Source organism: Durio zibethinus, chromosome 2 (assembly GCF_047325235.1).
Source record: "Durio zibethinus cultivar Kanyao isolate XHJ-2024 chromosome 2, ASM4732523v1, whole genome shotgun sequence".
Lineage (NCBI taxonomy): Eukaryota > Viridiplantae > Streptophyta > Magnoliopsida > Malvales > Malvaceae > Durio > Durio zibethinus.
Genome location: NC_143163.1, coordinates 6,391,638 through 6,535,816, shown reverse-complemented (window position 1 = coordinate 6,535,816; position 144,179 = coordinate 6,391,638). Strand labels below are relative to the sequence as shown.

At 29.3% G+C, this 144,179-nt stretch overlaps 11 protein-coding genes, 1 long non-coding RNA gene and 1 pseudogene across 19 annotated transcripts in view; 6 read left to right on the top strand and 7 right to left on the bottom strand.

Annotated features, from left to right (window-relative positions):
- LOC111309097 (outer envelope protein 64, mitochondrial-like) overlaps positions 1-7,895 on the top strand; it is an 11,639-nt gene extending 3,744 nt beyond the window's left edge. For both annotated transcript variants that reach the window (XM_022907948.2, XM_022907947.2), the window contains 6 exons: positions 4,552-4,686; positions 4,784-4,984; positions 6,532-6,659; positions 6,753-6,804; positions 6,960-7,029; positions 7,485-7,895. In XM_022907948.2, coding sequence (XP_022763683.2) covers positions 4,552-4,686; positions 4,784-4,984; positions 6,532-6,659; positions 6,753-6,804; positions 6,960-7,029; positions 7,485-7,567 — 669 coding nt within the window. In that variant the 3' untranslated portion in view covers positions 7,568-7,895. The remainder of the gene's footprint in view (positions 1-4,551; positions 4,687-4,783; positions 4,985-6,531; positions 6,660-6,752; positions 6,805-6,959; positions 7,030-7,484) is intronic.
- A 28,011-nt stretch (positions 7,896-35,906) lies between these two features.
- Positions 35,907-39,119, top strand: LOC111308360 (omega-hydroxypalmitate O-feruloyl transferase-like). The gene is made up of 3 exons (XM_022906682.2): positions 35,907-36,058; positions 36,241-36,683; positions 37,947-39,119. The coding sequence occupies exons 2-3, from the start codon at positions 36,249-36,251 to the stop codon at positions 38,853-38,855; spliced, it is 1,344 nt and encodes a 447-aa protein (XP_022762417.2). The 5' UTR covers positions 35,907-36,058; positions 36,241-36,248; the 3' UTR covers positions 38,856-39,119.
- Positions 39,120-52,657: 13,538 nt separating this feature from the next.
- Positions 52,658-55,829, top strand: LOC111309096 (7-deoxyloganetin glucosyltransferase-like). The gene is made up of 2 exons (XM_089748244.1): positions 52,658-53,859; positions 54,025-55,829. Exons 1-2 carry the CDS (start codon positions 53,337-53,339, stop codon positions 54,990-54,992), a joined length of 1,491 nt encoding a protein of 496 aa, XP_089604370.1. The 5' UTR covers positions 52,658-53,336; the 3' UTR covers positions 54,993-55,829.
- Positions 55,830-56,220: 391 nt separating this feature from the next.
- On the bottom strand, positions 56,221-60,868 carry LOC149519943 (uncharacterized). Its single transcript, XR_016330247.1, has 2 exons — positions 60,405-60,868; positions 56,221-56,602 (listed from the first exon to the last, which is right to left on the bottom strand). It is a non-coding gene; the product is annotated as an uncharacterized LOC149519943 (long non-coding RNA).
- Positions 60,869-62,320: 1,452 nt separating this feature from the next.
- On the top strand, positions 62,321-65,760 carry LOC111308359 (uncharacterized; annotated as a pseudogene).
- A 553-nt stretch (positions 65,761-66,313) lies between these two features.
- LOC111308358 (metacaspase-3-like) lies at positions 66,314-68,547 on the bottom strand. Of its 2 annotated transcripts, none has more exons than XM_022906679.2 (6): positions 68,276-68,547; positions 67,934-68,199; positions 67,256-67,586; positions 67,023-67,140; positions 66,611-66,808; positions 66,314-66,508 (listed from the first exon to the last, which is right to left on the bottom strand). In XM_022906679.2, exons 1-6 carry the CDS (start codon positions 68,458-68,460, stop codon positions 66,449-66,451), a joined length of 1,158 nt encoding a protein of 385 aa, XP_022762414.2. In that variant the 5' UTR covers positions 68,461-68,547; the 3' UTR covers positions 66,314-66,448. The 2 variants fall into 2 exon arrangements, with proteins under 2 accessions (XP_022762414.2, XP_022762415.2); XM_022906680.2 differs by having other exon boundaries at positions 67,934-68,175; positions 68,276-68,546.
- A 4,809-nt stretch (positions 68,548-73,356) lies between these two features.
- LOC111308356 (metacaspase-1-like) lies at positions 73,357-76,016 on the bottom strand. 2 transcript variants are annotated; one of them, XM_022906678.2, is made up of 6 exons: positions 75,799-75,954; positions 75,292-75,713; positions 74,877-75,210; positions 74,252-74,363; positions 73,938-74,120; positions 73,357-73,773 (listed from the first exon to the last, which is right to left on the bottom strand). In XM_022906678.2, exons 2-6 carry the CDS (start codon positions 75,698-75,700, stop codon positions 73,714-73,716), a joined length of 1,098 nt encoding a protein of 365 aa, XP_022762413.1. In that variant the 5' UTR covers positions 75,701-75,713; positions 75,799-75,954; the 3' UTR covers positions 73,357-73,713. The 2 variants fall into 2 exon arrangements, with proteins under 2 accessions (XP_022762413.1, XP_022762412.1); XM_022906677.2 differs by having other exon boundaries at positions 75,292-76,016.
- Positions 76,017-94,046: 18,030 nt separating this feature from the next.
- On the bottom strand, positions 94,047-98,070 carry LOC111309095 (uncharacterized). 5 transcript variants are annotated; one of them, XR_002692345.2, is made up of 5 exons: positions 97,184-98,070; positions 96,802-96,940; positions 95,554-96,717; positions 94,458-94,954; positions 94,047-94,175 (listed from the first exon to the last, which is right to left on the bottom strand). XR_002692345.2 is itself a non-coding variant. In XM_022907944.2 (4 exons), exons 1-4 carry the CDS (start codon positions 98,038-98,040, stop codon positions 94,589-94,591), a joined length of 2,526 nt encoding a protein of 841 aa, XP_022763679.2. In that variant the 5' UTR covers positions 98,041-98,070; the 3' UTR covers positions 94,409-94,588. The 5 variants fall into 5 exon arrangements, 2 of the variants coding, with proteins under 2 accessions (XP_022763679.2, XP_022763680.2); XR_016330236.1 differs by having other exon boundaries at positions 95,554-96,714; XR_002692344.2 differs by having other exon boundaries at positions 94,058-94,310.
- Positions 98,071-99,665: 1,595 nt separating this feature from the next.
- LOC149519942 (uncharacterized) lies at positions 99,666-100,295 on the top strand. Its single transcript, XM_089748228.1, has one exon. The coding sequence runs from the start codon at positions 99,806-99,808 to the stop codon at positions 100,187-100,189; it is 384 nt and encodes a 127-aa protein (XP_089604354.1). The 5' UTR covers positions 99,666-99,805; the 3' UTR covers positions 100,190-100,295.
- Positions 100,296-100,446: 151 nt separating this feature from the next.
- LOC111308354 (serine carboxypeptidase-like 18) lies at positions 100,447-105,219 on the bottom strand. Its single transcript, XM_022906676.2, has 14 exons — positions 104,940-105,219; positions 104,701-104,837; positions 103,539-103,615; positions 103,293-103,415; positions 103,087-103,189; positions 102,704-102,741; positions 102,486-102,587; positions 102,322-102,408; positions 102,085-102,237; positions 101,900-101,971; positions 101,701-101,828; positions 100,994-101,107; positions 100,800-100,854; positions 100,447-100,699 (listed from the first exon to the last, which is right to left on the bottom strand). Exons 1-14 carry the CDS (start codon positions 105,089-105,091, stop codon positions 100,616-100,618), a joined length of 1,425 nt encoding a protein of 474 aa, XP_022762411.2. The 5' UTR covers positions 105,092-105,219; the 3' UTR covers positions 100,447-100,615.
- Positions 105,220-108,635: 3,416 nt separating this feature from the next.
- LOC111308353 (7-deoxyloganetin glucosyltransferase-like) lies at positions 108,636-110,267 on the top strand. Its single transcript, XM_022906675.2, has 2 exons — positions 108,636-109,146; positions 109,254-110,267. Exons 1-2 carry the CDS (start codon positions 108,636-108,638, stop codon positions 110,177-110,179), a joined length of 1,437 nt encoding a protein of 478 aa, XP_022762410.2. The 3' UTR covers positions 110,180-110,267.
- A 4,468-nt stretch (positions 110,268-114,735) lies between these two features.
- LOC111308072 (7-deoxyloganetin glucosyltransferase-like) lies at positions 114,736-116,741 on the bottom strand. The gene is made up of 2 exons (XM_089748216.1): positions 116,022-116,741; positions 114,736-115,858 (listed from the first exon to the last, which is right to left on the bottom strand). Exons 1-2 carry the CDS (start codon positions 116,542-116,544, stop codon positions 114,906-114,908), a joined length of 1,476 nt encoding a protein of 491 aa, XP_089604342.1. The 5' UTR covers positions 116,545-116,741; the 3' UTR covers positions 114,736-114,905.
- Positions 116,742-120,891: 4,150 nt separating this feature from the next.
- On the bottom strand, positions 120,892-124,680 carry LOC111308352 (Aldolase-type TIM barrel family protein). Its single transcript, XM_022906674.2, has 6 exons — positions 124,241-124,680; positions 123,401-123,613; positions 122,573-122,668; positions 122,179-122,324; positions 121,586-121,805; positions 120,892-121,329 (listed from the first exon to the last, which is right to left on the bottom strand). The coding sequence occupies exons 1-6, from the start codon at positions 124,373-124,375 to the stop codon at positions 121,135-121,137; spliced, it is 1,005 nt and encodes a 334-aa protein (XP_022762409.2). The 5' UTR covers positions 124,376-124,680; the 3' UTR covers positions 120,892-121,134.
- Between the last annotated feature and the right edge of the window lie 19,499 nt (positions 124,681-144,179).

Below are 144,179 nucleotides of genomic sequence, written 5' to 3'. Positions count from 1 at the left end.
ATAAAATCTCCACATCTCTATTTAGTGTTTTTCTGAAGTGCAACCTTTTATCCGGATTTTTTTTCAAGTATTGAAGGATCTGGTATACTGCCTCCATGTGTGTCTTTGTAGGATTGTTCATAAATCTGCTCACCATACTTACAAAGATGCCAATGTCAGGTCTAGTGAACACCAAATAAATTAATTTTCCCACAAGTCTTTGGTATTTGTTTTGGTCTACAAGAGGACTTCCATCTCTGGTTCCCATCTTGACATTTGGGTCCATTGGCGTATCCATTGGTTTACACCCGAGCATCCCTATCTCTTTGAGAAGATCAAGTACATATTTTTGTTGTGAAACAGAAATACCATTTCTTGATCGAGCTACTTCCATGTCAAGAAAATATCGAAGATGTCCCAAGTCCTTTATTTCAAACTCTTTAGCTAGAAGAGTCTTCAATCCAACTCTTTCCTCTTCATAATCTCCTGTGAGGATAATATCGTCAACATAAACAATTATAATAGCAATCTTGCTATTTGGTGAATGTTTGACATACGTAGCGTGGTCAAATTGGCATTGTAAAAACCCATTCTTTTTAACCCTTAGTCAAATGATCCAACCAGGTGCGAGGAGATTGTTTGAGGCCATATAAGGATTTCTTAAGCTTACACACCTTGTCGATGTTGTCCTGGTTGTCAAACCTTGGAGGAATCTTCATGTAGACCTCTCCATTATATCACCGTTTAGAAATGCATTTTTGATATTGAGTTGGTCAAGAGGCCAATCTAGGTTTGCAGCAAGTGATAGTAACACGCAGACATAATATAGTTTTGCTATAGGAGCAAATGAGTCCTCATAATCAATCTCGTAAGACTGAGTGAATCCTTTAGCCATTAGACGAGCTTTGAATCTATTCACACTTCCGTCTGTATTGTGTTTGATAGTAAAAATCCACTTACATCCCACTAGGCTCTTTCCTCCAAGAAGATCAGTAATTTTCCATGTGCCATTCTTTTCTAGTGCTTGCATTTCTTCCATTACCACAGCCTTCCACTTTGTTTGTTCAAGTGCTTCTTGGATGGTATTTGATATATGAACATCAGTTAATAATGTAACAAGTGCTCGGTAAGTAGGAAACAACCCTTTATAGGAAACAAAGTTACTAATAGGGTGCTGAGTACATGATCTCACACCTTTTCTTGTAGTAATGGGCTGATCAAGATCACTAGGAAAACCATCAGAGATAGGTTCAGTAATTGTGTTACTTGTATGAATTTCAAAAGTCCTTGGATTTGGTTTAGAATCTTGGTTTTGTGTTGGAGATGTATAGGTCCCTATCTCTTTTTGAGATTTTAGTCTCCTTAAGTATACAATAATTTCCTTAGCATTTGTCTTTTGCACGGTTTCAGGAGGTTTTGGAGACTTAGGATGACTAGTTCACTCGGAAGAAGAAGAAGAATTATTTGAAATGGGAATTTGAATTGGTAGACAAGTAGAGGAAGGATTGGATGATGGCTTAATCTCCCAAAGTTGATATTCCCTAGAACTCTCCCCCTGAATATTGGCTTTGGGATAGAATGGCTAATTCTCAAAGAAGGTGACATCCATAGAAGTGTAAAACTTTCTGGTAGTTGGTGGATAACATCGGTAGCCTTTTTGGTTAGGTGAGTAGCCAAGAAATATACACGTGAGTGATATGGTGTCTAGTTTATTGCGTTGTTGTTGGTGTATATGAACAAAGGTAGCACATCTGAACACTTTGATTGGTATAGAGGAAATGAGTTGGACATAAGGGTAGGTTTTGAGATGTGTTTGATAGGGGGTTTGGAATTTTGTTACTCGAAAAGGCATCCTATTGATAAGAAAGGCTGCTGTCAAGATTGCGTCTCCCCAAAAATGTTTTGGGACATGAGAGGCTAGCATAATAGATCTTGCAACTTCCATAAAGTGTTTGTTCTTCCGCTCGACAACTTCGTTTTGTTGAGGAGTTTCAGTACATGAGCTCTGATGAATAATTCCTTGATCTAACAAGTAAGATCCAAGAACTGAGTGATAGTATTCTCGCCCATTATCTATTCTGAGCATCTGAATTTTTGCTTGAAATTGAGTTTGCACCATCTTGTTGAAATTTTGAAATATTGGACTAACCTCTTACTTGTCTTTCATAAGGAACAACCATGTAACTCTAGTGTGATCATCAATGAAAGTAACAAACCATCTAGAGGCTATAATATTGTTAACCCTCGATGGTCCCCAAACATCATTATGGATCATAGAAAAAGGATGAGTTGATATGTATGGTTGGCTTGGATATGAATTGCGAGTATGTTTGGAAAACTGACAAATTTCACATTGATAAGACTTGGAACCTTTATTGAATAAATCAGGGAACAATTTTTTGAGGGACAAGAAATTTATATGTCCTAAACAATAGTGCCATAATATGACTATATTTTCTTTACTCTTAGTAGAAGATGAAATCGAACAAGCACTCTTGCATGATTGTCTTTTAGATTCTTCATCTCTAAGGAGATAGAGTCCAGCACATATCCTAGCATTGCCAATTTTCTTCTTCGAATCCAAGCCCTGAAATTCCCACATGCTAGAAAAAAATTTTGTAACACAATTAAAATCTTTTGTAATTTAACTAATAGACAGAAGGTTGCAATCTAAATTAGGGACATGAAGAATAGAGTCAAGTGTTATGTCCTTTGAAATAATGACTGAACTTGTCTCGGCTACTCAGGAGAGTGACCCATCTGCTATTCAAACTGTGATGTTTTCAAAACATGGGCTATATTTATGGAACACTGATGCATCACCAGTCATGTGGTTTGATGTGCCTGAATAGCAATTCAAGATCTTGATTTTCCACTTTGCACAAGTAGAGCATTGAGAAAGTTACCTTTTTGTGCAATAGAGGCTGTGCTTACAACTGACCCAGTGTTCTGAAGAGATTGCTGAACAATTTTTTGAAGGATTTCCAACTAAACGGGCTTGATTCCAAGGGTGTTGGAGTTGTCTCGGTGGTGGCAGAATTTTCATGACTCTTTTGATTTCAAGTAGACCGTGGTTTGTAGTCGGCAAGTTTCCCATGGATTTGCTAACAATTTTCCTGTGTGTCTTGCCTTCTGATAGTGGTCACACCAAGGTCTATTACCTTTCTTCTGTTGATTTTCACTACCTCGGTAGGATTTTGGTCCTCATGCAGCAAGTGCTGAATTTTCTGTCTCGTGGATTGCATGTTGTCCCTAGCATCACTTTCCTTTTACTCTCTTCTTGGCAGACCTCAAAGAAAACTTTTCAGATGTTGGGTAATGGCTTGATGCTAAGAATTCTCCCACGAACATCATCAAGGCTCTTACTTAGACCAAGTAGAAACTTGTAAACTCAGTTCTTCTCCACTATTTTCCTGTATTGTTGGCTATTGTCAGGGCACTTGCATGCTATTTCTTTAAAAATATCTAATTGTTGCCAATAACGAGTTAAGGAATTAAAATATTCCGTGATAAAGGAGTTTCCTTCCTGCAGGTCATGTAGAGTGCTTTTGATCTTGAATATTGTAGACGTATTATCTATGTTGGAGTAGGTTTCTTTTGCAGCATCCCAAATCTCCTTGGCAATTTTGTAAATTCTCACCAATCTCGTTGGTTATATAATTGATCAACCATGACATTACCATGCTATTCTCTAACTTCCAGGTTCGGTCCTTTGGGTCATTCTCGTAGGATGAAATAGTCATTCTCGTGAGATAATCCTCCTTACCTTTTCCTCAGATAAACATCACTTATTGAGATCATTGGATGATGTTTTGTCCATTGATTTTGTAATCAGTGATAGGCAAAATAGGGGGCTCAGACGCACTTGTGCTACTGACCATAGATAGAAAGATAGAAAGAAAAAAAAAAAAAAAAAAAAAAAATATATATATATATATATATATATATATATATATATTGGTTTTGATGATTCAGGATGATCGTTTTGATACCATGAAGAAATTCGTGAGAATTTTATTTATGAATTCTTAAGAAACTTTCTAGAGTACAAGAGTATATATATAGTGAAAACATTAAATCTAACAAATCCCATGATATCCTAGATAAGAACAAATCACCTAAAAATCCTCTAACAATAAATGGAAACTACCAAGTAGGAATTTGGTCAATGAACCAAATCCCTTTTATTTATGAAACAACCAAAATATTAAATGAATGACACTTAATCAAATCAGTTTAGGAATCGGTTTTCCACAGTCTTAGACAGCTACACTTCTGAACTAAATTAGTAACTCATAGTCCTTTTTAGCTATTGCGAATCTGAGACATGCTTATAGGTTTTTGGTTCTGGAAGCACTATCATATTTCAAAGGTGAATTTAATATCAACTCAGTGTTTTTATTAACAGTATTTTCTTACGTTCCTAACTTTGTTGAATTTTGGGTTTACTTTTTTGGATCCAAAAGATTCTCAAATTTCTTATGCTTGTCTTGAAATTGTATGGTCTAGGATGATAGGATATGGCATGGAATTGGATGATCTTGCATAACCAACTTATCTTTTCTGTTTCAGGATGATGGGATATTAGTGATTCCCACAATTGCAGATCCTCCACTAAAGCTCAATTCAAAGAAAGGGTATTCCACTGAGTTTCATGATAGAGCATTTGCATTATTGAGTATCACTAGCATGTCGGGGGGATGTCAGGTGGCTTATGATGTTACCAGGCTTAAGTTTTCACTCTTGTCTGTTGTTTTGTAGCTTGGGTATCAGTCGTTTATTTGACCTCACAATCTCTTTACAGGCTTCCGTTCCATTAGGAAAGGATGGTGATTGTCCTGTTTCTGTTTCATTTGTCGCATACCATGGAGCAGATAAATTTCTTCTTGATACAGTTTTGGATATGTATGCATCTCTGCAAGACCAAGTCAGCATTGCATCCAATTCAGTGCCATTGCCTGATGTCAATGGTAACATGGATGCTTCTGAACTCTTGAAGGAAAAGGTTTGCCCACCACTAATATCTTTCAATATCTTAGTTGTTTGATTTTCCTAGCAAAATTTCTACCAAAGTGAATAATGTCATGGATTTGAAATTTGATTTATTTGTTGATGGGAGTCAGTTTGCACCTTGTCAGTTTTTAAGTCATCCAAAATGAAGTTTTAGGGTCTGTTTGGTTTGAGAAAATGATTTTGTTTTTATTTTCTAGAAAACATTTTTGTTTTCTATTTTTTATTTTCTAGAAAATGTATTTGGTGAAAAAAAAATTGTTTTCTAAAAATGCAAAATAATGAAATATATTTGATATCACTATACATTAAAAAAAAAAGAATGATTAAGGAAATAAGTAAAATATTCAATCTTCTCAACTTTATATAATAATTTCAAAAATTGTTGTAAAAGGGATTTGAGTGGAAAGGGACAAAAAATTTTAAAGAATTCAAGATGCCAAACTAAAGACAAATAAAAAGAAAAAACAAGTGGTTGTGGAAATAATTACTATTAATATCTTTTAATTTTAAATATAATATGTATTTATTAATTAATGGCTTCTAGAGGTAGATTATGAAAGACGTGAATGTAAGTAATAATAGAAGATATAAGGGTTAAAGAAGTAGATGAAAATGTTGTTTTTGATAGAAATTAAGGAACGTAAAAAGATTCAAAACTATGATCTAATATGATTTTTTTTTTTGGCTTTTCATATAACCGACCCTAAAGTAATGGGATATAAGGCTTAGTTTGATTAATGGCTTCAAAAAGTGTTCAAATATGATAGCTTGCAAAATGCAAACAAAAAAGTAATAGGCATCCCTTGTTTTCATAATTGAAAACATCTTTTTTTTTTTTTTTTCATATTTGAAATCATTTTTATTTTTGTTTTTAAAACTCGTTTTTAATTTCAATTATTAAACACGTTTTAACTTATATTTTTCATTTGCCAAGAAAATGAAAGGGGAAAATGGCTTTGTTTTCTAAAACTAAACACTAACTTAGTTTGTCCCCCTTTTTTATTTTTTTTCTGATCATAAGTTGCTTTACTAAATGGCATGTTACTTGATGAGTTTTTACATATACTTGGCAAGTAACAGTAGGAAGAATGCCATCTTGTTACTGGGGATGGATGAGTTCATGAACCTGTAAAGAAGTGATGGATAACTGCACTTTCTCTCTTTTTCACTTGCTCAAATTCTGCTTTCTTTATGTTGCAACCCTTCTAAGAACTAGCATCCAGCCTTCTAAGCGATGGATAAGGTATGTCATTTCTTTTTAAGTTCATATGTGGGCAACTTTGCTAATAAGTGTTAGCACTTGACAATTAGATCATATGGTAGTGTTTTCAAATTATCTTTAGTTTCAGTGTCCGCAGAAAGTTATCACTTGTGATAACTTAAGGTGTAACATTCATTTCTTATGATTAAGTTGCCTGAAGCAGTTACCATGCTGGTTTGGTGTGAGCTTGCACTTGAGTTTTAATTTACAGAAAGTAAAAGATAAGTGAAGTAAAAAGGTCTATCATTATAAGTTTTTCTTGACAATTTTCATTTCAGGGAAATGCTGCATTTAAGGGAATGCAATGGAATAAGGCAGTCAATTACTATAACGAAGCTATTAAGTTAAATGGGACAAATGCAACATACTATAACAACCGGGCAGCAGCTTACTTGGAACTAGGATGGTATAGTATCTCTAAGCTTTATTGCCATTATTTTCGTTGCATTTTTTTTTGTGTCCATATACTTTCGAGGGAAACTGATTTTTAAATATGCAGCTTCCAACAAGCTGAAGAGGACTGCAGTAAGGCAATATCACTTGACAAAAAGGTAATTTAAAGCATGTAATGGTAACTATGGTATTCTTTAATGAAATAGCTTTTCTTTGACAGTTGAAGTAGTGGAATCTAAACTGTGTATGCACACATGAGAAAAATGCTGCTGTACCCAGTGATGTTATTAATCAAAATAATATTTTTGTGCAGAATGTGAAGGCATATCTGAGGCGTGGGACAGCCAGAGAATCGCTACTCTGTTATAAAGAGGCTCTTGAAGGTGAGAATACTTTCATAGTGCTTATTATGCCTTACATGTGATATGAGGCTTATTATGCCTTACATGTGATATGAGACTCATTTTCACCCAGCTAACTAAAATTATTGATAAATACAACTAATTACGCATTTCAGGTTTCTAGTTGTATAAATTGCATTTTTTTTAAAGAAAATTATGTTTTGATGGCAACTATAACAGATTATGAAGCCTTTTTCTTTTTCCCCTTCTCTTTCATCATACTGATGAAATCTGATGTTTGAACTTTTAAAACTTTGGGAGAAAGGTGGGACAGTTAATACTTGTCCTCTGTCATTTTGGTTGTGTTCATACTGGTTTTCTTATCTGATGTGGGGTTTGGGAACATTAATCCAAACATACACAGGCGCTCATGACCCAAACTCCATTGTCCATATGGTATGCTCCTCTTAAGCAGTTTCTTGTTTTGGCATTTGCAGATTTCAAGCACGCTCTGGTTCTAGAGCCACAAAATAAAGTTGCTAACCTCGCAGAGAAAAGACTTAGAAAAGTGGTTAGTTGATACTCCCCACCACTCCTTCCATCTTGTCTAACAAATTTGAAAAACGTTGATAGAAGATATGCTCAATCCTCATGCAACGTCAGCCCTTTGGATAAAGGGGAAAATGAAAGTAAAAGGTTAGAAATTTGTTGTTTAGAGGTGCTGCCAGTTGCAATTTTTTTTTTTTTTTCGCCTTAAAAATTTTCATTTTGGCATATTCTTTTAATCGATATATGTTTGCTCTGCAACCTGTCATGCTGTGAGACATTGGTATATTTTCTGCTTGTTAATGTAATGTGTAATAAAATATCATTGGGTACGTGGAATAAAAAATTAAAAAATTACGGTATCTCCAAAGTCCCAACACATGAAAGGATCATCAATTGATCCAGAGTAAGGGTAGTGCTAGGATTGGTCAAGACCTTAAATTAATGGTCTAACACGGCATGGCACGTGGTATGATCATGAAGGATTTAAAATTTAAATTTAAAAACTTTAAAAAAATACATGTAGATAATATAAAAAATTGATGTATATAAAATTTAAAATTTAATGATAAAATAAATTTAATTTAAAATATTTTATTTCCATTATTATTAAACAATTCTTATCAACATTTATTTTTAAATGGCTAACCGATTAAAATAAATTAAGAGTTAAATCAAGAGTAATAGTATTTTAAATTAAGAGTGATTTGTTCTTGATAATTAGAATAGTCAAGTATAATATATATTCAATATGTGTGAGAGAAAGAAAAAGAGATTTTGAAATTAATGTAATAAGGATAATAAAATTAATTTGATTTGATGTACTAAAATTAATTTTAATTGAGTTGATTCTTTATTAATCATTTAAAAATCAATATTATATATATATATATATATATAGCTTAAACGGTGCAGCCAATAAATCATATTTTTTTAAAAAATTGGAAGGTAAATTTTTTAATAAACATAATCCAAGAGTTAAATATTTGTAATTGAAGAAAAATTATAAAATTATTTTATTTATTAATAATGGTAATCGAAGTTTTAATATTTTTCATATGAATTTAATGAGAGTGATTTAAGGTAAATAATAAAAATAAATAAATGTAATCAATTTAGTTTCATGAATTTTTTTAAATTAAAAATATATCAAATAAAATAAAATACATTTATTAGAAGAAAAATGATTTTTTTTAAGACAGTCAAATAAAATATAAATCATTCATTTTGACATTTTCCTTTTTTTTCTATAGATTTTGTCTTTTATATATTTAAATAAAATAATAAAATTAATTTAAATTTAAATTATTATTGAAAAATTAAAATTTAATTTTATATGTTGTCTTTCTAATATTATAGTATTATATTAAATGAAGAATTTTCTACCATGTGAGAAAATAATTTAAATTACTTCCAATTAATTAATTCATATAAAAACATATTTTAAAAAACTTATCGTTTGTCAATTATTTGATATTTGAATAAAAACTTATAATATTTGTAAACTATACAACCATTTAAACAATTAATATATTTAATTTATTAATTTCATTACTTTATTTAGACAATTTTCACCAACTATTAAATTAGTATCACCTAATATTAATTTGATTTTTATATTATGCAATCTTTTATATTTATATTTAAGTATTAAATATAATCTAAAAATAACCAACAATTGCATATATTATTCGTAGAATATTGAATTTTTAATTTTAGTTATCAAAGTTTTAATTTTGATAACCTCAAATACTTAAAAAAAAAAAAGTAAAAATGTCTATTAAAGCACATGTACATACAAGTAGGCAAAAGTGTTCAATAAACAAGTATTAGCTTTCTAATAAAATTTTTGAAATTGATTATTTAATGGTTATTAACATATATAAATATGTTGATTGTAATCAAATAATTAGGTTTTTGTTAGCTTTTTAGGTGAGATAATGATGCAAGAAAGAGTGAGTTGGATTTTTTCAAATTCTTCCCAAAAATAATTTTAATACAATTGAATATGGAATTAAAACAAATATTAAAATATGATTCTAATAACAACAAATTGATAATCTTAAAGCAAATATAAGCAATAACAATGAATGCAAAATAAAGAGATAGGGATAAAAAAAAATTAAACATAAGGATTTATAGAGGTTTGGTCTTTTTCAAGGCCTTATGTCTTCTCTCTTGGTTGTTCACATCAAGATTTCAATTCATTAAATTTGAATTGAGAATACAATCTATTTTTTTCTTTTTAAGGCTTAAGATAGAAATTTTTACCTTTATACAATCAAGAGGATACCTCACCTCTTACTTATAAGATAGCTCAAATGATTTTTGCAAACCAAAATACCTTTCAAGGTTGAGTATTTGCTTAATAAAGTACAAAAAAAATGGTTAATGAAACACAACAATATTTTGGATATAAGAAATACAAAAGATATTGAATTTAAGCTTTAAAACTATTGATTTCTTTAAAAGAATGAAAATATTGAATTAGGGGATCGATTAGTTCTTGAATTTCACTCAAATTTTGATCATTACAGCTGAGGAGATCGATCAGGTACCTTAGGGGATCAATCGGGTCAAGTTGGGTTTTGGATTCTAGATGAATAGTGCCATTAGTTGTCTCCTATTTTACACTTTACTCATTAATTTGATCATATCTTAAGTTATACAACTCCAAATAAAAAAAATGTTTAAAGATTTAGAAACTAGATTTCAAGGGCTTTCTATCCCTATAAAATTCATTACCTAATTCATTATATATGAATTATAGTGAATTTACAAAACTACCCATTGTACAGTTTTTAGACAATTGCATAATATCTAGTAAAAATTCAAAATCTTTTCTTAAAAATTTTGGATTTTGATTTTGTTTAATCCATTGGAAAATAGACTCAAAGAGCTTTCTAACCATATAAAATTTAATTATTAAAACTTTGTGAATTAATAAAAAAAAAAAACAAGTTCAACGTAGGAAAACTTTGTTCTTATAAAATAATTTTTTTAAGTTTTTCTATTTCTTAAAACCAATATTATCAAAATTGTATTGAGCCCAAGATAAATATAGTCAGTTTAAAAGTAACTATTGGACTTTCATTTAAGCTCAAATAAATAATCTTTAAAGATAAATTTGGTTTGAGAAATATGACAACAAATAAAGGTTTGTTTACACTTTGAAGAATACATTATTTATTTAGTACTAAAAATAATAAAACTAAAGAATAAGTACTAAATAAATTTTTTTAAAATCTTAATTAAGCTTATTAACTTAATGTTTTGTCATTTCAAAATAAAGATAAATTCAATGCTAATAGTTTTAATATATAGAAATAAAATTTTAAATTTTAAACATGTATTTGTTAGATTATAAATTTTTTAATGTCTTTTGTTTGATAAATTTGTAAAAAATTAAAATAATTTATTTTAGAATAGGTGATTATCGAACAAAAACATTATTGTTATGCTTGGAAAGGTAAATTTAAGAAGTGAATTTGGATTTTATTTGCTATATAAATTATTAGAATAAAATACACGCAGGATGCACAAATTAATAAAATTTAATATGATTATTGATTTAGTTTGAAAGATATAAAAAGATGAATTTTAAATTCATGAATACGTGTAAATATTTCAAACTCGTTACTAAATAGATATCAAACAAATCATTAAATTTGAAAAATTATTATAAAATAATGTTTATATTTAGGTGTGCTTTATCATGCATTTTATACTAATTTTAAAATCTAAATATCTTTTTTTAAATTTAAGTTACTAAACACAATCTATGGGTTGTTGAAAAAATAAAAATAAAATATACTCCAATTTTAAGTACAATTATATATGAAGTTTTCTTATACTTTGGTTTCATATTGAAATCACTACAATATATATATAAATTTGGAATTTAAAAGAAAGAAAATATTTTTAGAGACTTAATTAATTAAAATAATTTTATGAAAATAAAAAACCTTGTACTTTGCATAGGACAAAAACTAGTTTGTAATTAAAAGAAATTATACTCTTTAAAAAAATTATCTTACATTTTATCTAAAAAAGTTGTTCACATAAACGTACTTGTGACAAATCTTATAAAATGTTTATATATGTTATTATATAATAATAAATATAATTTCTCTTTAGTTTATCCTTGTCAAAATTGGACCACAATCCTAATATCGAATGCATAATAAAATTAGAATGTTAGAGGAATTGTTCGCACTCATGAACCATTTAAAAGTAGAAATGTTCTCTTTATTAAAAGGGTTAAATATAAAAATTATGTTTGAATTATACACTTTTTGTTAGGTTAGTAGCTAAAGAAATAAAAATATCAATTTGATATTTTGACTTTTATTCCGTTATTACATTGGTACCACAAACTAATGCCTTTAGTCCAAAATGCTAACGTGGAATGAATATCCAATAAGATGTTAACACGTGTCAAAGAAGTTTAGTTAGCACCACATTATCAATGTTAAATCAACGTTTAAATAAAAATTTTGAAAAAAATTCTAAAAATTTCAAAAATTCTAAAATATTCTAAAAATTTTTAAAAATTTCTAAAAGAATCGAAACAATACTAAAAAAATTATAAAATTTTTTAAGAAATTCAAAAAAAATTTTAAAAATTTTGAAAAGTTTTAAAAAAATTTCAAATTTATAAAAAATAAAAAATTTGAAATATTTTTAAAAATTATAAAATTATGATAATTTAAAAAAATAAAAAAATATGAAAATAAAAAAATGAACATTTTAATTAAAATTGCATTTTCTTAAAATTTAAAAAAATCACAAAAACTTAAAAAACTAAAAATTAAAAATATCTAACATTTTTTAAAATTTTTGAAAATTTAACTAAATATAAAATTTTGTGAAAATATGATAATTTCAAAAAAAATTCTAAAATTTTTAAAAATTTTTGAAAAATTTAACTAAATATAAAATTTTGTGAAAATATGATAATTTCAAAAAAAATTCTAAAATTTTTAAAAATTTTTGAAAAATTAAATAATTTCAAAAATTTGAAACATTATAAAAATGAAAAAAATTAAAAATTATATAAAAATTTGGAAAAAATTTTTGAAAAGTGAAAAGAAATAAAAAATTAAATTTTGAGAAAAAATGAAAAAATTTTAGAATTTTTTAAAATTTTAGAAAAATTTTTATGTTTTGTTAACAAATTTTAGATTTTTTTATTTTAAATATTTTAATTTTTTTTATTGTTTTTGAATTTTAAGAGAAATTTATTTTTGTTAAAATCTTTGTTTGTTTTGAATTTTTTGAAAAGTTTTGAATTTTTTAAGATATGATTGTTTGTTTTAAAATTTTTAAGTTTTCTTAATTTTTTATTTTTTTAGAAATTTTTTAAAATTTTAAAATTTTGTTAATTTTTTAAAATTTGGGAAATTTTTTAGAATTTTTTTTATAAAAAATTTCTTTTAATGCTACTGTGGCGTTGGCTACACTTTTTGACATATATTAGTATCTTATTAGATGTTTATGCGAAATCAGCAAGTTGACTGATGGCATTAGTCTTAGGTACCCAAATGAATGATGGAATGAAAGTTGGAGTACTAAACTGATAATTTTATTTCTTTAAGTACCAAATTGATAGAAAGTGTATAGTTCAAAGGCCATATTTATATTTATTCATTGTTAAAAAAAATGTTATCTTGCTAATTTGTTTTTAAAAAAAATTGTTGAAAAAGGTTGCTTACATAAAAACTTTGACAAATGAAATTTGTGCCATAATTTTATAATTTTATATTCTTTCAATTGATTTGTTAAAATGTTATTATCATTTTTATTAATTTTTTAAAATTCTATCATTTTTTAATTTTTAGTGATATCTTACATTAAGGTTAATAAATTGTAACTTTCTTATGAACAATCATTGTTGTTACTGTAGACATCTAATTTTGTTCGGAGTTATATATAAGTTTTGAGCCAATTGTGATTTATTTTCTGAACCCAATTGCATTTAATTTCAATTCAATGTTAGGTTTAGGCCTGAAAGCTCAAATCCCTATGGTGAAGTCCAAGTGTTAAGGCCTTATTTTTTATTTATTTTTGAATAAAATTTAAGAAAAAACAAAAAAGTAAAAAAGAAAAGAGGGAAGGGATTGCTTTAGAGAAGGCAAAATCGACAATAGCTTAAAGTACAAGCTACAAACCGTTTTTCTCAGCATAATTTTTGACAACAAATCATTAGTGGCACCTCTAAAAGTCTTACAAAATCCAAAAAAATTGGAGATTTGAAATTCTTGATTGGCTTTCTAAATTGAGCTTGAAATCATAAACAAAATGACTAATTTTGAACTAGATGGAAGACTTTGTTAAAAACTCTCCAAAAGTCATACGAAGCTAAAGCTGGCTGACCATATTAGTACAACCTATTCAACGAAATCCTAAGCCCATCCCTGTAGTCATCACTAGCTAAATTGATCACCCCACTACCATAATTAGCCTTACCATCGACACCTAAGAGTTAAGACCACCAAACTTAGCATCAAACCCACCTATCGGCCTCTCACCTCAATCACTTGAAAATTGAAAACCAAATTCCCGAAACCTATTCACTTTAAAACCAATTGAGACAACCATTATAGCCAAAAAAAAAAAAAAATTAAACACTTTTTTCTAACATACAAAAAAAAAAAAAAACACATTCCTCTTGGGAGAAAGTAGCAACATAAACCTAATATATATATATATATATATAGGTAGGCCTCATATTTGGGATTTTAGAGGTGTTCTAGGTCGAGATTTTTGGCGAGGAGGGAAGTTAGACTCTTTTTCAAGGTGGGTGTGTCTTTTTCATGTTCAGTAGAGAGAGAACATATGTTCTTCGAAAGTCATAATATCTGTGATTTTGATCAAAATTGTAATAAATACACTAAATTGTCTCTCTATATATCCACCCAGTAACAACAACCCATATCTAATACAGTAAATACACCAATATACATTACACAAAACAAAACCAATAATATTATATAGGGTAGAAGCCATACTGTGTTTCATCATATCATAAGAGTTTCATGCAAAACAAATGAGAAAAAATATAACAATTATTTTTCATAAAACCAATCAGCAAACTATAATACTCAAATCAAACAATAAAAAAAATACCATGCCATGTAATGCAGGAAAGGTGTATGACGTTACTGACGGTGGTAAATAAATAAATAAATAAATAATATATTAAGAAAGAAAACAATGACATACATAGACTAATAAACATTGTACAAAAAGTTAAAAATTTATGCTTACCAGCTTAAAACAATGTGTAACGACGTTGAGTGGTTCACAGTTGGTGGTGACGAGGGAGATGAAGAAACCAAAATGCCAAGTGAACAGGTTTATGGTTTAAGAAAATACACGTGTTTCAACTTTTGTCATTTAACTTTATTAGCTGTTTAGTTTTCCAAGGTTCAAGAATGTAAAATGAATCTTCTTAAAATGATCAATTACGACGTTTGTGTATATCAAACACCTTAATTGAGTTTTTTAAATGCTTTTTATTTTCCTAGCAATTAAGGTGTTTATAACAATAAATGCCATATTTGAAAAAAATTTCAACGAATTATGATGGTCACTCCCTAAAACGCTTTAATTGACTTGAGCAAATAAAATGCCTAAACATAAAAACACCTTAATTGATTATGAAAAAAAATAAAAAAGATGATCAATTAAGAGGTTCATAGACACAAACGCCTTAATTGATATATTTTATAAATTATAAAAAAGGATCAATAAAAGCGTTCATAATGAGAAACACCTTAATTGATATATTAAATATATATGAATCGTTTTAAATCAATTAGGCGTTTATAATAGAAAATGCCTTAATTGATCATGTTTTATAAATAAAAAAAAAAATCAATTAAGGTGTTCACCTTAACAAATGTGTTAATTGATGATATATTCAAAATATTATGAAATGTATCAATTAAGGCATTTAAAGTAACAAATGCCTTAATTGATGATATTTTAAATAATATAAAATTGTCAATTAAAGCGTACATGTTATCAAACACCTTACTTTATGATGTTATATAAATGATAAAACTAATAATTAAGGTGATCATATAAACCAAACGTTTTAATTGATGATATTTTATAAATTAAAATAATAATTAATTAAAATATTTATTTTTTTACTGTTAAAAACATCATTTATCATTTGAGTATTTATTATTAATAAAATAAAATGAAAGGTTGCTATAAGTTTGTTAAAGATATTACAGAAATTATACAAAAATAAATAAACATGGATTTTTTTTTCAACTAAACGAATAAATTTGAATATAAAATGCTCTAAAAATCAAATAAAATCTCAAGTGTCAAGCTTTTCAAAGTATCATTTTTTTTTTTAAATTTAAGATTTCACCTTCTAAATATATAAAAGCTTAACGAAGATATCATTTGAAAAACTTGTAACATCTCTAATCCTATATTGAAAGAATGTGTGAATATAATATGATATATATATAAATTTAAATCTAAACTTGTGAGAGGTTTTTTGTGGGATAAAATTATGAGATTTTCGAGTAAAAATGGATAATACCTTGTAAGTTGGATGTATGTTTCTACAAATATTATCAGAGTGGTCACTAATCGACGAGAATTAAGTGCTATATTATGAGAGTCACTAAGTGTTACATGATGGAAGACACTTTTAAAATGTTAATGTCTGATGTGATATTGATCTTATAATTAGACTTTGTTTGACAGGGATGTCAAGTTTTAAAGATAAAGAGATTGTAACGCTCTCAATCTCATATTAAAAAAAATATAAATATAATATAATATATATAAAAATTTAAATTTAAATTTATAAAATATTTTTTATGAAATAAAATTATAAATTTTTAAATTAAAATAAATAACATTTCATAAGTTAGATGCGAATATACGCAAAAATTGTGTGATTGAGATGAATAATTGGAGATATATGATGGGTAGGGGATAGAGGTGTAATCGATCAAGTTCGAGTCAATACAGTATTAAGTTTGAGCTCGATTCAAAATTTGAGGCTTGATACTCAGCTCGAATTCGATCAAATTTTATTTTTTTAGCTCGAGTTCGACTTGAGATAGAAATCGAGCTATTCGAACTTGTTCGATTAGGTTCAATTAACATATAAAAATAAGTTCAATTTTTATATTCGATAAAAATTTAATTATTTGTGCTTGAGCTTAAACTCGAGTGCGATATATTTTATTAATTAAAATAATAAAAATATATTTAAATATAAAAATTTAATTAAATTTATGAGCTACTTGAATTGAGTATAAAAATATTCAAATTTAATTCGATTGATAAATTAAATAACTTAAACTCTAATTTAACTCAATAATATTCAAATCGAATTTAAATTTTATTTAAATTAAATTCGAATAATTTATAAATATTAATATATTATTTACCTTCTTATCGAGAGAAAGAGCTTTTGCTCGCGTGCGTTTCAAAAGCTTTTCAAAACGTGGTTCACGTCCCCCACAGACCATGGCATGTTCGACCAGACAGATACATAGCAATACATATAAATCAATAAAAAAAACAATGAACTGGGCATTTCGTCCTTGTCCTGGTGCTAAAATACAACCTTTGCAGACATGACATAGATGGGACAGGGGCAGCTTTTGCTTGTTAGGTTACAAAAGCTTTTTGATTACATGGCTGGCAGCGTCCTCATCGAACCAATCAACGCTATCGTTATTTAATTTTACTGAAACATCGCAGGTTAGTGGGTCTCCAAAATTCTAATTATTAGCTATATCCTTTAATGGTAATTCAAAACCTCTAATTTTTTTTTCTCTAAAAATTATGTTACCTAACATTAGAATGAAAGGTTGATATTAATATATTATTTATAATCTTATCAAGAGAAAGAGCTTTTGCTCGTGTGGGTTTCAAAAGCTTTTGAAAACGTGGTTCACGTCCCAACAGACCATCGCATGTACGACCAGATTGATACATAGGAATACATATAAATCAATAAAAAAAACAATGAACTGGGCATTTCGTCCTTGTCTCATGATAAAATACAAACTTTGCAGGCATGACATAGATGGGACAGGGGCAGCTTTTGCTTGTTAGGTTACAAAAGCTTTTTGATTACATGGCTGGCAGCGTCCTCATCGAACCAATCAACGCTATCGTTATTTAATTTTACTGAAACATCACAGGTTTTCAAAAGCTTTTGAAAACGTGGTTCACGTCCCCACAGACCATCGCATGTACGACCAGATTGATACATAGGAATACATATAAATCAATAAAAAAAACAATGAACTGGGCATTTCGTCCTTGTCTCATGATAAAATACAAACTTTGCAGGCATGACATAGATGGGACAGGGGCAGCTTTTGCTTGTTAGGTTACAAAAGCTTTTTGATTACATGGCTGGCAGCGTCCTCATCGAACCAATCAACGCTATCGTTATTTAATTTTGCTGAAACATCACAGGTTAGTGGGTCTCCAAAATTCTAATTATTAGCTCTATTCTTTAATGGTAATTCAACACCTTTAATTTTTTTTTCTCTAAAAATTATATTACCTAACATTAGAATAAAAGGTTAATATTAATATATTATTTACAATCCTATCCAGAGAAATAGCTTTTGTTCGTGTGGGTTTCAAAAGCTTTTGAAAACGTGGTTCACGTCCCCCACAGGCCATGGCATGTACGACCAGATAGATACATAGGAATACATATAAATCAATAAAAAAAACAATGAACTGGGCATTTCGTCCTTGTCCTCGTGATAAAATACAACCTTTGCAGACATGACATAGATGGGACAGGCGCAGCTTTTGCTTGTTAGGTTACAAAAGCTTTTTGATTACATGGCTGGCAGTGTCCTCATCGAACATCTTTGAAAGGTTACAAAAGTACTAGTTTATGCTGAATCCAGTCAAATGTATATTCGTCGTTAAATCAAAAAAATTATTAAGATTTATAATTAGTGAAAATGGTATTGAGGTAGATTTTAATAAAATTCAAACCATTCAAAATTTAGTAGCTCCACACATAAAAAAAAAAAGGTGAAAAGCTTTTTGGGTGATTGAATTATACTCTCATTTTACATCCCAACTCACTTCAAAATGTGATCCAATTTTTAAGTTGGTGCATAAAAACAATCTTGGTAGTTAGAATGAAAAATGTCAAATGCTTTTGAAAATATTAAAGAGTATTTGACAAATCCATTGGTGTTGGTGTCACCTGTCACAGGAAGGCTATTAATCTCATATTTAATAGTGCAAGAGAATTCAATGCAATGTGTATTAAGGCAAAGAGATGAAATTGGTAAGAAAGAATAAGCTATTTATTACCTGAGCAAGAAGTTTATAGAGTAGAAGCTAAATACTCCTAGTTGGAAAAAATATGCTGTATTTTAGTGTAGACTACCTATAAGTTTAGGCAGTATATGCTTTATTATACAACTTGACTTATATCAAAATTAGATCTCCTCAAATACATGTTTGAGAAACCATCTCTTTTAGACAAAATAGCTAGATGGAAAATCATGCTTTCAGAGTATGATATTATGTATATGTTACAAAAATTTGTAAAAAGAGGTACAATATCTGATTTTTTTTATCGATAGGGTCATAAAAGACTATGAGCCCATAAAGTTTGATTTTCTAGATGAAGATTTAATAGCAATCTTACATGGTGAAGATGAAAAATCGGTGAAGAACTTGTGAAAAATGTTTTTCGATGGAGCATCCAATATAATAGGGCATGGCATTAAAGTAGTATTTATATATCTAGGAAAGAATTATTACCCTAATACTACAAGGTTGGATTTTGATTGCATAAACAATGTAGTTGAATATGAAGCATGTACCATTGGATTACAAATGGCCATTGAAAAAAAGATTGATGTATTAAAAGCATACAAGGATTCAGCCTTGGTGATTTACCAATTGAAAGGTGAATGAAAGACTAAGGAGCCAAAATTGGTGTTTACCAAAGACATATAGTTTATTTGATTAAGCAGTTCAAAGAGATTCAATTTCAACATATTCCTCAAGAAGAGAATCAGATTGTTGATGCATTGGCTACTTTGATTGTGATGTTTATGTTAAAGGCTATTACGGGAACCTAGCCTATTATAGTACAGATGCAAGATTCACTAGCCCATTGTTCAAATGTTCAAGAAAAAGTAGATCATCAACCCTGGTATTATGATATTGTATAGTATATTAAATGTCAAGAATATCTTAAATAGGTTACAGAGAATGATACAAAGATTTTTAAAAAATTAGCAACTGGATTTGTGCTTGATGGGAATATCCTCACTACAAGGGATTAGGTTTTTAGTAATATTTTTTTTCATGTTTAGTGGCATTTACAAACGCCACTAAAAGATTAGTAACGTTTGCCAAAAATGCTGCTAAGAGTGTTGGTTATACTTGCGTTGATAAAAATAGAGGCATTTTTAGAAAAACGCCGCTAACTTAGCGATGTTCTGAGAATAAACGCCACTAAATTTAATGGTATTTTTTACTATAAATGCAGCTAAATTTAACGACGTTTATCATAGAAAGAGTCACTACATTTTGGCATTTAGCGATGTTTTTAGGCACAAACACTACTAAATTAAGATATTTATTTTTTAAAATTTTTTTAATATTGATTATTATCATTAAATAAAAAATATTAAAAGAAATAAAAAAATTAAATTCATAAATTGAATATTATAAATACATAATTTGTTCCGATATAGATGAAACATAACATTTAATACATGCAATAACATTCAAATTATTTTAGTATATTAACTAAAAATAAAAATATATGGAATTGATGACAATATAGATTTGTAATAGTACCATTTGATGAAATATTTTTTTCACCTTGATCATTAGCGTGCTCAAGAACTTACTAAATAAAGTAATACAAGTTTTAACGTTTAATAATAAGCTATTTTTTATATTAAAAATATAAATAGTTACCGAATATAATACCTGAGTTTGTGGACCATCTAGATTAGTTTTTGAAAATTGTTGTTACACAAAATTCATAAGAGTATCGAATAAATCATGCAACTGCTGAAATCTTGCACACTTTTAGTTTATTCTAACATGTTTTTCTTCAATTTTAGCATGTTTTTTTTCAATTCTAGCACGTTTTTATTCTCTTTCTGCTTTCGTTTGCTCAAAATATTGTTGCATAGTTTGCAATCCCTCTCTCAATATAAAGATGTCTTGTGAAGATTGACTTGTTTAGAATGTAAATTTTAGAACGGTTTCCTAAGAATATCTTGAATGAATCAACAAATTCATGTTAACAAGTAACAATTTTTTAGTAATTTAAAAAATATTCTACTAAAAAAAAAAACTAAACCTAAAATTTCATTCGTGTTTGTAACTAAATTCAACATTCAATTTTAAGTTTTTCAGAGAAAAACCATATTTCTTTCACTTTTTGTCTTATCTTGAAATTTTCTCACCAATCAAACAAAACCAAACTCAGAACTGCAATAATGAAATAAATTGGTGAAAAAAGAAAAAGAATGGTCAAACATTAAAAATTGCCAATGTTGAAATGAAACTCACCAATGGAGCTTGAACGGGGCAAAAACGTAACAAATCAGATAGAAAGTTTAGGAATTTGACCTAAAATGCAAGAAAATTAACTTGAAATTTACAAAAATAAAGGGAAAGTAGATGAAAATTAATCATAAAATGATTGAAACTTGGGCAGAAATGAGAAGAAAACAACTTAAAATGAGCAAAAATAGAAGAAATGACTAGTGGAAAAAAACAAAAAGGGGTCTCGCGAGTTTGAAATTTTAAAAAAATTTAGCAGCGAGAAAATGTGATTATTCAAGGTATATTTAGTCAAAAACGCCTTCAATAATCCTTTCAATTAAAAATTAGAGGGGATTGTTCAAGGTATTTTTAGCTAGAAAATGCCTTAAATAATCTCTTAAAAAAATTGAATATGGTTATTCAAGGTATTTCTGACAAAAAATACTTTGAATAATCCCCTTTCATTTTTTTGGGGATTATTTAAGGTTTTTTCTGCCAAAAACGCATTCAATAATCTCATTTCAATTTTTTTGAGAATTATTCAATGCATTTTTATCCAGAAAACACCTTGAATAATCCCTTCAATTAAAAATTAAAGGGGATTATTCAAGGCATTTTAAATACCTTAAATAACCCCATTCCATTTTTTTAAGAGATTATTCAAGGCATTTTTAGCTAAAAAATGCCTTGAATAATCTCTTAAAAAAATGGAATGAGGTTATTTAAGGTATTTCTGACAAAAAACACTTTGAATAATCCCTTTTCATTTTTTTTGGGGATTATTTAAAGTTTTTTCTGTAAAAAACGCATTCAATAATCTCTTCTCAATTTCTTTAGGGATTATTCAATGCATTTTTGTCTAGAAAACACCTTAAATAATCCCTTACAAAAAATTGAATAGGGTTATTCAAGGCATTTTTAACTAAAAACTTCTTGAATAATCTTCAATTAAAAATTGTAGGGGATTATTCCAAACGTTTTTGGCTAAAAATATCTTCAATAATCTCCTTTAATTTTTTTAGAGGATTATTCAAGGTATTTTTATCTAGAAACGCTTTCAATAAAAATTAGAAGTGATTATTCAAAACGTTTTTGGCCAGAACACCTTTGATAACCTCATTTAATTTTTTTTGTAAGGGATTATTAAAGGCATTTTTCATGCCAAATGCAATATATAAACCAAATTTTTTATCAGCAGAAACCTACAACTGACTTATATTCATTTTAAGATATGTTTTTCAAAATGATAATGGTTATTTCACAATTTTTTAGTCAGGTTAAATTTGGAAATAACGTTACTTTCCTCCCCAGAATCTTAGAATACCATAGGGAGATGTGAGTTTTTTATTCTGGGACTTTGGGTATTGTTAGAAATTTATCAGTTTTCTCTGAAATCATATTACTTTAAACCAAATGTTAGAATTAAATACCTAATAGTAAGATTTCAAGAGAAAATGTTTGGATTCTCCCGAACCAAATGCCCCTTGAGTTTTTTTTTTTTAGTTTGTAGATTTGCTTTTAGTGGTGTTTATGTAAACACCACAAAATTTATAAAAGTCAAAGTATAGGATAAAAAATAATTCTAGAAATTGATAATATTGAATCACGTACAAACGCTCCTTTATAAAAGAATAAAAAAACATAAAACAAAACATATATATGTCTGCACAACCAAAGATATGTTAACATGTTAGTATATATGTTCAAGGATTGGTTGATGGTTGCAAAAGATTATCTGATGGCTATTGGTACCAGCTACAACTTTACGATGATAATCTTTGGTAAAGAATGTTGTAGATGTAAACCAAGTAAGGGTAAAAAATACCAAGACTGTTCTGAAAAGGTTATTCAATATGAGATGCATTAAGATAAATGAAAACATAGAAGTTGCTAAAAGATAAATTTTTTATTTTCATAAAATTGTAAAGGTTGAAAAAGCTCATAGGTTTTGTAGTCCAAACCTTAGTACATTTTTCAAGATACCACATATTAACTTCAACACCCTTTTTGGAATAGAAAAGAGTTGATCTTATTTAACAAACTAATAATATTCCAGTTGAGTATGAAAATACCCTATTAGTAAAAGTAAATAAAATTAAGATTGAAGGTTATATATAGAGTCATATAATACAAACACACTCACCCTTTAACTAAGGCATAGTTTTCACTTTTGTCCATTTCATAACATAAGATATTACCAAAATCACATACATTTCACGTTTTTGGGGCACTAGAATCTTTTAGAGAATCAATCATATCAACAATTTTTATCCTTGCATTTCCTTTTATTGTACATGTGAGCAACATGCATGACCTAATAATTATCAATTTTAAGAAACATTATGTAATTAGAGAATTTGTAACTGACAAAAACCATCTATTTTAGTACTTATGGCAAATTACATAAATAAAAAAAGTAGAAATAATTTCAAACCATGGTTTAGTAGAGATAGGATGAGGACCTTATTCATTTTCATTTAACACAAAAAAAAATCTAGAAAGAAAAAAGTAACAATACAATTATAGCTGGATGTTAACTCCAATCTCTGTATTCTGAATAAATGCAACCTAATAATGGCATCATCTTCTGGTCTAGCATTAGCATTACTAATATTGGAAACTATAAGAGAAAATTCACCATTAAGGGGATTAAGAAGCTCAATTTGCAATATACATTTAAGAAAGAAATATTCAACACAAATTTAACTAAAGCTTTGAGCCACTATGACAAGAAAAGGAAAAGGAAAGTTACTCACCACTTTTTTTTTTCTTGTAATAGCTAATAATTGCAATAGAAAAAATCAATAAAAAGCAACATTTTTAATACCCATTTTTCTTCTTTAAAAAAAAAAAAAAAACACTCACAAGGTTGATTTTGCAGTCATCAATGAAAGTTGCATACACATATTTGAAAGAGTTTGAATCTCCCCATCTCTATGCCACTTTGGAAACTCTTTCTTTTTTACCTCAAATAGTAAAACCAAGATCAATGACAGAAGTGACAAAACAACTGCTATCATTAGCAAAGCCAAAGCTAAAAAATCACAATAAAATTGTCGTAACGTCTAGATCCGGGGATCTATCGCTAGACATTGACTTTAGGGGAGTCGCCACCAATCTTTTTTATCTAGGTGCGATTGGCCACCTAAGGAATCTGTCCTTTTAGGAAACACCTAAGTTTAAGGGTCCCTAGAAGAATAGGTTCAGGTCTACAAACCAGAACAGAGTTCGGGAGTTCGGTTACGTGTGAGGAAGGTTATAGCACCCTCACAACGCCCATCAAAAGATGGTACCAGCTTGAATTTGTGTTATCCAAAAGCTTTAAAATTTTACCAAGTAGTTAGTTGTTGAAAATTATTCTCAATTGACTCTAATACTTTTAGCAGAAAATTGAGAAAATTCCCTCACCTCAAGAGTATGCAAGAAAAACTACTGTTTCACTTGCAGAGGCTCCGTCGTCGGATTATTTAAAAGAAAAAAACAAAATCAAAATTAAGATAGAAAGGAAGGAAAGAATGATTTTTTTTTTGTAGGGAAAATTGATACTTTCAACTTTTCCCAAAAATATTTTTTGGAAATTTATTTCTAAGGAAAATTGATACTTTCAACTTTTCCTCAAAAATATTTTTTTTGAAATTTTGATTTTCAAGGAAAATTGATACTTTCAACTTTTCCCTAAAAATATATTTTTTTTGAAATTTATTTCTGAGGAAAATTGATACTTTCAACTTTTCCCTAAAAATATTTTTTGAAAATTTATTTCTAAGGAAAATTGATACTTTCAACTTTTCCCTAAAAATATTTTATTTTGAAAATTTATTTTTCTTTTAAGGAAAATTGATACTTTCAACTTTTCCCCAAAAATATTTTTTGAAAATTTATTTCTAAGGAAAATTGATACTTTCAACTTTTTCCTAAAAATATATTTTTTTAGAATTTTTTTTATTTTTATTTAAAGAAAATAAAATAATAAAAAATAAATAAAAAGAATATTACATAAACCTAATCTAATAAATAAAAAATAAAAAATAAAATAAACAAATAAACAAAGAAATAAAAAAAAAAAAAAACCTGGAGCGGCTCGGATCGCGGCTCGGCTCGGCTCGAGGAAGAGAAAACGGCTCGGGGGAGCGGCTTGGCGGCTTGGCTTGGCTCGGCTCGGCTCGGAGGGGGGCTGGCACGCGCAGGTCAGAAAGCGGGTCGACGCCCGGGTCGGGTCGGGTTCGACAAAACGCGCGGATCCTCTGGGTTACTTAAGACCAAAACGACGTCGTTTTGAGAGGGTATAAAAGGCACATTCCTCCATTTTTCGGCAGAACGCTCCTCCCCCTCTCTCTCTCTTCTTCCTTTTTCTCTCCCTTCTCTCTAGAAACTGAAGAACACCGGTGCCGGATTCTGGAAATTTTCGCCGAAATCTGGAAATTTCGCCGGAAGTTGGCCGGAAGATGGCCGGTTTCTGGGATTCTTCGCCGAAAACTGGGTAGGTCGTCGGAAACTTCAAAGTTGGCCGGAATTGTAGCCGGAAAATTCAAGTTTTGCCGAAATTTTCGCCGGAATCTGGAAATTTCCAGAAAAATTTTTCGCCAAAATTTCTAGAAAAAATTCTCCTCACTCTCAGAACACTCCTAAACCTTTCCTAGCTTCCTATACGCCTTTTTCTCTCAAATCAGTAGCTTTGCTCACTGTTTTCTCTGTGTTTTGCATTCTGTTCCAGAGTCCCTTTTATAGGGATTGATCAGGAGTTCCTGATCAATCCCAATTCCTCTTTGGACGGGAATTCAGTCTTTGAATCCAACTGGACTCTTCTGATTGAATTCCCCTCCAGAGTGGGATTCTTCAACTTTGAATCTTAGCCATCCAGAATTAAAATCAAAATAAAAAAAATACTAGATAATCAAAAGATATGATAGTATAAAAATAAAAAAAAATAATATCAGATAATTCGAAAAAAAATCAGATAAAATTAACAGATAATAAAAAAAAAATAACATAAGATAAACCCAAAAATATATTACAAAAAAAAAATAATAATAATAAATATATAACTATATACATACAATACATATAAATCTAATCTAAATAAAAATAAATACACAAAGATATACATAATAATAATAATAATAATAATAATAATAATAATAATAATAAAATACATAAAATACAAAAGAGGAAAAAGAAAAGAAAAAAAAATACAGGATTGAAATGGGCCTTACCCATTTGGGCCAGGTCCAATTGATCTGGGCCCGGACCCAATTGGGTGTCTACAGCTGCCCCTCTTTGCACATTTTCTGTGAAATAGAAATTACGCAAAGACGTAGACACCCAATCAAGACTCAACTCAACATTTTTATTTTTTGATTTTTTTTTTTAAATTTTTGTTTTTTGTTTTTTGTGACATTTTTTATTTTAGATGATATTTTAATTTTTTTATCAATTTAAAATTTTATCTGTGATGAATTTTTTCTTATAGATTTTAGGTGACATTATTAATTTTATCACAAATTGAATACTTTAGTTAACTATTAATAACATTGCAATTTCATCACATAGTTGTATGGTGTTATATGATGATAATATAATTTTCACAAAATTTTACCATCAAATTTATTTAGTGAAAAGTTTTTTTGTGACATTTTTTATTTTAGGTGACGTTTAAATTTTGTCACTAATTTAAAATTTTATCTGTGATGAATTTTTCTAATAGATTTTAGGTGACGTTATCAATTTTTGTCATAAATGTAAAATTAATAGTTAACTATTAATAACATTACAATTTTGTCACCTTTATTTTATGATGCTATATGACGATAACATAAATATCACAAACTTTTACTGTCAATTTTATTTGGTAAAAATTTTTTTTGTGACGTTTTTTTATTTTAAGTGACATTATAAATATGTTACTAATTTAAAATTTTATCTGTGATGAATGTTTTCTGATAGATTTTAGGTGATGTTATTAATTTTTTGTCATAGATTGAATACTTTAGTTAACTATTAATGATATTACAATTTTGTCATGTCAATTTATGGTGTTACATAATGATAACATAAATGTCATAAACTTTCACCGCTAAATTTATTTTATGAAAAATTTTTATGACATTTTTTTATCTTATGGGACATTATAATTTCGTCACCAATTTAAGTTTTTATTTATGATAAATTTTTTCTGATAGGTTTTAAGTAACGTTATTAATTTTTGTCATAAATTAAACACTTTAGTTAACTATTAATGACATTATAAGTTCGTCACATTAGTGTTTGATGTTATATGATGATAACATAAATGTCACAAACTTTTACCGTCAATTTTATTCGGTGAAAAATTTTTAATGACATTTTTTATTTTAGGTGATGTTATAATTTTATCACCAATTTAAAATTTTATCTATGATGAATTTTTTTGATAATTTTTATCATAAATTAAATACTTTAGTTAACTATTAATGACATCACAATTTCATCACATCAATATTTGGTGTTAAATGATGATTACATAAACGTGACAAACTTTTACCACCAAATTAATTTGATAAAATTTTTTTTTTGTAACATTTTGGATTCTAAGTGATGTTATTTATCTGTCTCTAATAAGTTCAAATTAATGTATAATTTATATGTGACGATTTTACTTAGCTTATATATACCTATTATTATACCTATTTAAGAATATAATTTTTTTTATTAAGCATAATTTATTTATGTATTCATATATGAAAATTTTATAATTAAAGGAAATGAATTAAATATTACACATAATAAAAATTTTAAAATACACATATTGTTTATAATTTTAAAAGAAATTTAAACAATTTAAAAGTTTCTAATTTAAACTTTTTGTTAAAAGAAAAATTTTCAAGTAAAAAATTATTTTTACTTATATATATGTATTAAAATTTTTTCAAAATATTTTTGGAGGCACTGCCTTTAAGAATGGAAGGGAAATTCATTCATGGCAACCATTCATGAAGATGTAAGAAAACTTTTCAGTGAAAAATTTGCTTTTCTCTATCAAAGGGCCTTTGCTTGGTTCTTGTGATTCTTGATTTTATGTGGTTACCTGTGTTGTGTCTGTATGTTTTTACTTTGTTTGCATGTTTATATCTTAGTTTAAGTTACTATTACAACTTCTACCTTCCTATCTTGATGTGGATGATAAAACATATTCCTATGATGCAAGATATATCAAAGCATAATAATGACATAGGCTCCTTAAAATCAGGTGCAATTGTAATTTTCTCATGATTTATCCAAATTGATTTAAAAAGAGGCTTAAGGTAATGTTGAGTACTTGTTTAAACATGAACCACCCATCTTTTGTCTATTTCCTATGGTTAATATCCACATTGCAGATTGAGAAGTCTACATGTTAATTTCTTGACAAAACCTACTCTTTAATATAAGGTAGGGCCTCATTTAAAAATGTCATATGCATAAAATAGATTAGTGTGTGTTTTATGTTAGTTTTGATCTTATTGAGTGTATTATGGTTTGTTTTGATATTTGCTATTATTTATTTATTACAGCTTCAAGTAACACAAACTCACCATCAATATAATCACTTTGGACACAAGATTTGGATTGAGAGCTTGAAGATAAGACTTCGATGACTACCTATTTCATAGTTATAACATTTTGTTTTTTAAACAATATTATTTCTATATGATTTTAGGATAGACTTTAAAGAATATAATACATTTAGAAACCAATTTAAATATTTGGTGGATTTGCTAGAACACCACATTAGATTATTCCACAAAAATGTTTTTATATATAGGATTTAATAATGCTATTTATGTCACCAATACTATGATGATTTATCTTTCATCACTAATATATCAAATTTAATCATTTACTTTGTGACGATTATAGCCTTTAATGACATTTTTTCATAAATAGCTAACGAAAACTAACATCATAAAAAAATAAAGCATAATGTAACGTTTGATTTTATTGTCACATTTGACATTATCTTACAACCATTTGTGATGATAATTATGTTACCAATACTATGACGATTTATCTTTCGTCATTAATATATCAGATTTTATCATTTATTTATAACGATTATAACTTTCAATGACATTCTTCTTTATAAATAGCTGACGAAAATTAACGTCATATAAAAAAAACATAACGTGATGTTGATTTTATTGTTACATTTGACATTATCTTATAATCATTTATGATGATAATTGTGTCACCAATATTGTGACGATTTACTTATTGTCACTAATATATCAAATTTTATCATTTATTTTGAGATGATTATAGCTTTTAATGACATTTTTGTTTATAAATAGCTTATGAAAACTAATGTAAAAAATTAACGCATAAGGTGACGCTTGATTTTATTGACACAGTAGACAATCATTGGTGACAATAATTTTGTTACTAATACTATGATGATTTACCTTTCGTTACTAATATATTAAATTTTTTCATTTTTTTGTGATGAATATAGCCTTAAATGACATTTTTTTTTTCATAAATAGCTGACGAAAAGTAATGTCACAAAAAAAAAAAAACATACAGTGACGTTTAATTTTATTGTCACTATAGATTCATAATAAGTGACAATATTTTGCTATCATCATATTAAACCTTTAGTAACAATGCAAATGTGACGAATGTCATGATATTTAATTTTTTATCACGGAATACATAGGGTGATGAAAAATAAATATTTAGTGACATTATTCTATGTGGCACTAATGACCAAATTTGTTGTAGTGTATACCATTGGAGGTGTTTGCTTTGGCTAGAGAAATAAAGTAAGAGTCACAATGATAATTAGATGGATGCTTCCCCATTATGAGGGAATCTGTAGACTTATCCTTGCTATTAATTGCTCTTGAAGTGGACAGCAACGATCACTCCAGTTGCTTATCAAGTGCCTCATTAATATGTTTTCGATCCACTAGCCCTAGTTCTTTCTTGGACCAACCAGCCACTCTTTCCCCTTTGTACATTTTCTCTTATCTCTTTTCCTCTTCCTCTTCCTCCTAATAGTAGCCATGACAGTGGAAGAGATAATGGTAACAGCACTAACAGAAGAATGAAAAAGATGATAGAGTGGAAAAAGGTGTTGCCGAGAAAAGAATATAAGGAAAAGAGTCTGAGGAGAGAAAGAAAGAACAAAAAGGTAGTGGGGAACTAGCTGTAAACCAATTTTTTTTAAATTTTAAACTTTAATGTTTTTTAGAACATTGCTAAGGTGGATAGTAAATTGGTGAGTTTGGAAGCTAGGGATAGCTTTAATAATAAGGTATAGATATTGTTGCATGTATTGATTTTGATATTTGCATAGTGTTTTTTTATATAATTTTTGTATGGTAATATTGTGTAAATAAATAAAAGGAATTTGAATTTGATAAGATATTTAATGAATCTAATAACGGAGCCTCTTCAAGTAAATATTGAGTTTATCTTGAATACACTTGAGGTAAGAAAAATTTATTTTAGTGAAATTCTAAAGGCTTTTTTTCAATATTTTAAAAATCAAAACTAATAAAAATCATATTTGATTAAGGCTTAGATAAAATAACATGTGATTAATTTGGTATAAATTTTTGGTGTTGTTGGGGTGTTAAAACCTTCGTTACGCGTAATCGACTCTCGAACTTAGTTATGTTGATGTATACCATAACCTATTCTTTTTAGAGACATTTAGTTTACACTTAAGATAACCTTAAAATGGATAGATTCATATAAGTAGCCAATCACACATAGATAAAAAAGATTAGAGATGACTCCATGATTTTTTGTGTTTAATTAGTAGGTTCTCGAACTTAAATGTTATAATAGACATAATACCCCTTTTAATTTATGTATTAAAATTTAACATAATAATATAAAATTAATCACATATTCAATTACTAAGATACATTTATCATTGTTTCATAGAAATTTGACACGTGAAAGTTTATTTGCAAATTACTATAATATTCTTATTAAATTACATATATTAAATTTTCATGTAATATAAAATTAACTACATATTAAATTACTAATCTCATTGAGATTAAAGGTGATTTAACGATGCATGCAATATATGCATCAAATTTTTATCAAAAACTCATTAATTGTTACATTTCAAATAAATAGTGTCTTTAATTACTAAAATTAAATTATTTGATTAGAGCAATTCCTCAAAGGATTGAAAACAAAATTGGAGCATTTAGCTCTTAAATAATTGAAAGAGTAATGGGGTCGTTCTACTTCTACTTGCTAAATAAGCTTGCTATATAAAGGCCAATACATCTGCTTTATGATTATCGAACAAGGAAAGCAAGTACTAAGCCATATAGTTTGCATTTTTCTTGTTGGCTTTCTGGTCCTGGTAATGTATGATCTTTCACTCTCTTTCCACGTTATTTTTTCGATATTTTATGCACCCACCAGGACACCACTTCAAAGTTCTTCTAAACCATTTGCATTCAATAAAGAGTGGCTAAAATAGACGCTCAATCAATAAATAGTGCACAACTTTGTGTTAGCTTGTGAATTTAAGTAGTAAAAAATATGGAGGCTTACAATGGAACTGTCAAAGCATTTGCAGTGAAGAAAGAGGAAGCAGTACAAGCCGTTCGTCCTACTGAAAAAACATTCAATGGCTTGTATTTTCTTTCTAACCTTGACTAGACATTCCCTTACCCTATCTAGATTGCGTTTGCTTATAAAAGTGGAGTGTAAAATGCCGTTGAAACCATCAAAAAGTCACTGGCTAAGATCTTAGTCAAGTTTTACCCTTTTGCAGGTTATCTTTCTATAACATGCGATGAGAAAATGATTGCATGGTGTGGTAGGGAATGAGTGCCATTTTTTAGGGTAGTTCCGAATAACACCATCGAAGAATTGAAATATATCAGCAGGGTTGATCATGTGAAGTTTCAAAGCCTCTGTTAAGGACTACCAAATCTTACTTTTGTTAATGTGAATCAGAATTTATTCTTTTTAGGGATAATTAGTTTACATTTAGGACAACTTTAAAAAAAATAGATTTATATGAGTACCCAGTCACACCTAAAAAAAAAAGATTGGTATGGATTTCATAATTTTTGTGTCGGTAAGTTTTCCCAACTTAAATGTTAGGACACACCTTCAAAATTTTCTTCCAACATATCCACATAGCAAATACCAATTTTAACCTTTAATAAATGATAAAAATACTCTCAATAGCTTATACACCCCAAAACCACCTTTATAAATCTTGGAAATAAATTTTTGAGAGTTATATTGTGTTCTCAATAATCCATTTCCGAGAAAGCAATATAATTCTTGGAAATGAATTTTCGACAACATAATGTAATTCTCGAAAATCAATTTTCAAGATTTATATTGTATTTTGATCAATGAATTTCTGAGAGTCATCTTTATTCTCAAAAATCTATTTTCGAAATTACATAAATTTTTGTCTAAATATTTTTTTAATTATAAAATCTTGATAATGTTTAATTTTAATTTAAATAAAATAAATATATTTAATTTTAAAATAAATAATACTAAAATAAATAAATCTGATGTACTAGAATCTCCAAACGTCTCTAATGAATTCTCTAATGTATGGCTTAATTTCGACAATAGGGATCTCTGATATTTAGGCCACTAATATCCTAGTGGCCGAAAGATTAGAGGTCCTTGCTATCAGATTTGTCAATCTACTAATGACATTATTAGGGTTAATGTTCTATAAGGTGTTCTTACTTGGACTATCATGCATTCACACATATGAGTCATCAATGTGCCTATTCTTACTTGATTATATATGCAAATGGAAAAGACATGCTAGTTCTCAAGCATGCATGGGCATAAAGGGGTTTTTGTCTTGAAATTAGAAAACCAAAAAACCAAAAATTAATGTTCTTAGTTTTTTTTAGGCTTAAAAGAAAGAACAAGTTTATGTCATGCATGTTGAAAACATCGATTTCAGTTTTATTTGCACACATAATCAAGTAAATGGGTTTATAAATGCATGATTAAGGTTTTTAGCAATTAAAAGTGAAATCGAGCTTCTCGAAAATGGATATCTGAAAATCTTTGAGATTTCTCGGATATCCATTTTCAAGAAGCCTCAAAACTTCTTAAATATTCATTTCAAAAAATTCGATTTTAAAAAGTGAAAAGAGAAAAAGAAAGAAATGATAAGAATGGGAAATAGAAAGTGAGGGGGTGTGGGAATATTTAATAGAAATAGAAAATTAAATTTTTAATTTTGGTGTATTTAAAAATGTGGTGTATAGAGTAGAAAGTGGGGTATAAATAGAATTTTCCACTATATAATAGATACAATTTTGCCTTTTCAACCATAATTACAGAAATGTACTCTTACTATCATTAGTTAAAATTATTATAATGCCCCTCATATTATAGTAAAATTATTGATTTTTTTAAAATTAAGTTGAATAGGTGATGATATTAATGACCTTTGATTTCATGGGTAAATAGGTTTGAATATGATAATCGATCAATATTGATAATAAGTAAATATTGTATAAGTAGATGAGATTGTCATGTATATGTTATTAGCTTTAAAATTAATTTATATAATTTTTTTAAAGTAGTCTCCCTAAATAGATATCAACATTTATCTAATTGCAATTAAGTGACACAATTAGAGTATCAGTTTTTTTATTTTTTTTAAAGATAATATATTTTCAAAAATAAAAAAATAACAAAAAACTAAAAATATATTTAATTTTTAATATATTATTAAATTAAAAAAATTATATTTCATCAAAATAAAAAAATCACAATCCGGACGTAGCGGAATTTTTTCCCTAATATCTAAAATTGTAATCTCGACGATAATTTTGTTTAGTCGGTCTTATTAGTCAAATATATATATACAAGTTTCCTTGCCATTATCGGTGTTTTTACTAACTAACGCGAACCCTGTGCGTCAATTTGTCTGACATAATACGCTTTCTCTTTTTTACATTCTATGGGACCTAACTTACATACTCTTTGCCAGCTTCTCCTTTTTCTAGATACTATGATTACTTTCATGATTTGTAGTAAGCCCTTATTCAAAAAGATAAAGCATTTTCAATTAATAAATTGTAATCCAACAGCACGTAATTGTACATAGATTCTTATTATTCATTTGTTTGTTTTATATAATTTAATTTTTTTATACACTTTCACTTTTTTACATTCTATGGGACCTAACTTATATACTATTTGCCAGCTTCTCTTGTTTCTAGATATTGTGATTACTTTCATGTCTTGTAATAAGCCCTTATTCAAAAAAAAAAAAAAAAGCATTTTCAATTCGTAAATTGTCAATCCAACCACACGTAATTGTACATAGATTCTTATTTTTTATTTTTTTATATAAATTCTCATGCATTATTCATTGTTTTAATTAAAAAATCTAATTTATTAAATTCATAATAAAAAAATAAATATTAAATTATATAACAAAAGATTTATATCAAATATTACTTTATCAAAAAAAGTAAAAATAATCTAACAAGATTTTTGGATTAATTTTATTATTGAGATGTTTTATAAATATGGTAGTGGCATCGTCAGTGACTCACACATCGGCTAGAATTCTTTTAGAGGAAGAGTTTTAGGATTAGAGAGAGAATTGAGAAAGGCATAACCGAAAAAAAAATTAAAATTCATATTTCACGTCGTTATAAAAATTACAAATAATTTAAAATATATTTTGATTTAAACGATTTGAGAACGCATATAATATATGCACCCAATTATTTTTAAAAAATCATTAATTACTATATTTCGTATAAATAGTGTCCTTAATAGCTAAAGGGAAATGCTAGCAGCAATAAAATAAAAAAAAAAACACTCGCATTCCAACACTTCAAATTTTGTGAAGCCATGTCATTCAACTTTTGTAAATCAAAATTGATTACTTGTTTAGATAGTTTTAATTTCTCAGTAATCAAGATATTTTTCAAGGTTTTCTTTTGCTGTGGAGTATAATTTGATTGGATTTGTTTTAAATGTTTATTACAAAAAAAATAAATATATTGCTATTTTTTTCACTCAAACATTTTTCTTTAATTGTTGAAATTTTTTTTACAAACTAATTAGTCAATATATATTATTAATTAAAAATAAAAATTTCAGTCATTTCTATTATTATAAAAAAAGAAATGGACGACAACAAATAAAATCTAGAATGCAAACTTGCCAAATATTAAAATACACTAATGAATCTAGGATTTTTGAAAGGTATTCATTTATTATAATTGGTGTTTGATAGCTGTTAAGGCTGATTGGTTGTGAATTGTGATTGGCTATTGAATAGTAAAAGTGTTTAAAGGAAATTTTTTTTTTATTTTTTTTGGTTTTCTAAATATTTGGATGTTTTGTATATAGAAGACTATAATTTTAAAATAAAAAATGTATATAAATGTTGAAATTCGAATTATAAACTAATTGAATATTATCTCATAAATTTTGAATTTAATTTTTATTAAATTCTATTTTAAAGTTAAAATTACTTCGCATTATTTTAAGTGTGGGTAAGTCCTTAGTATGCAATATTTATTATTCTTCGTCAGAATTCTCGTTCCTTATTGGTGCTTTGCACTGAGTGCATTAAGTTGATATATGAAAAGCTCTAAATAACGTTTTGTCGTTTTCGTCTCACAATCAAAGATATTAGACAACTTGTGATAGATAACAGGTATCCGGTTTTAAGTTGCACAACTTGAATGCCGTGGCCTCACAATATCTAAAGTGTTGAAACGCAAGTGTTTTTTCAACTGCCCCTAGCAGTCCTTGTTACTAAAATTAAATTATTTGACTTGAGCAATTCCTTAAAGGATTGAAAACTAAATGGAGCATGTAGCTCTCAAATAGTCGAAAGAGTGGTGGGGTCGTTCTACTTCCACTTGCTACATAAAGGCCAATACTTCTGCTTCATGACTATCGAACAAGGAAAGCAAATACTAAGTCATATAGTTTGCATTTTACTCGTTGGCTTTCTGGTCCTGGTAATGTATGATTTCTCTCTCTCTCTCTCTCTCTCTCTCCATGTTTTTTCCTCAATGTTTAATGCACCCACCAGAGCACCACTTCAAAGTTCCTAGAAACCATCTGCATTCAATAAAGAGTGGCTAAAACAGACGCTTAATCAATAAATAGTGCACTAACTTTGTCTTAGCTTGTGAATTTAAGCAGTAAAAAATATGGAGGCTTGCAATGGAACTGCCAAAGCATTTGCAGTGAAGAAGCAGGAAGCAGTACAAGTCGTCCGTCCCGCTGAAAAAACATACAATGGCTTGTATTTTCTTTCCAACCTTGACCACACATTCCCTTACCCTATCGAGATCGTGTTTGCTTATAAAAATGGAATGGAAAATGCCGTTGAAACCATCAAAGAGTCACTGGCTAAGATCCTGGTCGAGTTTTACCCTTTTGCAGGTTGTCTTTCTGTAACATGGGACGGGAAAATGATTGTGCGTTGCAATGGGGAAGGAGTGCCATTTGTTGAGGCAGTTTCGAATAACACCATCGAAGAATTGGGAGATATCAGCAGGGTTGATCCTGTGAAGTTACGACAACTCGTTCACCACATAGATGGTGTGGAAAGCATATTGGACGTGCCTTTGTTAACGGTGCAGGTATAAACACCAATAACTTTGCATTTTTATCAACATTGGAACTGCTGAAGCATTTCTCTCATGTTCCATTCAGCCTTGGATGATTGAATGCTTAGTTCTTTTAACACACCCAAAAGTGCAGTTTCTTTTGGGTAATTTACGCTAAAGTTATTTACTTTTGAACTAAATTCTCGATTTTAGAATTATTCACATATATTTATCTTAATACAATTTAAAATAAAATTTGAATATTAATTTTTACTAGTAATAAAAAGATGGTCGTAAGTCTTTAAATTAACATAGCATCACTATAATGTCCCTTGACCTAAATTCTCCTTTTGACTCAAATGTCTTATTCAAACCATTTTCAAATCAAAATCAAGTGTTTTTAAAAATATTTAGACTAAAAAATTATTATGAATAAATTGCTTTTAGCATTTAATATGGGAATCAGGTATATAATCCATTAGATGAGACAATATTGTGGGCTCAGACCGAGCTTAAATGGTGGTCTTGTAGGAACTTGAACTTGTCCAACAGAATTTTGGATAAATAAAATTCTAAAATGGAAAGGGTAAGTTATTTTTATATTTGCTTTAATTATATTCAATAAAAATATCAGTTATCAAGTACTAAAATTATTTTGATAAAAAATGTATGTAGGATTATTTGGATAGGATTGCTATGTAGCTAATATAATAGTGTTAAAGCGGAGCTCAATTGTGGACATAATCCTAACTAAATTTGTCCACGGATCAAATTGTTTGTCAAATTCAATGCCTAACATTGATGTGAACTTTAAAGTCTAGATTAGATCCGACTCAAGTTATTATTTTATTAATAAAATATTTTTATTTAATTTTAATTTTAAAATATTAAATAATTAAAACAAAATTTATTTTTTTAATATTTTTGAATAGTAAATGGTTTTATCCGAGTTTTTACGGACTGGACCTGATAAAAGACTTTGAAAATGTCAACTGAACTCACCCGACCCATAGACGTCCAGCCCTAACTTACAGATCTAAATAGATCAGCCCAACTGTGGAAAGGTTCAATAACAACCACCAATTTCACTTCCTATGGATGGGAGATGAGTAGATAATTAAAACATAAAAGCACTCACAAAAGCAAACTACCCTTAATCCTTTGGCAGGGGAATTTTTTGTGTATTGCATTCCCTTTGAAATTACTTCTTATTAAATTAATCTAAGGTGCAAATTAATTTATTATTGTACATTAAAACTTTATAGCTTGCTAATCAATGTCCTTTTTGTTCATTAGATCACAAGTTTCAAATGTGGAGGAATTGTTCTTGGAGTAGCGATGAACCATGTCCTTGTTGACGGTAAAGCTTTAGCAGATTTCTTAAATTCTTGGGCTCAAATTACCAAAGGCCTGCCCTTATCTGTTGTTCCGTTTCTCGACCGGACCATCTTATCTGCAAGACAACCTCCGCTGGTAGACATTCCCCATCCTGAATACATCAGGAAAGAAAGGCCAACGAAAAATGCTTCCCTTCAATTTCCGGAACCACTCGTTTATCAATCCTTCTGCTTTGAACCCGAAAAGCTTTACCAACTTAAGCAATTGGCTAAGGAAGGTGAATTCGCTGCACCTCCTTCAAGCTTCGAAGTGATCTCCGCGTTAATGTGGATTATGAGGACCAAGGCATTTAAGATTGAACCTCACAAAACAACCAAGCTTCTCATTGCTGTTGATGGTAGGCCAAAATACAAGCCACCCCTACCTGGATGTTTCTTTGGCAATGGCATCGCTTTTTCATGTGCCCAGTGCACGGCAAGAGATTTGGTGCAAAAACCATTCTCATTTGCAGTTAAAATAGTGCACGAGTCTATCAAAGAGGTCACTGAAGGCTATATAAGGTCAGCCATAGATTACTATGAGTTGACAAGAGGAGGACTTGAAATCGAGAATACTTGCTGGATTAGTAAATGGAGTAGGCTGACCTTCTATGATGTGGATTTCGGTTGGGGAAAACCGCAGCAAGTTGCACCAGCATCAATGGTGGAAAATCTGGTTCTGACGCTTGCTCAGGGAAAGGACAGTAAGAACCTTATTTTATCCTTGGGTCTGCCTGAATCTGCCATGAAGATATTCCAGGAGCTAATGCAGTCGGAACTCAACGAAAATAAGTCCAAAACTATGACGCACATAATATATTTAACATAATTCTAGTTGAACTTATAGTTTTCTCCAAAGATGTTACGTGTCAACATTATAAATAAACTATTTTCTTATCTTTAAAAAATCTTTCTAATTTTTTTATTGTATGATTCCGTAAATTAGTTTGATCTTTCCACTTACAAATTAAAACTTTATAATTATTAAAGAGTATGTTCAAATCAATAAATATTTAATTTTAACAATTATCGATTTCTCCACTCCATTATCATAAGTACTCTATTCATTAATAGAAAGTGAAAATTTTAATTCATTAAATAAAAAAATGATGAAATCTCTTCCTATTCTTTCGTTATCTATCCATTTTCCTGTAAATCTATTTGATGTTGGTAATTTTCCAAAAGCTCTTATAAGCAAATTTTTTTTTAAAAAAAAATTATTCATTTTTTATTCTTCAATTTTCATCCAAATTTTGCTTCTCAAAAAAAAAAAAATCACTGAATTGTAAGTTTTCTTTATTATTTTATTTAAACTCTTATGATTTATCGATGAATATACTCACTAATTTACATTGCCTTTTTGTAAAATCTATTAGTTAAAAGATCCAATTTACAAATTTGAAAGGTATTGAAAAAATCTGATAATGAATTTGTTGAATTATGCTGTAAAATTCTCCACTCATTTCATTTTTTTTTTTTTTTTTGTGTTTTTGTTATTTACGATAGATCTCACTTTTGTTTTTAGAAAACTTAATATTTTACAAATTAATAAAACAGGTATGTACAAATATGTTTTAGAGTTTGCAAGTATTTTTAATTGTTGTTATTGTTCAACTGCAGCAATGCATGGGACACTATCTAGTGTGTGTGTGTATATATATATATATATATTATATTAAATGAAAATACAAATAGAATAATAGCAAATTTTAGCATGTATAAGAATAAAATAATAATATAGAATTTGTGTAATTAGTTGTTGTAAAAGCAATTGTATATATAATTTATGTTGATAAATAATTCATTAAAAATAATCATAATTAAGCAATTAAAGTATATTTGTCTTTTTCTCTATTTTTTACCTTTCAATTTTTTGTTTTAATATATTAACTATATATAAATGTTAATGATTTTATTATTTATATGTTTTATAAGTTGATCATTTGATAATTGATAACATAATAATTTCTTTTTAGTTCATTGAAATAATTCTTTAACATATCATTATTACAGTTTAGTCTGACATTTAAAATTAATTTATCTTATGTATTTTTTCTATAATTTTATAATTATTATTTCCATGGACAAAAACTAATATTAAATCAAATACAAATCAATTGTATCTCCTCCACTAATAATTAGTATTATGTGATTCATTGAACACTTTAATTAGACTTTTCACTTATAGAATTAGATGCTTAAAGAGTTGGTTAAGCTACCAGTAGCTTAAGATTAGATTTCGTCAAATTGTTATGAGAATTGTTCGCATTGAATAAAATAATAATTGATGTAATTTTCTTTCAACTTTTATCTTAATATGCATATATATATATATATATATATAAGATTATTTAATCTTTTTCAATTGTATTAAATTATTTGCTTTTTTTGTCATCCAGGTGGTTGAATGACTTGATGTGAATAATAAATAAAATATTATCAAGTTAAGTAAAATTAATTATTTTCGGTGAATTCTTTCAAGGTGCAACAAAATCATTGGAACTATCTTTTGAATGTACCTATGCCAAAATTACATTCATTCATGTAAATTATGTTGTTAATGCTGAAAATGCAATTATTATAAATTGTATAGCTATTAAATAACAAGTTTGTTATTCTTAGAATTGGAATTTTCTTAAGAAAGCATGACAAGTATCAAGATTAGAAATTTATTTTATTTTATTTTTTAAAATTATTATTTTAATATTTGTAATTAATAATAATTTATATATAATAAAATTTTTTAAATAAAAAAATTTAAACTTTTAATTAATGGAGCATACAATTACATTCAATCAATGGAATCACCAATGCAAGATTACTCTAAGCAAAAAAATGAGATGAATGATTGATTTTGCATAACTTTATCTTCTCTATATGACAAAGAAGGTTAGTACTATATGATATTTCAATGAAAATATACAAATGTATTGAATTTCAATTTTTTTTTAGGATTAATATGAAACTTTTTATTCAAAGAAACATTATATACTCATTTATTTTCTCTTTTATATTAGTTAAAAATATTCACTATTTTATCAAAATTTTTAAAGTTACCATATTAGATAATATTTGTTCAAAAAAATTTAAATTCATCAAATTAATTATCATTTTACATCTAAAATAAAAATTATTATAAATTATAATTTAACTAACCTTAAAAGTGATTTAAAAGCATTCATTAGCAAAATTCATTTGACAAATCTTTATTTAATTGTGTATTTAATATTTCAATTATTTTAAATATTGAATTTTTATAATTTTGAGTTGAATTTTAGATTTAGTATCAATCACCAATTAGATTGAGTCAAATTTTATCATCTACTTTTATTCATAGTATACTCAATTACTTACTTATGCACTTGAGCAAATTTAACTCAATAATTGATGCATACTTTTCTCTGTTTAAAAAGTTAGATTTAAATTGTCTTAAATTCATAAAAAAAAAGAAGTATATTTAATTACTTATAGAGTAAATAGCACCTGTAATTCCTAAACTTTGTGTCAAATTTTATTTTGATATTTAAATTTTAAAAAGTTCTAATGAAGTCCATAATTACCCAAATGTATACCAATGTAATCTCTCTATCTATGGAACCATTTAAATTAATGGCAAATGCTAGCTAGCATCATATGATGATGTTAACTAGCATCTCATGTGGCAGATGAGAAATCAAAATAGAATTTTCTCAAAATTTAAGGACCAAAATAGAATTCTCACTTAATTTTAACTTAAGTTTAAGTTTTGAATATTTATTTTCTATTTAAAATAAAATTTTATCTAATAAGTTATATTATAACAAAAAAATATAAATTTAAATTGTATTTGCATATTTTTGCATCATATTTTATTAGTAAAAATATTTCCAATCCTAAGTTAACATAAAAAACTCCAAATCATCCAATTTTTAGTTGAAAGCTAAAAAATCAAAAGTTTTAAGTGCACTTCTATAGCTGTTTTAAGTAACCCAATTCATTAAACAAGCTTAAAACCTTAGAAATGAAATATATGAAACTCATGAAAGCAAGCTTGCCTAGCTCTAACAAAGCATCAACCACAAAAGTTAATCAAAACCAGCTAAAGAAAAAGTAAAACAAACAAAAACTAAGCATAAGTAAAATGGGTTTAAAGCCAAACGATGATAAAAAAAAAAGAGTGGATATAGAATAGTAGAAGAAGAAGAAGAAGAAGAAGAAGAAAAAGCTTACAAGTGGAAAATTTTCAAAGGGAAGAGATGGAGAATCAAAACATGAATTTTGGAAAATTGGAAAATCTATGGAAAAAAAGAGTGGAAGAAAGGAAAGACAAAGGAATTTTTCCTTACTTTTTTGTGTCCTAAAAGGGTTTTATTTCATAGCTTTTTTCTTTTCTTTTGTTGATAAAAATATGTCACTTATTAATTATTGTAAAAAATATTAATAATAATTTGTTATTCTAAAATTAATATAAAATTATATAAAATTATTAAATAGTCAAAACTTGAAATTAAGTTAAAATAATATATTTTTAAATGTTTAATATCTTTTATTTTTTCTTTTTAAATGATATAGAGATTTTATTTAATTTCTTAAATGAATATAAAAATTTTTACTTAATTTTTTAAAATGATATATAATTTTAATCAAATTATTTTAAAATTTTCAACTTAATTTTAATTTTTTAAAAATATATTTTATATTAAAAATATTATTTTATTGATAAATGATATAATAATAAAAATTAAAAAATATTTTAAATTATAATACTTTATAAAATATATTTTGTTAACCTTGAATTGATCCTTATTTTGAATTGACAAAATATTAAACTAAATAAGCTTGGTCAATATTTTGAAAAATATTTATTTAGTATATGTTCTTAAGTTTTATATTTTGATACTAAATAAATAATATGTTTTTCAAAGTGTAAACAAACCTTTTTTTTGTTTTCATATTTCTCAAACTAAATCTATCTTTAAATATTATTTATTTAACCTTAAATGAAAGTACAATTGTTGTTTTTAAAGTGAACTTATTCATTTTGGACTTAATACAATTTTGACAATATTAGTTTTGAGAAATAGATTAACTTAAGAAAATTATTTTTCAAGAACAAAGTTTTTCAACATTGAACTTGTTTTATTTTTTTGTATTAATTCACAAAACTTTAATATTTGAATTTTATATGGTTGGAAAGCTCTTTGAATCTACTTTCTAATGGATTAAACAAAATCAAAATTTAAATTTTTTAAAAAAAGATTTTTAATTTTTACTAGACACTTTGCAATTATCTAAAAATTGCACGAGGGATAGTTTTGAAAATTCACTATAATTCGTATACAATGAATTAGGTGATGAATTTTATGGATAGAATGCCCTTTAAGTTTAGTTTCTAAATCTATAAACGATTTTTTATTTGAATTTGTATAACTCAAGATATAATTAAATTATTGAATATAGTGCAAAATAGGAGACAACCACCCTGCTGGACAGGATCGATCCCTCAAAAAGGAATCAATTGGTTTTTTTATCTAAAGTGAAAATTTTGCTCCAAGATTTGAAAAAGGATCGATCACCCAGACTAGGAGATCGATCACTTGAAAAAAAGATTGATTGGTACCAAAAAGGGATCAATCCCCTATATTTAGAAACATTTAAATGGCTTTTTTTTCAAGCTTCTAACAGGTATTTCTTTTTCCAAATCATCCTCAATGGTTCTTCAATTCCTCTATAAATTGGGCACTCCAACACACAAAAAAAGTTGATGAATCAAGAGAGCAAGAACCAACAAGCTATTATTTCATTTTATTAAAGAATAAAGAGTTAATAGAGCTTAAAATTCATATCTTTTGTATTTGTTGTATCCAAGCTATATTGTATTGTTCATTCATCAAATTTCTTTATATTTCATTAGGCAAACACTTAACTTTGAGATGTATTTTAGTTTACAAAAATCATTTAGGTTATCTTGTAAGAAAAATGTGAGATATTCTCTTGATATTGTAAAGGTAAAAGTTGCTATCTAAACCTTAAAAAAGAGATAAGGATTTAGTACAATATAAGTTTATATAGTGTAAGAGTTTTTCTTAAATTAATGGATTGAAACCTTGGTATGGATAACCAAAAAGAAAGGAGAGGGTGCTTTATGAAAAAAGATCGAACATTTATAAATTTTTATGTTTGATTTTTCTATTCTTATATTTTTATTTTCATTGTTGATTTTATTTAGTTTTAAATATATCAGTTATTATCATTTGCATAATATTGGATATTATTTATGAAACTTTTATTGGTGCTTGATGTGATTAATTGTGTGCTAAATTATTTTTATATTTATGCACAAAGTTAGGGGGAACACCCAAAGCTTAATGATTTTGAAATTTTATGTTTTGATTTGAAAATGATTTTTGTTAGAGTCATGCTTTAAAATATGAAATATTGTTTTAGCAAGTTTTTAAATGAAAATGAATTTGAATATCATGAATTCAAATATTTAAATTTGTTCAAATAAGATAACTTGATAACTTGCAATGGTTTAAAATTTCCATAAGTGCTACATGCAAGTTTCAAAGGATTGTGAAGCTTAAAATATCAAATCTTGTTTTTAAACATTTATGGGCATAAAAACCATTTGAACTTTTTCAAAGTGTGATATAAAACTTTTCTAAATGGTTTGAGGAGCTTAAATATGTTTAAACATATTTGCTCATCTTAATAAGATTTTTCAAGGAAATATGGGATTAAGAGTTGACTTTTTGATTTCTTTGTTTCTAATACTAAATGATCCTAGAACAACTTTGTTTTGTCATTTGAAATTTGTTGGAATAGTTCAAGTTGGTTAAAAATGAGCTTGACTAGTTATAAAATTTATTAAGGTCTTTTTCAAGCAAAAATGAATTTTAAAGTGTAAAAATCAAAATCTTAGATATATTAAGCTTTGAATGGATTATCTTATTGTGTTTTTGCATAAATATATTTGTTTGAATGATTTGAGCTTGATGAATATGTTTGATATTTTTCTTTATGCACTTTATATGATATACATTGATTTGTGATTATTTAAAAAGCTTACATGACCATGTTGTTTAAAATTTTTTAACTTATTTATAATGCTTGGATTTTGTGAAATATTTTTTAAAAATTTTATTGTTATATTCTAACTTTTTATAACTCTTGGTTTATAAATTAATGAACATCTTATGTTTAAAAGATATACATTGATTCTTAGTTCATTTATGATCTTGGTCAAAATATGTGCTCATATAATCATTGATTAAACTTTGACCTTAATCCTTGTAATTTAAAAGTGCTTAGATTTTTTATCTTTTGATTTTTAAAATGTTCTTAAATATATTTGCTCTTGTGCTAAATTGATTTATTAATTTTGTGAAATATTTTAAATCTTGTGCTTAATTGTTTTATCCATTTTTTTTTTTTAATTTTGAATTGATGAACTACTTGTTCTTAAATGATAGATATTGTTGGTTTATCTATTGCTCTTATCAAGTATGTGTGCTTATGTAACAAATATTATTTAGCTGGACTTGACATGGTTGTAATATGATTGAAGTAAATGATTTTCTTATGATGCTTATTTTTAGCTTAAGTCATTGTTGATTATGACCTATAATTTGTGTAGACATATTTATGCTTTTGTACTAAATTTTTTTTTAATATGTTTTTTATGATAAATATGTCTTTCTTGAGTTTTTAGTTTTCATATGGCCTAAATTTTATTTTGATATATTCTTTGGTGATTTCTTGAATATACATGATTATTGGATATATCCTCTTTGTGTTCATAAATGATTTATAAAAATTGATGTTTTATACATTACTTAAGAACTTTTGCTTTAGTGCCACCATTGTGCTATATGATGTTTATTATGATGAATGGTCTATAGCTTTAGTTAATATTGAATGATTTGCTAGCAAATTGGCAACTTGTGCTTAATGAGCAAAATTTTCTTTTGCCTATAATGACTTAGAATATGGAATTCATTTTCTAACAATTAATATAATTTTTATTCTTAATGCTATTAATGAACATTTATTTGTCAAGAATATTTTCAAAGTCTATGCTAGGTGAACTTGAAATGAGCATGAATGAACCTACATTTTTTTAAATTTCAAGTGGAAGAAGTAAAGCAAGTCATCTTCATCAATGAAGCTCAAGTACATCAAAGACTAACTCAAATGATGTGAAATGGAAGATTCAAAGCTTCACTCAACTACAAGGAACACACAATATAGCTTGACAAAGATGGAGGTAATTGTATTGAATCTATTCTATGTGCCTATGATTTATAATGTTTAATGCATGATTTGATAAATGCTTGCTTTGATATGTGTAAAAAAGAGATATTATGTTTGAATTTATGAACACTTTGCACAAATTAATCACCAAACTTCTTGATAGAATTTATCTTAACTTTGTTAAAAGCTTGGATTGATTAATTCACTTTTATTAGTATTTATGCCTAGTTCCTAATTGCTTTGATGAGATTGATAGTTTTAATGCATGAATATTTGGTCAATGCATGAATCTTTGAACATAGATATGAGTTAAATTGATTGATTTCTTTGAACATATTCATTGATTGAGATAATTAAGATGGCAAGTACCAGATTGTACCTAAATGCTTGTATTTTTTTTAATTAGATATATTGCTTATGTATTTTGCATATGCTTGTATGATTTTGATTAAAATAAATGATTGAATACTTGTATATGTATGAGTTAAGTACAATGCTATGCATTAAAATAACTTTCACTATTTCTTTGCTCTAACATATGTGTTCATCATGTTTGAAAAATCATACTTGAATAATCTTTGTTATGACATGATGATAATTGAACCTTATTGCTCATTAGTATTCATGCTTTATTAAATACATATGAGCTTTTGGTTTTTGTTTGGATAGGATAGCTTATGAAAGATTACTATTTATTATCATTTATGCATGTATTGAATGAATCTTTCATATGCTTGAAGTATGTGTGCTCTATGAAAGTTGTTGAATAAAATTGCTAACAATTGGTATCAAAATTGCTAAAGAATTTTTTTATTTTCACGGACACTTTTTTATGTACATATCCTTGATATAGCTTGTACCTTTCATGCAAAATTTTATGTGCTTTATATTGATTAATCCTTATTTTGGAAAAGAGGAGAAATCTTATAATACAATTTTGCTTGATTTGTTTTGTGTTAACAATTAGTATGCTTTATGATAACATATTTTTAACAATTGATATCCTTAACAATTGGTATGAGCTTGCATGTATGTGCTTAAATTTATGCTTAATTGCTATTGATGTTTTAGGTTCTAAGCACATCTTATGATAACATGATTTATGGGTAGGCTGCACATCATTTATTATCTTTTTGCTCATAAATTTTATGTGATTAAGTTGAATGAATGATTTTGTGCTATAACATTTTAATTGGATACACTTACACTTTTGTGCTTGAATACATGTATGTGAACTTTATTATGCATATTACACTTGATTACATGCATTCAAAACACTTTTGATATTATTGTTATCAAGCCTTTTGTCCCATACCTTGAATTGATCTCTTTTTCTTTTGAAATGACAAAAAAGGAGAGAGTTTAGAAATTTTTTTTCTTGTATGCTTATAGCAATTAATATAGAGCTTAAAAATTTCGTATAAAAAGCTTAAACAACAAGAAAGAGAAATGTTTCATGAATATATTTGTTAATGATGCCTCTTTGTGTTTATTTGCTTATTAATATGCTCATGCCTTTTTACTATGACAAAAAGGGAAAGAAATATCATATGGACATATTTGTTTGTGCTTGACATGTATATGCTTGATTGTACTTATTTCATATATTTGACTAACATATATTTATTAAGTTACGTTGGATTAAGATGCATTAATTAAAGGGGAGTTTTGGCATGCATTGTTCAAGGGAGAGTTTTTTTAAATGTTTTTTTAAAATTTTACATGTTTTAAAGAAAGTTTTTTTATCAAACAAATTTATCTTTAAGTTTTGTCATATCAAAAAGGAAGAGATTGTTAGCCTTGAATTAATCATTATTTTGAAATAACTAAACATTAAGTTAAATAAGCTTGATCAAGATTTTGAAAAAGATTTATTTAGTACATGTTCTTAAGTTTTATATTTTGGTACTAAATAAATAATATTTTTTCAAAGTATAAATAAATCTTTCTTTGTTTTCATATTTCTCAAACCAAATATATCTTTAAAGATTATTTATTTGAGTTTAAATAAAAGTTCAATTGTTGTTTTTAAAGTGAACTTATTTATTTTGAACTTACTATAATTTTGATAATATTAGTTTTGAGAAATAGATTAACTTAAGAAAGTTGTTTTGTAAGAATAAAGTTGTCCAATATTGAATTTCTTTTATTTTTCTGTATTCATTCACAAAACTTTAATATTTAAATTTTATATGGTTGGAAAGCTCTTTGAGTCTACTTTTTAATTGATTAAACAAAATCAAAATCCAAATTTTTTAAGAAAAGATTTTAAATTTTTACTAGATACTTTGCAATTGTCTAAAAATTGCACAATGGGTAGATTTGAAAATTCATTATAATTTGTATACAATGAATTAGGTGATGAATTTTATATGGATAGAAGGCCCTTTAAGTTTAGTTTGTAAATATTGAAATGGTTTTTTTATTTGAATTTGTATAACTTAAAATATGATCAAATGAGCAAGTAAAGTGTAAAATAAGAGACAACCACCCTGTTAGACAGAATCAATCCCCTCAAAAATGGATCGATTGGTTTTTTATCCAGAATAAAAATTTTGCTCCAAAATTTGAAAAGGGATCGATCACCTAGATTAGAAGATCAATCACTTGAAAAAGGGATCGATTGGTACTAAAAAAGGATTGATCCCCTACGTCCAGAAACACTCCAATAACTATTTTTTTCAAGCTTTCAATGGACATTTCTTCTTCCAAACCATTCTCAACAGCTAGGTTTTCAATTCCTCTATAAATTGGGCACTCCAACATACCAAAAAAGTTGATAAATCAAAAGCGTAAGAACACACAAGCTATATTTTCATTTTATCAAAAAATCAAGAGTTGTTAAAGCTTAAAATCTATATCTTTTGTATTTGTTATATCCAAGCTATATTTTATTGTTCATTTATCAAATTTTTTTATACTTCATTAGGCAAACACTTAATCTTGAGAGATATTTTAGTTTGAAAAAATCGTTTAGGTTATCTTGTAAGCAAGAATTGAGGTATCATTTTGATATTATAAGGGTAAAGGTTGTTACCTAAGCCTTAAGAAAAAGAAAAAGATTTAGTATAAGATATGTTTATATCTTGTAAGAGTTTTTCTTCAATTAGTGGATTAAAACCTTGATATGGATAACCAAAAAGAAAGAATGCAGGTGCCTTGTGGAGAATGATCAAATCTTTATGTTTAATTTTTCTATTCCTATTTCTTTATTTTCATTGTTGATTATATTTACTTTTAAATATATCAATTATTGTCATTTGCATCATATTATGATATTGATTTTATTTTTTTATTCAATTATTTTGAAATCATTATTTGGGAAGAACTCGAAGAAATCTAATTTATTCCCCCTCTTGCTTTTGAATCATTATCTCATCTAAAAAACTGACATATTTGAAATATATAAAAAATAATTTTTTCTTATTTTTTTCTTTTTCTTTATTTATTTTTTTATAAACTATATTTAAAAAAGGAAAATAAAAGATATTTAATATTTTAAAATATATATTTTATAGATAGAAAATAATATTTTTATTATGATTTATGAGTAAAATAATATTTTTAATAAAAAATAATTTTTTTTCTTTTTAAGTTTAAATAGAAAATTAAAGTTTAGTTGGATACTTAATTCAAAATTAAATATTTTATTTTATACAAATAAAAATTAAATATTATTATTTTGTAGCAAAAAAAGAAATTTTTTAATAAAATAAAAAAATTATACATGCGATTAATCCTAAGTTGAGGAAATAAATGTGACACATCGACAAAAAAATCAAACATAAGTTGACTCAAAAAAAATTTAAATAAAAATTTTTATATTTTTACTTTTATTTTCTTCTCCCCCTTCTCTCTTTACCATTCTCTCATATCTCCATCCTTTCTTTAGTTCTTCCAATTCTCCATAGCCACCATAACAACTCAAAAATTGGCGTTGGATTGCCGCCTCCAACTGTCGCTTGCCAGCGATGATTTTTTTCAGAAAACAACTTTTCATTTCCCATCTTCCTTTTCCTTTCTATAGGTTTAGATTTTCAAAGAAAACAATATGAAAAACCTTAGACCAGAAAAACACAATTTTTATGGCCCTTCATTAAACTTTCTACGAGATTAATCTCTCCTCAACATTTTTTTGAATAACTTCCTCAAATCTCTTCGTAGTCTCTTCCTCTAATAATTTCAATTCATATTCTTGTTAAAATCTAAAAACAAAACTAAAGCAACAAAAGGTAAATAAACTCTTCTTTGCCAATTTACTCAAATATATATATATATATATATTTTGAGCTTGCTGTGTAATTTGAAGATTAGATTGCCCATTGGTAACTTCCCACACGAACCTGGCTATGTGTTGGGTGGAGGGGAGGGTTTGGCTAAGGAATAGCCATTGATTGTGAAACTATGGAAGATGTCCATAGCCTTGATTATAAAGTGAAAGCTTATGGTTGAGATTAATGGATAGTGCACGGGTGGAGGGAAGGGTTTGGGGTTTTCAGGATTTTGATTGTTTCCTAAGAAAGTGAAAGGAAATGTAAGGAAACAAAACAAGACTGAACGATGGATTGTTTACTACTACCAGTGGTGTCTTTGGATGATTGTGTGTGGACTTAGGTTGTTGTGGGTGGTTGTGGTGGAAAACTGATTGCTAGTGTTTAGAAGACGAGAATGGTATGGTTAGGTAGGTAGTGGTTGAAGGTGCAGGAGAGTGACTTTGTTATTTAGTTTGTGATATAAGCAAAAAATATTAGGATGTTGAGTTTTTGTTGATGGTGTACATGGGGTGTTGAGTTTACATAGAATGATTGAGAATAATTTAGGTAGAAACAAGCAAGGCAAATGAAGAAATATAGATGTGGAATTTTTGGAAGAAACAAAGGAAAAGAAGAAACTAGAGGAATTTGTGGAAGTTGCCGAAAACATGAAAAGTTAATTAATTAAATTATGATTTTTTTTACGTTTCAAATTAACTTCTTATCATTTTGGATACAATGACAATAACGTTGCCAGCAAAAAATGATACCATTAACTTTCCACATCAACAAAAATAACAAATAAGTTGAATAATTCAATGTCTCACTTAAGTTGATGGTGTGTGTAATGCATATTCTAAAGTTTATAAAAAAAAATCTAACATTATTATAAGTCGATAATATTTAATCTTCATTTATATAAAATAAATGTTTAGTATTCAAATGAACATTTAGCCAAAAAAAAATTTGGAGAGAATTCCACAAACCCTCAATTATATCTAGTAGTATTTGATATTTGGTAGTATTTGGTCTTAGTTTCAAGACTGTTATGATAATTTAATTTTTGAGGTGATCAATTTTATCTCCAATGATCTAGAGTTACTTTATTTAGTTTACAATCATTAGTTTTTAGGAAAGATCATTATATTTGATATTATTAAAAATCAAATATTATTTTGTTAGAAAGTATCAAAATAACTATATATATATTGTAATAATTATATAAGTTAATGACTTCAATATCATTTTAAAGGTAATAGTTTATAAAATATTATTAATATTTTATTTATTTTATAATAAAATATAATTAAATTATTAAATTAAAATATATTTATTGATAGATAAACTAATTTTTATAATATAAATTATTTGAGAGCATTTCACTTACAATCATTTTAATGCAATTAACCAATCATAATTTATAATTATGTGAAACCCATCAAAATTTTATATGAAGTCCACATTTATAAGTGATGGTCGTTTACATAATTTTTTATTGTGATTGGATAATTATAAGATTGTAGTAAAAAAGTTGTAGGTAATATGCTATCAAATTATTTAAAAAATTGACTTAGAAAATAAAACTAATGTATTAAAATCATAATAAAAGAAAAAACAAAAAATTATATTATATATAAAATTAAAAAAGTTAAAAAAATAAAAATTATTTTTGAACTTATTAAAATAAATATTAATTTGAACGTAAAAAAATTTATAATATAAAATAATTATAATTTTAAAAGAAAGCAAGTTTTTAATTTTTTAAATAGATAATATTAATTATTATTAAATTTATATATCATTTTATTATAGTGATAAAATTTTTTCATCTTTTTAGATGAAAATTAATTACTCTCCAAAATATTAATTTGATCATTTTTAATAATTCAAATCACTATCATATAAGATATTAAATATTTATCAAATTCAATAATATAATTAATATATATAAATCATTGTAATTTTGAAATGATCACCTCGTGCCAAAAACAACCTAAAATACACAAACACCCTTTTATTTCAAAATAGAGACTTTTTCGGTTTGACGTTTTATTGATCAATAGCTAATGTGTAATTTCTAAAAAGACATGATTGCCCTAAAAATTTTCAGAAACAATAAAAATTAAAAAATAAATTTTGGAGCAAAAAATTATTCAAAATCATACACCGTAAACCTTTTTTTTTTTTTTTTATACACATAAAATGAGTACAACCCATCAGACGATTTTGGTTTCCAAACTTTTTTTTTTTCTTCTTACCCATTCTTTAACCACTACACAAAACGCTGAGGACACCCCAAAACATATTTGCAGCCGGATCACATTTGCTTTTCAATCAAAAAGATGAACAACGGAAAGAGTTCTACTTTCTGCCATAGGTTTCATTTCTTCAATTCAATAGAATCAAAATAAGCTTGCCCTGTATTTGTGTATTCGTCAAGAACTCCTTCCACTTCTTATGATGGTCCCATATGGATATATGCCTGGTTCCTTGTTAACCTCCACCATCAAAGTTATTGTTGATATTTTATGAATTTTGTCCTATTGTAATCGTTCAACCCGGAAAAAGTGAACGGCAAACTGCTCTAATTATAATTGAAGAAATCAAGTAAAACGCACCTTAACATTAAGTTAGAAAAAAAAAAAAAGTGAAAAGAGAGAAAGCTAATTATGCAACATGACAATTTTTTGATGATTTGACCCGAAGAAATGAGCGAGAACCGTCCGTAATTACCGTTGTTTCTCCCGTTTTGATTTAAAAGCTATAGGCGGTTAATCTTCACGTATCCAGTATTATTGAAAAAGAGAGAAAGAAGGAAAAAGATGAGTTCCTATACGTTAGCCAATGCCGATAAACCTCATGCTGTATGTATTCCATATCCAGCTCAAGGTCACATAAACCCAATGCTGAAGCTAGCAAAGCTCCTTCACCATTATGGCTTTTACGTAACCTTCGTAAACACCGAGTACAACCATAAACGCCTTCTCAGATCCAGAGGCCCAAATTCACTTGATGGTTTGCCAGATATTTGCTTTAAAACCATCCCGGATGGCCTCCCACCTTCCGATGCTGATACCACCCAAGACATTCCTTCTCTATGCGTCTCCGTTTCAGAGAATTGCTTAGGACCTTTCCGTGATCTCCTTCACAAGCTCAATGGCTCTGCATCTTCAAATGTCCCGCAAGTGACCTGTATTGTCTCAGATACTGGCATGGGATTCGCTGCTGAAGTAGCAAGAGAATTTGGCATTCCTAACGTAGGTTTTTGTCCCTCCAGTGCTTGCTCAGGTCTTTGCTATGCCTTGCTTCCACGTTTGGTTGAAGAAGGGGTAACACCTGTAACAGGTATAAAATATATGGTGCTCTCTACTCAATCAAATCAAAGTTCAATGGTTGAATACGTGGTTTTATGTAAAAGGAATGACATATTGTTGTTTAGAATGTTTCGATTTCATTGCTCACAGTCACGGTTCTTGACACGATTTACTTTAATTTGTTTGGAAATTGCAGATGGAAGTGGGATAACAAAGGAATATTTAGATAAAGTTATAGATTGGATTCCTGGGGGAAAAAAAATCCGTTTTAGGGATCTTCCAAGCTACGTTAGAACTACAGACCCGAATGACCGGATGCTTAGTTTTCTCCTCAGGGAACTCCGGGGCGTCGATAAAGCTTCGGCTATTGTTTTCAACACATTTGACTCTTTGGAACAGGACGTTTTGGAAGCTCTCTCGGCCATTTTTCCTCCCATTTATACCATTGGTCCTCTTCACCTGCTTGTTGATCAGATCAGAGATGATGAATTGAAATTTATTGCTTCAAATTTGTGGACTGAACAAACTGAATGTATCAATTGGCTCGATTCAAAAGAACCAAACTCTGTGGTGTACGTAAATTTTGGCAGCGTCGCAGTAATTACACCTGACCAACTGATTGAATTTGCTTGGGGTTTAGCTAATAGCAAACAGCAGTTTTTGTGGATAATCAGGCCTGACCTTGTCATTGGTGAGGCCGCCATTTTGCCACTTGAATTTGTCTCCGAAACTCAAGGTAGAGGCATATTAGCGGGCTGGTGTCCACAAGAGCAAGTCCTCAAGCACCCTTCAATAGGAGGTTTCTTATCGCACATGGGATGGAATTCTACCATTGAAAGCATATCTAGTGGTGTGCCAATGGTGTGTAGGCCATTTCTTGCAGATCAGCAAACAAACTGCCGGTTTGCTTGCGTGGAGTGGGGTATTGGCATGGAAATTGACGACAATGCTAAAAGAGATCAAGTGGAGATACTTGTGAAGGAGTTAATGGAGGGAGAAAAGGCTGTGGAATTGAAAGCAAAGGCCATGGAATGGAAGAAGAATGCTCAGGAAGCTGTCAAGCCTGGTGGTTCTTCTTACCATCACTTGGATGAACTGTTAGTGGATTTTCTTCTATCAGAAAAGCATATAAATCAGTTGAAGATAAAGAAGAACGAGAATTAAAAATCATTGCCAGGACGTTTCTATTTTAAGAGTCGAAGCTCAAATTGCCAGGGCCATGTCTACTATTTCTCAAGTGAGTGTTGTCATCCTTCTGATAAGACGGATGGTTTACAAATAAAATGTGATACATCCATGCTAGGTTGATGGTTTTCAGATAGCAAGAAAGAAATAGACTTGATTATGCCTTTGAGAAGCTATAGAAGTTAGAGAAGCTTATAAAATGGTAACTGGAAAGGGATAGGATCAAGTTAGGATTAAGTTACTCAAGTGATATTGTTTACCAGGTGCTCAAAGATGGCATGCAGCTCTATAAAAAGGGAAACCGCAGCCATAACCAATGATATTGAAATCTGTCTTTCAAACGTTGAACATATATCATGTAACAGAAGAAACATAATTGACTTAGAACTGTCGGAAGGAAGGCCCTAAGAGACGTTTTCACAAACGTTTAGCATGCAAACTCAATAAATTTTCTTGAAACATAATAACCCAAGCTTCAATGAACCACCAAAATCACAACTTTTCACCACGATCATACACAATTTTCCAGCACAAGTTTCACACAAAAAAACTATCTCTAATCAACCAAGCTCTAAGTTCAAATAACTACATAACCAATTATCAAGCATAGCTAACTTTCAAATTTGTAAACAACAAACAAATAACATGTTCTTTACTTCAAAATGCATCAAAGATATTCATTTAATAGAATAAGAAAATAACTTAACACAAAAATTTGTATTTTTCTCACAAAGACAAAAACCCATTTTTTTCCTTGTACTTTCACCTTTAACACATTATCTACTCCACTTCTCTATACTATTTTTTTCAGCCCTATATTCCTAACGTCACCTTCATCCTTTTAAACACATCAATCTTCAATGACTTAGTAAAGATATCCGTTACTTGATCTTGCGACTTGCAATGCATTAATTCAACTTTTTTCTTCTCCACATGCTCTTAAATAAAGTGATAACAAATTTCAATGTGTTTACTCTTTTCATGAATCACTAGATTCTTGGCCAAAGCAATAGCCAAGTGATTGTCAACAAAAATCTCTATAAGACTTTTTTGCACAAACCCTAAATAGTTCAATACATTTCTCAACCAAATAACTTGACAAACGGTAAAATTTGCCACTACATACTTCGTGTCGCGAGTTGATAAAGTCATAATAGGTTATTGTTTGGATGACTAAGTGAATGCACAATCACCAACAAAGAAAGCAAAACCGAAAGTGCTATTATTTTCATCTAAACCTCTACCTCAATCATTATTTGAATAACTAACAAGTTTCACATTATTGCAAAAAAAAAAGAACAAGCCATCATTGATAGTTCTTTTGACATACCTGAGGATCCTCTTTCCTGCACTAAGGTGTAATTGATCCGGTGTTTCCATGTATCTACTAATCAAACCAACTTCATAAAGAATGTAGGGTCCGGTGCAAGTGAGATAATGTAAACTTCCAACTAGGCTCTTGAAATAGGTAGGATCCATATTACCACAACTAGTAGTTTTCCTCAACATCAAGCCACAATCAAAGGGGTGTTCACTTCATTATGAAACTCCATCTTGAATCTTTTGAGAACCTCTTTTGCGTATGCACTCTGAGAAATAAAGATCACATCATATCATTGCACTACCTCAATGCCAAGAAAGTGTGCCATCAAGCCAATATCTATCATCTCGAACTCTGGAATAATACTTTTCTTAAATTTATCAAACATAGTTGCATTGTTTTCGATGAAAATCAAATCAACAACATAAAAACATACAAATAATAAATCTCCATAAATGGTTTTTTTTACATACAAACATGTTCATAAAGACATTTCTCAAACCCATTATTATGGAAATACTTGTCAATTCTAGCATTCCATGCACATGGTGCTTGCAAGAGCCCATAAAGAGCCTTTCTCAACTTGTACACATTGCCTTCACAACCCAATTTCACATACCCCATGGGTTATTCCACATATATCTCCTTTTCAAGAAAATCATTCAGGAATGTAGACTTGACATCCAATTGATAAAGTTTCCAACCATTTTGGGGCAACCAATGAAATCATCAATCTAATGGTCTCTAACCAAGTAACAGGAGCAAAAACTTCACCATAATCAATACTGGGCTTTTGTTTGTATCTTTTTGCCACTAATCTCACCTTGCATCTTTGAACTTTTCTTTTTGCATTCATTTTAGTCTTGTACACCCATTTCACACCCATAGCCTTTTTACCTTTTAGTAAAGAAGTTAAAGACCAAGTTTCATTCTTCTCAATTGCCTTCATTTCCTCATCAATTGCTTTTTTCCATTTCTCTTCTTGAATAGCCTTCTCAAAACAAATAGAATCACAATCCATATAAAACAATAAAGATTAATATGTTCATTATTTTCGGTGGCATCATAAATCTCCGTTAAGCTTTTAGTGTTTTTAGGCCTTTTCACTAGAGCTTTATCTAGATAATGAAAATGATGATGGAGATGTTATAGAGGAAGTGTGAAATGGTGTTTATGGCTCTACATATTGGATCACTCTAGGTTTTCCTTCTTCATGCTCAAGTTAAAGTTCTACAACACTAACTTTATCATGATTCCAATCCTACGCACCATTCTCTTCAAAGATCACATCTCTACTCATAAAAGCTCTTTTAGAAAATATGTTGTACAACTTTTAACCCATAGCCAATGCACCATCACCAAGAAAAATACATTTCTCCCCTCTGTCATCAAGCTTTATTATTCTAGCTTTTGAAATTTTGGCATAAGCAATACACCCAAATACTTTGAGATGGGCTACCCTGGTTTTAAACCACTCCAAGCTTCTTTCGGAGTCTTTAAGTAAACATTTTTAGTAGGACATCGATTAAACAAGTACACGGTGCATGTAATCACTTTCACTCATAACTCTCTTGGCATTTTCTTTCCCATCATCATATTCCTTGCCGTATCTAAAATTGTTAGATTCTACCATTCAGTAACTCCATTGAATTGTAGGGTGTAGAATGAGGTGACTTGGTGCATAATCCTATACTCATTGCATAAGTGTTTGAATTGATCCGAAGTTTACTTTTCACCTTGATCAAACCTTAGAATCTTTAAGTAATAACCACTTTGATTCTCCACAAAAGCTTTGGACTTTTTGAATATATATAATAAGTTGGACTTCCTCTTCAAGAAATACACCCAAGTCTTACAACCAAAATCATCAATAACAATCATAAAATATCTATTCCTTCCACTTGATATTGGTTTCAAAGCACCATAAATGTCGATATGCACAAGCTCCAAAGGTTTAGTTGCTTTGCACCTACTTTTATTGCCAAAACTTAGCCTATGTTATTTGCCAAGAATGTTCCCTTCATAAATTTGATTGAGATGATTAATATGAGACAACCCTTTTACTATATTCTTACTTGTCAAAGCTCTTAAGCCATCAAAATTAAGATGCCCAAACCTCAAGTGCCACAACTAAGACTCATTTTGCATAATAAAACTCAAGCAATAAATTTCATCTTATTACAAATTTAAACAAAATATTCTACTTAACATCTTCACAATAGTAATCAACTTCCCATTCTTATCTTTTATAGTAAGAAAACCATTCTTTATATGTATTACATAACTTTTCTCCAACAATTTCCCTAAACTCAAAATGTTCTTTTTTAAAGAAAGAATATAGTAAACATTGGAAATAAAATTATGAGAACCATTCTTGAGCTTAATGAGAGAATGTTACCTTTTTCTTCCACTCGAACTTTGGATTCATCTCCAAAAGTGACATTACATTTTACCACTTCATTCAACTCAACAAAGACATTATTGTTTCCAATCATATGGTTACTAGTCGTATTATCAAGATACTAGGTGTTGCTTTCATCTATAATAGTCCCATTAAAAGTGAACAACAAAGTAGAATCCACATAACTATAATTTTTCTCAACATAGTTTGCTTACTCATTAACTTCACTACCTTGCTTTCCCCAATATTCATTACTATAATGCCCATATTTACGTTAATTAGAGCATTAAATGTTCCTTTTGTGGTAACCTTGCTGGTTTGGAGAGTTGTTGAAATTGCCATCATTTTTACCTCCTCCTCTTCCTCTTGGAACATGCCATGATTGATGCCGTTCACCTTTTGCTCTACCTCCTCTATTTCTACTTACAAAACATTTTTCTTAATCATCATAACCTCTACCACCACTTTCATTATGATGACCTCTATTTTTATTACTTTTACCATGGCATTTATAACCTCTACCTCTTCTTCTTTGAGTACCTTAAGCACCAATTTCCTTTCTATCTTCATCTAAAGTAAGCTTAGTGTGAAGGGCTTGGTCAATGGAGCTAGTCATCTTCTTGTTCAACCTTTGTTCATGCACTTGCAATATTCCCATTAATTGATCAACCATCATATCCTCCAAGTCTATTGTTTCTTCAACAATTATCGCTATTTGCTCAAACTTTAGATTTAAAGATCAAAGAATATTTTTCATAACTAGGACATCACCAAGTTTCTCACAATTCCTTATTATCTCATTCATAATAGCCAGCACTCTTCCAAAGTGCTCCAAAATGGTCTCATTTTCATACATGGATATGGCATCAAACTCACCCCTTAATACTTGTAGACGAACTTTCACGACCTTGTGAATTCTTGAGGATATCCCATGACTTCTTAGAAGTTGTCACCATTGAAATCTTCTCAAAGTTTGACTCATCAATTGCTTGGTAAAGCACAAATAAAGCCTTCTTATCTTTCTTCTTTACATTTTTAAAAATAGACTTTTGAGCTTCCGTTAGTCTGTCTTCCTCTGTTTCACTAGGTTCCTCAAACCCCTTGTGAACAATCTCCCATAAATCTTAAGACTTTAGCAACACTTTTATTTGTACATTCCAATTATCATATTTGTTCTTGCCTAACTTAGGAATTTTAGGTTGCACGAAGTTGTTAGCCATCATTAATGCCTACTTCACCAAAACCCACTATAAATCACCACACCAATAAATAAACCCTAAATGGAAAGCCTAAGTTTAGTAAACTTCACCAAGGATTCAACTCAAACAAACCACATGCTCTAATACCACTTTTGTTGGAAGGAAGGTCCTAAATGATATTTTCACAAACACTTGGCATGCAAACTCCTTAAAGCTTATTGAAACATAATAACCCAAGCTTCAATGAATTACCAAAATCACAACTTTTCACAACAATTATACACAAATTTTCAGCACAAGTTTCATATAAAATACTATCTCCAATCAACCAAGCTTAAAGTTCAAATAACCACATAACCAACTATCAAGCATAACTAACTTTTAAATTTGTAAACAACAAAAAAATAACATGTTCTTCATTTCAAAATACATCAAAGATATTCATTTAGTAGAGTAAGAAAATAACTTACATAAAAGTTTGTATTTTTCTCACAAAGACAAAAATCCATTTTCTTCTTTGCACATTCACCTTTGAAATATTCTCTTCTCTACTTCTCTACACTCTTTTTTTTCAGCCCTATATTCATTCTATCATTTACTTCATTTACATTATAACGGCCCTAACTATAAAACATAAAAAGTGTCCAACTCAAAGTGTAAAGTAAATGGGTTATTGAAAAAAAAAAAAAGGACAAATAACTAACCCAATATAATTGGGTTTACGATCTAACTAGAACTGCTTAAAACTATACTAGATATATTGTTATTAAAAAAAAATAAAACATCGGATTAATTTTTTCTACATTATCCTTGACAAAAAAAAAATTGTTTCTACATTGGATGGTATGCTAAAAGATAATCTTTTTATTTCAGTGGATAAGAATTTTTGTTATTCTTATTGCTTTAAAATCTATATTAATGTTTCTTACCTAGCTTTTTTTTTTTTTTTTTTGGTTTAAGCTCAAGTAGAAGTGTTTTATATACATATATATATATATATTTATTTATTTCTAGTTTTAATTTCATTTGATTGTTTTTAATTACCGCCTTGATCACAATAAACAAGAGTGTAATATGAACTCTGGCATAAAGAATGCTTCTATAATTCTGTGTGTTTACTTTAAATATATAGACCTTTTGGAAGCTTGTTCTTATGGAATGAAAGTATCGAATTCTCTGTTCGTCTTTATCCCGTCGCCTTTATACAGTCTTGTGTCATGAGTCTTGACGTACCCTGTCTCCCACGGAACAATTAGCTAGCACTAGATCATGTTTGAGCTTAAAAGGGATGGTTTCATACATATAATATTCCTAGAATTTAATTTTTCATGGTTTAATCAATCGGTGGACGCCCTTAGTCTCCGGATCAAATTCCCGGTTCTACTTCTACAATCACTTCTCGCATAGAGAGAAGCGAAGATCGTTTTTGATATTCTACTATCAATGATTTTATAATTTAAATTATAAGTACTGAAATTTAAATTTTTAATCTGTTTACTGTTATTTTTTAAATGATTTTATAAATCTATTAGACTAACTCTTAAGGTTTAAGTTAACCTTGGGTTCATTTTGCAACCTAAATTTTTTAGACAAAATAAAGTTCATCTCACTTATAATTTTTTTATTATATTTTAATAATTATTTAATTATAATAAAAATATATTTATATATATTTGATGTATTAATTATATATATCGACAATAAATCAAATAATATGATCTTATTAATAAATAAATATTAATTTTTAAAATAAATATATAAAAAAATACTATAATTTAAAAAATTTACTTATTAATAAGATGTCATCAGCTTATTTATTTTATCAATGAAATGATATCATCTAGTTTATTATCAGTATATATAATTTATATACTGAATAACAATAAATATAAATACTAAAAAAAAATTATGTACGAGTCCATTATTTATAAATGTGAAATTCCTATGATAGACATTACATAATTTTAAATTATAATTAAATTATTTTAGATTATATACTCCCCTCGAAATAGTCTTTCCCTTCTACCTGGACTCTTGGATGAGCAAACCAAAATGGCCCCTCTTATTTGTGGTAAAATTTTCCAACCATTTAGCATAACTAATCTTTTTTCGGGTCGCTTATGAACATGCGATATTCACGCTTGCTTTTAAATTTACGCCAGCACTCAGGACTTTCGCCAAAAAAAGTACCACATTCCACAGATTTTCATTTTTTTCCTTGCTTTTCAATTTTGAAGTTGAAATTGTCATCCCCGAAGAAATATGATCTAGATGACAAATTGATATTTGACAAGATCCCAACATTTATTCATCTGCAACAAAATCATCGCATTGAAATACCACAAATCTGAATTGGAAATCTGCGTTGAATTACAAGTTATATACAATGCATCAGTTTAAGTTGTCAAAATGCTTCAGCTTTACGGCATCTCGCGACTGGTTCTATCGCTATTCCTTTGGCAATGCTGGCCTTCGTTCAATTAAGACTGATCTCGGCGAAGGCACCGTCATGCACTGCTGGGTCCCAAAAATAAAAAACGATTCAAAGCCCAATCTTCTTCTTGTCCATGGCTTTGGTGCCAATGCAATGTGGCAATATGGTGAGCATCTCCGCCACTTCACATCTCGATTCAATGTCTATGTACCAGACCTTATCTTCTTTGGTGAATCATACACAACCAGAAGCGACAGAACCGAGTCGTTCCAGGCTCAATCCGTGATGAAAATGATGGAGGCGCACGGGGTGCCAAGAATGAGTCTGGTAGGTATAAGCTACGGTGGGTTTGTAGGGTATAGTATGGCAGCCCAATTTCCAGAGAAAATGGAGAAATTGGTCTTATGCTGCGCTGGTGTTTGCTTGGAGGAGAAGGATTTAGAGGAGGGTTTTTTTAATGTTAAAGATTTGGATGAGGCTTTGAGCATTTTGTTGCCACAGACGCCAGAGAAATTGAGGGACTTGATGAGGTTTTCCTTCGTGAAGCCTGGAGCCAGGTGGGTGCCAAGTTATTTTCTCACAGATTTCATTGATGTAAGGTTCACTTTCCCAATAACTTGTTCTTCTATGCCTATGTTTGGTTATGGTTCTATAGTAAGAAAAAGATTTATGATTATTTGCAAATTTTTAGTAATCCTTTTTCTCTGATTTGGAGAAGAGAAATTCAAACCTTTTTTCTTTTTCCTTTTCGGTATTTCATCATTGCAAGTTTGAAAAATTGGGTTGTCAGCATTGCATTTATATAGGAGTAATTTTTTTCTTCTCTAGGTAATGTGTACAAATTATCTTGAAGAGAAAAGAGAGTTGATTGGGGCAATACTAAAAGACAGAAAGCTCTCCCACCTTCCTCTTATCTCACAGGTTTAAGCTCTTCCTTTTATATCCTGCTGCACATCTTTTGTGTGTTCTAGGTTGATTTAACTTTTTTTCTTTTGTTCTTCTTAAAGCGCACGTTAATAATCTGGGGAGAAGAAGATAAGATATTCCCTTTGGAACTAGGCTACAGATTAAAAAGGTTAATATAATAATCTTATTTCCTTTGATATATATATATATATATATATGTATTTGAGAGTAAGGATTTACTTATATCACTGTAAGTGTTTTTTTTTTTTTTTTAATTTTTAGATTAAAATTAAATTTATAATTAATTTAAATTAAATAATATTTTTAATTTTAATTATTTTAATTTAATAATAATAAAAAAATATAACACTTACATTAATATAAGTGAATTGAATTTTAGCTATTATATATCATTTTTAATTTTGTCGCATTTAATTTTGTACGATTGAATTGTGTGTTGTAGGCATGTGGGAGAAAGTGCTGAGATTGTAGTGATTAAGAATGCAGGGCATGCTGTTAACATGGAAAAGCCCAAGGACTTCATCAAGCACTTAAAATTATTCCTTTTTGATTCAGTTTCATCTGATCCTCCTTCCCAAACTCAGAGTGGTCTAGTATTACATTCTTATTGGTCTTAATATTATAGGCCTCGGTTAACAAAACAAAACAATATTACCCTTTTTTTTTTTAATTTTCATTACTATTGTCTTGAGAATTTTTTCAAGACCTTGATTTGCATGATATAAGCTGTTCAGGTTGTAAAATTTTGTGTTACATGTATATGTATTGGATATAACAGTAGAAAATGATTGTTCGATTCTTTTAATACTAAAGTTTATATCCTAATTATTGTTTCCTTTCCTTAAACCACTTAACCTCAAGTTCAAGGTTTAAATCTATTTTCTTATGTAGACTTCTTTAAATGAAGAAAAATTTTAATGAAAAATTTTAAATGGAAAAATATTTTTTTAATAAATAAAGCTTTTTTTTTTATTTAACCAAAAAAGCAACATAAGTTGCTACAGTCAAAACAAAACAAAACTGCTATAACAATTTGGGATTACAAGTTGACTGTGATCATCATTTTCAATCTTATCATCACTAGTCCAAACAGACCCTAATGATAATATTTTTTTAATAGAATTAGTTTTATCATTTTGAAGTGGTGCTCCATTATTTCAAAAGTTTGAACTTGAATCCTGAAGGCAGTAATAACTTTTCTTATGTTAAAGGAGGATTACTAATTTATTGTGATAGAGTTGATTGGATAAGGTTACCGTGTAAGAGCTCGAGTTAGAAGTGATACTAACATATCGCATTTTAATGAGACTAAAAAAATAAGATGGAAGTTTTTGACCTGACACGGGCCTAAGCCCTAATGTATTTATCAGTCTGAGTTGGGCAAGGTTGGTAAACCAAATTGGGTTGACAACAAAGCCTGCATTTAGCCCTGTTATTAGCAATTTGGCATTCCTGAGAAAACTCCCGTGAAAATTAAAAAATAAAAATAAAAGCACTCAAGCATCTGTTGCCCGTGTATCTCAATCAACGACCCAAAACCATATATAGTCAAACTTAAGCCAAGAAATTAAATCAAATATATATATATATGGGTACGATGGACAACTCGCCTACTGCCATAGCCCCTTTACTCCTCCGAAATATGGTAACTTCTATATTTATTCATTTATTTATCCCGACGAATCCTCCTCGAAACTAATTTGCTATGTCGCCATCACTTTATTTCTCTTCTTTCTATGCATTCTTCTTTCTCTTTTCCCTTATAATTTACATCCTCTATCTCAAGCCGATGATTACACCTTGAAGCCCCCCCAAAACGATAGCTACGTCGTTACTTCTGGGGTTGGCGACTTGGGAATCGCTCGTACGCTCTCACAGCTACTATAAATCGTTAATGACATTCCTGTTAGCTCTAGAAAGTATGAATTGTTCGATCTTGAGCGGAAAGACTTTTAGAAGAGAACCATATGGAAGACATGGAATCTTTGCGTGAAGTCAACCGTGCAGTTTTGTCTGCGGCCTTTTGGAGGACTCTTTGCCAGCTTGAAGCTGCAATGGGTGAATTGGGGAAGACAGGGTCGATCACGACGATGCGAGACCTGGACCAGTTCAGTGTCGGTTGAACAGGGTTTTATGGGCAGTTGCAGTGTGGACTAGGGTAGGGAGGGGGAGAGAGGATGTGAACTGGTCAGGGAATTCAGCTGAGAAGCTGGCAGCTGAGCTGCTCTGGTTGGCGCAGAAATTGGCTGCTTGTGGGTTTGAGGAAGAGGCTGTTGAGAGGTGGGCGTCAGCTTCTAATTTGGCTTGGCTTTCTCTTTCAGCTGAGCCTCGGCTTAAATGTTCCCTGGTTAAGGTTGTTCCATTTTTTAAGATCAAAACTAGAATATCTTGCGTAATACTTGAATAGGTCTACTCATCATAGGATATCAAGTAAGTTGTATACAAGGATATGAACCTCTAAATGGTGTAAGTCTTCCTTTTATAATTCGTATTCTTTTGGTCATGATCCGAAAATATTCATAAAGGAGAAATCAGAAAAATCTTGGCTAATCTATGCGATATTAAATAAGAGTATAAATGATACATTAATACTTACAAGCTATTAAAATTTGATTTAAATAAAACTCGAATTCGACTTAATTGTTATCGAATTGAATTCGAGCTCAAATAGTTTAACTTATTGATCGAGTTAAATTTGAACATTTTTATACTCGACTGGAGTAGCTCGTAAACCTAATCAATTTTTATATTTTAATATATTTTAATTAATAAAATATTTCTAACTTGAGCATAAATAATTGAATTTTTGTCGAATATAAGAATCGAACTTATTTTTAAATGTTAATCAAGTTTAATCAATTGAACTTGAGTAACTCGATTTTTATTTTGAGTCAAGCTTAAACTAAAAAATAAAACTCGATTGAGTTCGAATCGAGTTTCGAATCTCAAATTTTGAATCGAGCTTAAGCTCAAACTTAATTTTGTATTGTCTTAAACTCGATCAATTATACCCCTAACTTTAAGATCCATTACAAGACTGTCATAAATATACTAAATGTTATTACACAAAATAAATTACTTATAATCTTTTTAAAGTTCAATGATTAAAAAGCCAAATAGTTGTGGGAAATTTTGTAAGAAGAACAGAAATTACTACAGCACAAACTGCTTTGAGTAGATGTCAAATTTCTCTGATGAAGATAGCTGTGAGACCTGCAAATCAAGACTTTTTTTCAAAAAAAACTCTTTTCCACTTAGCAATGATATGTTTATTCAACTGTCATAGTGAATGTTTATTTAGGTAAAGAACAATACCTGTGTTGTTGTTCCAAACAAAACTTTGTTAATCAGAGTTGCAATTGGACCGGTTAGACGTAAACCAGCTTTAACGTCACGAATTGCGTTGCGCATTGCATTAAGCAAGCGGCCATATGTCAATCCAGGTTCATTTTGCACAGCTTGGATGAAGCTGAACGTCATGGCACCGGTCCTGGTATTGGTTCCAGTGAAAGCCTACGAGAAAACAATTCAAACAACAATCTAATAAGCAAATGATATTAGTTAATTTTGATGTGTTGAGGCATAACTTTAATGGTTATTATTCAAACTAAAAAAAGGAGGCTCCAAATTCACATTCCCCTTTCCCAATTTAATCCATCAATTGATTATATCTGATCAGATCCTTGAGAAGTAGATAATTAGGTAAATCTGAAAAAAGATTACTAACAGTGGTATCTGCAGAGACTTGATTATCATCACAAGCACTAAAACAGAAGGCTAGTCCTCCACTTGTACCCTTGTAAAATAAAGGGTTTCTTTGATCTTCCCATATATAGAAGCCTTCCCTAGATAAATAAAAACAAATTGTAAACTAAAAGATGAACTGGGTATCAGTGAAGCGTGACAATTAAAGATTAAATTGATTCGTGGTTCAAGAAATGAAATTTACAAATAACCGACTTGTTCATCCTGCAAACAAAAGGCAGATCAAGAACAGTTCCGCTGTAACAGGCGTCAATAATTGCATGCAGTGTCGCTCCTCGAGGCAGTGGCCTTACAATGGTGTCATTGATTTCATCATCGATTATAATCCCTTCGGTCTCATGATCAAGAGGGCACAAGGCTTCATCGTACCCATCGACCTCGTCTTGGTTATAATCAATTTGCCGCGTGCCATGGCCAGAGAAGTGAAACACTAACGAGTCCCCTGATTGGCAACCATAGACCAGCCATCTCAATGCTTTTCGGATATTCTGTTTTGTTGGGATCTTGAAAGGGTCTGTCTCATCTTCTGCAGATTGATTGAAGCAGAGTTAACTTAAGAATGGAGCTTATGGCACATGATTTGGGCCTTTTTCTCGAGTTATGAGTAATCCCTCTGCTTCCTAAATTATACTGCCTATTTTTACTACTAACAAAAAAAAAAAAAAATTTTCTTGCGCCTTTACACTTAGCCCATAACAAACTATGTACAGGGCAGTATTACAGGAACTATCCCTAGCTTGCAACTGAGCTTTCCTGACCTAAACTTTTGGTCGTTATTAACTAAACCAATCCATCTAACGCCACCATGGACTACTAGAGAAAGAGTTAAAAAGGAAAAAAAAAAAAGGGGGGGGGGGGGGGGAGGTACAGCACCTGTGAGCATGAGTATTGAGTCATTAGGAAACCCCAGTTTCTCTACAAGAAGGTACCTCATACACTTGACATCGTTGATGCTTCCTTTAAGCCTGTAACTCTTGCCATGGTAATTCACTCCGCAAAGAAGTGCTCTTTTCCTTCCGTGCACAGAAACAGCAGATAGGGGAGGTCGTGGCTGCGGAGGTCGCTGATGAGGAGCATGCACATAGGGAATTCCATGCGTGCCTGACGCAGGATAGCTATCATAACCAAGCCGCTGGACACTGTCAATAAACTAACTGAACAACAAGCATCGGACTAATTTAAAAAAAATAAAAATAAAAACTACTTAAAAAGAACCTGGTCTGGTCTGGTCCTAATAATGAGTCACGAAGATGACCCCAATGGACATTGGCCCGAACGTTGCTTTTAACTGTGGTGATGGTATTGGTAATGGCTTGGCACACAGCACAACGAATGGTTCGTGAATCCGGTGGAACCAACAGGTATAGTCCACATCCACTGCATCGTTCTCTTCTTGTCATTGCCTCTGCTTGAGGATTGTTAAATTGCGTCGATTGATGCGTCCAACAAAAAAGAAGATTTAAGTCTTTAATGGAAACAGTGAGAGGAGTGGTGAGCAAGCTAGATTCATCGTCTCATCATTTTAGACATATTCGATCCCGAAAGAAAATTGGTGGAGAACTAGATTCTGGTTCTTTCTATTTGGAGGAATCAATATCTTTGCACATGTATGCAGATAAGATTCGTCGTGGTCTGCTAGTTTTCTAGTCAAATCAACTTGATTGCTTTCCCTTACGATCTTGCGAGACTGGATAACGATGGTATATAACAATGACTATAAATCAAATCCAACAATGATAAAAGGGGATTGATCATTATGGTCTTCACTGTCAAACTTACCAGATTTGACTCTGATAAATTTTCAGAAACGCAGCGTTTTCTCCCTAGTAACTCTTCATTCAGAAAGAAATAGATTATGGGAAAGTTTTGTTTCTCAAGTCCTGGTAGAAAGTTTGGCACTGATGTCAAATCAATTTGATCAGTTGTTGTATTTTGAGAAATTGGTGAATGTTGGAAAGTAAGAACTAATACTTTTTTTCCCGAGTACAAGAACTAAACACTATCATCGTAATGCAAAGGGAAGGCCCATGAATCTACTTGAGAGGAGGGACCTTCACTTCTAGGGTTTCAAATATCCCCAACCTTCTTTTTGGGTTAAATTTAGATTATGATCTTACTCATCTTATAGAAATATATAAAAGCCAAACCCTTTAACCAAAAAAAAAAAATCTAATGTAAATAGTTCACATTTTCCATACATAAACAATCTAAAAAATTGACATATATTCTCTAATAAATACATTTTAATAATTAAAAAAATAAATTTATTTTTATTTATCTTAAATAACTGTCAACTAAATTTATAAATAAGGTAATAAAAATTTAATTGCCATCATTAATATATAAAATAATTTTGGTAAGACTTTTTTCAATTATAAATAGTTAACTCATAATTATATTTATGTAAAAAATATTCACTTTTCACTATTCAATTCTACTTTTTAATATATGAATAAGTATTCATTGTCAATCCATCTTTTTTTTGCATTGATTTTTCAACTAACGAATGTAATTTTAGTATTTAATAAGATAATCTATTTACCTAAATAAATATATTAATATCAAGAATTCAAATAAAAATAAAAGTTCGTTTATTTTTAAAAATATTTTTTTGTTATATATTATATGGGTTTTTTTTTTTTTTTTTGAAATCATACTACAAGTGATTAATTATCATATAAAACATCTTAATATGAAGTTATAATTTATTCCTAATCAAAAGTTTTTAAATTTAATAAAATATATTAAAAATTTTAATATAAAACGTAGATTTTTCTAAATAAAAACTTAAAACATGCTAACAATTAAATCCATTATAATTTATTTGCTTAAATTACTCTAAATTTTACAAGAACCTCCCTATTATAAATAAAGAATCATCTTATACTAAAATTGTTCAATGATTTATTGAATACCATCCCTGGAGGTACAACGACTTATTGAACATGCTGTTTAATCTTTTTGATAGGATCAAAAATGTTACTTTTGTACATGTCATTCGACAAGCAAGTCATTTTGCAGATACTCTAGCCAAAATGGGTGTTCATAGATCTTGTGATTTTGTAGCTTGACTATAAATGTTACTTTCTTCTCTATTAATAAAACTGTCTATTTCACCTTTCACAAAAATGTTGTTCAAAGGTTCACCAAAATCTTCCAAATACATTTGTTTAATTGTGATTAGGTAAATCTTTACTCAAAAAATTTAATTGAATTTTTTATATAGCAACCAATAATTTTTATTAATTATTTTTAGTTTAATTTAGTTTTTCAATCACTGTTAGCAATAAAAATGTATTGTTTTTACTTTAGATAATATTTCTCTTTTATTTAGTTTTTTCAACCAACAAATGTTTTTACTTTATCATATTCGGTATTACTTCTCTTTTGTTTATTTTTTATGCATATTCAATTGAACTCCTTTTATAATTTATTCATTTTTAATGATCTTAAGTCATTCACTTTTCTATTGGCTTAAATTTCATACTAGCATGAATTTCTCTTTCATTTTAAAATATTATATCTAAAATTTTTATAATACAACAAAATAAAAATCTTACATTTCATGAAACAGGGAAGAAAACATAATTTTCTTTTTTTACTTTCACTTTATGATTTTGCTTTTCATTTATAGTTTTTTCGAACATTATATTTATTTACGTTTAATATATGTGATTTTATTTTATTATATATATGCTGTTTAATTTGTTTTGTATGAATCAACAATAATCTTTTTTGGTACAACAGCATAATTTTTAAATTAAGATGTTAATTGCTTTCATTTATACCATGAATGGATGCCTTTTGTCAACAATTTTATCATGGTCAACTATTTGGTCATGGTTATATAATTCAATTGCTATTGAATAAAAGAATTAAATAAGAAATATGCAATGTGTTTAATGTGTATTTTCTAACATATGCATCATTGTTTGATGATTTTAAATTTTTAAAAATAATAACTTAGACAATTTTGCTATTTAATATTCAACATGATACATAACAAACAATTAAATAAATTTTATTATTAATGAAAATTGTTAAAAGACAGAAACAACTCTTTATTTTTAATTTTATGATATATAACTAGATAAGTTATATAAGTTTTAAGATAAGTAATATACTTATTTTCACCAAATAATTCAAAAATATTGATTCAAAATAATTTTATATTCAACATTTTATCATGCACTTTCTATTTTTACAATATTTGTGTTCTAATTTTCATATTTCAATTCATTCAATTGCACGTACTAAAAATATATTGTCAAATAGGTGTCAAAACAATTCCTTTTTCTTATCCAGTTACATATTATTAAATTTGTTGAACTTTCATGTTATAATTTCTCTAAAAAATACCAATAAAAAATTATATCTGAAAAATATTTTGGACAACTTTTCTAATTTTGAAGAAAACAATGAAACCTTAAAATAAATAATTGATTTGCATTTCCAATGAGTTTTTTCTTATAACCATATGTTGACTTAAAGTATTTCAATGATTTTTTAATTAGATCAATCATACTAATTTTGATTGAAAGTTTGCTAATCCAATAAATATGGTATTTATTTTAATACATAACAATTGTTTTACTTTAATTTCTTTTAAAAATTTATGTGTTGTATTTTTGGAGATAAAAAATAAGACAATTCAATCATATTTATTAAATTATAAATTTATGATAAAGATGAGATAAGTATGAATATTAAATTACTAATTTATAAATAACAATAGGTTAAGTTCTCGTAAGTATACCATTATATATACATATATATATATACACACACATATACATATATATATATATATAAATAGAGGGGAGGAATCAAGTTAAAAATGTTTTACACCTTTTTATATTTTTTTAATCATTGATTTTAATATATTAAAGAGATTTTGACTTATCTTTTTTATCCCTTGGATCTATTAAAATCAATACTTAAAAAAAATATAAAACTAAAAAGTTTTAATTTGGTTTAAGTTGATTCTTCTTCATACATATATATATATATATATATATATCACCCATATTACAAAATAAAATTTTTAATATTATATATTATTATGATAATACAATTTCTTATCAAAATTATAAATATATTATTTTTTTAAAAAAAACCTTTTTTCTAATAAATAATCCTTTACTTTTTAATTTGTAAAAAATATATAATTGATTTCTTTACCCATGCATAATACAAGTTTAAAATTAGTGTTATATGTTATATAAGTGTCATACTTTCAATTCTGATCTCTTCCTTTAAAAAATTATTATATTCTTTTGGAAAACCAATTATTCTCTTTTTCTTTTTTATGTATTTTTCCGACGGATGCTCCTAAAACATTTGTTAAGTTAATTAAATTATTATTTATAATAAAATTTTTATATTAAATGCATTAGTTAATAATCAATTTCACGACTTTCAATACATATTGATGATATATAATAATAATAATATACCTACATGGTAACTTTAAAGAGTTCTTTTTATTATTCATTGTACAGTGTGAAAATTGGTCATAAAGCTGTCTTATTTTGGAATGAACAATGAATTGTTTGTTCTTTTCCAATTGAAGGGGAATATCAAAAAAGAAAAATCTACCATCTTAACTAGTTGAAAAAAAAATCTGGGACTCATTGTAAATTAAAGGAACAAGAAGATAAAATCTTGTGGGCTTTTATGACTATAAACAGGATTTTTAATATGATCATCACTATACATTAGTCACCTACTCACCTTATCGCATTAAGGTGTATGGATCATGAATTACGCGGTCAATTAGGGGCTCTCTCTAATCAAATATATTCTTCTTGGCCTTTTTTCCAGTTGTCTTGCAATACTAATTTCTTCTCCGAAGACAAATCAACCAAAAAACTTGACCCTTTCCCCGGAATTAGGTTCTCAGTTGATTTTAACGAGGGAGGTCAAATCATGTACCCTCTTTAAATTATATATAATCATCTTATTAAAATTCAGCACTAACAGAAATTTAAAAAAGATAGCAGAAGTCCATTGAGGAAACACCTGACTGAAGACAAATATGTGACTATGACCACTGATAAATGAAGAATCACAAACCGTGGCCGAGCCTTTGCTTCCCTTGTACATGGACTAGCGGAAGAGTAGAGGAAAAATGAAAATTTTGAGAAATCTTTTTCCTAATTTAAAGATGAACGAGCCTTTTGTCAACTTGCACATCCAGAAAATTCTCTTCGTTCTCAAGTCATTCAAATTACATTCAAATCAGGCGTATCAACCATTAAAAAAGAAATAATTTATCGCACCACTTAAAACATTAATTAATCTCAACCGAACAACATTAAAACATTCATTATTTTCGAAGCATTGAAATTAGACAGAATCCACAACCAAATCAAATGTTTAAGGTACACATCCAAGTACTGGCCAATGACCACCTACAGATGGATGAACTTTAATTTTCTCCAATGTTTTATTGTTCTGGCACAGGAATCTTTATTGCATGCGTAAATATTTCGTAGCTGTGAATCAGTTGTCGAAAAATCAAATTTACTTTACTCGACTATTGCTCCCAGAGCATACTTCCCGCGTTACAGTTCTCTGATTATTGTTGCCGCAGGTATTTATTAACATGTAGATTCCCTTGCCATTAACACCCTTCCATGGTATGTTATAGGTTACAAGAACAAATGCCTTTTGTAAACATCAAACTTATCAGAAGACGAAAGAAGCGGTGTCTACCCATCAAAAATCAAAAAGGAAATGAAATCAGTTCTTTTTATGTATAAGAATTAAGCCATAATGAAAAATAACCATATAAAAACACCACCTTATATGTGTAATGGGGTTGGAGGGGCAGTTTTGGAGTCATATTCTGTTATTTTTCTTGAGAGAAACTGACCTGTGATAATCTGTTACCGAAGATCCTCCTTAAAATTCTTGTATTAACAAGGCATCCTTGATTAACATTATCGAAGGTCTCATGGATTAAATCAAATAGGTCCCCATATGTTGGGCCTGGTAATTTCTTCAGAACCTCTGCCAAGAGGTAGGTCAGAGCACCGTTCATCTCGCCATTGAAAGCCTGCATTCATGCGTTACAGAAGGACAAACCATATAAAATATAACATAGGAATTTCAATTTTTCATTAGCAATCGAATCACATGAATGTATGTACATATATTTGAAAAAGTAAAGCAAAATATGTCACTTACAGAGGTATCAGCAGCCGCTTGGTCGTCTAGACAAGCACTGATGGAAATAGCTAATCCACCATTTGCACGTTTGTCGACACCCGATGGAGGACTGTTGTCTTTCCATTTTTTCCTGTTTTATCTCAATTCAAGTAATAAAATAAGGGTATCAATAGGTACTTTTGAGTAGTGCCTCTCCCTTTCAAAATGAATATGTCATGTTCATTCGTTGAATTTAGAAAGCAGCATATTTACCTGATCTTATTATCATAGCCAGGAAAAAAGGAATATTCTTTTGAAGATAAAATATGGCTAGTAGTATGTATTCATTGAGTACCTAAAATTCTTCAATAAATCAAATCATACTAGCTAGTACTTACTGAATTCATATTAATCTTAATTAGATTTACCTAATGTTTTTATTTTTGACTCTTTTCATAGACCAGTTATTAATTTGAACATAATATTATCATTACAAGAAAATGAACCGCTTGAAAACGCCACCGTAATAGAATTTTATTAGATAATTTGGACAAATTTTAGGAATTCCATTTAGAAACTAAATTGTTACATTTAATAAATTATACTATGTTTTACTTTTAGAAATGAGAAGATCGAGTCTGCAAGAAAAGATAGACAAGCTTACTCTAGGCTGCAGTAAACGTTCGGAAGATCTAAGATAGTTCCGCTATGACAAGCATCAACAATGGCATGAAGCGTGACACCTTTCCTGAGCGGACGAACGATAAGGGAATTAAGATCATTATCGACAATCAGGCCCGCTTTTCGGAAATCAACCGGACAGATGGTTTCGTCGAACCCATCAAGCTCATCGTTGTTAAAATCAGGTTGTCGTAAGCCATGTCCAGAGAAGAAGAACACCAGTGAATCCCCCGACTGGCATTCGTCATTCACCAGCCATCTCAAGGAATCCTCAATGTTTTTCCTCGTCGGTATAAATCGTTGGTCTGTCTCCTCTTCTGCAGTTTTTAATTAATCATGACAATGAAATGGGGAAAAAAACAATCATATTAACGCCAAACATATAGAAATCAACAAACCGGTTAGAACACGAATGCACTCTCTGGGGTAACCAAATCTAGTAATCAACAAATCTCTCATGTTTCTCACGTCGTTAACAGTTCCCTTAAGCTTGTACCGCTTCCAATTATTGTAAGTAATCCCGCAAAGCACAGCACGCTTGCTTGATGTTATCGGGTTAGGACCAGAGGCCGGCTGGTAATTCAAGGAAGGAGGAGTTACGGTGCTGTGATGCATCTTACTTTTCATATGGCTACCAAAGGTTCTAATTCGGCTGCGTAGTCCTTGGGACTGGTTTGTCTGACCCTCGTTCGGAATTGGAAGAACGTTGCAGCACAAAGGACAAACAACCCCGGCATCTTTGGTTGTTGTTTTCACTACCAATCTTTGCCTGCATCGAGAGCATGGTATGGTTCTTCCCACTTCCATTGTTGCCGATACCCTGTAAGATTTTGGAGATTAGAAAGGAGGGTTTTTCAAATGCTAATTGTGATACAACTTTGATCCAAGGGGAGACGAGAAGTAACCGATTATAATTTCATACGGCCTGCTTTAGGAATTCATAGATTATTGGTGACTGATCTTTGGTTTTATAAGCATGAACAACGAAGATTAGAGTATTTTATCCAATCAATTTTTGTTTTTTTTTGGCCAAACAATCAATTAATTTTTTTCATGAACACAATCTATAAAGTGTTTGCCCTTTCTTTTTACAAAAAAAGAAATGTTCTGGATACAAAGAGTTGATTATTGACAGTGCTATGATGTGCTCATAAAAAAGTGGTGGCAAGATTTATGCTATCCTATATATATGTAGCATGCTAAAACCTAACTAGAATCTAGCTCTGCTTTTATATATGCATTAAATCATTACATTAGATTTATAGTTACGATGGTTTATTTTATGCGCGTATGCACGCTCTTTGTCTCATTTTTGTTTATCTTTTTTTCTTAAAGCTTGGAATGGTTTTTTTTTTTTTTTCAAATTTTAAATACTTAATACACTTAATTTTTTTATATTTCAAACTGATTTTCTGAAATTTAACTTTCGGGCAATTAAAATTATTGTAAATGACCAACATTATTTAAAAAATTTGAATTTATAATGTTAGATAATAAAATTCGAGGCTTTAATCTTGATATACGTAAAAATAAGAAAGATAAAGATTTTAAGACAGAAAGAATATTTAATTTTATTTTTATTCAGATTGTTACTTATTTTGGTGAGTGGGAATTCTACACACGTTTCATACACATAAATTGTACACATGCATTTTTTTTTTCAAGTTTTATTTTTTTCAATTAATTCTTATGTTGTTTGTATGAAATTTGTGTATAGTTATTATGTGTATATATATTTTTCTCTTTATTATTAATTAGTTTCGCTGCTACCAAATGAGTTGGAATGATAGATCACATCCCAAGCAAAGCATATTAATCCAACTACAAAATGAGAAAGGCCGAATGCTATTCTTCAAACATGTCATGAAGCATAGGAATAATGCTATCAAAATGAAAGTATATCACTTATAATTATTGAACTATAATTTATTAATCATAATTTAAATTGTATATAATTCATTAAAAATTTTATATGAAACTCACTCATGTCATTAATGAATAAAATTAAAAGTTGAAAAGCTTTAACCTAATTAAATATTTAAAAATTAAAAATATTTATTTTTAAGAATTTTAAATTTTTAAATTTGCTAATCAATGATATGGCAATATATATACATATACATATACATATATATATATATACATATATATATATACACTTCATTGATAGTGTAAAATAGTGTAAGGCATTTATTCAATAACAATATATCAAATATAAATCTTAAATAATAAACCTTTAAATAATATTTTGTGATTGAAAAATAAAAAGAATTATGCCAATGAAGAATTGGATTAGTGACAAGAAAAAGATCTTACAACCTTAAGATTTTAGATTTAAATTCACTATATGTGAGTTTTGTTGTTTAATTATGTTATAATTTATTAATTAATTTATTATATGAACGTAATATGTGATTATAATTATAATTTTAAAAAAATAAAAAAAAATAATAAGAGAAATACTCAATCGCAACCGGTAACCAGCAACCACGCAATGGGATCCTACAAAACTGAATTCTCACTTCCTTTCAACTGCCAGACATCTTTATCAAGAAACTATTATGAGAATTTTAAACCATATACCTCATTCCTTCATAAATCTTGATCATTTAATTCTATTTTCTCCCTATCAAGCAGAATTATAAAGCAAGTTCATAAAAACAATAAAAAAAAAAAGTATATAAAACCAATTTTAAACGTAATAGTGCTTGCACATAAAAGTAAGTGGAACACCTTTTTCTTTCTTTTTCTTTTCTACAAGTTGACAAATTTTGCAAATAAAGCTCGAACGTTCTTTACGTCGGCGATGTCAGTGGAGAAGCTTTAATATGTACAAGTATATATGCTTCGCGTGAAAGCCACTTTTAAGAGGGGGAAAAAATCAATGGCAAATTCTATCAAAAAACCAACAAAAAGTAAAATTAGTTTGTCATTTATGGATCTGCTTTGACATTTTAATATCTCCAAATCTTCTTTCTTAATTCATACTCTTGTTGTAGCAGTACACTTCTTTTCAGTTTTCTAATACAATGTACCCGGAAAGAACCAAATGCCACAATGCCAGCTAAATACAGATAAATTTCATATCCCTTTTTTTCTTTCATTTTGAACCATTCCTTTATGCAATGTATATGTAAACCATATCAACATTTTGTAAACAAAATCCCACCCAAAAAAGGGGAAAATGCCAGGCGCCTCAAACCTCTAGCATCTTCAATTTGCTATTGAGTATTTGTCACATCCATACTGTACTAATCTAAAGGCAGGATTCGCTTGTCGATATCGACCTTTATGTTACGCAATAAATAAATTGGATAACACATTATACATACATACATACATAAAAATATATAATATTTTTATAGTAAATAATTAAGCAACATATTTTTCTTGTTTTAGTACATAATATAAATGTTAAAATTAAAAATTTTATATCATTTCACCTTTTTATGTCTTGGGGTACACAATGGGAAGTTCAGTCTTGGCCGTTTCAAAATTCTAATTCGTGATTTTTATGATAAAATTTTAAACTCTAACCAATATAGTGTAATTTAAAACGTTGTACTATTATACTTACTATTGGTTTTATTAACATGCCAAAATTCAAACTCGTATCTATCACATCCCATCCTGTAGGAAGCCCCGCATGATTAGCTAGAAGAAAAATCTTACAACTCTAAACATAAGCAGAACTGTGGGGAGATTTTACGGGTGAGAAATGTGGTAAGAAAAACGTAAGAGTAATGCCAAGTGGTCACAAAATGTTCTTCTAATACAGATGCTGCACTTCGACAAGGATCAGAAAATTCTAGTCAATGTTACTGTCATAACGTTTAGATTTATAAACTTATCGTTAGATATTGATTCAAAAAGTCGTCATCAATTTTATTTTATTTAGATGCGATTGACTACTTAACTAAATTTATCTTTTTTAAAAAAAAATATTATGTTTGACTTAAGTATCTTTAAAAAGTAAATTCAATATTTACAAAATCACAACTAAATCCAAAAATACGATTACGTGTGAGGAAGGTTATAACACCCCCACAATGCCTATTAAAAGATGATATCAGTTTGATTTCATATTATCCATTGAACCTTAAAAATTTTATCAGATAATTAATTGTTGAAAAGTATTTTTAATTGACTCTATTACTATTAACAGAAAATCAAAAAAATTCTCTCACCTCAAAAGTATATAAAAAAACTATTATTTTTCTTGTAAGGGCTCCGTTGTTGGATTATTTAACATTTAAAAAAATTCAAAGGAAAATTTAACATTTCGACTTTTTCCTAAGATTTCCTTTCTTATTTTTTTTAAAAAAGGATTAATGCCTTTTATTCAAATAAAATTAATGCTTTTAACTTTTTCTCAAAAAAAAAATATTTTTTGAAATTTTTATTTTTAAAAAAAATTGATACTCTTAACTTTTCCTCAAAAAATATCTTTTGAAAATTTTATCTTCAAGAAAAATTGATACTTTCAACTTTTCTTAAAAAAGTTTCTTGAAAAATACATTTTTTTTAAAAAAAATCATTTTCTAAGAAAAATTGATACTTTGAACTTTTTCTTAAAACCCTTTTTTTATTATTATTAAAGTTATTTAAGGAAAATTGATACTTTAACTTTTCCTCAAAATTTTTATTTGAAATTTTTTATTTTTTAAAAAATTGATTCTTTAACCTTTTTTTTTTTTGAAAATTTGAAATTATTTTTATTTTTATTATCATTTTCTTGGAACAAAGATTTACTCAAAAAATAATTAAGTAAATAAACAAAATAACATAAGAAAATACCAGACAAGTCTCAACTCGACTTAGCTTAAAAAGGTTTGGCTGTAAGAGTGAATGAGGCTCGGTGGCTATTTTTATGGTAATCCAAAAAGCTTCAGAAGACTGATGGGTTTTTTTTAGATTTTGGTGTATCATTGACACATCAGTGCCACAAGTTATCACCACAATCCTTTTTTTTTTTTGCTTTTTCTTTTCTCTAACCTTAAAATTTTAGTCAAGCCTGCACCTGAAACCCTATTCTTTGATCGCCGGCGTGAGTTATAATTATCATTACCTTCTTTGTTGATATGAGTCACAATAAAATCCTGCACCTGAAGCCCTGCTCTTTGGTCGCCATGCTCTATTAATGTGAGTCACAACATAATCCTGTACCTGAAACCCTACTCTTTAATTGCTGTTACTCTACTGACATGAGTCACAATTACTGTTGCCTTCATTACTGTTTATTATGACTGATCTTAGGTTGATTGTGGTTTTTTGTATTTTGATTTTTGGGTATTCTGAGTTTTTGCATTGACTGATTGGTTTCTGGTAATTGGTGATTGGGAAATTGTTTGCAAGTTTGTGACTTTGGATTGTGTTACTGAAGGTCGATTGTGAATGTTTTTTCTAGCCTTGAACGATAGTTTATATAACATGATGACATAAGGGTTTCAAAACAAAAAACCCAGCATCCTATCACCTTCAATTTAAATTTTGAGTTTTTTTTTTAAAGCACAGGAATTTCAAATATTTAATCTAATATTCCAAATTTCAAACACAAAGCCTTATCACTTAATTTATCCCTTTTTTATTCTTCTTATTTATTTTTAAAATAATAATAAAAGTAAAACTAAATAAATAAAACAATAAAACAAATTGATTAGGTCCATGCCCAAATAACCTGGAAAGGGTGTCTACTACAGTTATAAATTTTCAAGACGCAGATATAAGACAAACAACTCTCTCCATTTTTTTAATTTACACTCAAAACTGTAAGAGCCAAGATATCTTGGCACCAACCCAACAAAGACGTACAAATTAATGAAAAACCAAATTAATCGATAGCCGCAGCTAGCACCCTCTTCAATCTTTCTTTTCATTTTACTTAATTTTGTAGTCTTTCATCTCTTTTATTGATAAATCTAAACTGTTTATTTCCCTTAAACTATTATTTAAATAATAAAAACCTCTTGTTACAAGAAGTTTGTTTTCTGTTCTTGTGGTAGGGGAACAAAGATTGAGTGTTACATTGTACAAAATTTTCCTTAAACCATGTGTAATTTTGTCAGAGTATATATTGCTTGAAGATCGACAACGAATGCCTCATAGCAGAATCCATTGCAGTTGTTGCTTCAATGGGATCCACTATGTACAGTTGTAGTTTAAAATGCCTCTGGTAAATGTCGAACTCTTCGGAAGCTGAAAGTAGGGGCTTCTGTATACATTCATAAGAAAACACAGTGCCACAGTCATACATGTAAAGAAAAAACACTAGCACAACTTTTGGTAACTTTTTTTGTCTATAATGTTTCTTATGTAACATCGCCTAGTGATATATACTTAGGGTTACGATATAATTGTAATTAACTATGATATAGCAATAGTTTAAATGTTACTCTACTAATGTAAAGTGTGGCAGGAGGACTAGGATATTATTATATAAATTCAAACAAGCTTGAGAGCTTGCCTGCAAAATAACAGTGTTAAAATAATAATAATAATAATAATAATAATAATAATATTATTATTATTATTATTATTATTATTATTATTATTAGAAGGAATCAACTAATGTCAATATAAAATTTCGAAGTTTTATATTTTTATAATTAATGATTTCAATAAGTCCATGGAATAAAAGAGACAAGTTGAAGAAAAAAAATCGGTTTAATCTCATTCTTGGTTCTATTGAAATCAATTATTAAAAAAAGTGTAAAAGTTTTTAGTATTATATTGATATATCTCTATTATTATTATTATTATTATTATTATTATTATTATTATTATATTGATTTCATAAAAGATTGAGACTTTATTGAAAGTTAAAAGATAAGTAAAGAATAATTATAATGCATTACACGTGAATATATGTTCTTTTAAATATGTATTATTGATATAATTTTTAACTATAATTACAAAGTATAAATAACTAAACTTTTAATTAATAAGTAATTTTAATAATAAAAGATTACATCCTTAACTATTATAAAACCTTATACTCTGTAAAATTAAGATATTTTATATTAAAAGAAAATCTTAATTACAAAGTGAAATTTTTTGTTAAAATAAATTAAAATATAAAAAATGTATAATTATTTTCGAGTACACTAATAAAAACATTGCCGAACTACTGAGGAAAACATAAGGATCGACACATCATGTCATTAAGCTAAATTATAAAGTCTGAATATCGTTGAAGCCCAATGATCTTAAGTTTACGAGAGAAGTTAATTACCTGTGTGAGATTAGGACCAAAAATTTTGCTTAATCACTGAGGCATCATGCCATAACGTATAGATCCATAAATCTATCGTTAGATATAAATTAGAGGAGTCCCCACTAATTATTTTTTTAAGCATGATTGACCATTTGAAATATATTTTGAATCATAAAACCAGATATTAAGTTCAGGAATTAATTACGCATAAGGAAAGTTATAGCACCCTCCCAATGCCTACCTGAATAATGATATCAGTTTGATTTCAAATCATCCAAGCTTCGATCATATTTGTAATTTACCAAATTAATTTAATATTGAAATCAATCTTAAAATTGTCCTAATAGTTTGGTAGCAATTTAAGGTAATTTTTTCACCTCAGAAGTATTCATAGAGATTAATGTTACATTTTAAAAAGACTTCATCTTCAGATTTATTAACATATTTTATTAAAAAAAAATTAATAAAGTCTCATAATAGTTTGGTATGACTTAAAAATAATCCTCCAATAGTTTAAAGGATAAAAATTATTTTTTTATTTAAAAAAAATTGATTTATGCAACTTACCAATAGTTTAGTGTATTTCATTTTAAAAATTAAACCCATAAAAATTTTACATTAGTTTGGTAGAATTCATAAATTTATTTTGTAAGAATTTTTATTTGAAAAAGTTTTTTTTTTATTTTTGTTTTTATTGAAAGGATTTTTCTTATATAAATATTTTTTGAAAACTTTATTTGAAAAAAATTTTTTATTTGAAAAGATTTTTTTATAGAATCATTTTTCTTCTTTTCTTTTTTTTAAGATTCATTTACTTCCAGAAATAAAATTTCTTAAAAATAAAACCAGAAAAAAAATTAAAAAAAAAATCAAATGAGTTAAAAAAATCAAATCAAAAAATTAAAGTAAAATGGAAAAAAAACTTGCAATCTGGTCAGGTCAATACCAGGATCAATGCACAGATCCTCATCGAGTCACCCACAGGTCAGAACTTCCAAAACGCTATCATTCTGCAACAGTATAAAAGCTAAAACTTTAATGTTTTTTTCATAATTACCCAAGCCACTCTCTCTCTAGCTTTAGGATTCTCTCCCATCTCTCTAAAATCTCTCAAGAAATCCGTTAAAAACTTCAACTGAAAATTAATATTCTACCAATTTCTAAAAAAATTATCGAAAAATTCAACCAAAAACTAAAAAACCGATCGATTTTTGGAAAAATGGCTGGAATATGGTAGAAAAACTCAACCGGTCATCGGAAACTTCATCAAAAAACCCATATTCATCCCAAAAAACCCAGAAAAACCAAAATTTCCAAAAAAGAAATTAGATTTCTTCAAAATTTTTCAAATTTCTCTCAAATTTTCCCCAATTGATCCCAGAATTATCCAGAATCTTAATTCCAACCCCAAAAACCTAAAATCAAACATGAAAACTTCATATTAAACCCAAAATCTCAAAATCAAACTTTTAGAATATTCCTACTACCAAAATTTTTTAGACCTTTCTTTCTACGAATTTTTTGTGTGTCCATCTTTTGTAGAATTGATTCAATTTATAGATAGTCCTAGGACTAGTTTTAGAAAACGGATAAAATCAATCCCAAGCTTGAATCCTGAGATTGCATTCTGTCCAGCGTGATTTTTGGTTCAAAATTTCAGTAATTGCATTGATGCAATTTCCATCAAAACTTTAATCAAAGGATTTTGATCGTTATTCTATTTTTCTTGTTCACGTGCAGATTGAAACAAAAAAAGGAAAAAAGAACATAATGAAAAAGACACAACAATAATATTACTCTTTCTTTCATCCAATTTCTTCTCATCATTCATCATTTTAAAAACAGCCATATCTTTTTTCAATTTTTTTATAGCACACTTGGATATGTCCCTTGTTATCATAATAATAACATTCTATGTCACTATAATCTTTGTCTTTTATCTTAAATTTCCTTCTTGATCCATCAAATTTTTTTGAGTCTTTCCTCGATCAAAATCCTCTATAACTAGTGTATTCCTTCTAGGTGATGAGTTATGTGTTCCCATAAGCCTTTCATTCTCATATAACAGGGTAAATGTATCATTCAACTTCAAAGTAGACCTATCAACCAACAAAGTTTAAACTAAAGGCCTATAAGACTTAAGTAAATATGACAACAAAATTAAAGCTTTCTCTTCATCTTCTAACTCATCAACAAAATTCGCTAGCAATTGAAAAACTAATCTATTAAACTTATTCAAGTGATTACAAAGACTCGTACCTTTTTTTATCTTTAGAGAACACAAATCTATCTTCAAACATAATCTATTAGTCAATAACTTTGAAGAATAAATACCCTCAAGCTTATCTTATAAACTCTTCGAAGTACTCTCAATCAATACACTATACTTTACCTCTGAGGCTAACGCCAATCTAATAGTATAAACAATTTTATTCTGAATTCTATTCCAATTACTGTAAGACATTTTCTTAGGCTTACTACTCTTTAATGCATGATTCAACCCTTATTATACTAACAGATCTTGAATCGTACTTTGTTATAATATAAAATTACTCTTTTCATCAAATAAAAGAATCTCAAACTTGGGCATAGGCATACTAAACATACCTTTTTCCTACATTTTTACTTGAAATACTTACTTCATGATCTCTTAGGTCTACCTCTCCTCTTCTCAAACCTCAAATCTCAAACCTCACTCTTCCCACATCTTGAACCTTCAGCTCTATATCATACACGCAGCATCCATACATAAAATAGTGAACTCAAATCAAGAATAAAAATACATAAATATATTTATTTTGGTCCAACTAAAAATGACATACTCCAAACTCAATCTACTAATAAATAAATCTTTACAACTATGAGACTTTTAAAATAAGAAAAATCACTAAAAACTTCTTATCAAAACTTAACCCAAAACCCAATTACACATTTTTAATAGCCTACTCATTTAGCTATTTTTTTGGTGTCTAACTATCTGGCATTACCAAACTAAAATCAAAATATTTTATTTATAAAAGTAAAACCCATTATATCTTTACTAAACTCCTGATGTGAGATACAAGACAAACTTTAATTTTACTGAACTTTCAGTGTGAGATTATGAGATTCAAGGTAAACCTCAACATATATGTCATTACCCATGATCATGCCTTCTTTCAAAAAATTAACAGGGCCGATGGTTTCGTCAAACCCATCACACTTATCTTTATTAAAATCTGATTGGCATAAACCAAGTCTGGAGTAACAGAACACCAGTGAATCCCTTAAATGATAATCTTTCACTAGCCATTTCAAACAATTCTCGATGTTAGCCTTTGTTGGAATAAACCGAGCATCTGACTATTCTTATGTAGTTTAAATAGATACAATACTGCTAAATATTCGTATTCAATTAGGCTTTCTTTAATAATGTAAAAAATTACAAATGAAATATTCACCTATACCAAACATCCATGGAACAGATATGATGTTTGCTATGATCTTGTCAAGTGTGGATATATTGAAGTAAATCAAACTATTGGATAATTATAAGCTCATATTTCTATATTGTATGTTGATTGATTTTTCCTCTTCTATGAATTTCTTTTTGATTGGGGGAGTTCAAATACCAACTCATTTTTTTAAAAGTTACAATGAATTCATACAATTATGCAATAAAATGTGTTTAAATGCAACTCTTTCTTGGAGCAATGTAATATGTCAAAGCATAAAAGATAGCTAAAACATAAGGCTGATAATAAATATCTATAAGCATTAGAATGTTTTCCTCCCAAACTTCATACTTTTGAATCAACAAAATTTTCATGTTTAATACATCATTTATGGTCTCTTTAGGCTTACACTTTCACTTTTTATAGCTCACACCGCAAAGCACCATACATTTCTTTGCCAATATGCCTGAGCTATCCAAAGTACAATGCTTAGAGTAAGCTTTTGATGATGACATTAAAGCAGTAGATTTGTAAGTGCTACCGTGTAGAATTATCTTAAACTTTTCCCTCATAAAGCTATCTATCAATGGAGACTTATCCTAGCATGCTTTCAAAAAGCTGATTTTTGGAGACTAACCTTTCCATGCTCTGGGAAAGATGATCCTTTCTTTAATGTTGGATATTGACGCAAAGGCAATGTGGACAAATAACTATCTCAATGTTGGCCGAGGCTAAAAACTTTTGCTTGCAAAGTTGGCATAGGATTTTTGTTAGAAAAATTAAAAAAGAGAATAGACATAATAAAAAAGAATTTTGATTGTAAGATGTCTTTAGGATACAACAAAATCTCATAACTCTCCAAACAAAAATGATGAAAATGATTATACTGAAAGATCTATTTATAATGAATAAACAAACATAAACTTCTATTGAAATGGTTATGACCTTTTATATAATCATGACCTTTATGAATAACAATCTATTTATATTCAAATAGTTATGACTACTTTTCATATGATAATTATTTTTGTTCAAACATAATTATTTGAAATATAAATAAAATTAAAATAAAATTTAATTTTATTCATCAATAATTAAATATTTCTATCAAATGTGAGATGCACCATATTCTAAACTACTAACAATCCCTCACTAGATTGAAATGTTGGTGCTTAATTTTTAACTTTTTACATAAATAAATATTATGAATACAAAAAAATATCTCTTAATTTAAACCTTTAATTAGTGTATATATCTTAAAATTCTAACGAAGTTGATGATTTTTGTAGATTAATCTCAACTCCTAATGTTAGAATTGAAAATATAACACACATAATAGTTAAAGGTTTATTACCACTTTTAGCATTACTATGGTTATGTGCTTATTCTATTCATAAATATTTACAAGAGATACCCAAATTTTTCTTATTAAAATAACACTTCTATATTTATATAGGTAGAATTTTCATTATGTCTCCATTACTTTAGACATTTAAAACTCCATTAAGAGTATAAAAATCAATCATTCTCACGTAATGGATCACACTAATTTCTTAAATTTGAATAGATCTTACTAATGCTTAACAGATATATAACAATAACTTATTTTTACCCATTAAACTTTATAAGTAGAGGTTATTAATTCAAAATTGAGTTCACATTATTAGTGTCTAATAGTAAAGGTTTAAATCCATTCTACTTGTAGTACCATTAACCAAATATCTTGAAATTTAATTTTTTTTAATGGTAATTACCCCCACTTGAGATTGAATCTATAAGATAATCACTTTATATTAATATGTCCAAACTTTTTATTTTGTATATCATATATATGCTCCAAACATTGTTGCCTCATTCTTATCATTTTAAGAAATAGTTGGTTTTGGTTGTGGCCACAACTTTATATTCACTAATTTCAACCATTCTATTTTTGTACTTTTATGCATTTTTAATACAATTATACTTCTAGTACAATTGGATAAACTTAATGAATAAACCAAACCATTTTAGTCCTTTTAAGAATTTTAAGAACCTTTTTATGATTTTACTTTAATAAGTGTCTAAACTTGTTACCTTGTATAATTTGCTCATAAAATTATACTAACATCTTACAACACTATGGTGGCAATTTTTTTTTTATTCTTATCACCCCCACCATGTGCAGGTATGCATTCTTTTATTAAAAAATATCTCATTTAATTGTTCAAGATATCAAACATACTTAATCAAGTTGTCATTTCATTTATCTTTTCACTATTTGATTTTTTTTTTTAAATTAGGAGACCTCCAAATCCACTCTTAATGAAAGATAACTAGTAAATATCTTAATATTTCTATAAAAGTTTCAAAACTTTTATATTTTAATTCAATATAGAAGTTTACATCAATAAACATATTTTAAATATAATCATGCCTCTATTGTTTCTTTTTAAGACTTTTATGTCAATTTATAAATACTTATATAAATCTATTTTATCATGGACACTATTAATAATTTTTATTACTATGAACAAAACCATTTCATCACCTAAGTGGATCAAATAGCATTCTTTTGCTATTATAAATGTTTTCATATTCAAAAGATCCTTGAATCACTCACGGCTTTTAAAGTAAATACAATTCAAAATTTTCATCATATAAAATCAGATATGATAAATCATTTGTACAATCTATGAATTAGACCCTATATATAACAAAAAATTACCACAATGTGATCAAGATTGTGGCATCAATTTTGGCTTATGGCTATTCTAAGCCAACCATAATAATCCACATTATACCTACAAATCATGTAGATTTTGCTATTGAAGTTATCTCATTTATAATGATGACTTTTACTGAAAACCAACTATCGCAAATGTCATCATGAGTTTTCAATGCATATATTAATTGTTGAATGGCCAATTCCAAGTTCATAACTATTGAAACCTCTAAACTTGATTTCAAATTTTTATGAGAACTTTATTCTTCCATCATTGTGCAGCCTATATATCTCATTTATTTATCACTTTTAATTGGTCATAACATTTTTGGATATATAATAAAATCAAACTTTACTCATAGGACCAATATACCTATGTACAATAATAGTCCATAATATATTTAACTCTAATTTCAAATATTTTTACAATTTTTTTGTAACCAATTTGTTCATATCTAGATCACCATATCAATGCAAGTCATGAAACATGAATGAAAAGAATCATTTTCATAAAATAGTATAAATTATAATTATAATATAAGTTCTACTCATATTTCATGTAAAAATTTATAATGAATTTGCATTGGTTAAATCATTTATTGGCTAACTCTAAGACTTACGACTTTTACAAACCAATATTATTATCTAAGCCCATATGTTAATACAATGTATAACCAGCCACATCATCGCCATTGTCATGAAACTATTAAAAACCTTGAAAACTTATTCACTTTTCATTTGAACAGCTTGCAAAAAGCCATTTTTTCATATACAAGAAGCAAAAATATCTTCATTGTCTTTAACCAACAATGTATTAATTAGATGATAGCATTTTATCTCCATAGCCCATATCTTTCTTATATGTATAAGAAAGAAAATTTCATCACATTTAGTTTATTTTCATAATATATGGTAAACTGTACCAATGTTTTCCATACCATCACAAAATGAAATTAAACACATGTATGTATTAGTGCCTTTGGAACATTGAATTTGCATGTTCTTTTCTAATTTATAAACATGACTAATTAGACATTAATGAGCATTCTTCAAAATGCTAGTAACTAACAATTGCTTCAATATTTTTAATAACATGCCTTTTCTTTTAATCAATATCCTATATGTGAAACGCAACAATGCCTTTTTGTAACCATTAATTAACTCTTTGACAACTATTTATGATTTTCACTTTGTAATTGTTCACAATAAAATTTTATTTTATAAAATCACTCATAGTATAATACACTCAGTAGGGAAAATATATGTTACACTACCATTGTATAATAATAACAATTATTTGGTTTATTATCCACCAATTAATCCATGAAACACCATATCTTAATAATAATTATTTACATACATCAATTAATTTTTGGTTTTCATGAAAATTGAACACTAGTCAAAATTTGAACCAATAATAAATTTTTAAAAAAATATCAACCTTTGATTTATAAACGACCAACAAAGATAGAACCATATAAATAGCTTGACTTAACTTATTATCTCAATTTTGGTGCCATGATTTAAAAAACAAAACTAATCTTGTAGCCAAATCTTATTTTCTGCATATATTCTTCACTTACATCTAATTTTCATGATAAATTCCTTTATTCATTTTTTATTGTTTTCATAGAAACCATGGGATAATATGCTTGTTCTATATATATATATATAACCAAAACATGACAATTAAACAATCGACCATTTTATTAGATACCAATTCAATTCATTACTCGATAACAAGTGACAATTCTTTTGGTTATAGATCAATTCATATATTTTTCTTTTATGTTTTCAAGCTATTTCCCATCCCAGTCTTTATAAGCATCAATTTTTCAAATAGATATAATACAATTTATTAAACCTAATTGTAGAGCCAATTTTAGTATATACATAAACTTATGTAATGTAATCAATATTGTGCATATTGTATTTTGACTTTACACACTAATTAAATTAATTATTAATGTGTTTATCTCATTCAGTCAATCTTTTTACCAGTAATTATGCAAAAAATAAAATACGTACCTCTAATGAAGATCTTTATGAAAACTAATTTTTTTTTATTAAAACATTAATCCTTTGACGCATTGAGCCTCATTTAATATTGATCTCCAAATCATGCCATTTTCTTTTACTTGTATCTTCTTTATGCGAAATATAAATTTCTCATAATTGTCTTTTAATTGTTAGAAAAAAATAAATAAAAGAATAGAAATAATAGAAAAGAATTTTGACTTTGAGACTTGAAAAATATTTTTTTAAAGGCAATTATGCCTTTAAGATATGACAACACCTCAAAACTCTCCAAGCAGAAGTAGTGAAAATGATTATACTGAAATATCTATTTATAATGAATGAACATACATAAACTTCTATTCAAATGGTTATGACATTTTGTATAATCATGACATTTATGAATAACAATCTATTTATATTCAAATAGTTATGACCATTGGTTATATAATAATTATTTTTGTTCAAATATAATTATTTAAAATACAAATAAAATTAATACAAAATTTAATTTTATTCATCAATAATTAAATTTTTCTATCAAATATGGGATGCACCACATTTTAAACTATTAACAATTTTAATTTTCATATCACCCCTTTTTGAGTTTACAAGCTTGAATTTGGCTAAGCAGCCAAACTCTGTCTCATCGGGAGAGGAAACTTTTATTATTTGAAGTTTGTTTAAATGGAATTTAGCTCCAGTGATTAGATTTTAAATTTCGATAACTTAAAGTACCCAAAAAAAAAAAAAAAAGCAAGGGTAATTCCTTGCTTCTAACTTTTTCTTAGTATTTCACGCGCAAAAGAATATTATTGTTTTAGCCATTTTAGAATTCCAAATCTAAATATGAAAGCTAATTTTAATTTGTATGATTTATATTTTTTTAACAGAATACTTTAGAGTTTATATATATTTTATGCATTTTCAATGGATATTTATTATATACTGTTGATGAATCAATGATACTTTATAAAAAAATTAATTTTAAAATTTTAAAATCTTTAAATATAAATATATTTAATCTTAAAATTATATTTAAAATTAATATTTTATAAGATATTATTTTGTGATTCAATAATAATGTATAACATGTGTACACTGATAATACACTAAATATAAATCCATACTTCAATATAGATTTAAAATATGTTAGATTTATATTAACTATATTATAAGCTTGATGGCAAAAGGATTTTACCTAATTACATTCCTTAACTATAAGTATGTATGTATATGTATATATAAATAGTTGAGATAGAAGCCTACAGGACAGCTACATCCCCTATGTTGGAGATTTCATGTTCCAAATACTCAATTTCCCAGCTTAATTATTCTAGAAATTAAACCCAATTAGTTGCTTGAATTTACACTCTCAATAAGCATATATGACCAAATGGGACAACCATGATGGATTCAATGAATAACATTTAGTGATGTGTTTATATAACCTTTCGGCCACTATGCATTACTTTATTCTTTTACCACAAATAGAATATAGAGCAAGAATCATATGCGAATTCCTTTCAAATTCTTTAACTAAAAGTTCACAGTGAGAATGATTTTAGTGAAATTAAAAATAACAATAATAGTGAGATTAGTTAATGTAATGATAAAATTAAAATCAGTAATGAAAATATGCATTTTTAAGTAAATGGTGAGATAAATTATAATGGGAAGAAAATAACTATTAAATTAATTATATTAAAATTTGTACATAATAAAATCTTAAATATATATTTAAATTTTACGAGTTAATAATTAATTAAAACTCAGTTTAATTATTTTTATATCAACTAAAATTTTAAAAATTTTATACATATTATTTATATTAAAATAATAATTAAAATTATAAATATTAAAATTATAAAAATACTTCAAAATATTTAATATTTAAAATATAGTACCTATTACAATTACAAGTGATATTTAGATAAATTAATCTTAAACATAAATATAAAATATATAACAAAATAAAAAAAGAATTAATATTTAATATACAATTAATGTAAATTTTTTATTCCAAGAGTAATGTTAAGAGATTGACACATTCCCATTTTTATTTTTTATTTTTTAAATATACCATAAGAACTATATAACATCCTTTTAATTTAACTTGTGGAGTTTTAAAAAAATATTATCAATGTATTTGATAATTTTTTTATAAAAAAAATTTAAATTTAAAAAAAATTATGTTAGAATACTTTAAAAAATAATAATAAAGAATAACACGAGCATTATTATTCGAAAATTCTACCGGAAAGTTGTGTTTCTCCACCGCATTCTAGAATATCAAATCTCCAACCAAAGAAATGATGAAATTAATCTCACGAAAAAATGTCATCCAAATGATATCACGGTGAGATTTGAGAACAAAAAGGAACCCAAATGCCAGGCGTTGATGCTGGTGCTAGACAGAGAAATGAGATTAACGCTTCTGCTTTACTCCTGCTTTATTTGATTCTTGCTTCATCTTAGACATGAGCCATATAGAAGTAATAGGAAACCTTACCTAAAAAGATACACATGGAGGCGGTTGCAAGAATCCCAATCTTAGGTTTTAACTTCTCAAAAAGAAATACACATTTGACATTTTCATTAATAATAGGATTATTATCCTTGACGCGGATTTTTATATTTAATTTTGACAAAAATATTAAGTTCGTAAGACAAATTTAGGAAAAAAAATTTTCATTAAACATTAATTCTAACATTCAAAGCAGGGGTTTCATCTAGTCTCATCCGTTTTATCAAATATATTATTTTTACATTTATATATAATTTATTTTATATAAAAGATAAATATATGATATTATAGTGTAAATAAAAAAAAAACGATAAATTATCCATATTTCGAAGCTTAATAAAAAACAATAAAAAAATATTAAAGACAAAAAAAAAAAACTCATATTTTAGTTTTTAATTTTTTTTGAAAAAAAAAATCTAATCAAGTGTGAATTGTACTATTTAAAAATCTAAGCGGGATACGTAGAATTTGAGGCTCTAATTTTTTAACTTAGATAAACATGTAAAATGTTGATACCTTAAAACTCCGATCCCAACCGGCTACGGACACATCTATTTGGAGGATATATATGATTTTTAATGATACAGAATATAATATTCAACTTCCATGCTGAGCTAATTAAGTATAAATGCACTTTACGTCATGTTAATGGACAATGTTCATCCATTTAAGAGATTCCCCATTAGGAATCCAGAAATAGAATAGTCACTGCTTCAAATTCTTTTCACTTTTCTTTTTTGTATGAAAGTCGGAATTCTTTCTCCCCACAAAAAGAAAAAGAAGGTTCATAAATAGAAGTTTCTCTCAGTCTGAGAACACTTTAGATCGTGCTAGTGACTAGTATGCTTTTCCCACCTGAGGATTTCCATCATGATTTTGATGCGGTTAAATGTTTCGATTTCATTTCATTTTATAACTTTCCATTTTTTTAGTGCTCTTATAGTTTTCAAAAACGTTATCCAAAAGTAACAAGAAAAAGAAAAAGAAAAAGAAAAAAAACTGAATTATTCCTTATTCAAAGATATTCAAAATGTACCTTTCGTTTTTTATTCTGGTCCACAAATTGATTGACAAGACGTCTAGTGGTCCTAACTGCGTTGCTTATTGTGGCATGGATGGATGATATGGTAGAGTGTTGATTGATTTGTTCGATCGTTGTAGATGCAATTTCTGCAACTTTTTTTCTCCGCTGCCAGCCTTCCAGACACTCCATTAGGCAGCCCATGATATCCCACCCCCCCCCCCCCCCACCCCCACTTTTTTTTTTTTTTTTGGGCCAGAACATGATATCCTATCTTCAATTCAATCCGATTACATACCTAAAACGGCGAAACCCCTAGTTTTCTTGAACCCAATATCATGAAAAACCAGATACGTGGATTCCATGTAACCTACATATAAATCCGGTGTTTGAACAGATTCATTATTCTGTAACAAACTATAAGCCCTTATCTCTACTTCTAAATGACTAACATTTTAGTTTATAAGGTACTATAATTCTCATAGCCTAAGCACTTTTATAAATCCTGCATAGAAGACAATAATATTTTAAGATAGACCAATGACTAAGAAGATATATCCAAGCAGCAATAAACCATACAGACACAATAACTGGGAAAAAACATAACAAAGATGACTCAGCAATAGGCTAATATAAATATAATAGAAGTTACATCACTTCAAGTAATTCTTGCTCCGTAGCTCATATATGGCCTGATTGGAGGTGGTGATCATTCATAGCTGAACCACGGTTTATGTTTTTCTTTTCTTTTATACAACATAAAGGGTATAGCTAGACCACTGTCTAATGGAGTGAGTTACCTAGAAATTTGGCCTTGCAGGTCGGACACATATAACCAACCGAATCTGATTGTATTTCAGAATCAACAGCCTCCTGGTTGAACTCTGTTCCACACCACACGCAAACAGTTGCAAGTTGATGCTTACCAGCCATATTTAACAAGATTTCTGATTCAAACTGATTCGAGGAACTGTAAGCACCTCCTATATCTGGATTATTACCCAAATCCATTGGAACCTCTGGCAATGAGGGAGATACTTTTACACCCCCAAAGCTGAATTTTATCGGCTCTATATCATCCAACCTCAGCTCATCAATTCTTGTTACATTGTCATGCCTCTGATCAATGCTGCAGAAACCATCTTCTCCCTGTTGTTACACATAGAGAACATTAAACTAATTTCTTCAGTGAAATAATTTCAGTAAATCATTTCTCCCAGAGGGATAGATGATCTAACATCTGTAAGAAATCTATGAAATTTAAAACTCCAATAGTGGTAGATTACTATGGGCAAACGATTTAGCATATATGTAAAACCATCAATAGGTAAAATTCATAACAATAAACAATTAATAAGTCACATTTCACAATCTTATTTTATGCACAAGGGGAAATCCAAAAAAAAAACTAAATAGTTTATAACCTTATTTCCATTCCAGAGATGTAAAAATTTGTTTGAGTTTTTATTTTTTCAAGTAAACATGGAAAATACTCATAAAAAAGCAATGAGGAAACAACTAATAGTTTTAATGAACCAGATCAACCAATTTAAGCAACCAATGAGGAAAGCTTATCAACGGCAACAATACTACCAGATTGAGTAAATTTCACTCCAAAAAAAAAAATGAATGATAGCTACGTACAAATGGAAAGTCATGAGAGCTCTAGTGAGCATCACAACAATCTCAAAGTCTTTACAACACATTGTACTGATAAAGCAGTAAAAAAAACAGAACAGGCCTTATACCTTATTTGAGATAGCATTTAATGCCGATGCACCCTTTAATGGTTGCAATTGGGACATTGATGATTCAGACACTTCACCCAGAAGTACATTTTGTTCAGATGTTTGACGTATAGTCTCTGGTGCAACATCTTTAGCTGGCCCACAACTATTTTCTAAACCAGTAAGTAACTCAGCATTCTTATTGTTATCCACTTCTCCAGGTTTAGGATGCTCCTTTGAGCCAGCACCAACTGAATTGACATTATTCTCAACATCACAGACACCCAGATCAGTGGAGAGAACAAGTAAGTTGCTTTCAGAACCTCTTCGCTGCTCAATGCAAGACTTTTCAAGTTCATCAGCATGAAATGTTAAACTAACACTTTGAACTAAAGTTTCAGATATAGTACCACTTTGCTCATCCAAAGATGCAGAAATTTTAAAATCAAAAAGAGCATCCACGTTCACAACATTGCTAGCTTCATCAATCTTCGTTGTCTTTTCATCAATGACCATAGGCTCACCAGTTTGTTGACATAAATCTTGATTCATTGTTCTATTAGTCGTCTCATCCTCTGTTCCTGATTCACTTAAAGGCAAATCGGAATTCATTTCATGATCAGAAGTAGAAGCAGGAATTTCTGGATTAGAAACTGCATTCAATTTATCAGGACTTGATCCATCATTGAGTTCATATCTAGGTACAGCAGCAGTAGTTTCAAGAATAGAATTCTGAGCAATTTCAATTAAAGCATCCATTTTAGAGATCCTAACAGGCAACTCTTGCTTAGTTGGAACCTCAGTTCTCCTCGGAACAGTCAGTAAACCAGGTGAATCTTCAATTCCCCTCACAAAGTTCCTAACATGGATCCCTACATGACCATTGTACCGACGCCGTTCATGAAATACTTTATGACAAAATTGACATTCAAATTTTCCGTCTCTAAGTATCACACCATCTCCAACAGAAGAACCAAGTCTATACCTCCTTGTAGTCCTCTGATGAAATGATAAAAGGTGCTGTAAATATGCATCCTTTTCATCAAATGTCATGTTGCATTTATGACATTCAAAAAGATCATGTATTTGAACTTCCGCCAGGTTATCCATACCCAGTAAGTTGACTTCCTTCTCCCGTTCAGCAGACCGCCTTTGATCATCCTCTTTGTGGATAGCAATTTCCTGCTATTGCATGAGTATTATTGAACAATGTTAAGTATTTCTTTTTCTTTCATGAGTTAAATGGATGTTAAGGCAAACTTCACTTACATTTTCAGAAGCCATTTGATAAGCATGCTGAGCAATGTCACCACCTTTATCCATTGTCAGCGGTGCATCATGAAGTTCAAAGTAGGATTGCAGGTATGCAGAGACTTCTTTACATGATACAAATTGCCGTCCACCAGGACTGAAAAAGAAAAAAAAATGATGATGCATAGGGGATAAATTGAAGTTTATTAATGATCAGTATCTCTAATTACTCATGACAGTATCGTTTGATAGCCCACAGAGCCTCGAAAATCAAGATTAAGTGTCTTCGATTAATTACAATCTAAACCCACTAAACAAAAATACTGTAAAATTTTGTTTTGTTTACATTCCATTCGCATGTAAATTATAAGGTTATTCAAAGAAATGAACAAGAAATCACCTTATATATCTTCGGCAATAAACTGAAGCGCGACCTTCCCTCCTCTTTAACCCCAACAAAAGCTTCCAGCCTATCGGCAACACGCCTCCGAAAATGCTAGCATCAACAATCCTTCTCTTCCTTCTCCTACTGCACCATTGCCCACCCAAATCTCTCATAAACCCTAGCAAAGCCTCCTCATTACCCGACATGCCCTCAGTCCTCCTTTTCAATTCCTCCCCATAAGGATCCTCCAAACCACCCAGTGCCGCCATATCGACGGCGACCCCGTTTTTGTTCACAATCTCTAAACCCTTCTCTCTCTCTTCCCCCGAATTCCCAGACTGCACGTTGGGCTTCCATCCTCGCTTTCTCTTCCCAAGACTGATCATGGCATCTTCAATCTCGAAATTTACCATGGTATCCCTCATCCCATAACTTACCATTGCGTCCCTCGGAGAAGAAGGAGGGGAAGTAAAGTCCAGGTGGTGGAATTCGGGGTGGGATTTGAGGGAGACTTTGAGGGAGGAGATTATGGATCGGTTTTCTAGGGCTTCGGGGTCGTGGAGAGGAGGGAAAGGAGGGGGTCGTTTTGGGGAAAGGAGGAGGCCGGGGAGACGGTGCCGGAGAGGATGGTGATGGGAGGAATGGTGGTTGTTTGGGGAAGGACGAGAGAATGTCTGGCGACGGGAGCCGGCGGATTCATTGAAGCTGGAACGGTCAATGGAAGGGATTATGATGTTGTCGGAGCGGTGAAGGTCGAAAGCGGTTGGGGAACAAAGGGAGAGGGAAAGGAGCTCGGATTGGGTTAGGGTAGTTAGGTCCACGAGAGGGAGAGAATCCAAGGTTAATGGCTGAGTGGCAGTGAGACTAGCCATTGCGGTTCGTTAGCAGCGGTCTGCGGTGGCGGAAATAATATGATCGGATGATTTACAAATATCTAATGGAGCCTTGCGCTACAAGTGGGCCTTTACTGTTTAGCGCCTTACAAAGCAAAGAAATTTTATTTGGTCAATCTAACAAAATCTTACTTGAATTTAAAAATTTTGTCTTGGCAAATCATAATTAAAAAAAATGTCTTGTTTGGAGATATTTATATATTGTTGGTATAAAACAAATCAATTTTTAAAAAAATCTTGTTTGGAGATAATTATATTTCTTATAAAAGAGAAAAAATCTAAAAAAAATTAGAGAAGATAAATTTTTCGATTGTTTAAATTATAGTTTGTTGGAATTTAATTTCTGAAGGAGATGAATAAAGTAGTAAATCATTTGAGATTTGAAGCTGGTAAATCATTTGAGATAGATCACAAGATCATGAAAAATTATATATATACATATATATATATATACACACGAGAAGTAATTTATTTATATTTGTGTAAAATTAATTTAATTTTGTATATTTTTTTATAATTTATATATGTTTGATGCAATTATTACATTTTGTGTTTTTTTCGTATAGATAAAAAGATAAAATTTTATAAAATTTAAATCAAAATGAAATGATTTAATTTATATCTAAAAAAGTAAAAAAATTGTATAATTAAAATGAAATGATATGTAAATTTTATAATAATCAGTATTATTCATTTAATATGTGAATGAAAATTTTATTTTTTTATAAAATTATAATTATTTTATATTATAATTTTTATATTTTTAAACTAATATGTAATATAACAAGTTCAAAATTAATTTTATATTTTATATTATTTTACTGTTTTATATATACAATAATTTTTTTATTTTTTTAATTATAAACTTAGTTTGATTACTTTTATTTTCTAATTAAAATGTTGTCTTACATAATTTATATATATAAATTAATTTATCTATCAAAAAATATATTTATTAATTCAGTTATATTTACTATAAAATAAATAAAATATTACTAATATTTTATAAATTATTATTTTTAAATAACATTAAAATCATTAACTTGTATAATTATTATAATATATATAATTATTTTCATTATTTTAAATAAAATAATATTTTATTTTTAATAATACTAAAGTGATTTCAAATAAAAAATTGATAAAATCATTTTGATAATAAAATTACTTTGATAATTACATTTACCATGATAATATTATAAAGCATACCGCAAGCTACCATATGGTAAACCAACTAAAGCTTATTCATCTGCCGAACGGAGTATGAGAAACGAGTAGTGCATCCATTACAACCAAACATGAAAAATGGATATCGCACTGTAGATATCACTTTCCAACCGCAGTCACCGCACAATGCTAATATGGCTGATCTTGTTTGGGCAGATGGAGTTACATAACCCACCACCAATTATAATTTAGGACTCAACAAGTTTTACCACCCTAAACCATTTGACCGGCCTCTATTTGGCCAACCACAACTATATATAATATTTGATAATTTATTATTGCAAGATCTATTGAGAAGGTGAGCTAATTAAACAAAAGTTCAAAAGGGATATCTACATTTTCCCAACCAAACTGGAGCATCAACTCACCAACCTGATCATACGCCAAGTCCCCTGATTCCAGGTTATATAAACCCAAACACTTGCCCTTGTTTTTCTTCACTCAAAACGTAGGAAAACTCCTTTCCGCTATTAGAAAAAAGAACACTCTTGATTGTTGTTAGGAAATATATTAAAAAATGACCTCTTTCAATAGCTTTATCTTGGCTTTCTTCATGGCTTTGACACTTTCGAGTATCAATGTTGGTCTGACGGCTCGACACCTTCTTCAGTTGCCACCTTTGCCTCCATTGCCAACTTTGCCTAGAGCTACGCTCCCACCATTGCCTTCTTTGCCAAATCTCCCGCAGCCAACAATTCCCACATTGCCAACTACACTACCATCTCTGCCCAAGCCTGGCTCCCTGCCTCCACTTCCTAGCATGCCCACCATTCCAACCTTACCTACTGTCCCAAAGGTCACCCTGCCTCCACTGCCTAGCATGCCCTCAATGCCCACAATCCCAACCACGATTCCATCCATCCCATTCTTCTCCCCACCACCTGCAAAAACCAGCCCTTGAAACGTCCCTTCAATTCAGTTGCCTGATAGATCACGGATCACTCGTATTGTTTGTTCTCTTATTCAAAATGAGTATACCTTTTTGTCTTTGTTTCATTTGATGCTGCTTTATTACTGTGTGCAAATGGCAGTTCCTATTTATTGTACTTTGAGATATGTTCCTATATGTGGATTTATATACATTATATTTCTTGCTTATCTTAGTTATTCTATGTTTTTCTTACTTTTTTAAATTTGAGTTATGAGCTGATACTTAAATTTACATATGAAAGGAGACAACATTATAACTTTAAAACATATATTCCTGTTCTAAAGAACATTTCTCACAAATCAACATAGCAAAAAATGGCTTATTTAGCTATATAAACGGTGCAGTGCTACTGCAGCATCAGATTAAGTCTGTGCCAAATGCTAAAATAGTTATTGATTACAAAGGATATCGATGGATCCACCTTTCAAACATGTTGTAACATTCCTTACCTTTGTACTCGGTTGGAGAATGACCTGCTCCCTGTACAGGCGACATGAAAAATGGTTAACTTTTTATTTAGTTTCATTCCTGCTAACCAGCAGAGAAAAAAAATAGAGAATTTTGTGATTAATTTCTTTACCTTCAAAGTAGCATAAGTCAATTCATATCTATTTTTACTATATTTCATCGTGTACCTGCATAGATTGTAAGGCAAAATAAGGAAATAAATACTGCATTTTTACTTGATTTAAAATTATTTCAAATAATAAAACAAAACAAAACAAAAACAAAAACAAAAAACTTTTGAAGATATGGGGAAGTTTACAATCTCACCCTGCAACTTGACCATTAACAAACCACGGTCGCCAATCGATGTCTAAGGTCAACTTGAGCGTGCTTATCCATTCTTCAGTAGAAATATGTGGAACAACCATATCATGATCACCACTGCAGGATAAGAAAACGTAAGAAAATATATAAATTTACATGATAAAACATATACAAACAAAATTTGTGGAAATAAAATAAATTGTACTTGCAAGTATAAAGTTGAAACCTTAAATTGATTTACCGGTTTAGAAGAAAATCAAGTATTCAAAAACCGTTACATTTCCACAGTCTAATTTCTAGTTTAGCAAAGAAACTTTTTGGGAGCATGAATGCCCAAAAACCCACTCTTTTTCTATCAAAAATTTTGCATAGTACTAATCTCTGTAGATTGGCGTGTAGTGCATCAAACCTAAGATTTATGTTTATAGGAAAATCAAAAGTTCCCTTTTCATTAAAGATATGATAGTGACTTACACTATCATCACGCTGTTGGTCCATCTAATACTAGAAGCAAATGATAGTGCTTATACCACCATTGTGTTAATGCAACTTTCATCAGGTAATGTACGAGACATGATATAGTGCGTTACTTGGTGCAATTATATATCCGGGAAATATAACCATTTATGGGTTCACATATTGGAATATCAATAATTTGATTTCAATAGTAATATAAGAAGAAATGATGAGTCAAATTTGTGGAATGTCACCTGTAAAGTAGAACTTTCATGCTTCTCTCTGTTAGATTTCTTTGATAGTCTATTGCACTGGCAACGCTGTAAATGTAGGTCTCATGTGCCAAGGTAAGGTTACATCGATACCATTGTTTCACAGTTCCCTGCTCACCATTAAAAGGAAAAGAAAATGAGTCCATAAATTCTGTATGTCATCGCAATAAAATTTACGTACCTTTCGAACATGAAGATCTTCTTGAACAGTCTCATTGTTGGCCCATATGTAAGACAGTATGTACTCAAAATTCTGCAGACAGAAAACTATTTGGTAAGATCCATACTTCTAACTATTCATACCAGCAATATATGCAATTAGCAGGGTCAAGCACGTGTGCAAAACACGAGGAGTCAGTCTGAAACCTTGCAAAAGTAATCCTGAGTTTTTGAGTTTGGAATGGGAAGTTTTCTTGATGCTTCTCTGAGAGATCTTCGGAGTTGTTCATCATTTGAATAAGGTAATGCAAGATCACATTTGGGCAGGAGTATATCTTGGTTATTAATATCGTCTACACACTACAAGTTTAAATAGATAGCATTATTAATATCCTCTCCGCCATGAAAACTCATGATAAATTAACCAATTGTAGTCAGCCAAACCTTGTTGATAGCAAGAAGATCTTCTACACATGCGGTATTGGAGACATCCACATCTATATAATTCCCATTGCAGTCCCTTTTCACTGCCTGGAAAGGAGAATCTTGATCATTACTAATCAAAGTTGATAACAGAAACAGATTCAACTATTCAGTTCTGCTATTACCTCATAAAGGCTATCAGGTATGAGGGCCATATCACAAGCAAAGGGTATTTTCGAGTTATCTTCGAGCTTTGAATCTGTATGTGGGGATCCACTGACGATTCCCTGATTTCATTCAAAGATCATCACTTACTGGAATTTGACAATCTGTAATAAATTCGTTTACCGTAAATTTGGAAAACCAATTGGACTGAATTGATTGAATTGATCTGGATCCTTACTAATAGATTTATATATGGATACAGTCCACCTTCATTACCTGCATTGACATGATTAATCACAAGTTGAGCTCCATGATTCATGCAAAAGACTAAAAAGCATTACAATATTGGATTCACTTTTTATCTTATGTTGCTCAGATGACAAAGTACTAGAAATGAATACCTGCCATGACAAAGTATATTCAATTTTTTGTCAGTTTGTTTTTATATTTGAAATATTACATGAATATGTAAGAAAATGAAAAATAAAAGTGACCGTTGTTATGTTTATTTTAATTTTGCCATTTGCTTCGCCATCAAAGGTGATTTTAATGCTAACAGGTACAACTGCTTCTTACTTTACTTGGATGAAAAATTAGAGTCCAGAAATGCACATAACTTACCATCAAAAATTTCTTGTGCCACAATTGGTGCAATTATGCCAGAGTATGAATCACTAGCAATGAAGAACGGGTTATTGATAAATTTTGGATATTCCTTCAGCCACTGCGTTGAGTATCACAAACGATTAGACTTGAAAAGGAAAAAAATGGCTATTACACACATTTTGATCACCTCCATGACAAATAAGCCTAAATTTTCACTTCACCTTTCTGATAAACAAGTGAAGTTGGTGAGCTGATCCTGTATCTGATATATAGTAATCTTCAGAGTTTTGGGAGTAGGAGAATCCAGTTCCAACTGGTTCATCTACAAATATTATACTAGCACTCTGTATATTCATCACCATCACGCAGTGACAGGACCAAAATCTTAGAGTTAGTGATATTGAAGCCTCTAGTGTCCAGAATAAACTTGGAAAATCAAGAACAAAAATATTGCATGCAATCTTCACCTTTGTCCATGTGTGTGGGTAAAGCAGTAAAGTTGGCAAGCCCCCGGAGTAGTCAGTTGTATTGAAGGATAGTGGACCTTCAAAGAGAAAAAAAAAAAACAATGAAGCAAAACAAGGTCGTGAAGGCATCAACCATCAATTTCCATCAAAAAAGAGAGAGAATTAAAAACAAGCTATCAACAATCAACCATGAGTAAAACTAAAAGAAATTCCAAAATTCTGCTTTCTTTATTTTGTAATTGCCATTTACTTCTATTAGGTTCTTAATCTCTAATCTTGGAGCCAGAAAGAGAGAGAATTGTAGAATGATAATATCTAGAAAACAAGTTGGGAACTATGACGCGCATTTGGTAATTGGGTTTTTGAGGTATCTAGTCTTTTCTTGCCCATATAATTTGGCCAGGGGATGAACTTAGTCATTTTACTCTCTCAAAAGGCCGTTTAAAGTCCAAACTCTTACGCCTATAATTTATGTCCTCTCCACTACTGTTTCGAAAACCCACTCACACCCAGCCCAATAGAGGTGAGCGGAAGTCAAACCAGCCGATCATCAATTTCAAAAAGCAGTAGATCGACAAAATGTGAAATGGCCTTACTGAAATTTAAAATTAGAAAAAAAAAAGAAAAAAAAAAACATAGTGACTGAAAAAATTGTGGAGACAATGTCAGTATCTGAACTTAGTTTCTGTTTGATTTTCTATCTAACAGTCAAGTAAGTCATCACGAGGTAGATCATGTTCCACGTGACTTGCTTCCTTTCTCCATTGTCCTTAAAAGAAAGGCCCATTTAAAAGGTCAAAGTTTTTAAGCACGCGTTCATGAACATCAACTATTTTAAGTGTCAGAGATTTGTTTCTCCTTTTATGTGGGGGTTATGTCTCTTTTAATTTGCAGCTTCTTCAGATAATTATAACATCGTAGCGTGCAATGCGCACTTACCTTCTGTTAAAAATTTGACATGAAATGTCCTTTCATCGATGAAAGAAAAAAAAATGACAGAACCTACCTTGATCCAAGAAAATAGATTAAAAGGTAGTTGATAACTGAGAATGAAGAAGGCACGAGTAGAGAAATGTTATTGTAAAGTGATTAATTCAGCTAAACTTATCCACAATATTTCCAGTTTCATCAAAAGGAAGCGAAGAAAGACAAACCGACAAACCTGTTTGGAAAAAGAATCCAGTTAAAGCGGAACAGCCAGGCCCACCATTCAAATAAAGCATAAGGGGATCCTGTCTAGGCTTTCCTTCCGATTCCACGAACAGATAGAACAGCTCGGATTCATTCACTCTAATGTACCTGAAATCGAAAACCAACAATGTTCAATAACATTTTCAGTTATTTCTTGAATTATAACTGTAGTCTAAATGTTACAGATAGCGATAGCAAAGTGCCACTCACCCTGTTTCTAGCTTGAACGGCAGGTTTCCAGGATAGCCTGGTAGAGTCTCAACAATGGAGCCAGCTGAGTCTGCATGTTTGGAAAGAAGTAACAGCAGCAGCGGCAGCAAATGCACAAGAAATTGGCAGCTTATTATGTTCTTGGATAACATGATAGTTTTAGAGACCTAACGCAACAAAGCAAAAGCAGCGTTTACTCAGAGTCCTTCCAAGTTCCAATTTGCTAAACAGAATTTGAGAGTGATGAATTTCGTTGTGAAATAGTGCATGTTAAATGTGGCATACGACAGAAAGAGAATATGTTGTCGGCATTACAAACATCAACCACCATTCCAAACTAGAACTGGGGTGTGGGCGGCTTGTTTGATCTTACAGTCAATTGGATTGGTCAATCAGTTATCAATTTATGCTTTCTCTTAATAGCCAATTAGCCTTGCAAAGTGAGGCCCAGGACAAAAGATATTTTGCGTTACTGTCTTTGAGGGGGAATCACATTGATGCTTGAACACAACTGAAATTCACTTTTTTGAATCAGTATTCTCAAACAATTGAGAGAGAACTACGCTTTTTACCATTTGAGCCAAACATTCCTAACTAATATTACCTAAATTATGAAACCTGTTTTCTTTTTTTTCTTCTTCTCTCTCTCTGTCTGGAGGCTACCCCTGCCGTATTTGGATTGAGAACATAAATTCTGAGGAAAAAGAAAAAGGACTCCGGTCAAAATTTTTAATAAAAACATTTACCTTAAAAATATATTATAATATTTTAAATTTTGTACACTTAATAGCAAAATCTTTTAATATGTTAATTTAAACTTTTAATTTTAATTTTAATAAAAAAATTTCACAATCTTTCGCTCAAATAAATTTTCTAAATCTTTTCTCGTATGATAGAAAAAATTTACTTCCCCTTGTGAAGAAGAAGTTTAATAATTCTGATTGACCTTTTGACCCATCGGTCGAAGTAAATACCGTAATAAGACATACGTGGGGGACTCTCGCATCATCATATTTTTGTTTTATTTTGACCTTAGCAATTTGAATGCCTTCTTTTTGGCTTTGGAGCTTAGGACTTGGAAAAGTTAGATCTTCGGTGCTACACTTTCTCAAGGGTAAATGGAACCGGTTAAGTTTAATATTGTTGTCAATAGTCCATAAAACTTTTAATTTTAATAATTAAAATTTAAATCTTGAGAATTTTAAATGCATATTAAAAAAACATAAAGAACACATGCTGTCAGTATTTTTCGACAGGCTCAAGGCAACGTAAACCCCATCCTAAAAATCATTATATAAACTCCTCTATCTCGAGGGCTTCCACATCACTTTTGTGAGATATATTTGGATAAATAATAAAATTAATTTTTTAATTTATAAATGATCAACAAAAATAGAATCATATAAATAATTTAACTCAATTTATTATCTTAATTTTAGTACGATGATTTAAAAATAAAATTAATCTGACAGTTAAATCTTATTTTCTACATATATTCTCTACTTACATTTAATTTTTCATGATAAGTTTCTTTACCTATTTTCAATTGTTTTTATAGAAACTATGAGACAATTTGCTTATTCTATATATAAGCAAGACATGACAATTAAACAATCGATCATTCTATTAAAACTCAATTAATTCGTTATTTAATAACAAGTGATAATTTTTTTAATAGTAAATTAATTCATGTCTTTTTCCTTTATGTTTTCAGCTATTTTTCATCCCAATCTCTATAAGCATTTATTTTTCAAATAAATATAATACAATTTATTAAACCTAATTGTGAAGTTAATTTTAGTATATGCATAAACTTATGTAATGTAATCAATATTTTACATATCGTTTGACTTTACAGACTAATTAAATTAATTGTTAACATGTTTATCTTATTCGGTCAATCTTCTTACTAATAATTATGTAAAAAATAAAATATGCACCTCTAATGAAGATAGTTATAATCTTTTATATAATATGATCTTTATAAATAATACTCTATTTATATTTAAATAATTATAATCATTTATCATATGATAATTATTTTTGATCAAATATAATTATTTAAAATATGAATAAAATTAATATAAAAATTAATTTTATTTATCAATAATTAAAATTTTTTATCCAATATAAAATGCACCATATTCTAAACTATTAATAGTTGACAATGTCCATCTTTCAATTATGACTTGTATTAGGTGAGAAAAAAATCATAGATTTCTCTAGATTTACTTTTTGCCCCAATTTCAAACCAAAATCCTTGAGAATTTCTGTGATAGTGATGGCAATCTTTTTATCCTCTCTTCCAAACAAAATAATGTTAGCAGCAAACATAATGTGCGAGAATGAAGTCCATTTCTAGAGGCTTTGTTCAAAAACCATAGTTTTTCCTTGCATGCTTCAATGATACATAGACTAAGGAATTCCATGCAGATTATAAAATAAGTAGGGAGATAAAGGATCTCATAGTCTCAGCCCTCGGGATGGTTTAAATGCTGCTTCAAGCCTACCACCATTCAAAAGGATAGAAGTGGAGGAAAAAGACACAACTCATGATGAGTGATATCCATGATTGTGACAGATTGAAAAAAGTGAGGACTTTGTTTATAAAGCTCCATTCTAATCTATTGTAAGTTTTTTCCAAATCCAGCTTGATTGCCATATACCCCATTCTGCCATTTTTCTTCTAAATGAGTGGATCATTTCTTGGATTATAATGACATTGTCACACCCATTTCTCCCACGGATGAAAGTTGCCTGGAAGTGCGAAATGATCTTGTTAAGGAGGGGTCTTAACCTTTGGACTATAATCTTTGAGATAATCTTGTAAGGAGTATTACACAGGTTTATAAGGCGAAACTGATTAATACGAGCAGGGTTGCTGCATTTGGGGATGAGAGAGACCAAATTTTCATTTAATTCCCCTGGCATAGAGGCAGATTGGAATATATTGAACACGGTTGCACAAAATCTTCTCTTTAACAATGTTCCAGCACCTTTGGTAAAAGAATGGGTGAAGACCATCAGAGCCAAGAGCCTTAACAGCTTTGAAGGTCCAAACAACTTTTTGTATCTCCAACTCGGTAATGGATTGTAAGAGCTCTTCTTGATCCTGACTCGTGATGCTAACCAAACGCGTAGGCCCCTCTCTGGACTGTCAGCCTGTGAAGTTGTGTACGGATGTTGAAAGTGGTTCTGGACACCGTCTCTTACGCATACCAACCACGCTGAAAAGAGAGCCCTGAGATCGAACATTGATATTAGTTAAACTCGGAATAAAAGAATAGTCAAACCATTTGATTTACAGCGGATCCGCTTTCTATCGAGCTTTGCCTCTGATGGCGGTGGAGCTGCATTGTTAAATTGGATAAAATCCTCTCCGAATCTTCCTTTACATCTTGGCAACAAATAAAAAAAAAAAAAAGTGACAGCTTTTTGATTTATCCATTTGAATATCTTCGACATGATTATAACTGGTTAGGCGTTCCACATGAAAGAATCGTATTCCCTGGAGTAACACTTCACATTAATTAATTATTGCTACTAATACCTAATAACAAATATTTTAGTTCGATATTCGAAATGTTAATTCGCATCTCATCTAGCATTTCCTATAAACCTTGTGGGATCGGCCATTGTTTTGTGCACGGGCACTGAGGAAGAAACAAACAGAGAGAGAGAGAGAGAGAGAGAGAGATGGGATCCCTTTCAGTTCCCAACAAGCCGCATGCGGTTTGCATACCATACCCAGCTCAGGGTCATGTAAATCCTATGGTTAAAGTAGCGAAGCTCCTTCATTACAGAGGCTTTCACATCACTTTTGTCAACAGTAAGTACAACCATAAACGCTTGCTCAAATCCAGAGGCCCCAATGCCCTTGACTGCTTGCCTGACTTCCGCTTTGAGACAATCCCTGATGGTCTTGTTGAGCCGGATATTGATGCAACACAAGACATACCTGCGCTCTGTGACTCCACTAGCAAGAATTGCTTGGCCCCGTTCCTTCAACTTCTTGTTAAGCTCAACTCTTCCTCTGGTGTTCCACCTGTCACTTGTATAGTCTCGGATGGGGTAATGTCTTTCACTCTCAACGCTGCTGAAGAGCTTGGAATTCCTAATGTGTTGTTTTGGACCACCAGTGCATGTGGTTTCTTGGCCTATATGCATTATCGACGCCTTATTGACCGGGGTTTTACACCATTGAAAGGTGCAAAAAAGTACACAATATTGCGTGCTTCAGTTCCACATCTCATCTTATTTGGAATGGTTTTGATGATTTGATTTGTCGTTGACAATTTCTTCTTCATTCTGCAGATGAGTCCTATTTGAAGAACGGGTATTTGGACACCGTTATTGATTGGATTCCAGGAATGAAAAATATCAGCATAAGGGACCTTCCAAGCTTTGTCCGAACAACGGATCGAAATGATATCATGTTAAATTTCTTGGCGGCAGAGAGTGAGAAAGCTGCAAAAGCTTCTGCCGTTATTGTGAATACTTTTGATGAATTTGAGCATGATGTTGTCGAAGCTCTCTCGTCCATGCTTCCTCGAATTTACACCATTGGACCTCTTCATTTGCTTCTCAATCAGATTCCACAGACACATTTAAACTCCATTGGCTCCAATCTGTGGAAAGAAGAGCCTGAGTGCCTCAAATGGCTGGATTCCAAAGAACCCAAATCCGTGGTCTATGTGAATTTTGGCAGTATCACAGTCATGACAGCGCACCAACTCGTTGAGTTCGCTTGGGGTCTGGCTAACAGCAAGCAAACCTTCTTGTGGATCATTAGACCTGATTTAGTGAGGGGTGATTCGTCCATACTGCCCCCAGAGTTCCTTGAAGAAACTAAGGAGACAGGTTTGATGGCGAGTTGGTGCCCGCAAGAGAAAGTGCTAAACCACCCCGCAATCGCAGGTTTCTTGACACACAGCGGATGGAATTCAACCATTGAAAGCATTGGAAGTGGGGTGCCTATGATTTGTTGGCCATTTTTCGCCGAGCAACAAACAAATTGTAGATTTGCTTGCACTGAATGGGGTGTTGGCATGGAAATTGACAATAATGTGAAGAGAGATGAAGTAGAGAAGTTAGTGAGGGAATTGATGGAAGGAGAAAAAGGTAAGGAGATGAGAAACAAAGCCATGGAGTGGAAGAAAAAAGCAAAGGAAGCCGCCTGTCTGAATGGCTCATCATTCTTGAATTTGGAAAAACTGATCAAGCAGGTGTTGCTGAAGTAAAATCCACAGCAAACCAAGTTGCACTCCCATAATCATGGATAGTATTTGTATCCAATAAAAGAACTTAAGGCGTTATACTTTCTCCACATCTAGGCAAAGCTGTTTCAATTCTGCTGTCTTTTTCTAACATTTAGTAGGCTTATTGGCAAGTCCAACATAGTTGGATACTTCGTGTTTCATATTTGTCAGTCTAAGCAAATTTGTTTTTGGCAGAAAGGACTCATAAGAAGCTTTTTTTTTTTTTTTTTAAATAAGGCAATAGATAGCATATGCATTGTGATCTGAAGTAGATTTTCTTGTGGTAGAGGCAGGACCAACAATACACATTATATAATTAATATTTTTTATGATTGAGCCGCCACCCCCCACTCCAATTGCAAAAGGTAATTAGTAATTTGAATAACATACAAATCAATTTTAAAATATTTTAAAATTATTTTATAATAATTAATGGTTTTTCTTTTACTTAACAAAGTTATGGTTTACACACATTAAAGCAATCATTTGCACAACGTACCATTCATTTACTAATAAAAAAATGTAAAGTTATTCAGTTGAGACAACTAAATACTAAAAAGTAAATCACATGTTTAATCACTAAAATTTTCATGATTTTAATTATTTTATTATAAAAAATTATGATTTGATGGTTAATGTTTTAAAATTTTAAATTGTAGTCGATTCAACTAGAGACTAATTATTGATTGATGTAATATTATCACATTACTTAACATTTAGATACTTTCCCGTCGTCTAGCATGCGCGTTATAAATAATAAATATTTCAATGGATTATTTTAGTCGATTAAGAAATTTTTAACAGAATATAAAATATGTCCTAAGGTCAAAGTTCTAATTATAATGAAATAAATGTTTATAATTATAATTTTAAGTAATAAAAAGTTAAAAGATTTTTTTCTTTACAAAATTTGAGGTTTTATTTAAGTAGCATCTTAATATATTCTAGTATGAGTAACAGAAATAAGAAAATAATTTATATATTAAATTTATCAACTTATGAATATTTTTAAACTAAAAGATAAAATAAAAAATTTTATTTAAGTGATCAAATGTGTAATTTATTTTTTTTAAAATTAAAATTAAAAAAATATAATATCATGCAACATGTCAAATGACATAATAAAATATGAAATATATCAAATAACATGATAACACTATATTATTGAGTTATAAACATCTAACAATTGAGTGATATAAAAAATTAAATTTAAAAAATGTTAATAATAAAGTCATAACTTTTTTTATTTGAATAACTAAAATGAATGGTTACCAAAACTATAATTAATTCAAAATTAAATTATTAATAAAAAATTCTTATTTTCTTCTAAGCTTTATAAAAAACATTAGTCTGACCTTGAGTAATGTTTATCTTTAGACATTAGTTGCATCAAAATTCGAAGTGAAAAAAAAAGATGCATTACGAATATAGAACATCTATGATATTGGTTAGATTTATGTAGAACGTTCAAATCATTATTATTTGAAAGTATTAAATTATGATTGGGCAAGAAGCTGCAAAAGAAACAAAAAAAGAATAGAGTTAGCGGTACGTCTAGAGTCTAGGTTAAAGTGGATCTATGATTTTTAGGGTGGGTGTCACTATTACGAGAATCTGATAGGTACAAATTTTCGCCACATGGCTTCATTGCTAGTTTAAAGGTACCATGAGGTTAGGTTAGAGGCAATGCAATCTTACTTCTTTTTAAAAACTTTATATAAAATTATTTGTTAAATTTTCTTTTCGCGTGGATATAATTTATTTCGTATAAAAATTTTAATTAAAAAAATATTTTTAAGTACTAAAAAAGAAAGAAAAGATAAATTAAAAAAAATCTAGAAGATGAGAGTTGCATAACAATCACTTTCTTAATCTCTAATTATTTAAGTTTGTAAAAAAAAATTAAGTAAATTATATCCAAAAAAAAACTTAATAAATAATTTTTTCTTGTAAATCCTTATATAACTTTTTTTATAGGAAAATGAAGATCCTAAAATTTTTTAAGTTATTTGATAACTCGAAAAAATCTAAAGGGTAATTAACCTGTTTAATCATGTCAAAATAAAAGTTAATGCTTCACCACATATCACATTGTGAGAACCTTTGATCATGATTCCAATAATTTATAGCCCTCTTATCAAACTAACTTTAATACCATTATCAAATAATGTTGTGACTGTTATGAGAGAAGAATGTTTATAAGTGAAGATCTAAACTGGAGCTAGAGGTAATTTTGGAGATTAAAAGGTTTAGATTTTTTTGAAGTTTTTAGACTATCATGTATTCATAACATTGATCATCTATTTCTCCGATAGCATTATCTTATACTGTTGAACAATCTACTAGAACTTATCTAACTTACAAGACAAATCAAGATGGCACAGTAACAATTGAGTTTGATCATAACATCCTCCCAGATATGCTTATCAAACCTTCTCCAAAACTTTCTTTTCATGTACTTGAAAAGTCTTTTTCTAAGTAATCTGAGATTGAATTTGTCTCATCATCCTCAAACTGCTTGATCATAAATAGTGATCTTTACAAATCTTGTCAAGAGCTTTCAACATTTGTCAAGTACTGTTTGATCTATGGCGAAACATTGACTCTTACCCTGACATGGTCAGGCAGGTTAGCCACATGTGCAGTTAAGGGCTTGGGCAAAACCCAATCTGGGAACTACCCAGAGTTGAGAGGTTCCTTGTAAAAGTAATTCTAAGGTACCCATAGAGGTCATCTGACAAAAATTGACCTAGACTCTATGTGTTAGAATGGTATCAAAACTAGTTTGATAAGAATGCTATAAACTATCAGAATAATTATTAGGGGTTCTCACAATATGATCTGTGATGAAACATTGGCTCTTACCCTAACATAACTAGGTAAGTCAACCACCTGTGCGGTTAAGGACTTATGCAAAACTCAACCTGGGAACTACCCAGAATTGAGAGGCTCCTCGTAAAACTAGTTCTGAGGTACCCATAGAGGCCACTCGATAAAAAATAGCCTAGACTTTATATGTTAGATGCTATCAGGGAAACAGGTGATCAATGCTATTAGTACATGACAATCTAAGAACTCCAAAAAATTCAAACCTTTCAATTTCTAAAATTACCTCTACCTCCAGTTCAGATCTTCACTCATAAACATTCCCTTTCCATAACAGTCACAGTATTCTTTGACAATGGTATCAGAGCTAGTTTGATAAGAGGGCTATAAACCATTGGAATAATTGATCTATGGTAAAACATTGGTTCTTACCTTGACATGACCAGGCAAGCTAGCCACCTATACAATCGAGGGCTTTGGCAAAACCTAACATAGGAACTACCCAAAGGCTTTAGGTAGTTCCCAGGTTAGGTTTTGCCCGAGCCCTCAACCGTATAGGTGGCTACCCTACCTAGCCATGTCAAGATAAAAGCCAATGTTTCGTCACAGATCAATTTTATAGTTTGCAGTAATACAAATTAAGTATGCTCTACAGTTATCATAGAATTATGGATTTTCCGCATCAGAAATTAGAAATGAATTATAACACATTGAAAAATTTTTATGGCACATAATAACTAAAATTTTTGTGAGATTTAATTTTATATTTAAATTTATATAATTTTATTAAAAAGATTTTTATTTAAATTTAAATTTTATTATATGTAAATTTTATTTTAAATTTATATAATTATGTTTTGATACATTATGGATTGATTTATTTAATTATTTAATAATATTTTATACATAAATATAATATTTATTATATGTATATTTTCTTTTGTAATTGTAATTTTTTTAAAAAATCACAATCCAGTTAATGCTATTATAACGTCCTCAAGTAATTGTAAAATCTCATTCAATGATGAATTTGTTAACAGATTGGGTTATTCACGTCGACTCAATAAGCTATATCCAAATATTAATATTAAAATATTTTTTAATTTTATATTTCATTAACAATGAAATGGATTTATCCAAATTCAACTGGGGGAGTCTTGAGTAAAAATTTTCAAAAATCAATTGAGTTTGATTTGTCCAATTTCACTTGGTCTACAAATATCTCTACCCGATAATTTCTGTAATACATGAACAATCAACAAAAAATTTTGAGCCAAATTAGTTTAAAAAATCCGCACGTCTATTACTCTCATTTAGAATATGCTGCACTCCTTTAATCTATCCCCCTGAGTAAGTTGAATACAATCGTTCATTAAAGTAGAGCAAGATGAGTCTACTCAACGCTTTCTTAATGAATTTACCACCATTGCATCAAGTTCAACAATAAGTGGATATTACGAGATCTAGGCAAAATTAACCCTTCTATAATACCATAAGGCTCGGCCATCAGACTATTGGTAGAACAAATAACATTCAACGTAAAACCCTTCGGCCATCATCCTCAGTTCTCCAGGCTCCGGCGAAAGCCATTGTCGCTCCACGTCTTTTCATTAATTATTTTCTTTTTTTTTTTATAATAGTTTTGTCGGTAGTTGGCTGGTGGCACATGTAACTATTAGTTAACGTTTCACTGCACAAATTACACTTCAAGTGACATAGTGATAATATTATCTTGTTATCCTAATCTTTTTCCATAAAGCAATGATAAAGGGTGACCTTTTTGTCATAGTATGATTTAAATTTTATTTGAGAATGTTACAAGTACACAAGTAAGCATGATGCAGTGAGTCAACAGATGAAAGCAGTTTGCCGCCTGGACCGGCTAATTTCCTGTCTGTACTGCTTGCTTATCTGATTGAAGAACTTCTGTTACCAGCTTCTCCAAGTTCTGGAAAGATGAACCTCCATCTCTGATAGCCTCTTGCGCTTCCTTCTTCCATTCCATGGCCTTTCTTTTCATTTCCACTCCTTTTTCTCCTCCCAATAACTCCCTCACAAGCTTCTCCACTTCATCTCTCTTTACATTTGTATCAATCTCCATGCCAATCCCCCATTCCCTGCAAGCGAACAGGCAGTTTAAATGTTGCTCGGCAAAAAATGGCCAGCAAACCATTGGAACACCGCAACACAGGCTTTCAAGGGTTGAATTCCATCCCATGTGAGATAAAAACCCTCCTATTGATGGGTGCTTTAGGACTTGCTCTTGTGAGCACCAACTTGTTAATATCCCTCTATCTTTTGTTTCAGAGACGAACTCAGGTGGCAGAATGGCTGTCTCACCATCAACAAGATCAGGCCTTATAATCCACAAAAATTGTTTTTGGCTATTTGCTAGTCCCCAAGCAAATTCAATCAGTTGTTCATGACTCATCACTGTGATGCTACCGAAATTTACATTTACCACGGAGTTGGGTTCTTTTATATTGAGCCATTCAATACATTCTTTTTGTTCTGTCCACAAATTTGAACCGATATTTTCCGATTCATCATCTATAATCTTATCAACAATTAAGTGAAGAGGACCAATGCTGTAAACAGAAGGAAGAATGGCCGAGAGAGCATCCAAAACGTCTTGTTCCAAGGAATCAAAAGTGTTTAAAACGATGGCTGAAGCTTTAGAAGATCTTTCCACTTCCTTCAGAAGATAATTGAACATCTTGTCATTCGGATCCATAGTTCTGACGAAACTTGGAAGATCTCTGAAACGGATATTTTTCATCCCGGGAATCCAATCTATAACCTGGTCTAAATATCCATTTGTTAGATACTCCGCATCTGCAAAAATTCCAACAGGAGTTGTATCTTGATTAAGCATAGGTTATGCAACCAAAACAGTTCAAAGACATCCTGTCGTAAATCGAGTTATTGGCAGGCATCTTTAATGAGAAAATCTATTTTTAACTTGGTTGAAATATTGATTACAACGAAAGCGCTATACCTTTGACAGGTGTTAGACCCCTTTCAAGTAGACTAGGCAACATGACATAGCCCAGGAATCCACAAGCGCTAGGAGTCCAAAAGAGCACTTGAGGAATGCCAAATTCTTGAGCCGCTTTAACAGTGAAAGACATCCCACCATCTGATACGATACAGCTGACGGGCGGTATACCTGAATATGCAGCAACGTCGTCATTGAGTTTGTAAAGAAGATCACGAAACGGGCCTAAACAGTTCTTCGAAGTGGAGTCAGACAAAGAAGGGATGTCTTGGGTAGCATCAGTACCAGTAGGTGGAAGACCATCCGGGATGGCTTCGAAGCGGAAGTCTGGCAAACCATTAAGCGAATTTGGGCCTCTAGATCTGAGCAGGCGTTTGGAATTGTACTCAGTGTGGACAAAAGTTATGTGAAAGCCTTTATAGTGAAGGAATTTGGCTAGCTTCAGCATAGGATTTATATGACCTTGAGCTGGATATGGAATACATACAGCATGAGGTTTACCTGCAACTGGATCAGGACCCATTTCTCTCTGTCTCTCTCTTTAACAAATGAAAGACTGAATTGTTGGGATTGAACCAAAATCCGACTGCCTTCTACAGCCACACACTAGCAAAGCTAAGCTCTCTCTTACAATAAATGGAAAAAGAAAGGGATGTCGTTATTTGTCTTCCGTCTAGAACATCGACCTAAAAAATGAGGAAAACATTTTAGAACATGAACGGATATATTGGATCCCTGTAATGGCCTATTATGCAGCTAAAATTAATCGTTGCAGTGATTATATGCGACTGATTTAAGAATTCGGACAGTAAGATTAATTTCAATAAAATTGAAAATAGTGATAATAATGAAATTAATTATTATAATATTAAAATTAAGTATTGCAATAATAAGATTAAAATTAATTAAATATGTATTTGGATGTAAATATGATGATGATAGTAAAATAAAATATAATGAGATGAGAAAATGATCATCTTAAATTAAAATTAATATATAATAAATTTATAGTATATACTAAATATTTGTAAAATTAAAAATTATTAAAACTATTTTATATCAAATAATATTTTTTATAATAAATTAAAATTTACTAGAATTATTTATTTAATTATTTAATAATTTATTAGCTTATATTAGTTAGTACTTATTCATATATTTATTTTTTAGTAACTAGTTATTAATTATTTATTAGATAATTATATAAATTTATTTAAAAAGTCTTAAATCAAAAAATTTTAAAAATAAAAATTGAGAAGAAAAACTTAAGTGATAAAAACATTTTCATACCTGTTGTACTCAAGAGTAAAAAAAAAAAAAAAAGAACATTTTTAAAAATAAATGCTGGCAGGTGCACGTGGTAGGAAGTCCCAAGCACCACTGCTATGCGGTAATTCAAACACCAAATCCGACGGCGAATGGGATTCAAATGGATTCTACGTTAACGATAAAAAGATGTACCTTTGACCAATGGCTATGCAAAGCACAAAATTCAAAGCTATTCTTTTTTTTTTCCCTGTTTTTGATGATTGCTATACTTGCTAGAAGTCGTTCGTAGGTTTTTTTTTTTTTTTTTTGCGGGGGGGGGGGGTTAATTTTTGTTACATGAACAATGTTCATGTTACAAATTATCATAATTCAGAAACAACTAATCCTGCAATTACCTATTATACCTTCGGCTGCTTTGCTTAATTACATCATCTTAATTAGTTTTAGCCAAATCTTGAAGGTGTTTTTTTTTTTTAAATAAATCTTGCTGGTTTTTGGTCTAAGTAATTTATTGTAATTGACAGTTTGGCACGTGAGTGTTCATTTTTTTAATTTTAATTTTGTAATGATGTAATTATAATAAAATATTATTAAAAATGTTATATAAATTAATCTAATATACTATTCAAAAAAACTAATTTAATACACCCACATAATATATAAATATATACTTTTTCAAAATTTTATTATATAAAATCCATCACTTAAGATTGAGAGTTTTATATAAAATTTTAATAAATTCTACACTATATTAAATTTTGAATTATAATTTATTAATTGTAGTACAATAATTGTAGGTCATGACATCTTGCCTTTGAAATCAAATAAAATCTTTTTTTTTTTAAATAAGAGAAAAAGGAAACGAGGAAACATGATCAAATAAATTTTAATTTTACTATTTTATAATAATTCTTTTTTATTTTTAATTTTAAATATAATATATAATTTTAATAAATTTGAACAAATATTATAATTTAAAATAGAGAAATTATAAAACAACAGTATAGTTTTTAAATTATACAATTGGAATTAGTAAGATAACATATATCTTTTAGGATATTAAAAAATTTTAAAAAGTGAGATATGTGTCAATTTTTTAATTCTATTTTCAAAATTAAAAAACTTTACTAATAGTGTATTAAATAGTTTTTTAAAATAATTTTTTATTTTTTATTTTCAAAATTTTGTTTTTAATATAATATTAATTTTTTTAAAAATATTAAATAAATAAATAATATACTTTAATTTACACATGTCTATCATGTGATAGACATATATCGTCAACTAACACTTAATGAAAGTATTGATAAAATAATTATTTCATTATAACCTTGTAATTATGAAAATCAATAAATGATTTTTGAGAATATGATACACTGTGATTTAGTAAAATTTTTTAACTCAAGAATTGACATATAGCATTTTATTATTAATTCTTTATTTTTTTTCACCTAAGGAATATGCATCATCCTTTTAAGTTCACTTATAAAATTAAAAAAATTTCATTATTAATATAGATGATAATTTCTCGTATAAAATTAAGAAAAAGTTCAAGATCATTCTTGCCATTTATTCTAAATATATTCTACGCTAACCAAAGTCTATAGGATATCCAATGCGCATTTATCTAGTAATAATTGTCTAATTGTTATTGGGGGGAATAGGGAAAACAATGGACATCATGAGGGCAGCATCATAGTATAGAGTTATTGATTTCTACATGTCAATAGGTCTATGAATATCATGGCTCATAATGTTGTCAGACTATCTTGTGCTGAGGAAAGGACAATAATTGTGAAATAACTGAGTTACGTACAATTATATTTAACAAATACTCAAGAGAAAAAAAAAAAAAAAAACAAGGAGACGAAAATAATATTTTATCTTTTTGCTTTTCCTTTGTTTGATAGTTAGAGAGCCTTGTTATACCTACTATTTACCTAATTATTTATTTATATATATAAAATGAGCATCCAATATTAGTTATAAAAGAATTCATTTGTTTGAACAGATGCTGCTAAAATATTATTTTTCCTAGTAGTTAGAACTTTGAACTTCTCTTACAAATTTTAATATGAATCTTGGAAAGGGAGATTAAGGTTTATAATAATGTATGAGATCACTACCTGTAGTCGGCTAATTTAAGTCCAAAGAAACTTATATAATTGTTAAAGAAAACCCACACAGAATACTTGGGGCGGCTCAAGCTCGACAAAAATATTTTAATGAGTATTGAAATACGTACAAGATTTGACTGAAATTTTTTATTAAAATTTAATAAATATTATTAAAAAATTTATCAATTTACTTTTTTAACTTTTTTTAATTATTTAAAATAAAAAAACTCAAAACTACTCGGAAACACCAACATTTTTTTGGACTTTATTAAACTAAAGTCTCCGTAGCCGCCAAGAAATCCGACAAAAGAAGTGGTCGTCTTCATGATGAGAGAGAGGTAGTCAAATTCACAAGTTATGAAAATTTTATTAATTTATTATTATTTGGGGATTTGCTTAAGAAAATAGTAAAATATTAAACCAACGAAATTCCTTTCAAATATTTTTTTGGCATGGTTGGCAAAGTTCACCTTCCCGCACATCTAGTCATTGTGTATGGATGCATGATATATGACCAAACATCTTGAAGAAGACGTATATAGTTTTTTTTTTTTTTTGCCAGTATTATATTTTATAATAAAAAATCATGTGAAGCTTTATACGAAATTATAAAATTAGTAATTAACATAATTTTTTGACAAATTAGTATAATTTGAATTGCATTATATATTTAGGTAGAAATAATGCAAATATTCGATTTAACCGTTTTTAACTATGCATAATTGAAAATTATTTTAGAGGTGTTTATAGCTAGGCAAGATTAGATCAAGTCCGATCGACTTGTTATAAGCCTTATTAGATCTAGTATAGTCAGACTCAAATAAACTCAATATTATTAAAAATATTTTAAAAAATATTTTATATTATTATTTTAAATATATTTTAAAATAAAATAACTTTTATTAATTAAATAATATTTCAGGCAGATGCCATGAGCACCAAGCTTCCGATACAGCTAGCTATGTCAATTTATTACTGAAACAGCACAAGGACAGGGGAAATCAATACCCCTTTCAATTCTTCAGGTTCACAAGTAACATTGAATTGCGAAACACAGAAAACTGGTGTATTGGCAAATAACATCACCACTTGTAACTTGGTTCATCCATTAAGTGCTACCACATTACCTAGTTTCTTCTGTAACAGCAATGGCTTCAGCAATCAACGGTATAAATCATGATGACTTCTTGTCAGCAATGGTTGCAGCACAATAAAACCATCTCCATCTTAGGAGGTTGCAGACACTCGCTTGACATTTGAGAAATAATAAGCTTTGAAGCTGTCATTAAGAGCTTCAATAGTGCAAAATCTAAGAGGGGGACTTTATTGATTGTTCTCATCCATCTTTTAATGATTTATATGCTTATATGATAGCATACCAAATAAAACTGAAACAAAAAAATGTATAAAATCATAGCAATATGGTTTGTTTCCTGTATAATCTCTTCAGGTTATTGATACCTTAAAATCATGTAACAACTTCATCAACTAAGGTATAAAATTCACATAAATATGTTGAATTTCATAAAGAGGTCGCAGCCTAGGGATAATAAAAGGGTTTGCACTTGTTTAGATTCAAATTTCAAACTTACTGAATGCCACCATTTAAGGGTGATTACATAATCCGAGTTAAACTTCGGGTTATTCATATTTAAAGTCACGTAACAGCTTCACCAACCAAGGTATAAAATTCACATAAATATGTTGAATTTCAGTTCATAAGCGATTTAGACCGACTCCCCACTAAATCTTTGCTGGATCAGAAGTTGAGCCCCTTCAACCAGCCTCTTCACCACTTCTCCAGCAGGAAGAATTTCCTTGATGAGGCCTACACTTTCGCCTGCGTACATCACCATGCTTTCAATGTCACCTGTGGTTGTTGGATTTGGAACTGTACCAGCAAATCGTCGAATTTCTTTTTCCTATTAAAGAATATCATGAAACCAACAGAAGCTTAGATTTCATTCAGCACAAAGATCATTCCAATGATATTTCTTCAGTAATTGAAAGCAGAACCCCTCTCATGGAGTGAACTAGGCAAGAAAGAGTTCTATTGTTGAAAAAAGAAAACAAGCTACATCTTAAATGTGACTTTTTGCCAAGGATATAAATTTCTCCAACTTTTGGAAGAAAAAAAAATGATAATGCAATATTATTTCAATAGTGTTAGATTCTCACCACGCCATGTATTATTGATCGGCCAATGATAGGCTGATTGGTTTCATTTTCTTCAGCAGGAAGGGATTTCCAATCACAGAAGAAAGGTGTTTGCAGTACACGGTGTGGTGCACCAGGCCACCTCGCTCTGCCAAAGACATCTGTGTACTCGGTTTTATCATACTCAATCAGTTTCCTCTTGTATGTGGGGTGAGAATAGCTTTCATGAGTTGCAAGAAACCTGCAAAAACTCATACTTTAGGACAAACAGACACAAGAAGCTTTATAAATGCTTCAACCCTAAGTTCAGAATTTCTGCAAGGTTCAACAAACAATCTATCAAGAAACTGCAAAATCATCACATTCCGTTGGCTAAGACTTAAGCATGATCACATAACTTAATTGCTTAACATTCAACGATTGCACGACGTTAACTGGAGTTGAAACGATTTTGACACACACAGAAGAGGCAGAACACCATAAAATTCAATGAAACAAAGATGAGATTATTTCATATGCATGAGCTCATCAAATCTGAGCACCACCAGTCTCGGAATGTAGTCAAATGTCCAGATTACTGTTAGTGCTTCTTAATTTACAGACATGGTCCTAACCTAGTGCCCATGCAAATGCCTTTAGCACCAAGAGCCAAAGCAGCAACATAACCACGAGCATCTACAATGCTCCCAGCAGCAATTACAGGGATATCAAGATCACCAACAAGATCAACCACTCGTGGCAGCAATGAAATTAGAGCATCCTGAAAATAGCAAAACATCAAAAGGACAGGGAAGTTAAATTTTTTCAGTTGTTCAGTTTTACAAGTTTTATAGGATTCAGAAACACAAATAATTTATGGAGACGTAGCTAAGCATCAAAGTCTTACTAGTGTTCAATGTATAATGCTATTGAATGTATGGGGACACAGTTGTTAATTTTGGCAAGAATAAGCTCCAAGATATTTATTATTATAGTTGCAATACAATAAAACTCAAGAAATGCTCATACCTGTCCTATTACATGCCCTCCTGCTTCACGGCCTTGGATGATGATTGCATCTACACCCACATTAATTGCTTTTTTTGCTTCCTCAAAACTCCCAACCTTCAATGGATTTACATTTAGCTCATGAGATAATCCAAGAGGAAGCACAATATGGATAAAATATACCATCCTACCCTTCACCTTCAGTTCAAAAGGGCATAGAAATTGATGCTAACATGAACACTCCAAATTAATGTTGTTAATTTCTTATACTTTCCTCACAAATGAATACATATTATTGTCCCCAATACAGAACTTTCCCAAGCTATTCTCGCATGTCATTAACTAATAACTGTTACTTACTGGAACAAAGAAAAATCTCATCTCTACCTCGCACATCTCTCTTGGACCCAAAAAGGGAAAATCTAATGGTGTTACTTTTCATCATATGTACATAAAGGCAACTATATATCTCATACGAAAAAGTTCTAGGTGAATTAAAAATGCGATATGGTAATGAAAGTTTTCTGAAAGCGTTCACAAAATCACATTAATTAATAATTAGGCAAAGTCACTCCATGACCTGGTAATAACCAATCATCATGGTGTGGATGAAGTACCGGGACTGTGTCCAGGTTTTCCCTGCCCCCATCCCCTTCCCATGAAACTACCCATATTAAAAAAAAAAAAAATCTATCAAATTAAGGTTAATACTCTTAACAAAGCAATAGCAACATATAGGCGATCTGTTGTATCTTTTTGCTTGTTTTTGGTTGAATCAGCATTTCACAATCCACATTATGGCATAAAGCATATTTACCTATGCAACGAAAGGGGAAAAATGATACTCACTTGAGGAACAACTTTGACCCCTGCATTATGGGCTTGCAGTACAAGCTCCTTTGAGCATTCTCCCCAATAAAGTTGCAAAACTGCTACCTTTTCTTCTAATATAGCCTTTATATTTTCCTTGTGTGGAAACGCCAGAACGACACCAATCCCAAAGGGTTTGTCAGTTAACTTTCGAGTCTTCCTTATCAGCTCCTTTACGTATTCTGGTGATTCCTGCACACCAAAGTACGGGAAAATTAACAGTCTATTGACAGTTTAAACAGAGTTAAAATTTAGAATTGTAACAATTAGCTCAATCTTTTTTCAGGATTACAAAAAAATCAGCATTTCTAAGACCTTCCCTGAACTAAAACATCTACTTGGAAATCTAAAATAAACTGAAATAGAACCTTAATTTCTTTACTTGTGTCGAATAAGTTGCATAATTAGGATAAATTCCCATTTCCATGAAAGCTGTTCAAGATTGAGAAGCCTAAGGAAGTACATTAGGAGAAAATAGTCGATACAACGCACTGGTTAGGAATTGCCAATCTTGAACCCTAGACTAATGCAATTAGTAATTTGATGACTATATTGGCTCAACCGTGAAAATAGTAAAAGTTTTCTCTTTATACATTCATTAACTGCCTTGGTTTAATAAGGTTTCTCAAGATATACAAAAACAGAAAGTCAGAAACCAGACATAGTAACTGAGTATATATAGTAACTAACTAAGGACGTCAAAAGGGATTCAAAGCAAATTCTAGTGAAAGTTAACTACAGAAAGTACGAGTATTTACCAAGGAAGATCAAAGCATGAACATAAAAAATAAAAATAAAAAAAATAGAATTTGATAATACCCAATCAGGAGCTCTAAGAAGGCCAAGGCCACCAGCGTTTGCAACAGCAGCCACTAGCTCCGGTCCAGCAATATCAGGTCCCAATGGTCCTTGAACTATTCCGTACTCAAAACCCAGAATCCCTCTCCAGCCCATGTCTCTATTATATTCTACTGTGATTGATTTGATCGGCGGGGAAATTATATGTTCAAAGAAATACTTATATAGGCCAAGCTTGATCGCAGACTGCTTTGCGGCAAGACCTCAGTCAGGACCCAGGACAGGAGACACAGTTGTATTTGGATACTACCTTTGTTCTTTTTTTTAACTTCAGTTTCAGTTTTGTCAGGAACCAAACAACGGATATACCGAAGGGACATGGGCCCTTGTTCTCATAACAGATTAGAGTTGGAGTTGCTAGTCAGCTAGTGCAAGTAAAAAGCGCAAGCAAGAACGTCTACGAAAGAGGAATCTTTAATCTCCACCTCTTTCTACTTGAGTTCTCGAGCCCAAAGATACTGCTCACGCCACGCCGCATCACTACTTTATTAAGCTGAGATGCCACTCCCCACTGTTTTAAATTGTTTGAAAATTTTGATTTTTTACGGAAATTAAAAAAATTAATTTTAAAATATAAAAAATAATAATTTTAAGTGTTAAAAAAAATATAATTTTAAGATATCTAAAAAAAAAAATGAAGGGAATATAATTAAAATGTTATTTGATGAACAAACATTTTTTGACAGTAACAGTACAATATAACTTTAGTTGAACTACTTGTTCAAATATTGTTTGTTTTTTGAAAAATGATAATTTCTCCTTGAAAAATAAATATGAGGGTGGGTATTGCTTTATTTGATGTTTGATTGTTTTGTTGTTATCTATAAACATTCATTGAACTTAACATACTTTTTAAAATTTTGTTGATTGAGAAGGACAAAAGGGATTAGTATTTTAAACAATGGAGTGGCTAATTGTAGCATCATACCTATAAAGTTGAGTTATTGTTTACTATTATTTTCATAGCCGGCTATGGTAATCAATTAAGCCCTCTTTTGAGTTTTTTTTTTTTTAAGAGAGAGAAGAGAAAAGAAATGGGCTGTCACTACCAGGGGCTACAACCAAATCAAGCCCAAAGATTTAGGAGGAAGGAAAAAATTGAGATAAAACATTTTCTCAAATAAAAACTAAAATAAAAATGTTGCATACAAAGATGCGTTTAAATAAATACAATAAATATCAATCAAACGTTAATTTTTTATGGTAAAGAATAAAATATATAATTATTAATTAATTATAATTAGATGTTAAAATTGATTTAATTTTTATGCTCATATTTTTATATTATACTATGACATAGAAATATTTTATAACTGCACAGAACATAGTCCAAGAACTTTTCCTTTTTGGGCCAGGCTATGATATCGATAGAGAAGTAAAGACTATGATATGGGCTTAGCAAGCAAGAAACCATAGCTGTTTTTATCAATTGGGGCCACAATTCCTATGATCCAAACAAGAAAAGATAAAGAAACGTAGTGCATGGGTTGGAATCAACCCAAATCAACTGATTATGAATTAAGGTTAAATGCATAATATTTAATCTCTCAACTTGTAATAAACAACCTTTTCTGATCTTCACAATATTGGAGACAAAGAAATCCAAACTTGATATTTAATCACTTTTGCAATTCTCTCTTTACTAGAAAAGTGAGAGCCATGTTGGGAAAAAAAGCTACAACTGGAATAATATAAATATCTTGGTCTTCTCATGCTCAGTAGTACTGCAGGAAACGATAATAGCTGCTGCAGTCCAGGTTCTTTCAGGTGTGTCTAACAACAACAAGAGAACAAATACTATAAACCAGTAGACATTGATTGTATGGAAAATTTTATGCGTATAATTGGTCGGATATCTTAGCAGACTGCGGAAAGAAATACAAAGAATTAGTACTAAAATTTTCTCTCAACAGGCTAAAAGCCAGCCTCATATTACCAATGCGCCGCTCGTGCAACCTCGTATTTATCCATTGATATTATTCTAATAATGATCCGATCAACCATCATATATATATATACATATATATATATATATAGAGAGAGAGAGAGAGAGAGTTAGCCTCGTATTACCAACGCGCCGCTCGTACAACCTCATTTTTATCCATTGATATTATTCCAAAAATGATCTTATCTGTTGAGTTAAAAACTTCCAATCCAATCACATCAACGGAAGTAAAATCAAATAATAAATCAAATACATAAAAGATAATAATTTAACGTGATTCGGTCCAACTGACCTATATCTACAGATGAGAAACAATATCCACTAGTTGTAGAGAATTATAAACATACATCAAATCATCAACTTCACTCAACAATCAATACTCATAAGACACTCTCAATCTCCTCTAGTCCTATAGAATATTCTCAACCCAAACAAACACAAACCCAACCTATATCTACGAATAAGAAACAAGATCCACTAGTTGTAGAGAATTATAAACATACATCAAATCATCAATCTCACTCAACAATAAATACTCATAAGACACTCTCAATCTCCTCTAGTCCTATAGAGTATTCTCAACCCAAACAAACACAAACTCAAACATTTGTGTACTCTTTCAACATAACCAAATACATACCCATATGCTCCCATACATCATACCTATGTAGACCATCTCAATCTCCTCTAGTTCACTCACAAACAAATGTACACACCCATAAGAACTCCTCTAGTTCACTCACAAACAAATGTACACACCCATAAGAAGTAGAGTCTCAATACTCTTATGGGGTGTCTATCCCACAAAACCCTACAACTCTCTTACATCTTTTTTCTCATACCTAACCCTGTAAAGATTTCACCTATTTATAACCATACAAACTTGCCCATTCAAAATTCCTCTCCTCTCATCTTAGAATTCTTCTCTTGTAAGTTAAATTTGCCTATTAAGAATCCCTTTACTTTTAAAATTCTTCTTTTACAAGTCAAACTTACTTATTAAGAATCCTCTTTCTCTTAAAATTCTTTTTTTGTAAGTCTTCTTGTCCATCAAACAATATCTGACAAATCTCAAATAAATCTCAAACAATCTCAAATAAATCTTTTATGAGATTTTAGTCAATATTTTTAACACTATCAACCATTATATATATATATATATATATATATATATATATATATCTACAGAGAGAGAGAGAGAGATTGGAATCCCCATTTCACGTGGATGCGGTGGTTGAAATGATAAACGGCGGCCATATGTTAAAAGTCTCTGGATGATCAACAAGAATGGATCGCATATAATATTATTGAAAGAATGGGACAGGTTCAAGAAGGAAGAATCCCAGTTTGGCAGACATAAGCATTTATATTGACCAGATAAATTAAAATGGATCACAATTTTTATTTAAAATTGATTATTTGCATTATTTAATTTTTTTTATTTATTTTTTATTACATCATATGCCTTTTTTGTGTTGATAATAAATGTGAAATGTTAAGATGATGATTTTGAAAAGAGATTTTAGAAAAAAAAAAAAAGTAAGATAATATTTTTAATTAAAAAATTTGAAACCTTACATAAATGTTAGAGGGATTTTTAATAATTATTTTTTATAAAAGTACAATATTTTTGAGTTAAAAAATTATTATAAAATTTTTTAATCTTTTTTAAAATTTCACTTAAATATTAAAAATTTTTTCTAAAATTCCATTTAGACGGTTTTTTAAAAATTTTTCGAATGCCAAAACTTTTTCTTTATTTTTAAATAAAATGATTTTTAAAAATAAAAAAAAAACTTTTGGACAATAAAAAAAATTAAAAGAATTATTTTAAATATTAAGACTATTTTTATAAAATTATAAAATAATATATAATTAATTGTTATTTTTAAAATAGATATGTGAGAATATTAATCTTTACTTATGCATTTATTTTCGAACTTTAACTGTTATAGTAGATCAAAAAATTAGTTTTTAATAAAATATAATTAATTTAAGAATTTTTTAAAAAAATAAATATTTTTAAATGATTAATCACATTTAATTAAAAAATTAATTATAATTTTTTATTAATTTTAAAATCACGTAACGATGGAGTTTTAGAACATAATTGTTACGTCACTTAAATTTTAAAACCCACGGGAGTTCTGTACTAATTTAAGTATATCAATCATTCTATATTGTATGGCGTGAATGATTAGGGACGGCAATTAAGTCCGTTCCCGACGGGTTTCGGTCCGATCCGATCTTATAGGGTCGAGTTTTTTTTTTAAATTTTGGGTTTCGGGTTGGGATCAGATCGGGTAAAATTATGTACAATCGGGGTCGGGTCGGGTTCGGGTATACCAAAAACTCGATTCTACCCGACCCGATATTATTAAAAAATTATTTTTTTAATTAATTAATTAATTATTTATTTATATATATTTATATAATAATATTTTTAAATATTTATATTTAAAAAATAATATTTTATATTTTAAAAAATAATATTTTATTAATTTCGATTCGGATCAGATCGGATACAATTTACATAGTATCGAATCGGATCGGATTCGAATATTTAAAAAATTCGGATCGAATTCAGGTTTAGGATAACATAAATCGGATCGGTTTCGGGGCGAGCAAAACCCGCCTCGAACCCGACCCGATGCCATCCCTATGAATGCCTTCCTTGAACGAACCTAAAATATTTGAATATTTGTTGTGGGTCAACACTCTTATTGTCTATACCGGATAATGCTAAAATTTGGTGCGCTGTTTTAGTTCAAAGAAATTGGCTCAAAATTTGGATTCATCCTACTGCGATTGGTGAACATCAGCATAGTCTCATAGTCATAGGCGGTGGACCCAATAGTCAATATCATCAATTGCTACAATTATTGGATTAATATAGCTCCACAAGGCTGCCCTTGTGAATCAGGCGCCCCTTCTTTTAATCTTTCAACGGGGGAGTTCGTTGGCACAATTTCCTTTTCTTCTTTCTAGTTTCTCCTTGGCACAATTCCTTTTTTATTTTAAATCTCATAGGGCTTCTTCAAAAAACAAAAAAAAAAAAATCCCACAGATCTTATTTATGCAGGTGAAATTGTATCTTGTTCTTTTTTGGTACAATAAAGCTATATTTGCACTTGTCCTTCATAAACAACAGAACTTTCTTTCTCTACTTATGGGTTGGGTTGTTAATGATTATGCAATGAAATTTGAGAGAGAAAGAAACTGCGGTTCTGTTATAAAGAAAAGGTCTTATAGAAACAAAGTAATAAAAACATCTTCTTTGACTGTCTTTAAATTAACAGAGCTTATAATTTGATGATGTGGAATGTGTTAAAACTATACGTTTAGATTTTAATGATGTCGCATTGTTTCTATACGTAAATTTTGACTCTTCGGTTGAGAGATAAAAAGGAGAGGAGCCGCATCCTGTGACCAGACCAAATGCTTCCGATTAATAATTTGTTGACCTGTCACGTTTAATTACCTGCACAAACTAATTTCCAGTTTATAACTATATATATATATATAGAATCATTACCAGGATTTTTTCTCTTTTATGATATAAGTCCCATATTCTCTTCACATTCAGTTACCTACATAAATTAAATTCTAAAAATTTTAAATGTTTATTTTTTTTTTAAATTACACTACTAATTAAATATTATATTTATATAATTAATTGAATAATCAATTATTATAAAATAATTAATTTATAAACTATAATTTTATTAAATAATCAAAATCACACATAATAAAATTTAAACTTAAAATTTTAAAAACTCTTCTTTATTATTAAATCAATGTTTCATTGATTATTTATATATTATTTATTCATATAAACTTCACAACTTAATCTTAAATTTATATTTAATTCATTGTCCATAAATTCTAAATGATCATTACCTCGTAAAAATAAAAAAACTTCTAAAGTTTTATATCAATAAATGTTAATTTCGATAAGAAGGTAATTCCAAATTCCTAGTGCATAAATTAATAAACAGAACATATATACACTAATTTTGTCGGCCTCAATTGGTCCACATCCAAGCTTGACCTTATTTGAAATAAAAGTTAGTCATCATCAAGCAAGTTGCATCGACAACTAATATCATCTCACCACACAGCTGGAAAGACAAAGATATTTGTCCAAGTTTGGACATAGAACCAACCTTTTTATTCTTGGTTCACAAACGTAAAATTTGAAATTCCCAGGGGACTAACAATTCAAGCTAGAACATAAGAGGCATTAATTAATTAATAATCCATTAGGCTATAGCATTTACAGTTGTATATGTAAATGTACAATGCAGGCCAGGCCAGGCCAGAATACTCAGTTTTTCTGAAAAAAAAAAAAAAAAAAAAAACGTTTATTTTACTCAGATCTGCATCATGTCTATCACGATGAGGTTTATGTATGCCAACTAATCGGACGGTACTATTATCATTAAACAGCTTCATTAGGCATCAGCAGAGACAGGCTGGATTGCAATAGGATTTTATTACAAAGACAATAGCGACCTTTTCTTTGGGTAGGCGCGGCTCTCGCCAACCACGACTTTTGGGAAAATTTAGGCATACCCTAACCCTACCTATTGGCATGGCTTGCATTTCTCATGGTTTGTGCGCCCGGGGGGGGGGGGGGGGGGGGTGGGGGTGCTAGCTACCTACGCATCACTGAAAGTAGCTCTGATATAAAAATATAAAATATAATTTTTTAATTTTTATAAATTTATTTATAATTTTTTAAAATTTAAATGTTTATTATTTTTATATTATATTATAATATCATATTTTAAATTACTATATCTACATGAAAAAGCCGGTGAGGTAGGATAACCTAAAGTGCAACATATAGGCATAGATTGCCTGTTTAATTCTGGTCAATGCATGTCTCATGGTATATATGTTTCTCTTCAAATTAGGTTATATTAATCAATCCTAAATACAACAATATCCTCTGTGTTATTTGTTTAGATATGTAACAGTATCAAACAAGATATTGCGAAACCATGCATATCTTTAACTCGGATATATATATATATGTATATATATATATATTTATGCTAATTGGCACAGCTGTTAAAAATATTGATGCTCATTGTTTATTAAGGCGTGAGCGGTGGCTTCCCCCTTCCCAAACAGCTTGAATCCATTGTCAGTCCCGGGCAATATAATGCCAAAATGCTGGAATAAAATATTCTCTGTTATACGGAGTATACATATGCGTATATGTGTATATATATATTAATTAGTGCAACTTGTGACGACTGCACACAAATGGCATTACTTTCATAGTAAATCAGTGGGACACGACGATCTCTTTCTCTTCCTGCCATCCTCAATATTTATCTCAACTTTTGGGTCAAAACGCTAGCTTGAATATATCACGAAATTAACAGGAATTTGTGAATTAGGTTGGGATTAAATTTAACCATGAATTAATTAGCTGTCATTCCAAATAGTAGTAATAAGCAAATTGAAAGCAGGAGTTGACCGTGATTTTCAAGGTATTCAAACGAAGAATGCAATAATTCAAAGTTCTTATATAATAGCTGTAAACCAACCCGGCTGAAAAGTTTATGACATTTCCTTTTCATTGCTTCAGATTTTTCAAAGTTCGGTATTGTTTTGCAGTTAGGCTAACATCGCATCGCTCTCTATTGTACGTACCAAACCCAACACGAGTGCTCAATCAATCAAAGGTCAGAGCAACTCTTGTATGTAAATAATTGTTAGTAGCGTAGATAAAGATTATTTATAGTGATTAAATTTACGAAGGATGTTTAATTCAAAATCAATTGATTTTTTTAAAGTATTTTTGTTGGTTATTTTGTTGGATATGAAGTAATAAACATAACAATACATAAATAATATATCGTAATAAACTCATAATAATATATAATAATCAATAATAAAAAATATAAAAAAATAAAGTATATTCAAATTTATGTGAAAAACCTTCTAATATAGAAAAAAATTATGGACTACAAAAAAAATCTCCACTATCAAATAATTTATATATAAAGTTCTTCTCTAACTAAAATTATAATTAATCAACAACTAAAAAGACAATTGAAGAAATCTCATCAAATAGATAACTCAACAAATACATCATAAATTTATTCCTATAGAGCTTCAAATTTGATCTCTAACGTCCAAATATAGAATTCTGAATCATAAACCTACTAATAAAATTTCAGTTCAATCTGATCACAAATTGATTTTTCTTCAATCAACTCTCCATTATCTATTTTTTTCACTTTTCTTTTTCCCTTTTTCTCAGTTTCGGTGCTACTCCATTTTCACCTATTACATAACCCCTCTCTTTTATTATTTAGGGCTTAGTAGAAAAAGGACTAAGGCCTATGGCCTTTGATTGGTCCAAAAGAATAATGTTGAATCTTACATTCCTAACAATCTCTCCTTTCAGCTCCATTAAGAGGAGATTCATCACTATAGCAGTTTCATTTGGAATTTACCTTGGCTAAGGAGACCAAATTATTACAGAGCTCAAACTTTTCTTTGAGAAGTATCTTAGTCAACATATTTGCTACGTTCTCATCAGTATGAACTTTCTTCAACAGCATCTACTATTTCTCAATCACTAAACGTGACAAATAATATCAGCATCAATATGATTTGTTCTAGCATAGTACATAGCATTCTTACTCAAATTTAAAGTACTCTGACTATTACAAAACACCACATACTCTTTTTGATTCAACCTCAATTCAAGAAGAAAATATTTCATCTAAAATATTTCTTTACCTGTTTTAGTTGCTACAATATACTCAACCTTTGTAGCTGATAAAACAACACAGTTTTGTAATTTAGACTACTAAGAAATAACTCTTTTTGAAAAAGTAAATAAATAACCTGAAGTAGATTTTTTACCATCAAGATCACTTGCTATGTCAGCATCAGTAAATCCTTCTAGAACTGGTTGTAAAACTTTATAACTCAAGCACATTTTTTAGGTGTCCCTTAAATATCTAAAAATTTATTTCACTATTTTTTCAGTAAACCTTTCTCGGATTAAAAAAAAATCTACTTACTATACCAACTAAGTGAACAATATTAAGCTATATGCAAATCATAGGATATATCAAAGAATTGATTATAGAAGAATAAGAAATACTAGACATAGCTAGTTGATTTTCCTTAGTCACTGGATAAAATTTTTTACTTAGATGAAAATGATTGGTAAATGGATTGATAATTGATTTAGTATGTTGCATGTTGAATCTACTAAGCACCCGTTTAACATATTTTTTCTACTAACTAATTTAGCATGTTGCATGTTAAATCTACTAAGCACTCGTTTAACATACTTTTTTTGTGATAACCATAGCTTTTCAGCTCTCATATCCTATATAATATTCATACTAAGAATCTGCTTTGCTGAACCTAAATGCTTCATGTTAAAATATTTAGACAATTATTCTTTCAACCTGCGAATCATACCAGTATCTTATCTCATAATCAATATATCATCAACATATAAAAAAAAATAATGAAGTTACCATCAAAAATTGTTTTGACATATACATAAGAATTTACTGTCATTCTTTTATAGCTGTGGCTCACTATAAAAGAATCAAACTTTTGTACCACTGTCGTAAAGCTCATTTTAAGTCATACAAGCTTTTTCAGTTGGTAAACTAAGTACTATTTTCTTTTCATTTCAAAACCTTTAAGCTAATCCATATAAATGTCTTCTTGCAAATCACTAAGTAAGAATGTAGTCTTGACATCATGTTGCTTAAGCTCAAGATTCAAACTAGCTACTAATTCCAATATCACTCGAATGAAACTCATCTTCACATTTAGAGATATGATCTCATCAAAATCGATGTCAAGTTTCTAAGAAAAATATTTTCACCACCAATCAAGCTTTATACCTCACTAGCTTGTCATCATCTTTTTTCAGCTTGAACACCAATTTATTTTTCAATGGTCTTCTTCTTTTTGAAAGTTTAACAAAATCATATGTATCATTTTTTCATAATGACTTTATTATTTTCTTTCATTACTTTTAACTAGTGCTTTCTATTCGAAGTAACCTGCACATCTTGAAAGTTCTTGGCTCTCTCTCATTAGTAATTAAAATAAAATCTGAACTTAGAGACCTAGTGGATGGCTTGTGCTCTCTGGTAGATTTCTTAGGCTAAAACTTTACACTACTTGATATTGAAAGTAGCTTTCTCTAGTTAACACTTTCTGATAGAGAGAACTACTCACTCTGTTTAACACTCTTAAGTAGAGAAGATTACTCATCTCACTCAAAACTTATTGCATTTAGCTTATCACTAATTGTGGCTGGCTCGTTCGTATCCTCAAGTTCTATCTTGTACTCAATTCCACCATATGTAGCTCTTTTTTGTGGAACCCTTATTGGTGTTAAAATATTACACTTAACAGTAACCTGTGTAGTCTTCTTATTTTTTCAAAGTCTGCTATTAATTTTTTTTATGAAAGACCATATCTTTACTTTTGATTATCTTTCTCTTTATTAGATCCCATACCCTACAACCAAATTTTTCATCACCATATCCTACAAAAACACATTGTATGACTTTGCTATTAAGTTTTGACTTCTATTCTTTCGGTATATACATGAATGCTTTACACATAAAAACTTTTAAGTGAAAGTATGAAGAATATTTCATTGTCCACACTCTTTCTAGAATGTCAAAGCCCAAAGAAACTGATAATGATTTATTAAGCAAATAACAACCTATGTTGACTGCTTCACCCCAGAATGACTTTAGTAATTTTATCATCCTTAACATACATCTGACTTTTTTTACAATGGTGTGATTTATTCTTTCAGTTAAACCATTATACTATGGTGTTTCAGGTTCTATCATCTCATGCCTAATCTCATGCTTTGAACAATACTCTTTAAAGTCTTTGAATGTGTAATTTTAACCATTATCAGTGAATACACTTCAAAGGTAGCCCTGTCATCCTTTTCATCTAGCATGAAAATTTTAAAAATACTGTAATACCTGACTTTTATTTTTCAACATATATAATCAAGTCTTACATGAAGCATCATCAATAAAAGTAATAAAATACCTACTACTACTCAATAAGTCAATTTTAATGAGACCACATATATCAGAATAAATTAATTCTAATATATTTTTTTCTATGAGAACTCTTACAAAAAGAAACTTTATGATGTTTATCAAACAAATAATGATCACATGAATTGAGAGACATGCCATTAGTTAAAGCAATGAGAGACTATCTTGCCAAAACCTATAAACCTTTTTCACTCATGTGTGCTAGTCTCTTGGGCCATAAGCTTGTTGAAGCATCATCTTTAACGGTATTTATCTGGTTACTGTTTCATTGTATCCATGTCTTATATATTATGCAATATAGTTTTTCTTTTGCAACTACCATAGATCTTTGGAAAGCTTTCACTGCCTATTCTTTCGTCGACTCTCATATCCCTTTTTATCAATGACATTAATAGAAATTATGTTCATTTTTATATCTAAATGTGTCTGACATTCCTCAAAATTAACATGCAGCCTATACTAGTTTGTACAATAATATCACCAATCTCAATAATCTATGACATCCTCTTATTTTTCATTTTAGTGCAACCAAAGTCTATTGATTTGTAAGTTATAAACAACTTTTTTTTACGAACACAATGATATGTCGCTCCTGTGTCGACTATTCACTCAACGTCGGGATCATTAACATGATTACAATCATTATATGTATAAATCAAAATAACTAAATCACTATTTGAATTCACTGTTACAACATTGTCATCATCTGAACTCTTATCTTTCTCATTTTTTTACTTTTACTTTAAGATTTTAGAGTATCACTTTATATGACCTGTTTTACCACAATAGAAATACTTCACTTTATTTTTAGACTTAGATCTATGTTTAAACTTACTATAATCTTTTGAGTTTTAACTTTTATCGATGTTTCACCTCTGTTCTCTATAACTAAAGCTTGATTCTTAATGTCTAAATCTTTTCGTTTTGTTTCTTCATTAAGCATACTATCTTTTACATCTCTAATGTTACCTTGTTAATTATGAGCTAAATTAAAAATAGTCACTACTAGAGTATTTTCAGCTATCTAGCAATGAACTCAAAAGAAACAATGTCTTTATTTCATCATCCATCTTAAACTCCATAGTAGTCATCCAATTAAATATATCTTGACAACCATTTAAGTGCTCTGTAATTGATCATCTATCTCTGTACTGTAAAGTTGCAAGCTTTTTAACAAGTATAACTTTATTCATACCTATTTTTCTCTCATTTAATACTGTCATTTTTTCTCAAATAATGTGAGCATCTGAATCTTGTGCTACATGATAAAACACATTGATATCAATCTATTTTTTTATTATAGCGATTTTTTTCTACCTAACTTCTTTTAGCTTTCATCTTTTATATCTACTGGTTTAACCGAATTACCCAATATCAGCTCATACAAATCTTTATAATATAAATGATCTTCTATCATAGGCTTTCAAATTGAATAATTTGATCTTGTCAATTTTATCATGAAACCTGTATCATCTTCCATGATCTCAAATAGAATTTGCTTCTGTCCTGATTGCTTCTATATCGATATCTCAAAAATAACCTAAGCTCCGATACCACTTGTTGGATCTAAAGCAATAATCACAACAATGCAAAAGTAATATATCGTAATAAACCCACAGTAATAAATAACAATCAATAATAAAAAATATAAAAAAATAAAGCATTACAAGATCTACGTGAAAAATCTTTTAGTGTAGTAAAAAAAACTACGGACCACCAAAAAAATCTTTACTATCAAATAATAGATATATAAAGTTCTTCTTTAGTTAAAACTAAAGTAAATCAACAATTAAAAAAATCTTACCAAATAAGTGACTTAATAAATATACTATGAATTTGTTCCTAAGGAGTTTCAAATATGATCTTTACCGTTCAAAATATAAAATTTTAAATCATAAATAAACTAATAAAATTTCAACTCAATCGAACCATAAATCAATGTCTGTTCATTTAACTCCCCTTTATCCCTTTTCTTTCTTTTTTTTGGCTTTTTCTTTCCCCTTTTCTTGATTTCGGTGCTGCTCCTTTTTTACTTATTACACGACCCCTTCCTTTATTATTTAATGCTTAGTAAAAAAAAAAAAAGACTAGGCTTATGACCTTTGATTAAACGAATGAAGCTGCACCTCACATTCCTAACAAATTTCACGTAAAATTAATAGGTACTTCATAGGCTAATATCATATTTTTATTTTAATTGATATAAAATTACTTTCTTTTATCATCATTTTAATAATTTTTATACTGTAATACTCTATATGTTGTCATTTCTTGATAAAATAAGAGCAAAATCCAATGTCCCGAAATTTCAATATTTCATACGTTTTTTTATATCTAAATTTGATTAAACAATAATTTAAATTTGGATCAAGCAGTTGCTTAAACAGAGGTATAAGGTACGAAATTATTTGAATCCCTTATTCTTTGTTTGCTCTGATTCAATTGATTATAAGTTCTTTTTTTAAAGAGCTTGGTAGCGATCATAGCCTAGCAAATTAAAGTTATACTCAGTTTACAGGAAATTTCAACTTAACGTGATTAATTCATACAATCATAAGAAACTTTATGGTAACGTTCTGGAAATCTACCACCATACTGGTAGGCGCCTCTAAATTCAATTTAGGTCATCAATTATCATAAAGGTCTTATCCTTTATCCTAACTTTTTGTGGCCTGTGGAGCATATGGTTTGAACGGAATTATGGAATTCTTGCATGAATCCAAAAAGTTTAAGTTTAAAAGTCTACGACTTAGTACTATACGGCCAATTTTAAGTTGATTTCAATTTAGTTCAGAAAGCAACATTCTTGAAAAAACAAGGTAATGAACCTACAGGAAAGTTATATATGATGTTAAAGCATGTATATAATAGTTCGTCAATTTGTCAAATAAACATGTTTTGATAAGTTGAAAAATCCAAGACCAGAGGGTTCCGCATGATTGGCTTGGTTACATAACTCATTTGATTAATTTGCTTTTTTTTGCCAAGAAGGCATGCAAAGTAACAATAAAGTTTTAACAACAGGAGACCAGCAGGATTGGAATATCAAAATCCAAGCACTTAATGGTAGTAGAAGGGGAGAGTGGTAAATGGCAAACTTGGATATTCTACAACACATTCCGACCAGCTCAAAATTTTAGAGCCGGCAGCTGCAACTATAAAATTTTGAAAAATAGAAAAATATTGTTCTGGCATTACATTGTTGTTACAAATGTTTAACACATCTAACACGTATAACAAGATTCTTATTATGAAAGATGAATGAAAGCACGAAACTTAACTACGATAATTAGGCTGATTAATTATTAGGGTTTTCTGCAAATTATTTTGATGTAACGTACTCAATTGTTTGCGTATGGGATGGGCGGCATACCTTCCTTCTGTTAACTTGAATGCCTTGTCGGTCTGTGGCAACTGGCAAGCTTCACGCCAAAGGAGTAGACTATTTTTTTCAAAATTATTGGCTTCATTTGGCTACATCTCACCAAAACTTGTGATGGACATTGGATAATACTCATTTCAAGATAATTGGGAGGGTACATAGTGAATAATGTTCCTCTCTTACCTTGTTTCATTTCGTGGTGGGAAAATGTTACAAAAAATGAAGTTGTATTTTTCAACTCTTGGTCTGCTTGCTAACTTCTGTATATGGCATTTTATTGACAAAAACGTACTAAGTTACAAGGAAATTGATGACATGATAGAGAATTTCTAACCTCTCCTCCTTGCAATTAGTGTTTCAGGGGGTTGAAATTTACGAGTCAATGAAGGATACAAGGACACAGGAAAAAAAAAAAAGGCATAAAGACTCGTAAATAGTAATTATCTGAGTAATTGATAAAATGTTTTGTCTGCCTTCCAATATCAGTCCATCCAGTTAGGCAAGAATTTTGTTTGATATGCTTGTAGTCTTCACACATGTTTCACTCTCATCCAATCTTGTGGACACACTGACAGTGGATAGAATGGGGAAGAGTTGAGAGTATGTGGACCCAAATTGACTAATGACTTGTTAAATCAGAAAACTAAGCCTAACGAGAAAGATTTAAATAAAATTTTTTAGAAGAAATTTATGAAATTTTTTATTAAAAATAATTAAATTAAAATTAAAATTAAAATTAATAAATTAAAAGATTTTGTTATACAAATCATATAAGCGAAATTTGAAAACAATTTAATAAATTTTGTATATATTTTTTATTGATATTTTAAATAAAAATTTTGACAAAATTCATATTATTAAATAGATATTTATCAAATTTAAATTATATATAATATTCTTAATAATATTTTTACATATTATTAATTTTTATATTTAATTTTATCAATCTATCTATTGGAAATTTTTTATTAAAATTTTTATATTATCATTTTTTAAAAAATTTTATAAGTTTCACCCAAAAAAAACTCCATCTAAATTTTATCCTACGATTAACTGGAACATAAATCGCTATCCTCCAGTGGCACAATTTAGAATACCACGGGATATGGCTGAATATTCAGTAGCATAATTTTTGGAGGAGGAAGATAAACGCCCAGTTTTTAATTATATAACTCTTGTGTGTTAAGTATGCATTAAATTTATTAAAGGTTTTCTTCGACTTCTTGACCTAATGACTAAACAAACCTTAAGAAAACATCAAAATTGGGTTCGATTCAGTCTCTCTCCTTCTCGTTGTTGTAGGGCTCTGCCCCCTTGTCAAACCAAAATTTATCAAAGGTTATTTTAATTTCTCTTTACCATACTTTATAGAGCACAATTCTATTCAGACATTTCTTACCGAAGCTCCAATCGGGCAAGCAAACGCAGGATATGTTGCATATTCCAAGGGCTAGCTCGACTGTTACACAGTTATAATAATGGTTTTTACGCATTAATGCTTTTAAAATTATTATATTAAATAATATTCTCTTTCAATGCGTTGTGAATCAAAATATTAACAGTCACCATCACATTTAATAAAAGAATATTACTATAAATAAAATATTAATTAATTATTCTCAAAAAGTATCTTAATCACATTCATTAATAAAATCTTACAATAATCTAGAATAGAATAAAGACAATCAGATCAGGTGTATATATATATTATATTCTCGAATAGAACTCACTTGAAAATGTGTAATTGAAAATGAAACCCTACCGAAATAAGAAAAACTTTGATGAAACGCGTTTCCTGATATTATTTAAGAATTAGAAGGGCAAGCTTAACAATCGGTTCTTATTCATATCTCCTGAAAGATTTCCGGAATTAGTTTGTGGTTTAGAGGTGGATTAATAGTCGATTCAGGCCTTAGTTTGGTAGACTATATTTTTCGGGATAGCTGGCTTGTTTTGGCCTAATCTTGAATTCATATATACCCCTTGGTTTTTTATTGGTGATAATAAATTTTCATCAACCTGACCTTCTTGCATTAATAATGCAGCCTTATGGAATTTTCGTTGGTTCAACCAGAAGCAAGAGTGAAAAACATTAATGGGTAATACTTATTTGTGGTCCTGTTATGAACTGATAAGTGATAATTATCATGATCCAGCTTGTCCAAGCCATTTCAAAGATGGTAGCCTTCAGCCTTGTGTATGGTCAATTTAAATAGTCATTATCTTGTTAATTTAGCGTACAATTCTTTTAATGAATCAAAAAGTAGAAACAAGAAATGAGGATGGTGCATGTATGGATATTAACTTTTATACAATGTTTTGTCAATTCCAACGCTAGATCGTCAGGTCATTATCACACGTGTGGTCGACTACGTGCAATTTATGTTTGCCAGAAGGCCATATAAATAGGGTATGGCCTGAAAGACGCAAGAGTTGTTTGTGACACCCTTGCAAAATTTATTTACTTTTTCATGAATGAAATGTTGAGATAAGAGTGTGTAGAAAAAGTTAATTAAGAATCAGCTTTCAACTTTTTACTTAATCCATTAGAATTTAATTGATTAATTGAGTGATATATGCATTTTACTGGATTATAGATGCATACATGTATTTTTTTTCCTTCAATAAACTCCTTGTATTATCCTAAAATTAAATTAAAAGTAGACTTGATAATTTAAAATAAAATACTATAATATAATATGAATATAATATTAAAAATGATATAATTTAAAAATTTAACAATAACAATATATGAATTTAATAAAATAAAAAAATATATATTTTATATTTTTATGTCGACATAAATTATGACATAATTTTTTTATAAAACACGATATAAATATATATTTTTTAATATTTTATATTATATAAACATACGAATCATCAAATTTAATTAAAAATCATGATCTAACTAGGTAAGGCATGATTAGTAGGTGATGCCACATTTGCTGGGCGTTAGAGAGAATGTAAATGGTCTTAAATCTTAGTGCACCGACTAACAGGAGTCAAATGTGCTTTAATGTATGAAAATGGTCATTTCAGGGAGGAAGGGAAGGGAATGAGAAATTGAGAACCAAAGAGTTCACAAAATTGAACCCCACAGTAGATCTTTTATAGACATCCATTTTGTTTGATATAATCAAATGGTTATTGTTAGGGTAGAAATTTCAGACTTGCACGAATAATATTCCCACTCCAGACAATTTCATTTTCTCTCCTCTTTTCCCTGCATTATACGGTTGCTCTTGTGGTTCCATGACATTCTCTTTTGTCACAATCGGTGTCTAACTAAATCTGTGGCAGGCCTTATCAATCCCCACAAAAGTGATTGCTCCTCACCTTCATTCATGCACTCTCTCCCCTATGTCATGTGGCTCCAAAATATATACGGACTACTAGAAAAACATGCATTTGGACACTTGCTTATTTCTCAAGCTTTACTCATTAGAATAGGAGTAATCGCTTTCACATTAATTAGCTTTAATCATGTGCCTAATTCGAGTTAAAATAACAAATTCTTTTTCATTGCTTCATTTTGGAGATAATTAACAAAAAAAAAAATCATTTCTTGAATAATAGATAAAAATATCTATGAGACCAGTTTTAATGCAATCAAAGTAATTTATTTATAACTAATTTTTTTATTTAACTTTAATTTTAAAATAATTAAAATAGTATATATATAAATGAAAGGATGTACCGATTTGATCCGACCATAACCATCTCTAATAACCGTATAATAGAGATGAATCATGAAAGATGCGAAACAGAATTTTGGCAATACATCAGACATTTGTTTGAAATGCATTCATGTTTTGAAAGAAAAATGCAATAAACATTAAAAAATAATTTGCAAACTTTACGCTATCTTGTCCCTTTTTTTTTCCTTTTAAAAGAACTAAAGATATACATTAAATACAAAAATGTATAGCATTCATAATCTCTATATTTCGATTCAAATTTTATTTTGGTTTTTAAATTTTTAAAATTTTTAATTAAATTAAAATTGCTCAAAATTGCTCAAATTTATTTTATTTTTATTCTTTCATTTATGTAATCATCTAAATTAATGATAAATAGTAGTAAACATCAAGTGATAATATTAGCCGTCATCTCACACGGTAAAGGATGGATTAAAATAAAATTCTCACAAATTTTTAAAGATAAAGGATGAAATTATTTCAAAATTTTCAAAATTTTATATATATTTTATAAAAAATTAATTTAAAATTATATTTTTATATTTTTGTTGTAATATAATTATTAGTTAGATTTTTATTTTTACTAAAAAATAGATTTTCAAAAATTAAAATTAAGTTAAAATTTTCAAATTCCTTTTTTAAAAATTGAATATTATTTTTAAAAAATATTTTCTAATAAATATATTATTTTACTCATAAATCATAAAAAAATATTATTTTCTATAATAAAAAAATTATTTTTAAACTATTAAAAATATTTTATTTTTCCATATTCAAATATATTTTATAAAGTTTGTTTTATGAAAAATAAAAATATTTTCAAATTTATTTTTTTATGAATATAAAGTTTTTGACCAAAAAAAGAATCAAATTAGATTTTGAGAAAATTATTTGATATAATAGCGGAATTTTTTAACTTTACATACGAAATTAAAATGTTGATACATGTCCTACTTATTTTCTTATTAGTTTTTTTTTTTTTTTTCTAAACATATACTAAAAAGCATGTGTTATCATCTTAACTATAATTGTGGAGTTAAAAAAATTTCACTATCAATGTATCAAATAATTTCACCTAGATTTTATGAATAGAAAATAAATTTTTGAATAGATTAATAAATCTATTTATGGAATTTTAAAAAGATTTTTTTTGAAAATTTTAACTTAAATTTGATTGTTTAAAATTTTACTTTCTATTAAAAATATTATTTTATTGGTAAATCATATCATAACAAAAAATAAAAATATATTTTAACTTATAATATTTTATAAAATATATTTGAAATATATAATAATTAATTTTTTTCTTTAATTACTTTAACCTTTTTTTCAAAACATGTTTTATAAACTATAAATGAAAAAGGTAGAGTAAAAGATATTTAATATTTTAAAAAATAGATTTTTTTTAGATAGAAAATAATATTTTATTATGATTTATGAGAAAATTAATATTTTTAATAGTAAATAATTTTTTTCTATTTTTAAAATGATATTGAATTTTTTTAAAAAGGAATTTGTATTTTAACTTAATTTTAATTTTTTTTAAAAAAAATTTATTAAAAGCAAAAAAAAAAAACCTAACTAATAAATTATATCACAACAAATAAATAAATAAATTTTTAAAATTAATATTTTAAAATATATATGAAGTATAAAAAATTTTGAAATAGTTTAATTTTTAATCTTTAAACTTTAAGAGACATAGTTTCATTTTTATTCTCTAAATTTTAAAAAACTTCTATTTTAATCTATCTTCTATTATATAAGATATCAGTTAACGCTA

Bases quoted from the DNA above. Each gene is read 5' to 3' on its own strand.
- LOC111308360 (XM_022906682.2), top strand. From the start codon at position 36,249: ATGGAGGCTTGCAATGGAACTGCCAAAGCATTTGCAGTGAAGAAGCAG. The intron at 36,684-37,946 runs GTATAAACACCA...TTTGTTCATTAG, and splicing joins TGCCTTTGTTAACGGTGCAG to ATCACAAGTTTCAAATGTGG.
- LOC111309096 (XM_089748244.1), top strand. From the start codon at position 53,337: ATGAGTTCCTATACGTTAGCCAATGCCGATAAACCTCATGCTGTATGT. The intron at 53,860-54,024 runs GTATAAAATATA...TGGAAATTGCAG, and splicing joins AGGGGTAACACCTGTAACAG to ATGGAAGTGGGATAACAAAG.
- LOC111308358 (XM_022906679.2), bottom strand. From the start codon at position 68,460: ATGACAAGAAGAGAACGATGCAGTGGATGTGGACTATACCTGTTGGTT. The intron at 67,587-67,933 runs GTGCTGTACCTC...ATCAATCTGCAG, and splicing joins CTCAATACTCATGCTCACAG to AAGATGAGACAGACCCTTTC. The intron at 66,509-66,610 runs GTATTGTTCTTT...CTTGATTTGCAG, and splicing joins TGTTTGGAACAACAACACAG to GTCTCACAGCTATCTTCATC.
- LOC111308356 (XM_022906677.2), bottom strand. From the start codon at position 75,700: ATGGAAGTGGGAAGAACCATACCATGCTCTCGATGCAGGCAAAGATTG. The intron at 74,364-74,876 runs GTAAGCTTGTCT...GAGATAAAACAG, and splicing joins AACGTTTACTGCAGCCTAGA to GAAAAAATGGAAAGACAACA. The intron at 74,121-74,251 runs GTAAGTGACATA...GCATGAATGCAG, and splicing joins AAGCGGCTGCTGATACCTCT to GCTTTCAATGGCGAGATGAA.
- LOC111309095 (XM_022907944.2), bottom strand. From the start codon at position 98,040: ATGGCTAGTCTCACTGCCACTCAGCCATTAACCTTGGATTCTCTCCCT. The intron at 96,718-96,801 runs GTAAGTGAAGTT...CTCATGCAATAG, and splicing joins ATCAAATGGCTTCTGAAAAT to CAGGAAATTGCTATCCACAA. The intron at 94,955-95,553 runs GTATAAGGCCTG...GTGTAACAACAG, and splicing joins TAAATGCTATCTCAAATAAG to GGAGAAGATGGTTTCTGCAG.
- LOC149519942 (XM_089748228.1), top strand. From the start codon at position 99,806: ATGACCTCTTTCAATAGCTTTATCTTGGCTTTCTTCATGGCTTTGACA.
- LOC111308354 (XM_022906676.2), bottom strand. From the start codon at position 105,091: ATGTTATCCAAGAACATAATAAGCTGCCAATTTCTTGTGCATTTGCTG. The intron at 103,416-103,538 runs GTGAAGATTGCA...ATGAATATACAG, and splicing joins ACCCACACACATGGACAAAG to AGTGCTAGTATAATATTTGT. The intron at 103,190-103,292 runs GTGAAGTGAAAA...TACTCAACGCAG, and splicing joins TTCACTTGTTTATCAGAAAG to TGGCTGAAGGAATATCCAAA.
- LOC111308353 (XM_022906675.2), top strand. From the start codon at position 108,636: ATGGGATCCCTTTCAGTTCCCAACAAGCCGCATGCGGTTTGCATACCA. The intron at 109,147-109,253 runs GTGCAAAAAAGT...TTCATTCTGCAG, and splicing joins GGGTTTTACACCATTGAAAG to ATGAGTCCTATTTGAAGAAC.
- LOC111308072 (XM_089748216.1), bottom strand. From the start codon at position 116,544: ATGGGTCCTGATCCAGTTGCAGGTAAACCTCATGCTGTATGTATTCCA. The intron at 115,859-116,021 runs GTATAGCGCTTT...GAATTTTTGCAG, and splicing joins GGGTCTAACACCTGTCAAAG to ATGCGGAGTATCTAACAAAT.
- LOC111308352 (XM_022906674.2), bottom strand. From the start codon at position 124,375: ATGGGCTGGAGAGGGATTCTGGGTTTTGAGTACGGAATAGTTCAAGGA. The intron at 123,614-124,240 runs GTATTATCAAAT...TTTGGTGTGCAG, and splicing joins TTCTTAGAGCTCCTGATTGG to GAATCACCAGAATACGTAAA. The intron at 122,325-122,572 runs GTATGAGCATTT...TGCTATTTTCAG, and splicing joins GAGGGCATGTAATAGGACAG to GATGCTCTAATTTCATTGCT.